Below are 144,179 nucleotides of genomic sequence, written 5' to 3'. Positions count from 1 at the left end.
CAATGTATATAGTGTATATATGCATTTTGGGGGTGCTCAAAAGGTAGTTTTCTATTTCTCCAAGAATTCCCTAGGAAAGTCTGGCATACCCAGCTAGGAGTTAAATGCTGATAAGAGTTAGAAATTGGGTGATTGGGATTGGTTTGTGCCAATCCAAGATGTGGAGTTGAAGAAAAAGGTGTGAAGGTACCTTGAACTAGGTTTGGTGATTAGGAAAGATCATTTGGTAAGACTTTGAATTCAATATCTTCTATGCTACATTTAAATCCTCAAATCCCCTTTAAAATAGGGTATTTATGCTTAAGTCATGTATGAATAGGTTGACACCCTAAAACCTAAGAAACCTAAAGGGCCTTTTAAAATGGTACCTAGATCATTAATTATTTGGATAGATTGTTTACAATATTTTGGAGCTTTTTTGTGAAAACCTTGACATGAGGCCTAATTGGGGGGCTCTAAGGCTACTAGGATTCTAAAGGTCAATTTAGAGTTCCATTAAGTGGGTTTGTGAGACAAATCCCAAGATTGTTAAAAGAGCTCATATCAAACATATGGGAGAAATTTTGAAGGACATAGGATAATTCATTTGATTTTGTGAATTACCTTGCAAGATAGTAAGAAATGCCTAGCTAGGAGTCTAGGTGAGTTGAGAGTGAAAGGAAGTGGAGTGGTAATTGGTGTAATAGACATTGTAGAAGGGGATAATTGCAAGAGATCCTCTTGGGAATAGGGTCAAGTAGTATCCCTATTGGCTTAGGAGAATCCTTGAAGAGTTTGGGCTTTGAGACCTAGACTAGGAGTTTTGGATCTTATTACATTAGATATTCACATCTTTAGAGTGAGAAACATGGACAATTCCATCAATAGACTCATGAGTAAATTTGATAGGAGAAATGTCTTTAGTAGGATCATTGAAAGTTTGAGCATTTTTTTGAAGTGTATATGAAGAAGTAGAGCAAGAGGTGCTATTTTGATCTTGAAAACTGTTTTTGAATAACATTGTCACGATGACTTTATCATGATTTTCAATAAGCTCAATGGAAGAAGTGAAAGTGATGTCTTTACCATACTCAAAAGGTGAGCAAGACATAGGATATGAAGGAGCGAAACCTTGAAGGAGATGAAAGGGTGTTTGATATTAATCTTTCTTGATATTTATAGCTTTAGCGTTTTGAGAGTCCTTTTGACATGGAGCAACTTATAAGGACAAGGGAGAACATGAGGTTTTCATTCTAGGATCTTGAACAAATAGTGAGGGATTAGTTGAAATGGGAATGCTAGGCATAACATAGCATGAAGATTGATGATCTTTAGTCTTAGTAGCATGGAAAAGGTTTGCAACCAAGTGAAGATTAGCTTGAGTTTCTTTTAGAGGTAGTTGTTGAGGGTACACATAATCTATATAAAAAATATTAGGTTCTTTTTTTAATGGAGGCATATTGGAAAGCTTTAAAGTTTTGGAAAGTTTATGCATGTTGGAAGAAATGGAGGTATCAAGAAGACCTTCACCAGACATAGGTTCATCAACGTGATATTTCTTAAGAGAAGTGTCCTCAACACATGAGTCGTTAGAAGTTCCCATATTAACAATCTTATCATCAATAAGATCTTGGACTTTATGTTTCATCTCAATGCACTGTAAAGTAGTATGCTCATTATATCAATGATAAGTGCAATAGACTTATGTTAGAAATTATTGTTGGTGTAAATAAGTATTCACTATTTACACTTTACTTAAGTTTACTTAGGTTAATGCATTATTTTATTATTTATTAGGTCAACATTGGAGTTTGCATAATTAATTGAGTTGTCATGTAGACAACACATTTATTTGCACTCTTAATTAAGCACATGGTGTCTACAACATTATTTTCATGCTACACCTTTACAGGCTTATCCTCTCATCATCATACCTACTCCTATGCTTAATGGAGGATAATCCATTCCTAGTGGACATGTGCTTGGTTGTAAGACTTATCAGTGTGCTGACTCCTAGACATTCTAGAGGCCTTTATATATAAGTACTCCTAGTGTACTTGTACATCAATTGAATGCTATATTGTTATTTTGATCATACTCTAGTCTATTCTATTCTTGTGCTTGAGTTCCTTGATCTTGGGTTAATTTTTCCCTAAGGAAAATTCTTACATGGTATCAGAGCTGAGGGAGATTCTCTTCACATAGACATTGGAGACCTTTGTTGCTTCACCTCTCGAAGGACCTGATCTAGATCTAGAGTGATTCAGTGAAAATTGACTATACATATGCCTATATTGGGCCATAGTCGATTTTGAGGCAATTTTTTTTGCAAACTAGCACCCGAAGGATTGATTTGCAAATCTAGTATGGTCATTTATTAGATCTATTAATTTATTTTCCAGATCTATATTTTTCTCTGTAGTTTTGGAGGTATTTTTTGAAAAAAAATTGGCTAGTAGGGCTTGGAGAGAATTTTTTTTTTGCAGGAACTAAGCAGTCAAACCGCTGCCCTCGTAGAGAATATTCTTGGAATATTCCATAGGCATTGCATTTTCGAGCAAATATTACAAATTTTGCACATGATCTGCCCAACATAACACGATCGTAATATTTCACAAACTAGGAAACAACTCTCAATCATTGGTGAACAACACTCAATAACTAGCAACCACATATTAAATACCCAGTGGCCTTGGTTCAGTTTATACCTATGGGCTCTTTGCTTTTTAACACTGTCGAACTCATTTTCTTTAGCAATGTGGGATATATAAAATACCCTCGATGGCCTACAAAATACTCCACAACACCATTTTTTCAAACTCTGGCAACCCTGTCACTGATTTTGATCACCAACATATCCTCCACCAACAATTGCTTTTTAATTCCAACACTACTACGTTAAACCCGCCAGTGGTGGCCATGCAGCATACACAACACCCAACCACACGTCCTCATCATAGATGCTTCGTCAATGATCTACACCAGCTCGAACTGTCGAATTAATAGGTGACCCCTCCATGTGGACTAACCTAGTTGGTAGTTGTCGTACAAACATGTCTTTGCCACGTCAGCATCTGTATAATCCGTACAACTACTGATGTTAGCGTGACATCAACTTGGGCTCAAGTTTTCATTGACATCAGTAATTTACTAGGTTAAAATTGACGGTCGTCTGACCATCATTCGAAGGCCAAATAGAATTGTTGTGACGATTGTTTGACCGTCAAATTTAACCTCGTATTTTCCTCTGCATACCCTTCTCCAAATTCATTTTTTGATTTGACAATCTGACTTTGGGAGGCCATATCTCAGTCACCCAGACTCCAAATTAGGTGCAATTTTTTAATATTTTGGCTAGAATTTTCTAAACTTTTTAGTGGTGCTATTATTTTCTAGTTTTGGTGCATGGATTTGTCAGAAATATAATTTTTTAGCAACTGTACCTATCCAATCCTACATTTTGCAACTTCAAATGCTTCGTATGGGCTCATATGGACTCGAAAACATGTTTTTTTTTTTTTTTTGAAAGTGCATTTTTTTGGTCTACTTTCTAGATCCACAATCATTTTATAGGCTTGTGTGGACAAAATACCACTTTTAGAAATAGGTCCTATTTTTCATTGTGTCACTTCGGAATTGTTGTATTTTTAAACTAGATTATAAAGTTTTAGATTTGAACTCCAAAAGGGGTTGTAAATAGCAAAATCAAAAGCTCACTTTGTCCATTCTGATAAGTGGCCTATTGTAAACACACTAAGTATAAAGTACCAAAATCTTTCATTTGGGGGGTTTTTTTGATTGAGTGAAAGTTGGGGTGGGGGGGGGGGGAGGGGGTGTATTGTGTTTTGTGTCTACTTGATATTGTGCTCTTGCATTATGGGTTCTTTTTCAAAGTTAACTCCACATAATTATGGTACTTGGAAAGAAAACATAAAGGAACCATTAGTTGAAAAAGGTTTGTTGTGTTATGTAGCTAGTGCAGTAAAGAAACCTTCGAATAATGTTGATGAAGCTCGAAAAGAAGATTGGGAATCCAAACAAGAAATGGCCCTAGGAACCTAGCTAAAGAATATCTTAGATCACATAAAATATCATGTTAGGAAACTTATCAATCCAATAGAAGTTTGGGCTAAATTTGAAGCATTGTATGTGACAATAAATGAAGACATGGCCTACACCATTAAGGAAAAACTTCTCAAGTTGGACCCTAGGAATTTTGACACCATCAAAGATTATCTTACCCAAGTAGACATGTATAGGGCACAACTTAAGGATTGTGGTGAATCCATCAAGGATGGAAAGATGATCAAACATATAATGACTCATCTTCCACCTGAATATGCTCCTTTTGTTTCCAATTATAATACTCACAAATTAACAATGGCTACTGCCTAAACTAAGCCTTCATTCGAGAAATCTTCAGAAATGCTGGTCTTAAAACATGACAATTTAGTGAGTATGGGTATTCTCAAATCTTCCAAGACCAAAGCCTTGGTAGCTAATGAAGGGAATTCAAGTGGTAAAAATTCCAACAAGAAGCAGAAGTAATGGAAGGCTAAGCCATAATATGACACACAAAAATCCTCCTCTAAACAACAATCTTCCTCGAATCAATCTTCTTCCACTCAAGAATCTTCCTCACAACAAGGCAAGTCTTTTTCCAAAAATAATCAGAAGGGGAACAACTCCAACAAAAGGGAGAAGAAAACTTGTGCCTATTGTAAGAAGAATGGTCATTATGAGCATGAGTGTAAGGATAAGTAGATTGATGAATTAGTAAACCTAATGAGGAAGCACAAAATTGATGTAACAAATGCCTATAAGGATAAGGGATCTTCAACCACTTCAAAGGGTAAGGCAAAAGCTTTGGTAGCAAGTACAAACAATGCTGAGGAATGGGTTCTTGATCCATGAGCTACACATCATATGGGTGCTTCAAGGGAGAATTTTTCCTCTTTAAAACCATCAAATGTACCTTACATCTATGTGGGCAATGACACTCAAGTGAAATTTGAAGGGAAAGGGAATGTTGAGTTGGACAATGGCATCTTCAAAGATGTTCTTCATGTTCCTAACCTTAGCACCAACCTTCTTTCCATCTACCAAATAACTCACTATGGATGTGACAACAAACTGGAGTTCCTTCCTAATATAGTGGTGGTGAAAAATCTCAATGATGGTTCTATGGTGGCAGTTGGAAAGGCTAATCATGAGACAAGACAAGTTACTCTTTTTCTCATTTTGTGCCTAAGTCCACTTCCCTTGCCTTGTTGACTCATTCCAATTCACAAAGTAAACTATGGCATGAGAGATTTGGACATCTCAATTATTGCTACCTTCAATAACTTAGCAACAAGGATATGGTCATTGGTCTACCTCAAGTCAAGTATTCAGAGGGTGTATGTCTAGGTTGTGAAGCAGGCAAGCATCCTGAAGAGAAATATGACAAGGGGAAGTCTTGGAAGGTTGTTGTTGTTCTTGAATTGGTTCATAGTGATGTAGCTAGCCCATTTCTAGTACCATCTTTTGGTAAGGCTCGCTATGTTCTCACCTTTATTGATGACTTTTCACACTACACTTGGATCTTTTTTCTTGCTCATAAGAGTGAAGTATTTGATAAGTTCATCACCTTCAAAGCTCAAGTTGAGAAAAAATCTAGGAAAGCCATCAAGATTCTATGAACAGATAATGGCAGGGAATATGTCAACTCTAGGCTTATAGACTTTTGCACTCATGAGGGTATTGATATTCAACATTCAGTTGTCTACACACCATAATAGAATGGTGTTTCTAAAAGGAAGAATAGAACCCTTAAGGAGATGACCACTTGTATGCTTCAACATAAGTCTCTAGATCAAGTATTTTGGGCAGAAGCCATGTGTGGTGCCAATTACATCCAAAATAGAAGTCCCCATGAGGCCTTAGATGGAACTACAACTTTTGAGGCTTGGTGTGGAAGAAAACCAAGTGTAAAGCACTTTAAAGTTTTTGGTTGTCTAGCATGGGCAAGGATACCTCCATGAAAGTGAAAGGCATTAGAACCTCAAAGTAAATCTTGTATATTTGTTAGATATCCTAACCATCTTAAGGCATACAAAATCATGGATCTAGAGACACATGAAATCTTTTTTGAGAGGAGTGTTCACTTTGAAAAAACTTGTCCAAGTTTGGCTTCTTCAACTCCTCCATCTTCCTCCTTCATGGAAAGTGATCATAGTGATGATAGTGACTCAGAAAATGAGATTCCTTCAACTTTGACTTGCAGGGCCCACAAATAGTTGAAGACATTTCTTTTTCGTCCACTAAACCTCGTTGGGCACAACAAACCCTTGATTCAGTTGGTTCATAGGTGGGGAATTCTTTAGAAACTTGGAGGACAAGGTCACAACACAAATCATTTCCACATGCTTATATTGCCATTACTTCAGATCCACAATCATTTAAGGAAGCATCAGGGATTCCAGAATGGGACAAAGCTATGGAGGAAGAATATAACCCTTTGATGAAAAATAACACTTGGGACTTAGTTCCCCTTCCTAAGGGAAGAAAGTTGGTTCAGTGTAAGTGGATCTATCGAACCAAATTTGTAGCAGATGGAAGTGTGAATAAGCATAAGGCTAGACTAGTTGCCAAAGGTTTCTCACAAGTTCTTGGTATTGATTATACTAACACTTTTGTACCAATAACCAAGATGAACTCCATTCGCTTGACACTAGCTATTATTATAGCTCATGGTTGGGTTGTACATCAGATGGATGTAAAGAGTGCCTTTTTGAATGGTGATCTTTACGAGGAGATTTATATGGAGTAGCCACAGGGGTTCATACAGGATTCTACTATGGTTTGTAGATTGAAGAAGTCTATCTATGTTCTTCAGCAAGCTCCATAGGCTTGGTATGCCAAGATGGATTCCTTCTTACTCTCAGTTGGATTCACCAGGTATCATTCTTATTCGAATGTCTACATTCTTTAGAGGGATGACTCACACTTGATACTCATGCTTTATGTAGATGACTTGATCATTGCAAGAAGTACTTCATCCATCATTGCTAGTGTCAAGACCTCTTTGTAGCATAGATTTACTATGAAAAACTTGGGTTTACTACATTATTTCCTTGGTATTGAGGTCACACAGTCTTTAGCAGGGATCAAACTTTCTCAACCCAATTATTCTCTTGACTTGCTTTCTCAATTTCACATGAGTGACTGCAAACCTGCTCCTACTCCCTTTCTTTCAGGTGTCAAGTTAGAGGCTAAGTGTACCACTCTACTTGTTGATGCTACATTGTATAGATAGTTACTTGGGAGTATCATCTACTTGACACATACATGCCTTGATATAGCTTTTGCTGTTGGCATGGTTTCTCACTTCATGCAAGAGCCACATGAGCTTCATTGGAATGTTGCCAAGCGCATCTTGCACTACATACAGGGTACACATACACATGGGATACACTATGCAGTAGGTACAAGATTTCAATTGGTTAGATATACAGACTTAGACTATTTAGGGGACCTTGATTCTCTCAAGTCTACTTCAAATTACATGTTTCACCTTGGTTCTAGCCCCATTTGTTGACAGAGTAAGAAGCAAAATAACATTGCTCTTTCTTCAACTAAGGTTGAGTATCAAGGAGCTGTCAATGCAGCTATAGAGCCTCTTTGGTTACAACACATCTTGAAGGAATTTGGATTTGATTTACCTAAACCTACAGTCATACATTGTGACAATAAGAGTGCTATTGAGATCTCTAAACATCCACTTTAGCATCAACGAACTTAACATATTGAGGTTCATATGCACTACATCAGAGAGCTAATACATGAGCAGATCATTTCATTACAATATTGTCCTATAGTAGAGCAGGTCATAGATATCTTCACCAAACCCTTCACTGAGGTCAAGTATATTCATTTGTGAGATCTCTTGGGGGTGCAGGATGTTGTAGAAAGGGGAGTCCCTTTACTTCTCTCTTCTTTCTTCTGGGGGGGATCTTTTCCTCATCTAAGGTCTTCTTTTCTCTCATCTTCTTTACTGTACTTATCTCTCTTTTTAAAGGAGGGTTTTTCCCATAAGGTTTTCCCTCTTTCTCCACTTTATGAGAGATTGCATTACATCACATTGTATGTAGCGCATTGCTTTTGTACATGGGTACCTAACATGGCATCGTAGCCAAGACCCATCATGCATTTGTGAGCTTAAGTGCATTCCCCTAAGTTGCACTTAAGGGGGGGTGTTGGTGTAAATAAGTATTCACTACTTACACTTTACTTAAGTTTACTTAGGTCAATGCATTATTTTATTATTTATTAGGTCAACACTAGAGTTTGCATAATTAACTAAGTTTTCATGTAGACAACACAATTATTTGCACTCTTAATTAAGCATATGGTGTCTACAACATTATTTTCCATGCTACACCTTTGTAGGCTTATCCTCTCATCATCACACTTACTCTTGTGCTTAATGGAGGATAATCCACTCTTGGTGGACATGTGCTTTGTTGTAAGACTTATCATTGTGTTGACTCCTAGACATGCTAGAAGCATTCTAGAGGCCTTTATATATAAGTACTCCTAGTGTACTTGTACATCAATTGAATACTATATTGTTATTCTAATCATACTCTGGTCTATTTTGTGCTTGTGCTTGAGTTCCTTGATCTTGGCTGAATTTTTCCCTAAGGCAAATTCTTACAATAATAATCTTTCCTTCGATGTATTTAATTTGGGATATTCCAAGGATTCTTACATGTAGTTTTTCCTCTTGTACACATGTGGAGGACATGTCATTTACTTGTCCTCTAGTCCACATGTGATGACAACTCATTTTATTATTCCTTGTATAAACGAAATTCATTTATCCTCCTTAAGAGAATCTTGACACTTTGCACACACTTATTATGATGTGGTATTGATAAAAATGAGAGTTACACATGCAACTCCTTTCTCATCTCCATAAAAGTGATGCTTCTTTCTCATTCTTCTTTACATATCACATAGGTGTTATTGTAATGAGCTATTTTTCTCCACTACTCTCTCTCTCTCTCTCTCTAGGATTTTTCCTTCATTCATAATACTCACAAGGGTTTTTTTTCCTTGCTCCTTTCAAAATATTTGTCTCATTTTTTTCTCTATATTGGTGAATGCTCTTGGAAGTTTTTTATTTCATGGTAATATTTCTTCTCACTCAACTCTTTTGGATTATTTTCATTTTCCTTTCTCTCATTTACTTTTCTTACATGGTATTAGAGCTTGATTACTAATCCTTGTTTTAATTTTTAGTGTTAAAGGTCGACATGTTGGAAATATAAATGGGAAAGTAAGTTCTAAGAGATGGGGTGGGGGGGGCTAAATCAACACTTAAAAACTTTTATACTTAAATATTTCACCATTCATCCATCACATAACTTAACATGTAAATTGAAATCCATAGCATAATGTAAACATACAACATAAAAGATTTTGGTTACCTAGAAACCCTCCAATGAGATGGAAAAAATGGGATGGGGATGACACCCACAAATCTTCACTACTGCAACAATAAAGTGTGACCAATTATGGCTACAAACTTTTGATCATAAACTATGATCTACCCTATGAAAGGTCTACTTTGTTAAAGGCTTACAAGACAGTTAGGTCTCAACTTGATTAAAGGATTTCAACATATAACTAAGTAAGCACACTGTTAGGAGATTTACAAAAGTATGTTAGGACTAATTTGTTAAGAGATTTACCTTGTATCACCTGTCAAAATGATAAGTACTCGATCCTTTGGTTAGCACTTTCTACTAGATAATAAATCTCATCTTTATTGGTTGTCTTTTGATCCTTCCAATCTAATATATCTTCTTTGACCTCTCACTGCTCATCTTCACAACTGATTTGTTCTGATCAAATGGTTTTGTAATGCTAAAACATCTTCTCCATCATGAATGCCTTCTCACCTTCACATGTGACACTTCCCTTCACATCATAATAATCACCCCTTAGGTTTTACCTCTTTAAATAGGCATTTGGAAAATGGTTTAGGTCAAAGTCAACAGCTCTGGTTGATTGATATTGTTGCTTAATGATTCCCTATTTCTAATTAGTTGCATGTGTTACATAGGGATGCATAATATGACTTGATACCCATAGATTGATTTGCTTACTCTGGGTTACCACCTCTTCAACTTGATTCCTCAAAATATGAAATGCTCTATATTTAGGAGAAAATCTCCCTTTTTATTTCTCTATAGCCTTATTAATCATCTTCTTATGTAATTCAGATATAACTTGAGCTAAAGTAGCCTCTCTAATTTGTTTTTTAGTTACCAAACTGAACTTCCATTTCTACCCAACTCTTTCATATAAGATTTTAGGTATAGAATTACAAATCTCCAATTAATTAGTCTTAAAAGTAGCCATCATATCATAAATAACTTCTTCAACATTGTTCTTATCTCCATTATCCAACGTATTAAAATTAATATGTGCAAATCCAAATAAATTTTCATTATTCTTGACATTTTCACATAGATTATCAATACCATATGAGGGATTGTGGCTTACTACTTTGAATTGACTAATGTCATCTGATTCAATCTTTTCATTGTCTGATTCTTCTTGTAGTTCTAGAATCCTCATTAGTCTCTTAGCAAGCATGCTCGACTCCACTATATTAGTCTTCCTTTTGCCTTTTGCAGATTGAGCTTCCTTAGCTTGTGCAGTGGCAACCCTCGTGCTTGGCCTTGTCAAAGGTGCAACTTATGTTGTTCCTTCTTTACTATCTTCTTTGGTTTCTCCACTTTATTTTTATGTACCTTCCTCTTCTTTCTAGTTTCTTTGGTTTCTTGCTCGGCTTCCTTTTCATCTTTGAAGCTTGATCTTCACCTTGTACTTGTGTTAGTTGTGGAAGTTCTTGACCTTCTTCTTCTTCTTCTTCTTCTCCTTCACCAAAGTTCTCTTTTAGTTTCTTCAACATTTTGTTTTTCTTTCTACTAATGGTGGTAGTTTGCAATTTTATAGTTATCCTTGACTTGGCTTCTTCATAATTGCCAAATGATGTTGCATCCTTGCTAATATCTTTTGTCAATAATGCAGTTATGGTTGTTGGTGCCTTATCAACATTTACCTCATAAGGCAATACCCTTGGAATAGCTGCCTAAACATATGTACAGTTGGCATCTACTAGGAAATAAACATCATTATAATGTTGCTCCACTAGAGACACATGAATTCTTGATCTTTAGTTCATTGATTTCTTGAAATGTTCAAAGTAACTAGTCATTATTGAATCAAAATTTTCTCCTAATTGCTTAATTAATTCTCCTATCTATTGATTAATAGACTAATTGGTCTTCCATACTACCCTGCTAAATGTAGGAAATGTGTTTCATACATAGAATAATACACAAATAATGAGTGAACCAAAATTAAATGAAGAGTTCTTTGGCTTTTGATATCTTCTAGGTTTTCTGGAAATTATTGATGTTGTAGCTTGTTTAGGTCATATGTATGATCTTTCTTTACAATCTTGTTACCTAGGTCAACGACAATGCATGACACACTGTTGAGTCGCCTCGACTAGTAAAATATGTGTGCTAACACACACACTGCAAATGCAATAATAGAGTCTATAATTATATCAATTGACATTCCCCTCTTGTTCCATACAACTCTATCATTCTTTTCAATTACTTCATTGGTGTCGCTCCTCATTATCTTTGGCCTGTCTAGGGTAGGATACCCTGTCACCCTATGAACAATCCTCTTTGATATTCTGATAGGTCCATTCTTTAACCATAATTGATTGTCATGCATTCAACTCAATAAAATCTTGATCCATTTTGTTTTGAAAACTTGGAGAAAATCTAGGGCACACGTTAACCTTTTTTATTTTACAAGTTTTGTTTTCTTTCCTCAAAATTTTGTTCTCACACAACTTATAGAAGGCCTTTCTAATCTCTAGGCCTCCAACCTCTCTAACCTTACATGTATAACTATTAGCATGAATTCTTATGATACTACATTAGGGGAGTATCCTAAGCATTGGAGAGTATTGACATGTTGCATTCATGAATGTATTTGTCATTGCTGTCAATATAGCATGGTTTTTGTAAAGATTGGAAGAACAATAGTTTGAGATCTTACTGGTATGGACAATGGTTTGAATGTCTAGTGATGTGTAGTTGAGGATATCTTCTAGACTATGTCTTGATGATGTGGTTAAGTGCACAAAGTTGAAGTCAATGGCGTGCGACAGTTTTATCTGATTTATTGAGAGTAGTACATAAACAGAGTATTGGAGAACATTGTTATGATGTTTGATTGCTATCATACATCTAAGATGCAATGAAGAAGTGTGTATTTACACAGTGATAAAGGAAATTTGTATGGTGATGCCAGCGAGTGCACATGTAAAGTTTTGCATAAATTGTGAGCCAACAATGCTATTGTAATTTTAATTAATTAATTATCTTATTATAATTATTTGGGAAATCCTCAAGGTTGACTCAAGGAATTATTATGAAGTATGGTATAAAGGAAAATTATTTTCCTTGTCTATAAAGTTTATCCATTATTGTATGAAGTATGAAGTGCAAAAAGGAGTAGAGTTCTTATTGAATGCGAATAAGTAATCCAAGGGATTATCGGATGTGAATTGTGAGATCTAGTTGCAAGATCTGAAAGAGCAGAAGTTTGGTTGACAGGACCGAGATAGAGGAAGGAAGTACATTTTAGTTCTATTATTCTACAAGGAATACTGCATAGATCATTTGGATAGTGGGTTCATTGATCTTAACCTTGAAGTTGTTTGGGCAATGGGTCCAACTATCTTCCACAACTTCTAACAGTGTTGGCACAACTCTTAACAGTGTTGGAATCTCCTAACAAGGATTCAAAGTCTCCTAACAGGGACTCATATGTACTGAATGTTGTAACAAAATTCTAATAGGGTCTAGCCTCTAATAAGGAATATTTATATTAGTACATATGTTGGAAATATACATGATAGGCTAATTTACTGAGAAGGGAGGGGTGAATCAATAACCAATAAAATTTAATCCTTTATTACCAATTAATCCTTCATTTGAATTCTAATCTATTTGCATTTGTGAAAAGCTAAAAGCATTAAAACATTCATAACACTTTTGACATACAATTTGGTGACCTAGAAACCTTCCAAATAGAAAGTAAAACTAGGGTGGGGATGATACCCAAAAGCTTTAATACTGCAGTATAAAGTTGGCATGTTAAGGCTTACAATGATCACTTTTGATGATCTTCCCTATTAGGAGTAATAAGGACTACTAGGTCCACCTTGCAAAAGGATTTATAGACATACAATGAAGTATGCACTTGGTAAAGAGATTTACAAAAGACTATTAAGTCTACCTTGTGAAAGGATTTAAATGATCCACCTATTTAGATGAAATAGTGGCTAGTCTCTAATCTACAACTTGGTTTCCTGAATGAGATTCCTTTGAGTGTAATGATCACCTTGCTATGATAGATAAATCTTTGTTGCTCCTTATGTTGTTGTAGCCCTTGAACTTTGCACTTCTACTCTTATCTACTTATTACATTACTTTCATTCTTAATCCATATATGTTTGGATGTGATACAATACATTACATATATACCAATCCAAATTACAATTCAACAAAGTTAGCTACAATACAAGTTTATACAAAATACACAAAGTTGACCCAACTGTAGGAACTCGAGTTCTGAAGACTAACTCAGTGAGGTTCTGATACTCAACATCCATTATCAATGCTCGACATCATCATGCATTCGATAGACGTAGAAGCTCAGTCCATACTGATTACTTCCAAGTAGTCTTATCTTAGTTTTCACTGGTGACTCAGTGAATACTATAAAACTCGGCATATAAACTGAATGACTTGATTCATATTTCATAGCTCGGTCAATGCTATCACTACAAGCTTAGTATAAATTGAATCAGTTGGTTAACAGTGAGTGGCTCGGTCAACACTAGATTCACATCACTGTAACTACAAACTTGGTAAGTTCTACACAACTCAGTTTGTACTGAGTGACTTGGTAAACACTAAGAAGCTTGATTTAGACTGATGATCATCATCTTGGTAGAAAGTGCTTGACACAAACTAAATGTTGTTCCTTGAACTTGGTAGCAACTATAGAACTTGGTAGAGTCTAAAATACTTGGTTAATACTTGTTAACTATATAATAAGCTTGGTATATACTATTTGTCTGAATAAGTGTATGTCACTAATAACAAACTTGATTGCAATGTCAACAAGATCATCTTGTGGGTACTATCCCCACTAAGGTTTTCCCTCTAATCAAGGGTTTCCCTAGTTAACATGTCTAGTGTTAATTTTGTATGAGTATCTTGTTATAGTTTTAGTTTATATTACTCATATGGCTAAATTTGTTTAAGGTTGATAATTGGATAATTGACTAACTCCCCCTCTCAGTTATATCAATGAACTATATATTCTAACAATTGGTATCAGAGTATCAGGTTGTTGAAGGATACGCTTAACAACTTTGGGAGATCAATGATGAATCTTTTCAGAAAAGATAGTCCTGAGTCAAATAGAGGAAAGTTTGACACCCATAAGATGGAGATTCTTGGTGAGTTACCAAATTTATGTGAAGATCATAGCATTGAGTTTCCAGATCTAGAATCCTTTTGTTGCATACAAAAGAATAGAGGCACAAGAAAAGATAGATCTAGATCTAAAGGAAATAAGAAGATCAAGGAAGATATTGATCTACCTATGAAAAGAGAGCCAAAAGGTGTGAAAATGTTTGTTTGTTATACATGCAAAGAGTTTGGTCATTTTTCATCAATATTTCCTAAGGGAGTAAGAAAATTTATAAATTGTTCACTTTCTAATGAAGATGAAGAATTTAAAGCTAGTATGGAAAGGTTCTTGAATGATTGTGATGATAAAGATAATGATCTTGAATTAGTTAAGAAAGAGGAAGTAGTAGAAGAGATAGCTTTGGTAACTATTATTGATCCAAAGTCTAACCATGAAAATTTGGAAGCTATCATTGAGATGAAAAATGATTTGTAGAATGGGAATTATGATTGAAGAGAAGAAATTTGAGCCTAGAGCAAAAGAAAGAGTTGAGTTAAAAAAACCTAGCATAAGTATATCAAAGAATCATCCCCTTGGATAAAACATTGGGAGCAGAAATAGTAATAAGGAAGAAGTATATAAGATGGATATTAAATTAGGTTTCCTAAATGGAGAACTTGAAGAAGAAGTCTACATTGAGAATCCTAATGGATTCCCTCTGACAGGAGAAAAATAGATGGTATGCAGAATGAAGAAACCATTGTATGTTCTAAAGCAAGTGCCTAGAACTTGGTATGTAAGGTTGGATAAGTACTTGAGAAAGCTTAGTTTTGTTATAGGTACACCAAATGGTAATTTATATTTGAGAGAAGTTGATAATGGTTTATTTATCATTGTAATATTTGTTGATGACATAATATTTGGAGGAAATGATGAAGAAAGTGATAAGTTTTCTGAAGAGATGAAAATGAATTTGACATGAGCATGATGGGAGAGATGAAGTTGTTCCTAGGATTGCAAATTGTGCAAAATAGTGATGGTATTTGCATTTCACAAGCTAAGTATTTGAAAGACTTGTTGAAGAGATTTGGATTAGAGAGTTGCAAACCTGTTGGTACACCTATGATAACTGGTCACAAGTTATCTAGCAAGGATGAGACACCTATAGTTGAACATAAGAAGTATAGATCCATGATTGGAGGATTGCAATATCTAACTCACACCATACTAGGTATAGCAAATGTAGTTGGTATTGTAGCTTGATTTCAAGTTGATCCTAAAGAGTATCATTATGCAACAATAAAGAGAATATTTAGATATTTGAAAGGAACATCTGATTATGGGATTTGGTATGAAAGATCAAATGATTTCACTTTTTGTGCATATAGTGATGCAGATTTGGTAGTAAATATGGATGACAGAATGAGCATCAGTGGTGGAGCATTCATTCTTCGAGAAAGATTGGTTTCTTGGCTACGAAAGAAACAAGACCACATTTTGTAGAGTACAGTTGAGGCAGAGTATGTTGCAACATCAAATAACTATAACCAAGTTATGTGGATGAAGCAAATGCTGAAGGATATTTGGATTGAGTTTATATAACCTATTATCATTTATTGTGATAACACAAGTATAGTGAGTATGTCTAAGAATCTTGTATTGCATTCTAAGATGAAGCATATATCTATTAAGTATAATGTCTTGAGAGAGAAGGCAATAGAAAAAGGAGATCATATTGGAGTATGTAAGTACTAAAAATCAGATTGTAGATATGTTTTTGAAGTCTTTTCCTAAAGATACATTTGAGTACTTGAGAGGTATGCTTGGGGTTATGCCCTTGCCTACTTCTGAGTAGATGATGTAGAGAGTGCATCAATCCAATGGTACTGAGTAGTATTGTTAGATTGGACTGAATATTGATGCTTCCTATATGGGGGAGTATCTACTATGTACTAAGTCATTGAGGACTCTAGGTATTTGGTATTTGATATTTAGATTGAACAATGTCTTTGGACACTTGAGGTGATTGAAGAGTTGAAGAAGTACATATAAGAATTGGTATTGTATTTGTTTGAGGCCTTTGACATTGATGTCAATGGGAGAGAATTTGAATGAAAAAATTCTCCTAAGCAATGGGGGAGAAGAAATCATAAGTATGTATGAGGGAGAGAAATCTCCTAGGTTCATGTAAGGAATCAGGAGTATGCACATGATGTGTATTTGATTTATTGTGAATTTTTAGTGTGAAGTGAATAATTGATGTCCATCTAGAAGAAGGATATGCATCTGTTGTGTTGAGATTTTTTAGTGTGTGAACAACTGATGGCAGTTCTAGAATCCAAAGGATTCTAGATTGATGAAGAGGATTTGAGATGATAACAAAAATAGTAGAGTACAGTTTGGTATTCTTGGAACTTAGTTTTTTTTCATCTATGTTGTTGTCAATTACAAAGGGGGAGATTATTAGCATGAATGCTGATGACACTGTATTGGGGGAGTATCCTAAGCATTGGAGAGTGTTGACATGGTTCATTCATGACTGTGATTTCCATTGATGTCAACATAACATGGTTTCTGTAAAGAATGGAAGAACAACAATTTGAGATCATACTAGTACAAAAAATGGTTTGATTTTTTGGTGATGTATAGTTGAGGATATGTTCCAGACTATACCTTGATGATATGGTTAAGTGTTGAGAGTCTTATGGGCTATGACAGTTGTACCTGATTTACTAAGAGCAACACATAAATAAAGTATTGGAGAACAATGTTCTAATGTTCGATTGCTATCTTACATTTGAAATGCAATGAAGAATTGTGTATCAGAGGATCTGAGATGCAATGAATTCTTGTTAGGCTTTGATACCAAAAATTAACAAGGAGATCTTTCACTTGAGTGCTTTCTCCTTCAAGACTTATGCAAGACCACTACTTTAGCATTTTGAGGGTTCTCTCTGTACCACCTAGATTAGTAGTGCAAATTGAATACTAACTAATTAAATAGAAGCATCAACAGTACTAAGCAAGCTAACACTTAAGATAGGAATTAGGGTTATCACCACAAAAAGGAAGAAAACCAAGAATGGTAGGCTCCTAATGGCATAACACAATGATGCAATAGATTTGTCCTTGATTGTAGGAATGTATGCTCACAAGTTATGCTTCAAAATTCAAATGGATGGGTGGAGTAAGTGAAACAAGGTTTCAACAATGGAGTCATGAAGGGATTTTTCCATTATAATGGTATTTTATAGTGTTTATGCTCTCAAAATAGCATTATAACTTTGCAATGGAGGATGGATGATTTTGTGAAGGGAGGAGGTTCAATTTATAGGCTAAGGGCTTGAGGGATGGATGGCTAAGATGCAAGGAGAGATGAAAGCTTAAGGAGGGCTAAGGTGCACTCAAAGGGGAGCACATGGATTGTGCTTGTTTAGCACCAATCAGGGAGTGACACATGTCACAGGGTCATTGGGGAGAGGAAAGGGGATGGATGAGTCAACAAAGAAGGCTCAAGGCCTTAAATGGCCCTCATAAGTGCTTGTAAGAGCATTCATTGGGTTTGTAAGAGTCTTTATGGCTTTGTAAGAGCAATGAAGGCTTGGTGGTTGGGATAAAGTTTTATGGTTGGGATATTTTGAGGGAGGAGACTTTGATTTGGCTTAGGAAAGTCTTAAGCTTACTTATGGAATGTGACAAGGTTAGGGGGGGATTAGGCTTGGGTTAGGATTAGATTAAGGATGTTAGAGATATGCAAGTGGATGGCATTCATGAGGGTGGGTGAGTTAGTGGCTAAGCTAGGTTAGTATGGGTGGATGGGGTGGATTAGGCTAAATGGAGGGTTAGGGATAAGTTAGGGGCTATTAGATTTGAGGGCTTTCATTTATTAAAGTGATTTTAATAAATTTGGGATTTGGAATTAGATAGGAGAATAGGATTTCATTGATAAATAATAGGTTATTTGCTTTATCAATTAGGACTATAAATGATTAATTAAATTAATCAGCTAGGGGATGGCAAAGGATTAAATAAATAGGAATTTAATTAATGATGCCTTTAGAGATAACTAAATAGGATTACCAAAGTGGTGTAATCAAATTTAGGTGTCTACACTCTCAATGACCCTACACAAGAGGAGTATGTATCTAAACTCTTCTTTACACCTAGACCTATCTACTAAGTTGATACCTCACACAAATTTCACTCCTCCTTTGTGAACTTAATCACCCAAGTTCAATCACCAACACTCCATGAACTTGGTCACCTTCAAGTAGGATGAATGGCCTTAAAAATCCTTATTTTCAATCACCCTTGGCATCATTTTTCCTATGCTACACCTTGTCTTCTTACCAATCTCTTCAAACCATATGAAATAGGGCTACTAGACATTTTAGTCCTAATTAGGCCTCCTAATCCAGTATTTGTGGAACCAATTTGAAACTTCTAAAACAAGCCCTCAAACAAATCACACTTTCAAATACTCTTTTTAGGGTGTGAAGGATTTTCAAGGTTCCAAACCCACAAAGTATCTGTATAGTACTTTCCTATAAATAGGTTTATTTCTTAGATTATGATGATTTTTCAATGGACACAAACCTAGTAATATGATTAAACTTGTCAAATCCTTCAAATTTTATTTTCTTGGTATCTAATCTTCTCATCTATGCCATTGGATTATTCTTGCCAATTGATTAATCCACCCATCTATTCACTGTCACCTCACTTACTCCTAGCCAAATACTACAAAACTCACCTAGGGAAAATCATTAAAAATAGAAAACTTGCATATTTTACCTCTAAATTTAATATGTACAATGTACATAGATTCCATGATTAGATCCCAAGTGGTTGGGATGATCCCATTGTGGGGTTTCATGATCGGGACAATATTGCTTCTCTAACTCTGTATAGACTAGTAAACAAGTCATAGAGAGGAATTTTATTCAAATGAGAAAAAAAAAAGAACTCTAACTACCAATGAACCAAATAAAGCATATGATGAATCCCAACTATCCATTTTCATAAAATACTCAAAAAATTCCATTGAAAATGAAATGCTCGAGTTGCAAAGCTAACTGTGAGAAAATTGTAGGAAAACTTGTTAGTTTACTACTAAGATTTTCTCATACAAACATCCAACCTTGTGTCTAGACCATGGATAGACTTAAATAACTCCACACTCCATTCCCTAACTATTGGAACCAATCTCCAAATGATTCTTGGCACTTTTTCACTCAACATTGCAAAATTGTAAAGTTGTCATTGACAACTTTGACAAATTTTGCATTTTCAACCTTTCCCCAGTCATAGATCCTTTCAATTTGTGCAGAATGATTACTTAGGAACTTTTAAGCCATTCTAATACCATCCCAATAAATCCATACAAAATATGGCCATTTGGCATATTTGACCCTATCTTGCACAACATTGTAACTTTGTGTCCTACTTAGCAAACATTTGTGCGCACAACCTATTAACCACTCAAAACACGTTGATACAACTATGAGACCTTATAAAAGTCCATATTCTTTAGTAATTTGGATAGGGTTACTTAAAAGCCAAAATGAAATAAGGTTTAAGCCCAAACCCTAGGTGCTCCTACACCATTAACTCTCCCACAATTCAACATCAATTGAAATGACCACATGAGCACAACAATCCCCCAAAGTGAAAAGCATACAAGATATTCTCATATAACCAATATTATCTTTTCACCACTGCTCTAAGTAAGAACATGATAAATAAAATGTTTAGTTTGCTTCTTGAACAAAATCAAGTATATTCTATTGATCTCAAATTGGTTTTGACAAGTGAGTGTCTATACAATAAAGTCATTTACTTAGTTTATGTTGAACAAGTAGTATATGCTGAGGACAACATGTGTAAGTTAAAGCATGCTGAGTCAATAGTGAGTGTCGAGTCACTAGAGATGAGTAAGCAGTGCATGCTGAGTCATTCAAATGCCAAGTCACAATATAGAAATTAGTATATGCCAAGCATAAGAGACTTCAGATGCTGAGTAACATAGTTTTGTCATAGTTGTTTGTATTGGCACAAACTACTATGTAAACTATTTTTGAGCCAATTTACAGATTGAATTACTATATTTTGGTGATAAGTGTAAGAATTTGGCTTAGGCTAGAATTCACCCAAGACCAAGGAACTCAAACACAAGCACACAATAGACCAAAATAGAGAGAGTATGGTCAGAATGCTGATATTCATTCAATATGTCAGCTTTGCCAACTCGAGAGTACACTAGGAGTCCTTGTATATAAAGGCCTCAAGAGAGCTTCTAGAATGCATAGAAGTCAGCATCATGATAAGTCATACAACCAGGCACATGTCCACTAGACATGAGTTATCCCCCATTAAGCACAAAATTAAGTGTGATGATGTGAGGATAAGCCTACAATGGTGTAGTACGCAAATCAGTGGTGTAGACAATATGTGCTAAATGAGGAGTGTGGATAATTGTGTTGTCAACATGACAACTCAGTGAATGATGCAAACTCCTGTGTTGTAGACATCATGTGCATAATTAGAGTTGCATAACTCATGAGAGTACACAAACTCCTAAGTGTCTCACCTAACTAAATAATAAAATAATGCAAAATAATTAAATAATGCATTAACCTAAGTAAACTTAAGTAAGTGTAAATAGTAAAATACTTATTTACACCAACACCCCCCCTTAAGTGCAACTTAGGGGAATGCCCTTAAGCTTACAAAATCTAGGATGCAATGCAATATGGGTCCCGGCTACTAGGCCATGTTAGGTACCCATGTACATAATGATATGCAATCTCTCATAAAGTGGAGAAAGAGGGAAAACCACATGGGAAAAATCCTCCCTCATAAAGAGAGATGAATAGGAATGCATGGATGGATGGAGTAATCAAGACCCCCCACATACATCTAGTATATACATAAGAGAATAATGAGAAGAGGAAGAGAGTCAGGATGGGCTCCCCCCCCAAAGAATAATGTCAAACAATGACTGCTCTGATAAAGAAGCTAATCCAAGATTGCAGAATGGTGTTCCTCCCCTTAGGAAGAAATAATGCCAAAGGTACAAATGAGATGCATCTGCTGTGTGTGGAAAGAATCCCATGAATAAGTGATGTCTCTGAAACTTGCTCAATTGGCTGAAGAACCTGTCTTAAAGAATTGTCTATCACTGCAACTGATGAAGAACCCTACTACAACTGTTGATCATAAGTATCCACAATCACTTCAACTTGTGAGGATTGATCATGTAGAGAATGAAGAGAGTCAGATGGAGCCCTTGTGACAACTAAAGAAGGAACTTCTGCATAAAGAAGAAGAGGCAGATCATCAATACTATTCCCTAAATTTGTCACTGAACCTGTATCTGAAAGACTGGATGTACCCTGCTATTCTGGACCTATCACTGTGGCTATGTATGCATGTGGACTAAACTGATATAGTGACCTCTCACTGTAATTGTTGATAGAGCCCCACATGTCTAAATCTGGTGAAGCACTGTTGCTGGTGTCACTATTAGTTTCAACACTGTATGATGTGTGGAGAGGAGTAGACAACAAGCTAGATGAACTCTCCTTGAAGTATACATCCTTCTCCACAAAGATCTAATGTGTCTCTAGATCTAGAACTCTATATGCCTTCACACCGTCTTCATAACCAACGAAGGTACAAGGCCAAGATAATTGTGTCTTACATCCCTTGGAAGATTTATTTGTCCATGCAAGACAACTAAAGACTTTGAAGTGTGTCACAATAGGTTTTCTACCGCACCATGCCTCAAAAGGAGTTTTTCCATCTAAGGCTAGAATGTGAGTGGCACTTGAGATTGTATAATGCAACTTGCCATAGACTTAAGAGTGTGGATCCTTAGTGATGCAACATCTGTCTTATGTGGACTGAATGCTGAAGGATTTTGAAGATCAATGCCCTCGAGTCTACAAAAGTCCATAAGTCTTATGTTCACATACATGCTTCCATTGTCCATTTAGAGAACTTTGATGGCCTTTCTGAATTTTTGTTCTACATGAGTCTCAAAGTCTAGAAACTTGTCCATCACTTCATTCTTACTATGAAGAAAGTAGACCCAAGTGAGCCTTGAAAAGTCATCAACAAAGGTAAGTATGTAGCGACCCTGTTTGAATGCAAAAGGACCTGCTAATACCATGTGAAGCATCTGTAGAACACGTGGTGCTCTTGAAGACTTCACTCTTTGTAACTTCCCCTTTGGATGCATATCCACTAAATTTGTTGAACATTAACCCTTAGAAAAGTTGATTTGAGGTAGACCTCTGACCATTCTGTATGTGCAAAGTTGTTGAAGATAGCGAAAGTCAAGATGACCATACCATTGATGCCATAATTACATGTTTGAATTTGATTTTGATAACAAGGCCTTTAAAGGAGACTTGGTTACAAAATGGAAGAAAGAGTATTACCTTTTGTTATGATTCACTTTCTTCACTGCAACCAAGAAATTGTCTTTGAGACTGTGCACTTTTACTAAGTCTGAAAGGAACTCAACTCTATGTCCATCTCCAAGGTGAGTGATTTGGTAAATTGATAGGAGATTTGAACTTAGGTTTGGAACATAAAGAACATCTTGAAACTCTCCATTTTTCATCTCCACGTTTCCTTTTCCTTCAACTTCCATTTTGCTATCATCTCCCATGAAGATGTGTGGTACCTTGGACTGCTTCATTGAAGAAAAAAACTCCTTTGAAGAACCCATGTGATATGAGGCACCTGAGTCAAATATCCATTCCCTTGAAGAGTTTGAATTAGCCATGAGTGCTTGCCCTTTGCCCTTTGAATCTGAAGAAGACCCTTTATCCTTATAAGAATTAGGCAATGGAACATTATGTCTCTTCATGACCTAATTTCTTGCAATAAGTGCACTTCTTCTTCTCCTTATTGTTGTCCCCCTTCTTGTTGGAATTTAAGGACTTGCCTTGTTGATTGGATTGTGGTGTTGTCTTTTCTACATCCTCTAATTTGTTCTTCCACTTCTTCTTACCCTTTCCTTTATTTGAAGATTGTGTAGCTAAATGTTGAGAACCCTCATTGTTGGCCACCAATGCTTTGGACTGAGGTGATTTGAGAATCCCCATTGATTTCAACTTCTTTTCTTCATCATGCAACAGTTTAGCATATTCATCAAAAGTGACTTTCTTATGGCAGTCCCTAAGGTAGTCTTTGAGGTGTTAAAAGAAGATACAAATGTGGAATACTCTGATGGCAGCTTGTTATGAATAAGATAGATAAGTCTGTCATCTTTGATAGAACTCCCACAATCAGTAAGCTTTGTCCTTAGTTCATTCACCTTGATAATGAAATCCTATATTTAGTCATATGAATTAGGATCTAAGGAGACAAGCTCGTCTTCAATTTTGAACACATCCTCTTTAGACACTTTACCATAAAGGTTTTCAAGGGTATCCCAAGCTTCCTTGGATGTATAACACTTCTTCATTTGGTACATGATCTTATCATCTGCCCCCAAACATATATCACCTAGGGCTTTCCTATCCATTGCTACCCAAGCTGAAATATCACTTTTTGAAACTTTATCACCTACTGGTTTAGGAAGAGTACCATCTACATATTGTGAAACTCCATTATGCATTAAGTGATACCACATTTTAATTGACCACATATCATAGTTATGAAGAGTTAATTTATGAAACTTAAAGTTGCCCATAATGCAGAAAATGAAAAAAAAAGTGTAGAAAAGAGAGCAACACCAAGAACACCTCCCTTTTCACTAAATCAAGAAACCCCCCCCTCCCAAAAATAGATGCTTTGGGCACTTTATTAATAGTGTGATTACAATGGGCCACTTGCCAATTTTGGCCTTCGTGGACTTCTAATTTTGCTAGTTACAACCTCTTGATGGATTACAAATCTGGAACTTTACAATGTGCTACAATTTTGAAGCATTACACAGCAAAGAAAGGCCCTATTTCTGAAAGTGACACTTTTGTCTACACAACCCTACAATCTAATAGCTAATCTAGAAAGTAGACAAAAAATAACGTACTTTCAAAAAATTAGAACCTGTTTTCGACTCTAGATGTGCCTGTAAGGAGGGTTTGAAGTTGCAAAATGTAGGATTATTTAGGTACAGTCACCAAAAAACACAATTTATGAACAATTTTTGCACCAAAACTAGAAAAGGGCTACACCACTGAAAATTTTAGGAAATTCTACACAAGTTCAAAAAAAAATTGCACCTGATTTGGAGTTCGGATGTCTGAGTTATGGCCTCCTAAAGTCAAACTACAAAAACCAAAATCAATCTGGAGAGGGGTTGCATTAGCAAATGACACGATTAAATTTGATGGTCATATGACCGTTGTAGTACTTGTATTTTGTCCTGGTTTGACGGTTAGATGGCCATCAAATTTAAGCTCATAAATTGATGACGTTGGCAACCTCCCACCCCACTAATGATGTCAGCATGATGTTAGCATACAAAATGGTGATGTCATCATATGAAATTGTACAAAACCATATAGAATTTGCAGACATGTAATGTTGATTTTGTGGTACAGTTTGTTGTCGTGTATGGGTGAGGTGGCATGACGTGGCACTAACTTGGCTGTACACGTGGGCGCTGCTATCGTGGCATCTGATCTACATGGTAGGTGCTCTGAAGTCCATGTGTGATGACTATTCATGGGCTAGGTATATGCGTGGTTAGGGCTCAGTACATCTCATAGCTAATTAGTTTGCACTATTGCTGCATAGAGGTGGTGTCCAATAAAAAGGTGTCGCGTGGCACAGACGCAGGCAACTGGAGATCAAAAATTGCGATCATTATTTTATATAAACGTCACTAGAATTAATTTGGATGACGTCAGCCCTTTATCACAGTTGTCGAGAATGTATTAAACTATTGCTAGAGGGTGGGTTAATTGTCCCACATTCATAGGAGAATGGACCTTTGCCATGTGTAAAAACAAAACAGCGCAAAGTGAATGATAAAGCCCCAAGGAGTATGCTTGCGATGGTGGTATTTAGTTGGTGGTAGTGAATGGGCCGTCAAATTTGTTAAGACAACACAGATTTCTTAGGCCACTAGGGAATCTTTGTGGCTAGGATGTGTGCCGAGAATTTGATTCGCAGTACGACTCTTTCCACAGAATTAGTACTGTGTTGTCTAGCTCATAGACTAATGAATAAACCTATGAACTAATAAATAATATTCCATCAAAATACAGAGCCAAGCCAGGGTGTCACTGCTCAGTTCGGCTATAAAAAAATTCTGCCTAACCAACTGACGGGAAAAATAATTTAAAAAATAATAGAGAAATTGTAGAGATTTAAATATGAAAAATAACTAATCAGATCAATAAAATAACCATACTCGAACTGCAAATCGGGGCCTCTGGGTTCTGATTTGCAATTTCTTTTGCCTCACGATCAAATTTCACCCAATATAGGAAAATTTATAGTCAATCTTCACCAAATTGATGCTCTGAACGCAACGGTGATGTCAAATCTGGCTCTAGATGCTTCCAATTTTTGCAGATCCTCTAAATTTGCATCAAGGTGCTGAAGCATGAACGATCTCGAACAGCTATGTGATGAGAATCTCCCTCAGAGCTCTAATAACATGTAAGAATTTGGCTTAGGCCAGAATTCACCTAAGACCAAGGAACTCAAACACAAGCACACAATAGACCAAAATAGAGAGAGTATGATCAGAATGACGATATTCATTCAATATGTCAGCTTTTCCAACTTGAGAGTACATTAGGAGTGCCTGTATATAAAGGCCTCATGAGAGCTTCTAGAATGCATAGAAGTTAGCATCATGATAAGTCAAATAAACAAACACATGTCCACCAGATATGGGTTATCCTCCATTAAGCACGAAATTAAGTGCGATGATGTGAGGATAAGCCTACAATGGTGTAGCACACAAATCAATGATGTAGACAACATGTGCTAAATGAGGAGTGTGGATAACTGTGTTATCAACATGACAACTCAGTGAATGATGTGAACTCCTATGTTGTAGACACCATATGCATAATCAGAGTTGCATAACTCATGAGAGTACACAAACTCCTAAGTGTCTCATCTAACTAAATAATAAAATAATGCATTAACCTAAGTAAACTTAAATAAGTGTAAATAGTAAAATACTTATTTACCTCAACAATAAGGATGAATCTTAAGTTGGAATCCCTAAGAATTACATGCATCTAATCAAGTAAAGGGAAGGTTTAAGCGGAAAAATGAATCATAGTCGTTGATTCATACCTAACCCTAAGTCACCTAGGTCTTCTTAAGGAGGAAAAACCCTAAACATTATATGTGTGTGGAAAGAGTGAAGAAAGAAGTTTGCATGTGAAAAAAGAGTATTCATGGTGGCTAAGGAGTTGTGAATTGAAATTGTATTGCAGAATCAATTAAAGGAGAACAAAGGAAGGAAATAGTGAACAACAAAAAGACATCGGATCAAGAAGGATAAAGAATACATCAATTTAGAGGTGATCTATCATCAAGCAACAAAGTGCTAACTATAGGATCAATGTTAAGACATTCTAATAGGTGAATCAGTTAAATCTCTTAACAGAGTACTCCTAATAGGTTGTATTGAAATCCTCTAACAAGGTGGTTACTTAATTGTGAGTTGAAGTCGTTTAACAAGGCACACTTTTAATAGCGTGTTGAAATCCTTTAACAGGGTAAGACCTAATAGTCTTTTTAAGCCTTTAGCAGGGTAGACCTTTCACAGGATAGATTAGGTTTCGTGATCAAACATTGTAACCCTCATTGGATGCACTTTATTACTGCAGTAGTGAAGATTTTTGGGTGTCATCCCCACCCCAGTTTTACCTTCTCATTGGAGGGTTTTTGGATAGTCATATATGGTGTCATATATGTGTGAATGATTACTTGTTTACATGCTTTACATGGTATTTTAGCTTACTTATTGAATATGTGAGATGGACGTGTGGTGAATATTTTTATTGGTTAAAAGTTTGAATTACTGATTCCCCTCCCCCCCCAGAAGTTTACCTTTCTTATTTTAATTCCAATAATTGGTATTAGAGCCTAGTTCTTTGAAAGAGAAGCTTTGCAGCTTTGAGGAAAGATCTAAAAAATGGAAGTCTACAAGTTGGGAAATATTATTGAGAACCAGGAGATTAAAATATATCTTATTCTACATCAGTTGAATGAAGCAAGAGAAGATTTAAAGAAATCTTTAAAGAGAAGGAAGGAAATTGCCATCGAGGAGAATGACATGCACTAAAAAGAGATAGACACTACTAAGGTATTTGCAAATGGAGACTCCAATAATTTGATGCAACAATTGCAGATCAAATGGAAAAGAACAGAGCCCAAGCTAAAGAAATTAGGAATCCCAAGTTAGAACAAGAATCACAAGCCATAATACTACGTGAGATGACTGAACAAAAAAAGAAAGATATGGAAGACAAAGCCATGATTGAAGATGATAGAAGAGTTTTGAGTAGAAAATTGGAAGAGAGATCATTAGAGGTAACCAGGATTGCTAACACGCACTTAGAAACTTTAGGTCAATTGATTAATGCCAACCATGAACTAAATACCAAGGATATTGATAACAATATTGAAGTTGCAGAATGAACAATTGAGCAATGACCTAAGAAGGGAAAAAGAGTTTTTTGAAAGTTTCAATAAACCAAGTGAACCCATCAAATACTTTAAGCAATTTATGAGATCCCCTAGATCCAACAATGATGCATCTGGACTGGGATACACAAGTACTGAAGAAGGAGAGTCATCCAAAAGTGTTGAAGAAAGGAGTAACAAAGGTAAGAATTCCAAACCTACTTGTCATAATTGTGGTAAGAAAGGACATACTACTAACATATGCAGGAGAAAGACTACAAATCAAAATGTTAAGCAAAAGAGCATGGGTCACTATCATAAGTGCAACAAACAAGGTCATCAGGCACATGAATGCAGAACCAAGACCGTGCACACTCAAAGATTTGAAAGAGATTTTTATAACTATTAGAAGTATGGACATAGAGCTTGTGAATGTAGATCCAAACCCATTTGGTCATCAAACAGGCAAAAAAAGGTAAAGAACAATGGAAACTATTACAGTCAGGACTATAATACAAGTTATAGTTGTCACTATTGTCGAGAGTACGAACATATTATTGAGAACTGTATAAGAATGCACTTCAGAAGTTACTACAAAATATGGTTGAGTCAAACCACATGTTTTAGTTGTTTGAAGACTGGTCACATTAGTCGATATTGTCTAACAAGGTCAAAGGCACCAAGTTGTGAGTTTAGTAAAAGCAAAGGCAAGGAAGATATTGAAAATGTTAGAAATGAGATGAACAAGACATGGAAGAAAAAGGAGGATTGCAACACATCAAGTAGAGAAGGGATCACTTCACCCAATGGGTCAGGTGATCACACCTCATCAAACTAAACAATCAAGACGTATGTGGGACTGATATTCAAAAGTTATTTCATACATCAATTCTAAAGGATTTAGTTCTAAAAATATTACATAAGCATGAATAAAGATGCAAGGTGTTATTAGGAATCAAAGAAAAATATTTTAAGTTTTTCATGTTACTGTCGAGCATGAAAATTTTTGTATGATTGTCGAGTGAAATGCTAGAGGATGCCGAGCTAACAAAATGGCTAGTTGTTGTAGAGCTTGTAATGATTGTTGAACGTATGAAAAGACTAGTGGATGCCAAGTGAGCCAACAATTAGTTGATGCCAAGCTTACAACCATGTAAGAACTTAGCATTAAGTGTAGCATGTTAAAGGGGTATTTGATTGATTTTTTCTCAGTTAACTTCATTCAAAATCGAGAGAGAGCAAGAAGAGCTAAAGGCAATTTGGAAGTTTCATCCGAAGTGTTTGCAGGAGATTTGAACAAATATTTGACATCATTTCATTAGATTTTGCAAGGTATTTATCGTGTGCTGAACTACATTGTTTCAAATTTCGTAAACCCTAATTTTGCAAAATGGCATCTAGTTCAAAAGGTGTAGAGGGAAAATAAGTTTTAAATATTCAATTGGTTAGTAATAAAGAAAAACAACCTATTTTCAAGGCCTTCCTAGATATAGCGTACAAACAAGATCCCTCTAGTGTGTTAACAATCTATGATACCACTGAAAGTCCAAATGATTCAAGATGTCATAAAATGTTATAATTGTAAGATTGGTATTATCAGTGACATGAAAATCAGAGAAGCATATGGAAAACTATGTGAAAACAGTGTGTTAAGGGAAGAATTTAAGATTGTAGAAAAGAAAGGGTTAACTCGTGCCCTAGATCTCTCCAACATTTTCAAAACTGAATGGATCAGGATTGTCTTGAGTAGAATTCATGATAGTTCAGTGTGGTTATATAATGGGCCAATCAAAATCACAAAAAGAATAATCCATAGGATAACAAGGTATCCAACCCTAGATCGGCCAACCACTATGAGGAGTGAGCCGAAAGAAGTCATTGAAAGGAACATAGGAGATGCGTGGAACAAGAGAGGAATGACCATAAACACCATGACAGATCCTCTGATAAATTTTTTAGTAAAGGTAATTGCACACAAGTTTTATCAATCAAGCAGATTGAACAATGTTTCCTGCATTGCAATAGATATTGGTTACAAGATTGTGAAGAAAGATCATACATATGATCTTGCCAAGCTACAATTACAACAATTGATTGAAAACCTGGGAGCAATAAGAAAAATAAAGAGTGCTCAGTGTAAATTCAGATCTATTTTGATATGTATCCTCTTTTATGTTCAGAACACATTTCCTACATTTGATATTGTTGCATAGAAGACAAAAAGGTCTGTTGCAATTCAAATATGAGAGTTCATTGAACAATTAGGTGAAAATTTTGAGTCAATAATGATTAGTTATTTTGAGGATTTCAAACAATCCAGGAAGAAGAGATTGAGGATTCCAGTTTCGTTAGTTGAAAGATATTATGATGATGTTTGTTTTTTAGTTGATGCTGATCACACATTTGTACAGGTAACAATTCTTAGAGTAAGATGGATGAGGCCATTAGGCTATGAAATTAATGTTGATGAGGTCTCTACAACAATAACAACATTATTTGTAGAAGAAGTAGACAAAGATGCCAAAGCATTTAGTAACTATGAGATGGTCAAGTCTAAGATTTCTATGGATTTAAAGATTGCCTTTGTCATAAAAAAGAAGAAGGAGAAATTGGTAAAGAAATTGAAAGCTAATCTTGGTGAAGGTGTCGAGCAGGAAGATGAAGATGAAGAAGACACTTAGATTCAAGCACCACTTGCATTGACACAAGGAAGGGGTGAAGATCAACAAGAGGAAGAAACAAAGATTGCATAAGGTGCCAGGGAAGCACCTATTCCTATTGATTAGAAGAAGAGAAAGGCTAAAGCACGAACAAAGACAAGACTTGAGAAGGTTGCTAAACCAAGCTAGCCAAAACCTACAACACCTACTACAAGAGCCAATACATGTGTCATTGCACAAAAGGCTAAAGAGAAAGCCAATACTATAGAGCAAGAAGGTGAAGCACATAAAAGACCAAGGAGAAATTATATTGCTCAGGCTCAAACTGATGAGGAAAGAACTAAATCTGATGACAACAACCAATTCAAAGTGGTGAGTCATAATCCATTTCCAAATCTAAACAACCTATGTGAGAATGTTAGAAATAGTGCAGATTTATTAGGATTTTCTCACATTGATTTTGAAAATCTTGGAAAAGTTGAAAATAATTAAGTCGAGGAGGCAATATATGCCATTATTGCAAATTTTAAGAAAGCCTCTCCATAGATTGCCAACTCCATCCCTAAAAGCCTATATGAAAGAGTTGAGCAGAAGTGGCACTATTGTTTAGATATTGAAAGACAAATTAGAGAGACTGCCCTTGCTCAAGTTATGCCTAAACTCAGTAAGGCACATATAGCTAATGCCATAAAGAAATATGTTGTTAGATTTATTCCAAAATATGAAGCATTCAACATACTACAGAACAATATTGAAGATGTTGTAAACAAGACTACACAAATGTGGAAGATCACATATGGGATAGCTACAGTCAATTAGGAGAACAAGAGCCTATTGAGGTTAAAGATGATGAAGATGATGATAAAAATGAAGACACGGTCGAGGGAGGTATTGAAATGAATGTAATTGACCAGGCAACAGCTGAGAAAGAGCAGCAATAGGAATATAGTGTACAAGATACACAAATTTCTAATGTTAGCCCTCCACAAATAACAAGTGTAAATATTAAAGTTGGCATAGTTAAGGATGTTTCCAATCTCACTGCTCAGAACATCAATCCCCTAATAGACGAAGACTTGAAAAAGATATATGATCAATCTACGCTACATGCTAAACTGTGTAACAACCCTATATTGGTGAGTGTAGATGAACTTCAAAAATCAGTGACTAAAACTGCAAGGGAGGAGGTGAAAACACAAGAACCACCTGTCATCATGTCTCAAGTCACTAGTGTATAATCTTTAGATAATGTACCAGTAGTTGCACTAGAAAAGATGAGAAAATTAGAGAGGATAAAGTGGAAACACAAGCCACTAATGAATCACAAAGTTAAACAGGTCAAATAGATTCATCTGTACCTCCAACACAAGCTCAAGGTGCAATTCAAGGCAATGCCACAGAGAAGGACAAGCCTAAAGAGACTAAGTTGACACCCTAATCGAAGGAGAAAGTAGCCATTCAAGCACTGGTAACTTTACCAACATCTAACACTCCTTCCAGTCACACTCTTCAAAGGCCTAACACAGATGCAACACCTTTGCAATTTTTAGTGCCAAGTTCAAGTTCATCAAAGGTAGAAGAGGTAATAAGACATGGAGATGTAAGCCTAGATGAAGAAATTGTTTTGCCAAAAATAGATCTTGCAACAATAACAATTGAGCAGATGGGTATACTTCAAGAAGCCCTGGCTAGAAAGAAACATCAAGAATTGCTCAAAAGGGAGCATAGGCAGAAGCAAGCTTTGCTTGATATTAAAGACATCTTCTTGGATGCATTCAGTCTGCCTACTCCAAATGAAACAAAACCACTTATTGAACAATTGACCAACATAGTGGAAAAGGTAAGTGATGCATACCTTGATAGTAATGCAAAATTATTAGAATGGTCTGAGATAAAGTTTCAATATAAAGTGAATGAGAAGATATTCAGTGATGTAGCACTTACACAAGTTGCATTGGTGTTAGTGAACAGATTGTCCTCCGAGAAAATATGTGCAACTATAACCCTATATGCCCAAGTGAGAGGACTAATCAACACCAACAGTTGGACAGGTTATCATTGGATTGATAACCTTCCTCTGAATTTTATTGAGTGCAGTTCCTCGTGTGAGATATACAGTGAATTAATTATGGATGCTTTTAACCAAAAAGCACAAAAGGATTTCAAACATCTACCTGTAAGCACAAAGTAGACATGGAAAAACTAAACAACTACAAGAAATTAAATGGTAAATGACACAAAGTCCATTCACCCCAACATGCTACAAAGGACGAAATCAAGAAATACGTTTTCCATCTTCTTGAGAAAGTGTAGAAACAAAGCTATGAAGATGTCTTGCAATCTAAATGTATACAGGAAACAACGATAGTAAAAGCACATTTAGAGAAAACTAAAGTGACACAAAGTTCACAATTAGTGGAAAGAGGATTGATCAAACTCAAATTTTTGATAAACAATCAACTTTCAAGTCTCCCTTCCCTAAAGCATAAAAGATGCAAAGACCTTATTATGCATTTGCAATTACAATCACCATTACAGAAAGTTGAAACTCCTCCTTTACATTACATAAACAACTCACAACTCTCCTACTTTCTAACACATAGTTCAGAAAGAGAAAAGAAACCTTGGCTCTATTCACTATGACCTCCACAAGAAAATGGAAAAGTTTATGAAAGTTTCTCTCTTTGTTGTAGCCCAGAGTCTGTAGTCTTTGAGAGAAAAGATGGAACCCCCTTCTGTCTTGCTACTACCGGCTTATTTATCTTTTCACTTCCCATGGCTTTTCAGTTTCCCTAACTGAATCTTGAAATCGTTTCTCTTCACCTTCCTTGATAGATTTTCTTTGATTTTTATGACATTCAGCTTTTAGAGGATGAAGAGGAAGAAGACACTTAGATTCAAGCACCACTTGCATTGACACAAGGAAGGGGTGAAGATCAACAAGAGGAAGAAACAAAGATTGCATAAGGTGCCAGGGAAGCACCTATTCCTATTGATTAGAAGAAGAGAAAGGCTAAAGCACAAACAGAGACAAGACTTGAGAAGGTTGCTAAACCAAGCTAGCCAAAACCTACAACACCTACTACAAGAGCCAATACATGTGTCATTGCACAAAAGGCTAAAGAGAAAGCCAATACTATAGAGCAAGAAGGTGAAGCACATAAAAGACCAAGGAGAAATTATATTGCTCAGGCTCAAACTGATGAGGAAAGAACTAAATCTGATGACAACAACCAATTGAAAGTGGTGAGTCATAATCCATTTTCAAATCTAAACAACCTATGTGAGAATGTTAGAAATAGTGCAGATTTATTAGGATTTTCTCACATTGATTTTGAAAATCTTGGAAAAGTTGAAAAGAATTAAGTGGAGGAGGCAATATATGCCATTATTGCAAATTTTAAGAAAGCCTCTCCGTAGATTTCCAACTCCATCCCTAAAAGCCTATATGAAAGAGTTGAGCAGAAGTGGCACTATTGTTTAGATATTGAAAGACAAATTAGAGAGACTGCCCTTGCTCCAGTTATGCCTAAACTCAGTAAGGCACATATAGCTAATGCCATAAAGAAATATGTTGTTAGATTTATTCCAAAATATGAAGCATTCAACATACTACAGAACAATATTGAAGATGTTGTAAACAAGACTACACAGATGTGGAAGATCACATATGGGATAGCTACAGTCAATTAGGAGAACAAGAGCCTATTGAGGTTAAAGATGATGAAGATGATGATAAAAATGAAGACACGGTCGAGGGAGGTATTCAAATGAATGTAATTGACCAGACAATAGCTGAGAAAGAGCAGCAATAGGAATATAGTGTACAAGATACACAAATGTCTAATGTTAGCCCTCAACAAATAACAAGTGTAAATATTAAAGTTGGCATAGTTAAGGATGTTTCCAATCTCACTGCTCAGAACATCAATCCCCTAATAGACGAAGACTTGAAAAAGATATATGATCAATCTACGCTACATGCTAAACTGTGTAACAACCCTATATTGGTGAGTGTAGATGAACTTCAAAAATCAGTGACTAAAACTGCAAGGGAGGAGGTGAAAACACAAGAACCACCTGTCATCATGTCTCAAGTCACTAGTGTACAATCTTTAGATAATGTACCAGTAGTTGCACTAGAAAAGATGAGAAAATTAGAGAGGATAAAGTGGAAACACAAGCCACTAATGAATTGCAAAGTTAAACAAGTCAAATAGATTCATCTGCACCTCCAACACAAGCTCAAGGTGCAATTCAAGGCAATGCGGCACAGAAGGACAAGCCTAAAGAGACTAAGTTGACACCCAAATCGAAGGAGAAAGTAGCCATTTAAGCATTGGTAACTTTACCAACATCTAACACTCCTTCCAGTCACACTCTTCAAAGGCCTAACACAGATGCAACACCTTTGCAATTTTTAGTGCCAAGTTCAAGTTCATCAAAGGTAGAAGAGGTAATAAGACATGGAGATGTAAGCCTAGATGAAGAAATTGTTTTGCCAAAAATAGATCTTGCAACAATAACAATTGAGCAGATGGGTATACTTCAAGAAGCCCTGGCTAGAAAGAAACATCAAGAATTGCTCAAAAGGGAGCATAGGCAGAAGCAAGCTTTGCTTGATATTAAAGACATCTTCTTGGATGCATTCAGTCTGCCTACTCCAAATGAAACAAAACCACTTATTGAACAATTGACCAACATAGTGGAAAAGGTAAGTGATGCATACCTTGATAGTAATGCAAAATTATTAGAATGGTCTAAGATAAAGTTTCAATATAAATTGAATGAGAAGATATTCAGTGATGTAGCACTTACACGAGTTGCATTGGTGTTAGTGAACAGATTGTCCTCCGAGAAAATATGTGCAACTATAACCCTATATACCCAAGTGAGAGGACTAATCAACACCAATAGTTGGACAGGTTATCGTTGGATTGATAACCTTCCTCTGAATTTTATTGAGTGTAGTTCCCCGTGTGAGATATACAATGAATTAATTATGGATGCTTTTAACCAAAAAGCACAAAAGGATTTCAAACATCTACCTGTAAGCACAAAGTAGACGTGAAAAAACTAAACAACTACAAGAAATTAAATGGTAAATGACACAAAGTCCATTCACCCCAACATGCTACAAAGGACGAAATCAAGAAATACGTTTTCCATCTTCTTGAGAAAGTGTAGAAACAAAGCTATGAAGATGTCTTGCAATCTAAATGTATACAGGAAACAACGATAGTAAAAGCACATTTAGAGAAAACTAAAGTGACACAAAGTTCACAATTAGTGGAAAGAGGATTGATCAAACTCAAAGTTTTGATAAACAATCAACTTTCAAGTCTCCCTTCCCTAAAGCATAAAAGATGCAAAGACCTTATTATGCATTTTCAATTACAATCACCATTACAGAAAGTTGAAACTCCTCCTTTACATTACATAAACAACTCACAACTCTCCTACTTTCTAACACATAGTTCAGAAAGAGAAAAGAAACCTTGTCTCTATTCACTATGACCTCCACAAGAAAATAGAAAAGTTTATGAAAGTTTCTCTCTTTGTTGTAGCCCAGAGTCTGTAGTCTCTGAGAGAAAAGATGGAACCCCCTTCTGTCTTGCTGCTACCAGCTTATTTATCTTTTCACTTCCTATGGCTTTTCAGTTTCCCTAACTGAATCTTGAAATCGTTTCTCTTCACCTTCCTTGATAGATTTTCTTTGATTTTTATGACATTCAGCTTTTAAAGGTTTTTCACTAAATAAAATGTCATCTTAGCATAGTTGGACAAGTGGCAAATGAATAAATAAGTCCAAAATAATAATAAAAATTTGTTGTTGGGCGGATTTGTTTTGAAAATCAAATGGGTCTTGGTGCGGGGGCCATAACTAATTATTTCACTGTTGGATTTCCTTCATTTTTGGATATGTTGGAGAGATCCTAATTCAGCACAACCTGACTAGAGCGATCGAGAAAATTATGTCTGAGTCAAAAGTTATTGAAGACTAAGTGGAAGTGTATAAAACTGTCGAACCATTGAACCCGTTGAACCACTTTGAACCATGTCATGTTTCAAACCTAAACTCTGAACTGTTGAACCTTTACATTGAATCTACCTCTATTTGAGCTCCTTGAACCTATGAACCATTTGATCCTCCATGAACCTATTGTACCATTTCAAACTGATTGAATCCTTTGAACTGCTAAACTCATTCGAATTTGCAGGATGAACTCTTCTGAACCAAATGAACCACTTTGAACCACCGAACCACTTTGAATTACTTTGAATCTTAGTTCAAAGCGGTTTGAAACCATAAATTAAAAATTTCAAACACTGGGTCTATATTGGGTACCAACAATTGGCAACTAAGATAAATAGTGTGAAGAAGGTACTTGAGAACATTTTCTCACTGTACACCAAACTGTGTAATCCCACACTCTTCACACAAGAAATAAGGAATCACATCCTAAGCTTGGAAAGTCAAATGCAGTCATCCAGAGCTAAATTTCCCATGACTCCAACTCAAAGTGAGAAGTATTTCAAGACTTTATTGCAAACCTAGAGTTGGTCAGCCACACTATCTACAGATGAAGCCAACATAAGGGCCAAACTAATAAGCATCCAAACTACATTGACTCCTCACATGGATATTTTGCATAAGGAGTTAGGCTATGCAGAAACTCTTATGAAGAAAGACCACAATCTTTCTACATTAGATGGCTTGGTTCACCTTACTGCCAAGCTGGCCATCCAAATTAAATCTTTGGAGGTAGCTTGTGATTATTGGGATGCTGCTTTAAGATCATTCTTGAGGTCCATACATCTTTTTTGGACAAACACACTATTAGTGTATAACCCATTGATATCAGTGTCAAAAAGGGGGAGAAAGAGCTCAGCTACAGGGGACAAAGAGAGAGCTAAGCTAAGGGGGAGTGAGAGCATGGGGGAGCAAGCATGAAAGAGCAAGCAAAGTACATAAAGAAGCAAGTGAAAGAGTATCAATTGAGACATATCTACTCAGCAAGAGTAAGATTTTGAGTACAAAATAGATCAAACAACTCAAGGGGAGTTATAAGATTTTGAGGTATAAGTTGTTGCAAAATTTTGATATTTTGAATCTTTTGTACAGAAGCCAAATAGAAGTTATGTTATACTCGTAAGAATAAAAGTATTAATGCATGACCAAGTGTTTTTGACACTCATGTCAAAGGGAGATATTATTGATCTCAGATTGGTTTTTACAAGTGAGTGTTTATACACTTAAGTCATTTACTTAGTTCATGTTGAACAAGTAGTATATGCCAAGCACAACATGTATAAGTTAAAGCATGTCGAGTCAACAGTGAGTGTCAAGTCATCATATACTGGGTTATTCAAGTGTTGAGCAGACAGTATATGCCTAGTGATCCAAGAGCTGAGTAAGCAGTGCATGCCGAGTCATTCAGATGCTGAGTCACAGTATAGAAATTAGTATATGCCAAGCATCAAAGACTTCAGATGTCGAGTAACACAGTTTTTTCAAAGTTGTTTATATTGGCACAAACTACCATGTAAACCATTTTTGAGCCAACTTATAGATTGAATTACGATATTTTGGTGATAAGGATGAATCTTAAGTTGGAATATCTAGGAAATACATGTATCCAATTAGGTAAAGGGAAGATTTAAGCGGCAAAATGGAAGAATCAAATCATTAATTCATACTTAACCCTAAGTCACCTAGGTCTTCTTAAGGAGGACAAACCCTAAACATTATATGTGTGTGGAAAGAGTGAAGAAAGAAGTTTGCATGCACAAATAGAGTATTCATGGTGGCTAAGGAGTTGTGAATTGAAATTGTATTGCTGAATTAGTTAAAGGAGAATAGAGGAAGGAAATAGTGAACAACAAAAAGACATCTGATCAAGAAGGATCGAGAATACATTAGTTTAGAGGTGATCTATCATCAAGCAACCAAGTGCTAACCATAGGATCAATGCTGAGATATTCTAATAGGTAAATTAGTTAAATCTCTTAACAGAGTAGTCCTCACAAGCTATATTGAATTCTTCTAATAAGGTGCTTACTTAATTGTGAGTTGAAGTCCTTTAACAAGGCACACTTTTAATAGGGTGTTGAAATCCTTTAACAAGGTAAGACCTAATAGTCTTTGTAAGCCTTTAACAAGGTAGATCATGTTTCATGATCAAACATTACAACCTTCATTAGATACACTTTATTACTACAGTAGTGAAGATTTGTGGGAGTTATCCCAAACCCCAGTTTTACCTTCTCATTGGAGGATTTCTGAGTAATCGTATCTGGTGTCATATATGTGTGAATGATTACTTGTTTACATGCTTTAGACGTACATGCTTTACATAGTATTTCAGCTTACTTATTGAATATGTGAGATGGATGTGTGGTGAATATTTTTATGGGTTAAAAGTTTGAACTACTAATTCACCCCCCACCCCCCTCTCAAAAGTTTACCTTTCCTATTGTAATTCCAACATATTCCTCTTGGACATTAATATTTTATTAATATTTATAAATGCATTATTTCTAATTTGTTACATTAATTTTTAAAATAGGACAATTTGGAAGCGACTTACAAAAAAAAAGGCAACACACATTCTAAAAAACTTTAATTGACCACGATTTGATGCCAAATGAAAGGGCCTCACCTTAATAATAGTCTCCTTGCTCACAACCATATAGGGCCTTCATATACAATAACCTTTCTCTTCTAATGACTACTCCAAGATGCAAAACAACCCATACACCAGTAAAAGAAAAAAGAAGCAAAGAGCCTAGATTAGTTATCAAAATGCCTACTTCAAGAAGGCAAAACTACTATAGTCTTCAAACTAATAAATCCTCTTTTTTTTTCAAATACATGAATCAAATTTTTTTATCCTTGCTTGTTAATGCAGGAATACATAGAGACGATTTATAAAAAAATTGATTCTATACCAAAAATTCCATCTAAGTTATTCACAAAAATGGTGCAAAATGAAAGATTGTCTACTGCAATATTTCTTTTAATTATAGTTCACCAAATCATCTCACATACTAATTATTTTAGTGTTTTGGCAAATCAATTGATGAAACCAACCCTTATGCACTACATAAACTTAGCCAAGGACATAACTCTCTTGCTTCATACTTAATTTTTGCATTTGATTATATTCACAATGTACATGATGAATCCTTCCTCCTCATTATGTTCACAAAAAGTGGCATTTCTCACACTATTTATAACATAGAGTTTTCTTTGATATCGTTGGCCTACTAACTCTTACATAACATGGGTAGATTTATTATGCATCTCATCAATTGAAAATGAGCATCATTCATTATTTCTTATGATAACTACAAAATAATACTTATATGAGTTAGTGTGTTGCTGATCTACAGAATCATACTAATTGAAAAATCAAAAGGTCATTCCTTGATAGAAGCTTGGTTTCCAACATGGAAATGACTTTAATATCTACAATTTTACATGACAACTAACCACAAAATGAAAGGTTAAGGAAACACACGTAATGCATGTAAATCTAATGGGGCTATAAAACTATGACTAATAGTAGAGTAATGCTATGTAAAAATTGAGATAATATCATCCTCAGGCTAATGGATGCCTGTTTGGCAACAATGCACTATCCAATTTGATACTAGGAACATGACCATAATTTGTAGCTTACTATGACATGGATTATGGTTGATCACACTCTCTTGAAAAGAAATGATTAATTTACACACACACACACACACACACACACACACACATCAGAATGAGTATTTGATTCAACTCTTTTGATGAAACAACATATGCACTCTCTCTTGATCTCCAAATTCATAGTTTGATAATATCATTAGAAATCTTAAGCAACAAGCCTGTCAATTATTATACATTGTAGTTGCTAGTACAAACTTCACTTGATTTGTAAAACCATTTACCTTTTCCTTCTCCATTAGGATTTCTTGACCTTTTTTGGTTTTTTTTGGATGGAGCTACTTCTTTCTTCCCATCCTTTCTTCCACCTTTCACAACTCCCATTTCTCCTCCAAAGTCCCAATGTCGCACAAAATATGAGATTCTATATATATGAAAAACTACTCTTAATAGCTATACATTCTTCAAACATTAGCTACAATAGACCATTGTAATACACACTTTCATAAAGTTCTAACTAATATGATGTGTATTCAATTCAAAACAATCCACTTTAAAATTTAGAATTATTACATAATCTTGTAACTAACAAAAAATATATTTCACTTTATATTGGACATTAACAAATAATGTTATGTCAAAATAGTATGTTTGTAAAATTCCATTTTGATGACTACCACAAATTCATTAGTATTAAATCAATATTTACTAATTTGACATGTGTACAAAACATAAACACTTCTAATTAAAAATAAATAAAAATTACAAATATTAACACCTAAAAGTTACACAAATTTCAGATTCACAAATATTACTTATTATTTACAAATTTGTTAAACAAGTTAAATTCACATATTTATTATCATTATATATTTAAACCGAGAGGCTTTCTATAGTGGAAGCATTCATTAATGCAAACTTTTGAACATTCTAAAAAAAATTGACGTTCATTTTAATATCATCAATTGAAAAATGAAATTGATAATAAGAAAAAAGAATAAATGGAATGACAAGTAATGCCAATTCTTCCATCTCCCGACTGTTTCATCTTCTAGAAAAGTCAAGAGAGTGAATCGTTAGTAAATGAGTGTAATTGACATTTCCATTTTCTAGCAAATTTATAAATAAAGGCATCTCTATTTCATAGCTTGGTAAAGAGATTTTGTCATGGGCAGACATTCATGGGATTTTGTCTGTTCTTAATGATTCAAATTTGAATATTGTGATTTCTGTGTCTAGATCAAAATTTAGATTTATGTAATCTCCATAACAGAAGAATGTTTATTGAACAAAGTATTGAGAGATGCCATTTGAATCTTATGCCATCATGAATCAATCCCAATTGTCGACGTAGCGAAAACCCTGTGAATGAAAACAAAACCTCAATCGCTCGATCGTCATTGTGTGATTTGAAAGCGACCAACAAAATAGGATGAGAATGAGAATGAATTGAAAGAAAACAAGACGTATGTGACCCCTCTTCGTGTGGGAGACAGACAATATCTAACCGAAGTTACAATGGGAACTCCGGTGAGAATATCTAATTGAATCTTCGGTGAGATTTGAGGGAATTGTGGACACAGGCAATGATCTGATGTGGAAACAATGCATGCCTTGCCATGACTGCTACAAACAAGCCAACCCAATCTTTGACCCTTCCAAATCCTCCTCATTTTCAGCCATTCCCTGCGATAGCCAACAGTTGGGATGGACTCTCGATTGCAATTACGCAATGCAATATTCTGACGGTTCTTTTACCGGCGGTGGGCTTTCCCTGGAGACTCTAACAATAGGAAGTGATAACAAGGTCTCTCATTTTGGCTTTGGATGTGAACATGAAATAAATTACTCTTTTCTTATTATTATTGTTGCTGTTGTTTTTAATTTTATTATTATTATTGTTACTATTGATGATGTTTTTAATTTTATTATTACAAATATTGATTAATGTTTCTGAGTTCATCCCGAGAATAGTACTAAACATAGAAAAAATTAGTAATAATAAAATTTTGAGATATAAATGTAGAAACTGTTTATTTTCACAAATATTCTCTTTCTTTTGAAAATTTGTTATTATTTAGTGGAGACACGAAATATGGCGATGAATTGTAAAGTAGAAAGGAAAAACTTTCTATAAATCTTTTGGTTAATGCTTCGCTTGTAGTTTTCATTTTTATATGAAAGTTTAATATTTTTTAAAAAAACTTAAAAGTCAAGATTTTTATATATGTAAGTTTATTTCATTATTAAAATAATAAGATTTTGAGGGTTGTAAATTATTGAAGTTTAGAAATTATTTTAGATTTTACAAATGAATTTTAACATAATATTTATATTAGAGAAAGAAAATATAATAAAATTGTAATTAAATAAAATATAAAAATTATAAAATTTTACCTAAATTTATTAATCATATAAAATAACTATTAAAGATAATTAAGTTCTATTAAATGTACTTGATTTTATATTTTAGAAATACAATGAAGTAAAATTTAAAGAGAGACAAATAACATGAGGTGACATGATAGCGAGAGAGAGAGAGAGAGAGAGAGAGAGAGAGAGAGAGAGAGAGAGAGAGAGAGATTAGGGGAAAGATATGGTTAAAGGGGGTAAAAGGAAAAGGAAAAGGGGTATTTGATTGGGCAACATAATGCTAGAACAAAATTGCGATTTGCATATTATATCTCTATTTTGTACTTCTTCAAATGTTAGGCAAAACTAAAGGACTTCTACCAAAATTTGTCCTTTCATTGCCTCTCAAGACGAGTTATAAATTTTTACTTTTTTAATCAATGGCTTCTACCTCTTGCTTATAATATTAAAAACAAAAACAAAAAAAAAACCAAGAAAAAAAAAACCTATACATTAACATAGTTGTAAAATATTGTTGAAGGATTTTATTTTTTATTTTTTTCTAAATAGATCTAAGGAAAACTTTACTTCTTAATACATTATTCTTTATCTATCTATTCAAATGTTCAACCAACAATAAAGCATTTGTTATGTGACTTCTATATGATTTCTCTTATGACATATACATTATTTCATATGATATTATGTTAAGTGAAGTTAGGGTTGAATCTATAGAGGCAATTGCTATGGTTTGCCTCATTAGTTATCTAAAAAAATGAAAAAATGTGTGAAGGTAGATGGCCTAAAGTGGTATTAAATAATATATTGTGCAAACGTAAAAAGACATGGATGCAACAAAACATCAAGTGGATGAACAAATGAAATATTCTTTTTAGTACGTGCCTCACAAATAATAAAGAAATAAAGATCTTTGTTATGGAGAAATTCTATAGGAGAAATTAGGGAAAGGAATTTGGAAGAAAAAAAAACTTATTATATCAGCGAGTTCAACCCCACATGTGATCAACTCCAAAAGGCATATATAGGGGCCAACATTTCTTGGAGAGCTAAAAGTCTTATTGCACAACTCAGAACCAATTCTCATCAATTGCGATGTGAAACGAAGCGATAGAAGAGGCCAAAAGAGTCTTGGGAAGAAAGAGTTTGCATGCTTTGCAACTTTGGAAAGGTAGAAACTGAGAAACACTCTATGTTATAATGTGAGGTGTACAAGGATATGTGGTTCAAATTTGTGGACATTATATTTGGTAGCTCTTGGCACAACTTATTTAATGAGGAGAACATTGAGAAGTTAGATAGACTTATCATTAGCATGCATAGAGCCAAATTGTTAGGTGGACTCAATAGACTCCGTGTTTAGAATGTATTTTGTACTATTCCTTCACTAAAGAAAACTATTTTTTTCTTACAAATGTTAACATTGATATCATAAAAAAAAATTCCATCTAATGTAAAATCTTTTAAATTTTTTTGAAGTGTCATCAAAATTTGATCATAGCAAATTGATTATAACAGCTTAGTTTATATTTTTTAGGAACTTCGTTGTACCCTTGTCGATAATGTTTTCGATAATATTAATGTTCCATGCAATTCAAACAATGTCAGATTCTCTGTAGGGTGTGCATACCGTGCTCTGGTCGTTTGTCTATCGTTGCCCTTTATTTATCCGATCGATCGACAGTCAGTTATGGCACATGCAAAGATGAACAATCACCATGGAAAGGAATGCAATTGTTGTTCCAAAAATGCTTACGGTGTAGCAGAATCCATGGAAGAAATGGATTTTAATCGAAGTTTATGGGGATCATGCGTGATTGGTGATTTAGAGCGAATAGAGAGGCTGCTTTCCAAGCGAGTTGATGTCAATGCAGAGGATTCATCTGGATATGCACCCTTGCACTATTCTGCCCGAAATGGCCACAGCCAACCGTGCTCGGTTCTCTTGAAGGTACCCATTTCATAGTTCAATTTAGTTTTTCTTTTCAAAGTTGCATCTATTTAAATTTAAATTTGATTTTCCTTTTCGAAGACGCATGAATTACATTTTTAACGCCATTTTTGTAAGCCAAATTCTCTAAAGAAGTTAAGCAAGATGAATAATTCAGCTTCCCCATTTTTATGCTTGACATTAGAAAACTTGAATACGTAGCAACGAATGCTGATTAATAAATGTCCTATATAAAATTAAAGGGTTGAACACTGAATTGTGTAAAATTCTTTGCACGGCTGTATAAAATATATGACAGATCTAGTGCCCCATTTAAAAGTGAAAAAGATAGAAAATAAAACCATGTTTATTTTATCTAAGAAATTCAAAAGCTTTTAATCTTCCAGCAAAGAATGCTAAAATTAAGTGCTCTACATGGATTAAATGGTTGAAGGGTAAGACACTATATATTGAATTGTACGATCGGGACAAAATTAAGAGGCTCGGTTATAGGTGTAAGCTCCAGTTTGCATGTTTCTTATCCCTTAGAATTTTAAAAAAAAATAGTTTTACCTTCTTAGAGAGGTGTAGACTACAGAGTCAATCTAAAACCCGATTAATTTTTACTTTCTCTTTTGTATTAGTCTCATCATTTTGATAGCTTAGGGCGAGTGCAGTGAGGGGTATTTCATTGTTTCTACAAATGATTGTTACCTTCATCATGCCACATAGGTGTCAAGAATCACATTCTCTACAAATAAAAATGCTACACAATCTAGTTCTTCTGTTTTTGACTTTGAATGCTGCAATACATTTTCCATCTTTGTTGATGAATTCGTTCAATTTAGAACTGCAGTGTGAACATCTTATTGTGTGCTAAAGTTTAAACAATTTGAACTGGACTTTATGTGCTAATTTATTTTACCTAATCTGTTTTATTATATGTATGAAGTTCATTGAGAGTTATTGTGTGAAATCTATCATAAAGTGACTTTATAAAGAAGTCTAATATGCCAGCAAATGAAAAGGTTGACATATTTGTGAACCTGAGAGTTTAAAGAAGATAAATTGCTGGACTTATACTTCTATGACAGAATGGGGCACTTGTGAATAAGAAAACACGATCTGGGCAGGCAACTAGTCTGCACCGTGCAGCATATGCAGGTCATGAAGAAGTTGTAAAAGTTCTCCTTGCTGCTGGTGCAGATCCTTGTGCTCAAGATTCTTATGGCTGCACTTCATTGCATAAAGCAGGTTTGCAGTGTTTTGCTTGTTGTCTGCATTTAGTTAACTTTTGCTTCTTTTGTTGAATATTTTGGTATATCAATATGGATTACTAGTTAGGGTTTGTTTATGCTATTGATTGATTGGTAATTTTGTTGAAGATTTTGGTATATTTATATGGATTACTATTTAGGGATTGTTTATGCATTGATTCGTTCTATCATGTAATATCCCTTTTTTTGAAATTAATCCAAGTTGAAAACCCAAAATGTCCATGGGTCTTGGGAATTTCCTACAAAGGAAGTAGGATTAAAATTATAATCAGGGGGGCCTCGGGAAAAGTTAAAATATCAAACAAGGTCTTTTATGAAGAGCCTTGAATTTTGGAGGGAAATTTTATTTAATAGAAGTCAAGCAAGAAGTGGAAAATATTGATAAACCATTCTGCTCCTTGTTGGAGCATTGAACTTTAGTTCAATTAACTTGAGGATGAAAACCCTCTATATTTGGAATTAGAGGATAAAAAGTTAAAAAGTAATAATTACTTGGAGTGAGGGATTTCACATGGAGATTGTTGGCAAAATGGTTAGTGCTCCCGTCAAGATTCATAACAAAGGACTAACTGCCTCCTGTGGATTCTATAAGTCTAGTGGTTGGATCAGGCATTGGTAGGTCGATCTTTTGCTGTAACGACAATCACACCTATAACAAGTGGTATCAGAGCTTGGTCACAAGTTCGAATCTCCTCGGGTAACGCTGAGGGGGAGATTGTTGGCAAAATGGTTAAACACTTCCCTAAGAATTCATGGACTAATCTTCTCTTAACGGTCCGTTTGGTTCGTGGAATTTAAAAAATCGGGATTTTTACAAACCTTGGTTTAGCCAAATCAAGGTTTTGCAAATCTTCACTCTGATTTTTGGGATTTTACTTGAACCGTTTGTTTCACTCGGAAGATGCATGTGAAGACACATTTTTATGCGTAAGCTTGGAGTTGAAGGCAAACTTCGAAGTAGTCTAATCTATTGTTTTTACACTCCTTAAAAAACATAACCAGGTTTTGATTTTCAATTCCTACTTGCTAGTAGGAAGTTGGAAAACCTGGTTTTGAGGCAAAATTGGAAGTCTGGTATGCTAATTCCATTTTGCCAATTTTGAAACAAATGCAAAAAAATTCAAATGCGGATTTTGAAAAAGCCAATTCCTGTCATCTTCGAGGAACCAAACAGACCATGGACCTGTAAGTCTAGGGGTTGTATCAGGCATTGACAAGTTGATCTTGGTGCAATGGCAAACATACTTGTAACAGAGATCACCATTGTATAGATTTGATTAATATGGTGGAAGCTGCATTATCTTTAGAAATATGAATTGCAGCTTTGGTAACTGAATCAAATCTTGTTTATCTTTGCTGCCATTTTCTTAATTTCTATTGTACTGTATAGAAGAAGGATAGTTGGTCAAAGAGGAGCTCAAACCAATTTAATATACATTTTGCTAACATTTTACCCCAGCTGCTTCATATCCTATGACTAATGAATCAATTCCAATTTGCTGAACTCTTGAAGACATTAAAGTGATCGTCATTGCTGCTTTCTAGGGTATAAACTCTGACAAATACTAATGTAGCATTTTGTTATTGACATGTTTTATGATATTTTTCTCAACCATTGATATTTTAATAGTAGCTATAATAGCTTGGAATACCTTATAAAGACTAACTGCAGCCTTGTAAGGTTTTCATAAATTTGAACGAAAGACTATTGATTTTTATTTGCTACCATACTTGATTTAAAGGTGATTGCAGCATATTAAGATTAGTAGCTTCCGTACAATTTCAAGTTGTAGTTAAGTCTGCTGAATGCTTATCTAGCACGATATATATTTTCCTGAAAATAAAAATGAGATATATTTCGGAAAATTATAAAATATCAGAAAGTTTGAAGGGATATACGTATTCAAGAGCTGTTTTTCATAATCGCACTAACATCACCAATTGTGTGCACCATAATTTAAGTCTGCAATTCATTAAATGTTTAAGGGTTCAAATAAGTCAAAGATTTAATGGTGGACCTAACAATTGTCTCATGATATTCTGAAGTGTCAAAGAGATAATTGGGGACTTTGTGGCAGATTTATTTCTGAATCTAGCTACTCAAAGACATACATTCAACCTCTACAGAACTTTATAATCGGTGTTTTTGTTTTTGTGTTGATCATTATATATAAATTAAATTATATAAAATATTTCCTCCAGGATATTAACATTTTGCTATGATCTATTTGCTGCTGCTACAGCTGCTTTAAATTGAGGATAGGAACCCTGAGTTTGGAGAAGGAATTAAAAAAATGTAAGTCTGAAACTGTAAATAGGAAAACAAACTGAAACTCTTGATTGATAAGGAAGCTTTGAAATATCTACAATGAACCCTATCTTGAAAGTTGTAATCTGAAGTGAGAATGATACATGAACGTCTGAATCATTTTCTATAAACCCAGGTCTGAAATTAAGATTGAACTGGGAACTGAAATTAGATAGTACTAGGTGTTTGATAAATTCTAAACTTTGAAAATTGGATTGTAGTGGAAATTGGGAAGCTGCAAGAAACCTGATGCCAAAGGAATTGCCAAAAGAAAAACCTGATGTGAAGTTTCTTTTACGAATTTTGCAAAGGGAATGCCTCTAATGACAGAGAAAAGAAGAAAGCTTCCTTAAGAAGGTTTTGATGAAACTGTATGTGGAATTGCCAAAAGTGAAATCTGATTCTGAGTTTCTTTTATGAAAACTGCAAAGAGAATGACTATAAGATTGGCTTGCTAGAATATAGGTTTCAAATGAGAGAAAGAAGAAGAAAGCTTCCTTAAGAAGGTTTTGATGTCAGGTTGTGGCCAAATCAAGAACAGGACAGTGACAGTCTTGGCCAAAACACAGTCTCAGTTCTTTGCCTAGAGATTTACTTTCCCAAAGTATGTACCACACGAGATTTCATTTAATAAAATTTTCGCACTTCAGGTCTTTTGCCTTTTGCACATGTGGTAATTCAATATTAACATACAACTGAGTATCATAAACAGAGAATTTAAACTGAACATAAAAAAACTCCTAGTGGACCTATAAGATTCACACAGAAAATCCTCCACTAACTTAAACAGACTATTCTTTTGATATCAGAACAATCTATGTGTATTTTTGCTTGTTTTTAAACAGTCTGAACTTTGAGTTTCAGATTCTAAGATTATGATCAACGTAAATGAGAGGAAATGTGAGATTGAATGGTATCTGTAATTTGTTAAAAAGGCTCTATTCAGTATGACACTATCCCTCCTATTGCGAATCTATTTATTTCCATGTTTCCATTATTATAACTACCATTTTCTGGGAAATCTCAGGTAAATTTATTATTATATCTTTGAACCAAGTCACTTTCTGCTTGGAATTGTTTGAGATGGAAAAGAATTTGGAAATATTAACAGTATTGTGTTTAACATCATAATTACTTGTATGAGGGAAGGTTTGATATGATAGAGCTAAAATGGATGATTTAACAAATTATTCCACCAAGCGAAGAACCACTTTCCAACATCTTGTATCTTTAAATGCATCACTAAAATTTGTGATGAAAAGCACCTTAGAGAAACATGGACAAAGAAATCCTTGTTTACAAGTCCTGTCTTTTGGATATCTACTCTTACAGCTTGATAATTGGGCAAAAATCATTGAACTTGCATATTGGAGCAAATTAAGAAATGCATCAACATCTCTTCTATTTGAAGCAGAAATTACCTTCAATAATGGGATATCTACAGTTTCTCTATGATGAAATTGTGATAGGATTAATGCTTAAGCCTCAAAAATGGCTTCCAAGCTCCTGTGTCACTTTCCTGTAAATCTTACTGTAGCATATTGCTAGCCAGAAGCTTCTAAGTTCAAAGGCTTGTTCAGGTTGTGAAACAGTAAGGGAGCCTACAATATCGTGCACTACTGCTCTCTTCTTTCTGAGACCACATTGCATAAAACGAGAGTAATCCATAGCCTTCAGCATTGATATATTTCTTTATGGTTTCAAAAGATTTTATGTCTACACATTGGGGATCCTTATTTCACATAACACTTTGTCTAACACCAGAGCATACAACAACCTTAAGACTAGGGCTACCTCTTTATTGATTTAAAGAGAAACTCACCATGGCTTTAGAGTAATTAAATGGTACCTTCTACTGAGGAAAAAACTAGGAACTTCTTATTTTCTCCCTACAGTACCTCTAGATGCATGTGAATAATAGTTGATCTCAATTACATTTGAAACAATTTGCAGATGACCACTGGGGTGACGAGTTCTTAGGCAGGGGATATTCTTTAGGATTTAAATGGCATCTAAGGGGTGATGACAAGTTTGTGGATGCGGTATATTCCTTAGTATGACTTAAATTGTATCCATGTTTCATTGCTACCATCCCCATTGAACCTCCAGGTTGCATGCTTCTTTGTAGACTTTTATGATGCTTTTATCTCCACCATCAGAGGTTCTTCATGCATGGCAAATTTTGGAAGCATAATTTCATTGTTTTTATTACCGCGACTAATATTCATGTTCCTTTGCTTGTGCTTGGGCTTTCTCCATGCTCTTTCTTCATTCGTAAGATTGGATTGCAGCCCTTAGTTATTCAATCATTAGGAAATTCAGCTTTTCTTAATAATCATGTTGCTTGGGACTTCACAAATAATGTTTTAGGTACAATCTTACACTTTTTTTCTTAGAATCAATGGAATTGATTTTCTCTTTTGGACAGTGAGCCAGGGACATAAGCGGATTGCCAGTATGCTAACAAAGGTCAATGCAAAGGCTTCTGAGATACGAGACAATAAGGTGAGCTTATGACACCTATAAACTTGAATTGTAGTTGTATTTGAGGTCATATATGCATTCATGTGTGTTGGAGAGTCAAATAAGGTCATGTGTGTTGGAGAGTCTATTGAATCAAAATAAATCTTTGGGATCCAAAAGAAAATGTCTGGGGAACCTGGATCAAGCTAACTTCTGTTATAATTAACCGACACCAAGATATGTACAATTTTGACTATAATAGGAACTATAAGAAATCTATTTAAAAATTGTAAAAATGTCCAGCTCATGTTAGACTGCTTAAGCTTCTGGTTGTTTGGAATTGTATTTTTGGGTTCACTGTTTGAGGGTTTGTCTGATGGATGTTACTTTCTAGGGTAGAGGTACTGCTTTTTGAAAGTTGAGGTACATCACATCTTAACCATCTATTTTGATAATGTATTAATATGATTATAAGATAATGAGTCTATCATAAATATATGCAAGTACTTCTTGTGATCTATGTATTGTGACTGCCATTTCTTGTTAATTCCTTGCCATTTCTTTTTAATTCCTTTTGTCTTTTTCACATTTGCGATCAAAAAATCTCTCTCTATGATATTTCTCAAGGTCTTTTTCTGATGTTTATTATTATTTTAAACACTATGTATGTGTGTTTGTGTGCGTGTATGTTGCTTAGGAGCTATTAGAGAATTCACTTTCTTCAACTTCAGTTTTGTTGCTGAATAAGAGAAACTCCCTCTTCAACTATAATTTTGAGACTCCATTTAGGCAATTTGCTGGCATTCCATTGGGCATTGTCATAAATCACCCAAAGAGCATCTTTTCTGCTCGTAATGTTTCACACTCAATAGTATTTTAAATAAGAAATCTTTTTGAGGGAATTATATATCCTGCAAACCACTTGTAAGTAAATTTTTTTTCTAGTTATTGCTAAGGGGATAAAATTGGAGTTGAATTAGTGAAATGAAAAATTGAAGCCATAAATGGAGGGATATTGACTGCCAATTGAATATTTCTTGGGGCATGAGTTGACATTTGAAATGTTGGTATCAAATGTTCAATCTAGATAATAAAATTATTAACAAAATGATTAATAAAAAGTGCGGATTTTCCACTCATTGCTTTATCAACATGAATGTCAAATGTCCCAATCAATTATTGGTTGATCTAGTTGGGGATTTTGAAGCAGACTTTTTATAAAACAGTCCTTGAAATCCTTTTTGTAGTTGTTAAATGCAAACAGGAATAAAGAAAATCATAGGAGTAATTAGAGAGCATAAATAAACATGAAAATTGATAGAACATAAAAATTGACTTTGAGAAACCCAATGTGAGAAAAAAAAAAAAATCTGGGAAGAGAGGGTATTTTTTCCTGTATGCTAGTATCCCCTTGCTAGTTACAAAGGTATAATGTTTTCTTGAGGCCTTTCTGGTGCAGTCAATTTGATTCTGCAACACCTGAGTAACAATGCCACTACTTGGCTATCCCATTTATGCGTCAACATAGCTAACATCACTTGATTATTGCAAAAATGCACAATTACAGTATGTAGAGTAGAAACATCGAATTACTACGAAGGCCAATTAGACCCCTCGAGGACTCAATATCCTTCTCTCCACTCCAAGAAAACTGTCAGGGTACCTGAACCCCTGAGTTTCTTATTAGGATGGCCATGTGTGTATATATCTATGACACTTAAAGACAAAAGTGTTTTGACTTCAGAAACCAAAAGTACCAATTGTCAAGACCTCTTGGACAATTCTACACATTCTATCTAGGAAATATGCACTAGTCAAGGATGACAGGGCAGCACACAAGCATCATGTATATATGAGGTATTATAGCTAGTACCAGAAAATGTGAGGCAACTGAGACTTGAAATTGATTACTAAATGTGACTAATATGGTAAATAGAATAGTAGTAAATAAATTGTTGTGCAGATGAAGAAAACAAAGGAATGCTCACAGAGGTCCAAAGCTAAAGCATCCAGCACAGACTGCGGTCTTCTTTGTTGTACCTACACATGAAGAAGTGAAGGTGAAAATGTTGGGGGGCTTGTGATTTAGAGCTTTGCCACAATCAAACCCTCACTTAGGTGTTTTGACCTCCATGGACAACCAAGATATAATGATAATAAAAATACAAGTAGAGAAGATGCAAAGAAACTATGCTATTATTGAAGACAAACGGAAAGAGCAATGTGATAACTTGGAAGGAAGAAACTTTCTTTTGACACCACAAACTAAAGGCTTCACGACATGAGGAAATAATGTAAACCTCCCAAGACGATGAGCAAAAGAAGTAGGGGAGAATCGAGACAACTAGCCAAGAACCTGAAAGTGTGAATTTCAGAGATAAAAAGTGCTCAAGAGTGTAGAAGAGAGAAAATGAAGCAAAAAGAGGCAAGATAAAGGGACTCGCCATTGTACCGAAATTGTTGAGTGCCCAGAGAGACACGGAATTACCAAAATTAGTAGGTGTAATGTCTCAATGTCCACCTTTAGTTTGGAGTATTGCAAGATGAACATGCGGCATACAGATGTGTTCGCACACAGGTGTTTGTGAATAGTCCAAATTGAAACTTAAAAAAATGGAATAATTGTATTAACAAATCACACAAATAAATAGAGTTTACAAATGCTATAAAAAGTGTGAACTAATAAGGAAAGTTGTATAAATAAAAACAATGTCTAAAAATCAAAGTTGCATGGATATAGACATAGGTACAGATACAGATACGGTATCGGGTACAAATACAACCATTTTTTAAGACCTCCAATATGAATATAGTTGGATACAACATTAATAAATAACACATACACTTGTACTTTATACAGCGTTCTAAGTTATTAGAGGAGTTTTTCATTACTTCAAAGCAATATTGACACATAAATGCTACATAAATATTTATAAGTTAATTTAACACTGTACAATGCAAAAATAGTAGAGTTGCATTAGAAAATAGCCCAGAGTTTTGAGTTGCTGAAATAGAAATTTTTTTTATGTCTTTCTCATTTGGTGCACAATTTGCTTATTAAAAATTGCATAAATATATTTTTTTTAAAATTTAATTTGGGGAGATTTACATCAAATCTTAAAAAAATTTAAATCACGTAGTATTTGGCACGGTTGGAAAATAAAGTGTTTTTAGGTAGACATGTGTACAATATTTGATGTGCATTCGGGCAGTATCAGATACATTTCCAAATTGGACGGGGATACCCGCGTCCAAGGAGGGGCATGGGAGTTTCCAGCAACTCTACTAAAAATAGATCAGATTAAGATAGCTAAAAATAAAGCCTATATGATCATTAAATAAGGTTCTAGAATAATGAGCTAAATATAGCAAGAACCTGGGATACTAAAATTATTCTAATACAAACCAAAATCATCAAGAAGACATGTGGTGAAAGGTGGTGGAGTGGGTTGAGCAAGCCGCTGAAGTGGAAGTGTGACCATTGTCTTTGATCTAACCGAGGCGAAGGCCTTATGTGACGTGAAATTGCACTAGGTGTAATTTATGACTTACATGTTGCCCCCACTTTAGCTAGCATAGAAAGATTCAAGATAGAGAAGAGAGAAAGGGTTGAGATGATTATAATTTATAGCAATGTCCTTTATTCACATGGAGTTTCTCCTAGCAAAATATCTAGTCAACCAACCAAGAGCAATACAGTGTGAATTTGAGAGCTAATAGTGTTCAACAATGTAGAATATGGATAATAAAGCAAAAAGAGGCAAGATAAGGGACCGAGCGTCATATCAAAGTTGGGGGACATCCAAAGAGGCGTGACATTGCTGTAATAGTAAGTATAACATCTCAACAACCACCTTCAGTTGGGAGATTTACGGGATGAATGTGCAGCGTGCAAGTGTTTGTGAGTAGTCCAAATTTAGTGATTATGATGATAAATGATGTAAGATGGTGGAGTGGGTTGAGCAAGTTGATAAAGTGGATGCACAACCATTGTCTTTGATTTGGCTAAAGTAAATGCCTTATGTGATGTGAAACTACACTAGGTGTAATCTACGAGATTACATGTTGGCTCCACTTTAGCGATCATAGAAAGATGCAAGCTAGAGTAGAGAGAGCATTGAGAGCTTTAACTTGTAAAGGAAAACAGAGTCTTCTATCCATGCGGAGTTGCCCCTAGGGAAGAGATTTGAGTCGGACCTTTGTGAGATAGTGTTTTGTCATCGTAACCATGTCAGTTGCAAATGAAAATGTTACATGAAAAGTGAGAATTTAATGCAAAAATGATAGTAGATCAAACATATATTTTGAGATCATTCATAATCTACAAAATAATGATCATTAAGATATATGATCATGGAGATAGTGCCTGTATGGGTAGCAAGTTGTGTTATGCTAGATAGCCATAAGATTAGTCAGCATATGACTGCCAAAGATTGCGTTGTGGTATAGACACATAAAAGATAGGAAATTAAATTCGATAAACATGATTTTTTTTCCCTCATGCAAGGCAAAAGCTATGATGACAATTGCAAACATATTTGGGAAAGTAATATTTGATAAAAGGCATGAGATCAAAATGAATATAATGCATATATGTTATCCCCCTTTAGAAATGAGATGTATTACCCATAGAGAAACATTAGTCATTGTAAGGAGAAGAGGGAGGGGGGATCTGATTATTTGGGGTTAGTAGAATGCATGGCAAGACATATATTATGTGTGCATGAATTACTTATCATATTCTTGAAGTGTTTAGACCATATGAAGAAGATCACATGCAGACAAACATAAAATAAAAAATTGTGACAACATTGAGGAAGGCCTAAATGCCCCCAGTGCTTTGTATCATCCTTGAATGCTGAAAGTAAAGATAAGATGAAAAGAAGAATTATTAAACAAAGAGAGGAAGTGTACAACATATATTACCCCCTGTTTCCAAGTGCCTACAATGTAACTGGGGTCCTTTAGGAGAGCACAAACATATAAAAATAAGTACGGGGGAACGCAAAACAAATACCCTCTAATCTAAAGATAGAAGCACTACTCTAGTAGTCATCCAAAAATAGGTCCTCGTCCTCCCAATCAAGATCTTAAGGGGAGGGAACGAAAATCTGAAAGTGAATTGTTTACCGCATAGGTTAATTAAGGATTGCACACAGATAATGAACACGAACAGTAGAAATCTTCTTATTATTATTCGCATATGCCAGAACATTACATTATGCTTCAATGATAAGATGAATACAATGCTTCCCAAAGGGGTTATAAATACTCTCCGAAGAACTTTTCCGAAGGAGTTCGTCGGCCACATACAACATGTCGCTACATAACAAAACCTTTCCCAAGGGACCCGTCGGCTACATAACAAGAACCTTTCCGAAGGGACCCTTCGGCTGATACACAATTTCCTTTCCGAAGGAACCCGTTGGCTAATACACAATTTTTACCAACGACATCATCCCCCCCCAAAAAGAAAAGTCGTCTCCTGATGACTACAGAACAAAACTCAAACAACTAATACAACAATATTGATCTGCCACATCACTTTCACATTCATCCTGTTGCATCTATAGCCTTTGCTAACACAATACTGACTCCTCAAGCTGACCTTGATAGCCACCTGTGCTGCTTTCTCTGCTTCCAACTCCTCAATACCGTGAGCCAAGTGTTGCTACACTGCCTCCAACTGGATGATGAGCTCCTCCCGAGCTCTCTACGCATCCACCAAGACAGCCTCACGGCCAACACCTACTCTTAGTGCCTCTGGTACACAGACACTCCATGCCTACAGCAGCTCCAAGTCTTCTCAACTGGTCAGACTCCCACGATTGATATCCGCAACAACTGGGGGTCCAGGGGGCAACGCGCTCGGCGGGGTCCTGGGGGAGCACTCCAAGTTGAGGGCAGCGCCCTTCGCCACCAGGACCAAATTAGCACTTTGAAACCCACACAAAACTGCATGGAACACACTATTTCTGTCATTTTCTACCGATTCTACACTCTTTCTGGCAAACCCTAATGCTTCCCCTTCCCTATGGCATCATCTGATACTCATTCTAAGCATTCTTGATTCGTCGACGTTTTTTTTTTTCTTTTTTGCTAGCTGCTCTGACTACTTCCTGTAGACTTCATTTGTTCCTCTATTAGACCAAGTCACTTATTTCTCTATATGAACCAACTGTTCTACGAATTTCTCTACTTCCTAGGCGGCTGTACTGCCCTCCTCGTTGGTCTACACTAATCGTATCACTTGATTTGCCTTACAGGGTGAATGCTACACGCCGTACGGTCTCAAATGATTAGCTATGTGGAGCCGTACTACCTCGCCTTGCCTTATTGTTTGTACAATTCAGATACCAGACAAGCACTTTGCCCTACCCTTCATACTCTCGCAAGCGCAACGTGATACTTAGCCGTACGGTGCTTGAAAGGAGCCACACGATGCTTGAATAAGAAAGCCATATAGCATACAGATAGTATAAAGTCATGAAAGACAAGTCCGTACGGTGCCCAAAATACCTCCAAATGCATACAAAATCCGTACGGCAGCAACAGTAAATTTAATCTTCAGATTCGTATGGAATCCATACACCAGCAACATGAAGGTAATCCTCCAATTGCTGTATGGTGCCATTAGAGAAGACGGGCTCTAAAAGTCATATGACCTCACAAAAAGCAACTAATTTTCAAAATCTGTACACCACAATGAAAATCCGTACGATGGGAATAGACAACTTCCAAATCCGTACGTTGAACTTGAAATCCGTACACTGCATTTGCTCTTCTATTTTTTTGCAAAGTGAAAGTCGCACGAAACCTTGAAAGTCGTACGATACATGGAGCTTTTTTGTTTTTGTTTTTTTTGAACAACTATGTACAGTATTTACATATATACAGCACTTACAGTCTTCTCTCAATTGTTCGTCCACGGAGGTGCATTACTTCTTTCATGGCAGACATTCAACTTTGACCTATTCCCTACATCGAACACTTCCCTTCTGTCTAGCATCCATTGTTTTACTACTCCGTTAACACCCACTTCCCGAATTTGATACAGCCCGACCCATTTAATTTTGAACTTGCATGGTTTGATCTCATTCCGATCGTCGTACTTCAACACCCACTGTCCGAGTTGAAACTGACTACGCTTGTTCTGTGTCATCTCCATATCGCCCAGTTTGTTCCCGAAGCTCGCTACCATAGACTCCGTCAGCTGCCCCTTCTGTCCATCAATAACACATTCACTCTGTACTTTTATTGAACTCTTCCTCTTTGTTGCTTGTGCAGACTGTATCATGTGTCTTCCTTGCTGCCGGTACCTTTCTGCCATATTTGTGGTTCGACGTAATACTTTCTTCCTACGCAGTCGTACAGTAGAATCTTTCCTTCTTTCGGGTTCGTACTGTATGTTCTTTCCTTCAGCTTCAGTCATACGCGCGTTTCCTTCTTCGGCTTCTCTGTGTTGCTTCGAACATTCATTTCCTCCTTTGGCTTCTCCATGTTCCTTCAGACATTCATTTCCTCCGTCGGCTTCTCTATGTTCCTTCGAACATTCATTTCCTCCTTCGGCTTCTCTGTGTTCCTTCGGACATTCATTTCCTTCTTCTCTCTTACCTTCGTCGATCCTTAGCATATTACAACTTGGAAAGAGCTCGTAATCCTCTATCTGCCAGTGGTAAAGACCATTTACTGAATTCAGATCGTCATCTCCTTCCAATCGTAGGACTCCCTCCTGATCGGGTTCCATACTCTGCCTCCTCTGATCGTCTTCTCCTTTAGAATCCGACAATAGAGCTTCTTCTCCAACCATCTGAGTGTGTAGATCGATGACATACTTTCGGCCTTTGCTTTCAAGTGATAAAGTATTTTTCTTCCAATCGTGTTTTGCCTTGGCTTGTATCAGCCACCCCCGGCCCAGAATGGCATCATATCCTCTCCGCTTCAGTGGGATCACGACAAAGTCTAACAGGAACGGTTGTGTTCCAATCGTCACTGGTTGCACTGTGAGTACTCCCAATGGCTTGATTCCATGTTGATCGGCTGTTAACAACTGGAAGGTAGGTGGCCACAATGTCGGTTGTCCCAACTTTTTCCAGGTATCCTCTGGCAGCACATTGACACCAAACCCTCCGTCCACGATTGTGTCCGTTAGCACAGTCCCAAGAATGCCCATTTCAACAACCGTTGGATAGCGTCCAGATGAAAGAGCTAACAGCATCAAATCTTCTACACTTGCACCACTCTCCTTTTTTTCTGCTGTACTTGCTCCACTTTCCTGCTCCCTTCCATGTTCTCCTGGTAGTTTAGCAGCGGGAACAATGTTTGTGAGTGCCGATCGGAGCTGAGGCATAGTGAGCAATAGATCATTTATCCTGATGGGTATCTCAGCTTGCAATATTTGCCGTACAATGTTTTGTTTTGCGTAGTTCCGTACAGAGGTACTCGACGTGTCCTTCAGGTGTGCCATTTCTATCTGCGTTGCTCTATGTATCTCTACCCGTGCTTCCTCCGGTCTCTTCTTTTCCTCCATCGGATCAGGGTATAGCTTTGCTTGCTTCCAAGTGATTGCCAGAACTTCTTCCTCATCCATCCCAACAGTAATCAAGTTTACTTCGGACTTCGAGCACTTAGCATCGTCATAATTGCCAGGTCCACACCATCTACATAACAACTTCGGTGTGTTTGTCATTGTACACTCTTGGGCAAAGTGACCCCATAGATTGCATGCGCGGCATTGAACTATCGGCTGGCCATTGGCATCATATTGAATTCGACTCCTTCCGCCATTATTGTTGTTGTCGGTATTGTTGCTGTTGCTCCGGTTGTTTCTGTATCCGCCCGATGTGGCACCTTCCGTATTGGTGTTCCCGTTCCCTCCTAACGGGGATGCCTTCTGCGTGAGGAACACTTGCTGTGGTGTTCTTGATTTCAGGTTGAAAGGACATTCCTTTACCGAGTGTCCTAGAATCTGGCAAATCTCACAAAATTGATCTTTTGGGCAAGATCCCTTCGTATGGCCTTCTTTCTTGCACTCCGTACACCATAGGTCATTGCCCTTAGTCTCCTTGTTCATGTTTTTGAACTCTTTCATCATCCGAAGCATGTCCTTCTGAAGAGAATGGACTTTCTTGCTGCTTCCTTCATCGTTGCTGCTATCTTCTCCTGAAGGCTCGTCATCATCTGAATCGGATGAGCTTGTCTTCTTCTTCTTCTTTGTCTTCTGTTCACTTTCGAGGTTCAATGCCCGATTGTATGCTTCAGTATATGTCGATGGTGGCACGATCTTCATCTTTTTCTGCAACTTCAGGTGAAGGCCTTCAATGAACCATCTTTTCTGGAGCCCATCTGCCGACTTATTCTCCATTTTACTGGTTAAGTCCTTCAACCTCCTGGCAAAGACCCGTACTGTTTCATTCTTCTTTTGTTTGGTATTGAATATCTCCGCTACAATTTCATTATCGTCGCGCAGAAGTTGAAATTCTGCGATGAACTCCTTCTTAATTTTATCCCAACTGTTTAACTTTTGTGGATCAGTATCAGTAAACCAATCAATCGCAACACCCCGTAGGGTAGCGAAAAATTGTCGGATCCATTCATTTGTATCTGTTATGCCATTTGCCCTCCAGATCGTTTCACATGTTTTACAATGTCAAATGGGATCAGCTGCTTTATCACCATCAAATTTAGGCAACTTTTCTTTTGGACCTGCCATTATCACTGTATGTTGGGGGTTTTGTTGTGTACTTGCATTGTTTTGCACTCCCGCGTTGTTTTGAGCACCCGCGCTGTTCTGAGCTCTTGCTTTGTTTCTAACACTTGCGCTGTTCTGCACACCCGTGCTGTTCTGGACACCCGCGTTGTTTTCAGCTTCCGCGTTGTTTTCAACACCCGCGCTATTTTCGACTTCCGCACTGTTTTCGACTTCCGCACTGTTTTCAACACCCACGCTGTTTTCAACTTCCGCACTATTTGGTGAAGAAGAGGTTTCGTCAACCGAAGCTGTTCGTTTCGAAAGTATATCTCAGACGAAGAGGACACTCCACGCTCGTGCTCCTTCGGCATTTCGAGCCGTGCAAGTCAATCTTCTTCTGTCAGGATTCTCTTCCCAGGGTGTATGTAGGTTCAAAAACTCCTCCCTTGCTTCTTCCACCAACTCGAGCCGCTGTCGAGTCTCTTCCAACAATTTTTCAGTGCTTTTGTGTCCGTCGGTAACTTGTTGAAATCTCCGTCTGCGTTCAGCCTATTGTGCCAAAATTAAATTTTCCTATGCTATGCGTAATTCATCCATTTCCTTCAATTTATTCTTATTCTTGTTCAACTGATTCGGCATTTAATCTTCATTTGCCTGTCATCATACCAGGTCTATCGGGCAACGGCGCCAAATGTTTACCGCATAGGTTAATTAAGGATTGCACACAGATAATGAACACGAACACGAACAGCAGAACTCTTCTTATTATTATTTGCATATGCCAGAACATTACATTATGCTTCAATGATAAGATGAATACAATGCTTCCCGAAGGGGTTATAAATACTCTCCGAAGAACTTTCCCAAATTAGTTAGTCGGCCACATACAACATGTCGCTACATAACAGAACCTTTCCGAAAGGGACCCGTCGGCTACATAAAAAGAACCTTTCCGAAGGGACCTGTCAACTAATACACAATTTCCTTTCCGAAGGAACCCGTCGGCTGATACACAATTTCTACCAACGACATGAACGACAGCTAATACAACAATAGATTCTTCACCACAGCAAGAGCCAAGGATGAGAGCACCTCAACATTCATATCCAACAAAACTGTGAGGAGAGAGTAACAATTGTGTTGGTATAGTTGACAATGCTGTGATTTCTTCCAAACAGTCAAAACATACACTCTGTAGAGGAGTGAGGTGACTCAACTGTTCTCTTTCTGCCTTTTTTTTTTCATCAAACTTCTTCCACTTACCCTTGAAGTTGACTGGAAAAGCTTTCTATGAACTCTCATTCCAATTGCTACTACCTTATTTTTTCCACCTATCTTATTCCAAAATCTTAGTACTCAAATCATCAAATATCAGGTTAACATTAGTAGTAGCAAAATTAATTTTTTGAATAAACTGCTAGAAGGAAACAAGTAATAGAATGATGATCGCCATATCTTTTTCTTTCATTGATCACCAAATGGTTTTCAACTACTCACTGCTCTTGCAACAAATCATTTTCATCTTTAGGAAGAAAACTAGATCTTTATCTGAAGTTCATGCAAACTCTTAAAACTTTGCCAAATATTTGTCTCATACTGCTTCTAGTCAGCATTTCATTAATAATAGAGAGAGCTTGATAAGCTTTATGACTTTCTATTGTGCTCATAAAACTTCTTCTGATTTCCTCTTTCTAATGGAGGGCCTACCCCAAGTGAAGTTGATCCAAGCACCTGTACTTAAAACTTTAAAAGTAATGAATTTCCTCTATTTCTAGGTTTCATAGCTCTTTTCAAACACTTTAGGTTAGCTTCGACCGATATGTACAACAAACTAACCATGTTTAACAGAAAATTTCAGTCTAGCTGTTACTGCTGGCATTGTGCTTTAACATAAAAAAAGATCTGTTCATCCATCAAACAGCAATCTGAAAAAAATAATATACAATTTTTATTTTCAACGTAGCAGTCTATATGACCATTGTAGCAATCAGGATAACTGATTCAGTGCTTCACATATGCAGCAGCAAAATCCTGAAAAAAATTGTATTTCCTCGATTGAAAATCCTTTCAGCTCCTTAGTACACATTGAGAAGTAGTTCATTGGTTGCCACTGATCAACAAAGTCACTAGGCCTTCACCCAATTTATATTTGACTTACTCTCATTGCAGCATTGATACCATACTATGAAAACCAAATAGAAAGAAAGGAAGAATGTTGAAGAGAAAACTAAAAATTAGAAACACTTGATTGATAATAAAATGAAGACTGCAAATATCCTCTAATACAAATACATCATAAACCTGAAAACCAAAACCTAAAACAACTCAAACGTACCTTAAGTTATATTTATAATTTATAGGTTGCCAAAGTAACTTCACAATGAAATGAAGAATGTTGAAGAAAAAAACTAATAATCAGAAACACTTGATTGGAAATAAAAAAGATCTCTTTATAAAAATACATCATAAACCTGAAAACCAAAACCGAAACAACTCAGATGTACCTTAAGTTGTATTTATAATATTATGTTGCCAAAGTAACTTTATTATGAAAAGTACATAAAGTAGTTATGACTATCTAAAACCTAAGATACCAATGAGCCCCCTAGCACTGGGATCTGGAAGCGGATGCCTGCAGAAGCCGATGCGGGAGTGGATGTTCTCTGGTGTGCACAGGATGCGTTGCTCTATAGTTCACAGGGTTTGTGGAAGTATGGTGCCTGTATATATTTTATAATCTGAAGTGTCTGTTTGATAATCTTTTCCAAGCTATTTGATAATACATGAATTGTAATCTTCTCATGATTGCAGCTCCTCCTGCCATGGCCTTCCTACCTCTGGCAGCCTCATCTCTACTATTTCTCCTACTAGTGGTGACACCCTTGAAGGCCTTAATTTCAGTTTGTGCAGCATCCTAATGGCCGTTGCTCTCCCTCTTTCCTCTTCTGCACTGGATTTGGGGATGTTGGACAACCTTGCCATTGGCTTAGAGGTCGGCACTGCACCTCTGTTGTGCAACACTCAAAACAGGGGGTGGTTACCACAGCATGGTCGGGGGCACCTAAGCCTCCATTTATTTCTGCATTAATGATGTCTTTGTTGCCTTGCTGCACACAGGTTTTGGCCTGATCGGATGGAGTTTTTGGTAGGCATATGTAGACAATGAGGTCTCAAATATGACTCTCCATTTGGGAAAGATTATCAAAGAGTCACTTCCCATGCCTATATATGTGTGTGTGTGTGTGTACACACACACATACATGCATCCATACGTATCCGCATGCCCCCTCCCCCCCCTCAAAAAAAATTCCCACGTCCGACACCCACTTCTTGCATCCACTTCCGAATCCGCACCCGAATCGGTAACTTAGTCTAAAACTAATAAATTGCCATTAGAATAATGTGATACCAACACAACATATAACACTGGGAAATGAATAGTTTTTGGCTTTAAAAAAAATGTAAGATTGCATGTGATGGGTTGTATTCAATTTAAGATATAACTTTAGATGTGAGTGAGGGAAGCTTTTCAATGGCATGCTTTAAACTATGGGGAACTTCATGTGTGGCCAGCTATTGCTTTCAGGATATTTGGTTTCCTATTTATAACCCTAATCTGAATGGCACTTTGAATTCTCAATTTTTTTGTTAACTACAAGGAGATAAGTTGCATATTATATCTTACTAGGATTAATCATCTCCTAGATCAGAGTTCAAGGCATAAGTCATGGCTGCTTGTATTTTTTGTTGAATTCCCATTCAATTGGATGCATTGTAGGTTATAATTTCATTAAAGCGATTCTTTTACAATCAAGGTCATAGTGTCATCTAGATTCTAACTAATGAGGAATGAGTAACAATTATCCATTACTTTAACTGGACATGTACTTCAATCTTACAAGTAATTTATTCTTCTAATAAGTTACTCTGATCATTACTCGTTACTTTCATTAACTCGCTTCTATAAAATGCCATAGGTAATATTCTTTTTTTTTTTGTGAAATTGAACATGCTTTAATTTTATGCAATAAACATTACAGGGCCTCTTGCCAAGCCACTATTAGATCCTATACACTGGGATTGGAAACTGATGCATAACAGGGACACTTTGTTGATGCAGCATCACAGGGAAACTTTGATATTCTTAGAAGATGTGAGTAAAATGCAATTCCTTTTCATATTTATTGACTAATGATTACACATTTTGTGTGGTAAGCTTAGTTGAAATTTTTTAAATTTTTTGTATAAGGAAATACAATCAGTAAGTTCTCTAAAAATATGCTTGTGGAAATGAAATTTTTGTCCTAGCTGAAACTCCTTGAATAAACTCCAACAGAAATAAATCGATAGTGTGTTAAGAGTGATATAAATTTGCATGGAATTTGTAAACCATTTGAATAATTATGAACAACATAAGGAGAAGGAAACAAGATACATTAGAAACCTTAAGGTGGGGAAACTTAGTTGGAAGTGGCGACTGCATGTCTTCTTCTCTTGATTAATTAAGTCAATGCAATTAATTTTGAGAGCATAAACTTACTCTTTGCTGTCTCCTATCTTCATAGTATTGTCATGGAAAGATTTTTGAGAGGCATATAGTTCTAAACAGATTTGGACTTCTTGAACTCAGCAAAAACTGGCCAGGCCCAAAAACCTCGACTTGGCAACTCATAATATTGCTTAAATTTCATTAGGAACAGATTGTTTCAGAAAAATTCAATGAGAAGATACATCTAGTGAGTCCATTAATGAGTACAAAGGTGGTTTCTATTATATTTGATTGATTTGAATGCAAATTGAGTGCAAAATGGCATCCTCGTGCAGAATGCTGATGGCTGATAGACTGAAACAATGAAAGTTGTAAAGTATGTTAGTAAAGCTGGGGTCTAGTCCTTGGAGTCTATTTTGGCTTCTACCCCTCACTTGGCATGACAGGCTATGGCTGGACCTCCATCATGGATGTAGATGATGGTGGTAGTGACACCTCGTTAGCCTCATCAATGTCTAAAGCTTTCTTGATCATCTCCTAGAGTGAACTTGGTCCAAGGGCCTTGACCCACCCTCTCAATGGGGCCAAAAATCCTTCTATGAATAGGAAGATTAATCTCTTTTCAAATATGTTTGTCACCAACACTGAGAATCTTTGGAGTTCGGCAATGTAGCTGTCAACTGATCATCCTTTCTTCAGTTGTGACAACTCTTTGAAGTTGAGTTCATGATCCTTCCCATCAAACGTCTCGATAAATCTCCTTGTGAAGTCAGCTTATGGAGTGATTTGATCATGTTGCATGACCATTTTGTGATGCCACAACTCATGACCAATTCTATCAGGATGTAGTGTTGTGAATATGATTGCTCCATCTTCTGGCATGGGGCTGAGCTGAAAGTATGTGTCCACTTTCCATACCCAGGCACATGGTGTTGTCTTCCCCGAGCCATCAAAGAATGGTAGACTAAGCTTGCCTATCTTCCTCAAATTTTTATTGTGGTCTCTATTATCCCTGTTGGTCAAGTGTCTCATTCTTAGGTCCATGTAGTTTTTGAGGGACATACCGAGCTGTAACCCCCCACCTAACCAATCTTACTAGAATTGATCTGATCAATGTGGGAGCATGACTCTTTTGATGCTCAATTCTAGGCAAGAAGATGGGCTTCACGGGCTTTGAGGACATGAGTCCTTCCATTGAATGAGCTGTGACCTTGCTCATTGTTACTTCCATCATTAGTGTCATTATTCTTTGATTCTAACATATAGTCTATTGCTTCGACTATTCATTGCTGACCTATTGACAAATCACGCAATATCACCGAAGGGCTTAGATCCGGTTGAAACAGGATTAGACAATTGTGCCTGTTGCCTTCTTCTTTGGTAATGATGTATGCTACTTCTCCACCACTCATAAATCCTCAACCCAGAAAACAACAACATACAAAACATGGAAATCTCATGAGGTCTTCAAGTGCACACAACTTGAATTTTTATTTGGATCTGGAACTGTATACAATTTGAAAATATTTGCATCTTGCTTATGTCATTTTATGTTTTGGAAGGAGTGGGAGATGATGATTCTGGTGTTAGTGGACTGAAGGGAGCTCTTAGGACAGTCTGTCCAATCTTGAAACTATTATTACCCTTAGAAATGCTCGGATCAGATAGCTGTGTTCATGCCAGCTGATTGCCACTCCAAAAACTTGATAAATAGTTCTCAACATGCGGCATTGATGGAATTGACGAAGTGTCCATCCTTGTATATCATTTCCCTTTTCTGGCTTGAATTACTTTTCACTATGAGCCTAATTGATCGACTTTTTGCAAGAAGGTGCAGATTGATCACATCTCTTGTAGAACACTTATTGGAAACATATATGTCGTGCTATTGTTGGAGACATATATGTCACAATATTGTTGGAGACATAGATTCAATTATTTGATCATACTCTTCTGGTAGTTCTTTTGAGCATTATGGAGAGCTGAAATCACACTTGCTTGATAATCCGTTTGCAATCCTTGATGTGTGAACCAACTTGAGGTCCTCAGACTAAGTCTGCGGATTAAGAATTTCATTGCTTTCGGGACAACAATATTGGAACAATGAAACTGTTCCTTCTGATTAAGATTTTGTAGTCTCACGGAACGATAATTGTTAGTTGACTGCTTGCACTACCCAGCAATAATTGCCTGACATATTCCAGTGATTTCTCAATAAGTATGATTAAGCAATTAGTGAATAATACAATCAATCCACACCACACACTTGGATTAATTCTGTTTTTTTTTGTATCAAACAAGGATGGCAACTCAATGATTGGTGAAAGGACACTTTTGGTGTTTGTCAACACTTGCCATAGGGCCCCAATATAAAGCCTCACTTCACTGGTTATCACTCTACTTACAATGTTCAACAGAATTCAATCATGATGTGCTCTGAATTGATTCGCAGGACCACCTAATTTCAAATTTTGAAATGCTTCAGTCCACTATAATTATATGACACCACTCCTACATAATTTTCTCTTCCTTGACTTGCCTGACAGTCACACCAATCTTGATACAAACTGATCTTAACTACTGGACCCTTCTTGGTCAGATCTTCCTTTACTTATCCAATTTGCAAATTTGTCTCCAGGTGGAAACTTCACGAATTTGATCTTGGAGACTAGGGTGGCAGAAACTCCACCAAAACTTCTTTCAGTCTTCACTCCTAAGCCTTAGACAATAAGAAGAAGAAATCCAAGAACATGCATGCCTGATGTTTTGCTCAAACTCTCCTTTTGTATACCCTTCTAGAACCTTTTCCTTCCAAAACATTTAGATTTCAATTGGGAGGGAAAATATAAAGTGGCCCAAAAATAACATTATTTCAATTCCACTGGGCCTTAAATTAATTTATTAATCTATCCCCTTAATCAAATAAAGGGGGCATGACAGCCCACTCTTCCCGGATGTTACTTACCCTCAAGAAATTACAAGTGTCTAATACTCCCAACAGTACCGGGTTCCCAAATCAATGTAGGGCCAGGGTATGTTGACATGCTCTACTCCATCAAGTTTCCACTGCTCCACTCTGATGTAAACATCACCATGTCCAGAGTTGTGATATGCTCGCCATGATTCCACTGAAACAATGCACCAAACATGCCACAATTCTGTCAAGTTTCAACTGCTCCACTCTGATGGAAACATCACCATGTCCAGAGTTGTGATATGCTTACCATGATTCCACTGAAACAATGCACCAAACATGCCACAATTCCATCTGAATCTGAAAGAATTCATCTTGATTGTTTAATCAATCCTCCCAGTCTTCTATATGCTTCTGTTATCAATCAGAACACCGTCTATGTTGCCGGAAATTTCACTTGCCACGATGCACCAAATTCCTCCTGTGGCGGGAGATGGTAGGAGCTTCTTGAAATGCCACGCTCCAACAAGTAGAATATGATTCAAACATTTCTGCTCCTCTCATCAGCAGCTGCCCTCAAAGGACAAATGGAAACCTCTTTTATCAACTGTACCAAACGACCTGTAAAGTGAGCAGCTCCATACTCCATTAATGCAGCTTGAGGGAAAAGTGTATTGAGAATTTGAGAGTGTCTGCATAACCAAGCAAAACAGAATCAACAATGCCACCATCAATGTGCAATCCCTCATAGGCTGATCCAAAAGATCTAAACCCTACTGTGAGAGCTCCTAGAAGCGGTAGCCCCCCAACTCTCCACGGATGACCACAGCTTAACCAGGAACGATTCACTTATGTCTCTCTTTACATGTGTAAGTACAATGCTAGAGGCTGATCCCCTGAGCGTGTGCTTAATTGTCACATCCTTATATAGCTCTCCAAAAGAGGACAGTCACGATTCTCATGATATATTCAAGGTACCTCAATAGATTTTTCAGAATCATGCTTTTGTTCACCCTCATCTACACATTCCTCTTGCTTCTTAATCTCATCCTCTCTTCTCCCTCTACTTGCCTTCATTAGCTGGAAGGAAGAGTGATCGAATATCAGCTTCATATCATTGTCTTATCTGATCTGTTTGATTGTAGCTCTTTTTGATTTCTTGGAGACATTGCTTTGCTTGGCCTGCTAGCAACTTGGCCTTCCTAGCTCTTTATATAAACCATCACACATCTCTTGTCTTAAGAATGTCCCCTTTGATGCAATGAACAAAATTTGATTCCTTGTGGCTCGTATTGACAACATAATCTTCATGTTTAGATCCTTCATTGTGTCTGAAAATCACATCCATGTGCCTAGCTGAAGTGTCTCTAGATCCTTCTTTAGGCATGCCTTTAAAGACCACCTTCTCCCTGTTCACCTTGAATGTGTACTCTAAGCTCTTGAAGCTTTGGGAATACTTCTCGAGAGACTTCATCCATTGAATGGCCAACATAACATCAGTGTCATCCAGTGCTACAATATAAAAATCATTGGTACTCATTTAGTCACTAGGAAACCAATTGTGTGCAAGGCAATTGATGACCACTAGGTACCTTAACATCAAATCTCTCATGTTCTACCTATAGCTCTTTCTTGGCAACTACAGTAGTACCAACGAAATTGTGAGTGGGCCCACTACGAAGCATGATAATGACTTGTTGTCCTTGTAATATACCTTGCACCCGAAAAATATCATTTCGTGAAATACCAAATGGGCTAGCAATAGTTCCTCTCTGCTTCCCAAGGGGTGTTCAGTTCTTCCCATACACCGCCTTTAGTGGACAATCTCTAAACTTAGTAAAAAACCAACAAATTTGTATGTAACCTTTGCATGGGCATCTGATCCACAACCAATTAGAATTGATCTAACCCAAGTGCTTTGTAACTCATTGAATGCTACAATGGTTGACATGCACAACATGCAAATCTAGGAAAATGACAAAAATGACACCATAAAGGAGCCATTGACATATTTTTATCTTATTTAATAATGTATGTTTTAGTTTCCTAATATGTTAAAACACGTGGTATTGTCCTCAATTTCGGCTTCCAAAACCTGGGGCAACTCTACGCAATTTTCATATGGATTTGTAGGCACATCCTTTTTGTTTTAATTTGTTGATAAGGTGTCATGGAACAATTCGCTATCCTTGAAGTGTACTCTATGTGATCCTATCTCGGCATTCATTTTGAAGGTTTCTGTTGAGTTAACTCTCAAATTGTTTGCTAGTGTGAGTTTTTCTTCTCTGACCGCAAACGCTCGACTTTTGGCAAACTTTTGTGTCTTTTCTTTATTTTTCTTTGTGTTGTAAATATCTTTAGTTCAATATTAAATTTAATTACATAAGACACTTTTTATTATTCATTGCATATATCAACATGCAAATCACTATATGAAAACCAACTTCCGATAAATTTTAAGTCCCAACATCATTAAAGTGCACTTTTTCAAAGCGATAACACATTTTAATGTGTTAAGTGGGCTTTTAATATGCATTTACATATTTAAAACTTATTTGATCAATGTAAGTGGCAAATTCTAACCCATTTACATATGTTTTTGCATTTATAAGTTCATTTTAATGTTTTAATACATTTAAGTGGAGTTTTTCAAACCTATGATATATGCATTTTTAAAATTGCCACTTAAGTGGACTTTTCATATTCATTTACATTTTATTATAACATGCAAACACATGTTTTAAGTGAGTTTTCACTTAAGTAAACAAAAATGTTTTTTTTACCCTATTGCATATGTTTTTGGTAAAAGAAAACCCATTTCTATAAGCCAAAACTAGATGTGGCGAATTTTGATCCCATAACATGTGTTTTAAATGCGAAAAGAAGATATATATGCATTGAAAAACCCCATTTTTCACATAAAGATCATAACTGACGATTTTTCATCCAATAACATGTAGTTTTAAACATGTTTTTCACTTCTAATGCATTTAAGCAAGAGTGGCAATTTTAGACCCATTTGCATATCATTTAAACATGTAAATAGTTTTTATGGCTTGTAGTGCATTAAAATTTAAAGTGGCGATTTTTCCAGCCATTGCATATGTTTTGAATATGCAAACGCAACCCAAAAGTGTGTTTTACTTCATAACATGAGGCTTTTTGATCAAATACCTCATAGTGGCAATTTTTAGCCTGAAAAACACGTTTTTGGCTCCCAAAACTTCATTTTTTTGGACTTTTTTCTCCAAAAACGGGTTTTCCAGCCTTCAAATGCTCATATCTTGAGCATTTCTTGGTCATTTTTTATGATCTATAGGTTATTTTTGCCTAAAATCACCCAAAGAACACATTGGGCTACTCAAAAAGAGAGTTTGTTTAGTGTTTTCTTTATTTCTCAACCCATCTAGGACATGTTTTTGCTCAAAAATGCCCTAGTTTTAAGCAATTTGCACCATTAAAACATTCAAGTGTTTGAGTCAAGATAAATTTAAAAGCATTTCCTATCCTTCTTCACTTGCATTCAAGTGTTTTAAATCACTTGATATGCTTTTGGTGCCATCTTCCAAATTCTTTGCATGTTGCACATTGTTTGGTCAAAACGGTTGCTAAAATAATTCAATATTTTGCTCTAACTTCCTACACTTTGGCAAGCTACAAATTTTAGCTCATCTCTTGCAAAGATCAAGTCAAGATTTGAAGTCTATTAAACACTTCATCTTGCAATTTTTCTAAATCCAAGAAATCTCTTTGATTGCATTTTCAAATTCTTCACGTGTTTAAAACGACTTCTTCTTTTGCCTCTTGATAAAAGGGTATGATTCCTTGTTATTTTTCTTAAGGTATTTGTTGTGTTGTGTATGCAAGTCTCATCATTTCCATTTTCAGATTTGCATTTGTTTTGTATATGTCAAGTTGCTTCTTCTATTATTTTGTCTTCTTCTCCAAGTTGCATGTGCAAGGTTTTATTTACTTGCATGTGCAGTCGGATGTAAAATCTCGTTCTCAAAGGAAAGACAGGTTCATTTTTCCTCCACATACGAATGCAAGCTAAAACCCCACTCTTACGCATTCCATATACCTCCATATGGCTGCCCTATGGTTGAAGTTTCTCCCACGTGCTTGCCGAATAGAGTATCACTTTTTGCACTTATTAAAACATGCTATGCCCAATGTGTTACTCATTTTTTCTTCTCATTCACTTTACTCCAAGCTTGCTGGCTGTACATGCAATGGATGTTGAAAAACCCATGTTTGGGTTTTCTAATCACTTTTTAGCCATTCTGAGCTTAACCCATTTGCTCCTTCATTGTCTTCAATCATTACATACAATTCCCTATTCATATTGTGCCCAATGGACCCATCTATGCTTGAAAGAACAAGCGTTGGTTTTTCTAGAAACTCAATAACGACATGTATAACACCAAACATGCAAAGAAGAAAGAGGAATACGAAACAAGAGCGATCACATAATGAAGCTTACAATGAGATGAGAGAATGATTGAATGCATAAAATGTTTTCAAAACAGAGATGAAAAGAAACAAAATGTTTTTTTGAAGAGACAATCACCATTTCACTACAGAGCAAGCAAGGATGCAAGTTCATGTTCCAATTCAAGAGCTTCCACCAAACCCGAGCACGTTGACCATTGAGCATCCTATAGCAACATGAAGACCAATTAAAGCTTGATGTAATAGAATTTGTGTCTTGTAAGGCACTTAGAATATCATTTGTAATTGACATATTACATGTGATGGATGTCATGTCCCCTTCTCAGTTCAAGTTAGATGGGCCCCAATTTAATCTATCTTCACATCTGGATAGGTTAAAAATATTATTTGGCAGGATGTCTACTAGTCACAACAGGAGTTTAAATTAATTTGCTTCAAAACTTTATTAAAGTGAGAAAAGATTAAGTCATTTTTAATGTTATAAGTTACTTTATAAAATGACTTTAACTGACTACAGGACGAAAATGGAGTTTTATACCACATTCTTTACTCCTTGTGATTTCCCTCACTTCGAGGCTATAAAAGGGAGCTTACATTGGGATTATCAACACACAACAAAATTTATGAACTAAATGTTCTGAGTTCTAGTTGCTTTAATGTGAGTGGTCTGAGACATTGAGGACGAAACCCCTCAAGTCTGGAAACACTAAGGGAGTTGGACGTAGCCTCAATCTTCCTCTATTTTTTCAATTTGCATTGGTGTGGGAAAAAGTTGGCAATGGCATGAAAATGAGTAAGTACAATTGCTTATTATTTCTCAAAGAAATTGTTTACACAGGAGTTTACTTGCAGTGTAGCTTGGTTGATTGAATTAGCACCCAGATTCCTTTAGACGGCTAAGACAGTATACAGTTGGAAGTGCATTATTTTTCTATCTGCTAGACTGAACTACATCTTGGGCCGAGTTCACCATTACCCACTGGAAGGGGTATTTGCAAAGGTGAAGTTGGAGTCAAAAGATTGAAGTCACGGCTTAATACAAGGCAGACATTATGCACAGAACCAACCAATCATTACGTAAGGCAGGAGGTATGACATCCCGAGTTTGCTAAGAGACCCTCACGGCATGTCACGTTCAGAATAGCTATAGTGTGTGACGGCTATCTCAGTGCCATGGTCCATAATACTAGTCGGACTGTGATTTTAAAGTGAGTTGGTATTTGAAATAAGAACCTAGCCGTCTGTCCTCCAATAACATTCAAAGGAAACCCTGCCGTTAGCATAACATTGGACATCATCTACTACAGCAGTCGGAGGGAGTGAGCCGGGGTACATGACTCTTACAGTGGACTAAGGAGCAAGAGTATATATCACCATCCGCCATAAATCAAGGTCGGAATACTTCCCAGTCGTGGTCGGAATTGAAGCATCACTACAGTCGAGCAAGAGTCAGCATATAATCCGAGTGGAGTTTGAATCCTTCCAGTACAGGTCATACTTCTTTGTGTTCGGGTCTGTTATCTTTGAATCCTTGTGTTTCTTTATGCTATAATTGCTATTACCAGCACATGTAGTAATAAAGACAAATGCCAATATAAAATCAAATTTCTGTCTATCAGACATATGTTGTACTGAACATTGTATGCTGAACAAATTTCCAATATTATTTTATATTAGAAGCCATTGAATGGATTGAATAGTGTTAATGTTTTAATGTATGGTTAGAGTGGCAAATGTTTGACGAAATTCCTATAGCCAGAATCTTATTGTTGATTAGTATTAGCTGAAAACTTTACAATTATTATTTGACCTATATTCGCTGAGAATATTACAGTAGTATTAGAGTCACAAGACCTGCCATCTTGTGGGAAAAAAGATTAAATTTTTGCATAACTCTTTCATTCTGAAAATGAGCTAGGAATGAGTAGAAGGTCACATAAATTCAGTCACTTACAGCCGGAACAAGCAGATTCCTCAGTGCACGTTGACATTGAAGATAGTTTCTTGGTGGATGAGGAAATAATTTTGGAAACATGTGAACACACTGATATAACTCAACAGGTTGAACCAGAAAACAATAATCAAATAGCACATAACGGTGATGAACAGGACAGGGAAGTACGGGAGACTTTATGGGCTATTAGAGATGGACAAAACAACATTGCCAATGCTATTCAGCAATTAGCAGGTACTATGTAGCAGTTACTTCCAGTCCAAAGAAGGGCTCCTAGTCATCATAGCGGTGGTGGAAGTATAGCTAGGTCTCCCCGGGCAGCTAGAGCTCACACACATAATACGGACAGACCTTTGATGCCAGTTTTTAATGTTGAAGAAGAGGAAGTTGTATCACTTGCAGCCCCAAATGTGTTACCGGATAATGTTATGGTAACTTTTGATGAGTGGGATATGTTTCTGGATCAAGTTAAGCAAAATTTGACCTTTGTGCAGTATTTAAATCAGAAAAAGGAGGCTGATAGGTAGCAGCAGGACTGGAGACCGAGGGCACCTAACAGGGACTTAAAACATGTAATAAACAAGCTTACTCTTGCCACCTTTGATGGTAGTAGTCAGATTTCTGCTAGAGCTTGGATTCACAAGCTAAATACTTATGTGACACTTAAGTCAATGGCTGAAGCGGAAGCTATTAGATTTGCGACTATGCATCTAGAGGGAGCCGCATACGATTGGTGGCATCATGGGTTAGTTACGCAGAATCATGGTCTCATAACTTCATACAAGATTTTCAGCTCTAAGCTGATCACCCGCTTTGACAGGAGGATATTGAGGTTTATTACAAGGACTTGGCTTAGTTACGTCAGAGTGGATCATTAGATAAGTACATGGTGCCAGACATGACAGAGTAGCGAAAGGTGATGCTATTCACAAAGGGTTTACAGGATAGATTTAGGGGTTTGGTTAAGGTTCTTAAACCAAACACTCTAGAGGATGCAATCAAGATAGCTCATAATTTGGATCCACCCTCATCTATATTACAGCCTCCGAAGAAACCATACAAGGGATCTACATCAAATCAAGGGAATAAAAATCAGCAGAAAACCACTCCTCCGAGGTTGGATTTTGAAACATGGAATGAGCTCAAAAGGAAGAAATTGTGCTTTACATGCAAGGAGCCGTGGACCCCAGATCACGGATGCCTTGGGAAAGGCAAGATACATTATGTAGAGGTTCTATCCGAGGATGAAGGGGAGCAGCAGGAAGGTGAAGGGGCTGAGGACAGCGAAGAGGAAGAAGTTGAAGAGCAGACCCTAGAAGATAAGAAGAAGAAGAACATTATGGAACAACCTCTAGTCATAGCCACTCTTTCCAGTGATCCGACATGTCATCCTTTCAGAGTGCAGGGTGTGGTTAAGGGGCAACGCATAGTATGCCTTTTGGATATAGGGGCTTCACATAACTTCATCAGTACATGGATGGTAGCTAGGAGGGGTTTACCGGTAGTCGACATTCTTGAGTTTGAGGTGAAGGTAGCAGGCGGTGAAGTTTTGGGGTGTACAAGGAAGGTAGCTGGTCTTCAGATACAGTTTGATGATTATCTTTTGGAGACTGACTTCTACGTTGTTGACTTGGATGGGTTGGATGCCATTTTGGGTAGACAGTGGTTAAGGACTCTTTGCAGGTACACCTTTGACCATGAGACTATGTAGTTGGAGTTCTTATAGGGTGATCGATTGGTAATCCTCAGAGCCATACCAAATAGTGGACCCAGATTGATTTTAGCTCACAGGATGGAGGCCATATTGAGACGTGACGATATAGAGTGGGCCACACAGTGTTTCATCTCCTCCAATGAGACACAGGATCCAGGGCAGCGATATCATTGTGACATTCAAACAATTATAGATAAGCACAAGAAAGTGTTTGAGGATATACCTCCTGGGATTCCACCAGATAGAGGGTTTGAACATATTATTGAGCTTGAGGAGGGAGCCAAACCCGTTATTACTACCCCTTATTGTCATCCTCGACATTACAAGGAGGAAATAGAGAAGACGATAAAGGAGTTTTTGGATATGGGGCATATTAGACCTAGCTCTAGCCCTTTTACCTCTTTAGTAGTGTTGGTTAAGAAGAAGGATGGCACCCTTTGAATTTGTATAGACTACTATGCATTGAACAAGAGGACCATCAAGAACAGGTATCACATTCCCCACATTGATGAGTTGTTGGATGAGCTTCACGGGGCAGTTTATTTCTCGAAGATAGATCTTCGATCTAGATACCACTAGATTCGAGTCCATGAGGAGGATGTGCAAAAAAACAACTTTCAGATGCCATTACGGACACTATGAGTTCTTAGTGATGCCATTTGGGCTCACTGACACTCCTGCCACTTTCTAGTCATGCATGAACCATATTTTCAAGAAACAGCTTAGGAAAAGTGTTCTAGTCTTTTTTGATGACATTTTAATTTTTAGCAAGACTTGGGAAGAGCATTAACAACATTTGGATGAGGTCCTTAATCTCATGGAGGAGCAGTCCTTATTTGCAAAAGAGTCCAAATTCGAGTTTGGCTTAACAGAGATTCTTTACTTGGGGCATGTGATTGGTGCTGAAGGTGTTAAGGTGCATCAGGAGAAGATACAGGCAATTCTGGATTGGCCACCACCTAGGGATGTATCGGAGTTAGGAGGTTTCCTTGGTCTTTGTTCCTATTACCGACGGTTTGCCAAGGGGTTCTCATAGGTAGCAGCCCCCCTTACCGATTTGACACGAAAAGGGGCATTTTCTTGGATAGAGGATGCTGAGGCAGCTTTTGATAGGCTGAAACAAGTGATGAGTTGGTGTCCAGTGCTAGCACTTCTTGATTTTTTTAGGCCTTTTGTGTTAGAGTGCGATGCTTCGGGTAGCGGGATAGGGGCAGTATTGATGCAAGAACGCCATCCCATTGCTTTCGAGAGCAAGAAACTTAAGGGCAGTGAGTTGTTATATTCCACCTATGATAAGGAGATGCTAGCTATCATGCACGCTTTAACCAAATTTAGGCAGTATTTGGTGGGAAGTAAATTTACAGTTAAGACGGATCATAACAGTTTGCGTTACTTCCTAGAGCAGGAGTTGAACGAGAGGCAGCAGAAATGGGTCAATAAGATATAGGCTTATGATTTTGACATCGAATATGTCAAAGGGAGGAATAATATAGTTGTTGATGCTCTTTCCCGACGACCCCCAGTGCTTGCATGTTACTGTATTTCAAAGATTTCAGCAGATTGGAGACCCCAGTTATTAGTGGAGTCTTCCAAAAATACTCATGCTTGTCAGATTCTAGATGGTATACTTCAGGACGAGCGGTACAAGGTAATGAATGATGTTATTTATTACAAAAACATAATTTACCTAGTACTCGAATCTAAACTAAAGGACATTATGCGCCCCATACATGATGCACCAGCAGCAGGGCACCCAGGGTTTTTCAAAACCTATAGGCAGATTAGAGAGAGATTCTCGTTGAAGGGGCTTAAGGATGATGTATTACAGCATGTCAGAGAGTGCCAGACTTGTCAGTAGAACAAGTCAGAACAAGGTTTTCCTACAGGATTACTTTAGCCTCTCCCTATTCTAGCTCAGAGATGGGAGAATATTTCCATGGATTTTATCACTGGGTTGCCGAGGGTCCAGGGCAGAGATTGCATCTTTGTAGTGGTGGACAGATTGACCAAGTATGCACATTTCTTCGCGATAGCTGCAAACTAGTCAGCTTCCCAGGTAGCTGAGTTGTTTTTCCGAGAGGTTTTCCGGCTCCATGGATTACCCAAAACTATTGCGAGTGATAGAAACGATAGGTTTCTCAATACCTTTTGGCAGGAGATTTTTAGATTGACTGGTACAAAATTGACTCCTAGCACGAGTTATCATCCACAGATTGATGGCCAAACTGAGATAGTGAATAAGTGGGTGGAAGGTTACTCGAGGAACTACATTGCAAGACAGCAAAGGGTGTGGGTCAAGTGGCTGTATTTGGGAGAGTATTGTTATAACACCACCTACCATATGTCCATTCGGATGGCACCCTTTCGTGCTCTGTATGGTTATGAGGCCCTATCTTTTATTGATTTGGCATTATCGGATAGTCAGGCACCCTTGGCCAAAGATTGGATAATGGACCAACAAGATATCCTTAGAGCTCTCAATCATAATATTCATCAGGCACAAAATCAGCAGAAGCTATACGCTGATTAACATCGCACCGAACGGAGTTTTGAGGTGGGCGATATAGTTTTTCTTCGTCTCTAGCCCTATAGATTGAGTTCCTTGAAGAAAAGTGGGTCCGAGAAACTCAAGCCTAGATTTTATGGACCTTATTATATCACCAGGAGGGTAGGAGAAGTTGCTTATGACCTAGATTTGTCGGGTGATAGCCAAATTCACAATGTTTTTCATGTCTCATGCCTCAAGAAGGTTGCGGGTCAGCAAGTTGTACCTTCTATGAGTTTGCCCTTGCTTGATGAAGTGGGTAAGCTTATTTTGGTGCCAGAAGAAATTGAAACTCGAGAGAGGAAGCTGCACAACAAAACCATCAGGGAATATTTGATCTGTTGGAACGACTTACCTGATGAAGATACCACTTAGGAAGGTGAGTCTATATTGCAACATCCATCATTGAGATTGCTCGAGGGCAAGCAATCCCAGGAAGGGAGGACTATCATGTCCCCTTTTCAGTTCTAGTCATATTGGCGCCAATTTGATCTATCTTCACATCCTGATAGGTTAAAAATATTATTTGGCAGGATGTCTACCAGTCACAATAGGAGTTTAAATTAATTTACTTCAGAACTTTAATAAAGCGAGAGAAGATTAAGTCATTTTAATGTTATAAGTTACTATATAAAATGACTTTAAGTGACTACAGGACGAAAATGGAGTTTTATCCCACATTCTTTACTCTTTGTGATTTCCCTCACTTCGAGGCTACAAAAGGAAGCTTACATTGGGATTATCAACACACAGGGGAATTTATGAACTAAATGTTCCAAGTTCTGGTTGCTTTAATGTGACTGGTCTGAGACATTGAGGATGAAACCCCTCAAGTCTAGAAACACTAAGGGAGTTGGACGTAGCCCCAATCTTCCTCTATTTTTCAGTTTGCATTGGTGTAGGAAAAAGTCGGCAATGGCATGAAAATGAGTAAGTACAGTTGCTTATTATTTCTGGAAGAAATCGTTTACACAGGAGTTTACTTGCAATATAGCTTGGTTGATTGAATTAGCACCTAGATTCCTTTAGACGGCTAAGACAGTATACAGTTGGAAGTGCATTATTTTTCTATCTGCTAGATTGAACTACGTCTTGGGTTGGGTTCACCATTACCCACTAGAAGGGGTATTTGCAAAGGTGAAGTTGGAGTGAAAAGATTGAAGTCACGGCTTAATACAGGGCAGACGTTATGCACAGAACCAACCAGTCATTATGTAAGGCAAGAGGTATGACATCTCGAGTTTGCTAAGAGACCCTCACAGCATGTCACGTTCAGAATAGCTATAGCGTGTGACGGCTTTCCCAGTGCCGTGGTCCATAATACCAATCGGACTGTGATTTTAAAGTGAGTTGGTATTTGAAAATAAGACTAGCCGTCTGTCCTCCAACAACATTCAAAGGAAACCCTACCGTCAGCATAACACTGGACATCATCTACTACAGCAGTCGGAGGGAGTGAGCTGGGATACACAACTCTTACAGTGGACTAAGGAGCAAGAGTATATATCACCATCCGCCATAAATCAAGGTCGGAATAAGTCAAATTAGTTAGAAGTTTGTTAGAGAATAAGTCAAGGTGGTTGAGGATTTCCTCTTTTTGCTTCACCTTTCTCTCTTCTATTTTCCTATATAAAGGAGGAAGTTCATTGTAAATAATCATCTTTGGCAAGTCAAGAAAATTCTGCCAGTTTATATATGCACTCTAAGACTTTGTGCTTGGATGTAAATCTAAGTTGCTATCAATAAAAGAGGCAACTTGCTTTCAAACTTTGTGTTGATTGAAGGTGTCATGTGACGACATTTTGTGGATATTGATTGTGAGTTTTGGAGTTTTGATCAAGAGGGATTTGAATTTAATCCTGCAGACTTTGAACTGCCTATTGCATTTAGAGCCAATTTGAACTTTTGAAGATTTTGTAAAAGATAGTTGTGGCTGCAATTATTTAGAGCTTAAGACTTTGGGCTTCAGTTGTAAGTGTTTTTATTAAATTTGAGAGTATCCAGTAAGGGTCTATTTGGTTGGTGGAAGATGATGGGAATTGGCTTTTTCATAATCCGGATTTGAAATTTTTTGCATTTGTTTCAAAATTGGCAAAATGGATTAGAATACCAGACATCTAATTTTGTCTCAAAACCAGGTTACTAGACTTCCCACTAGCAACTAGGAAATGAAAATCAAAACCTGGTTATGCTTTTTGAGGAGTGTAAAAAAATTAGATTGGACTATTTTTTGGAGTCTGCCTTCAACTCCAAGCTTACGCATAAAAATGTTACTTTCCACTCATCTTCCAAGTGAAACAAACAGTACAAGTAGAATCTCAAAAATAGGAATGAACATTTGTAAAATCTTGATTTTTCTAAATTGAGATTTGTAGAAAACTTGAATTCTACAATTCCACGAATCAAACGGACCCTAAGAGACTTTGTGCTTTATTGTTTATTCTGCTTCAATCTTCATTCGAGACAAGTGCAAGAGGCATTGGGTTCCTGTTTTTGTTTCACAAAATATAAAAAGTAAACTGCTGCCCCTGATGTTGTTCTTATGTCAATTCCAGGGTCATCGGTATTATCATAGCAATAAGGCACTTATTTAAAAGTTGGAAAGCTAGAGTTGTATGCAAATCATTCTTGAAAAAAGAGGAATTAATCAAAAGAATCATCCTTTTTGTAATTTCAATTAAGTTCCTGTTGAAGCCACCTACGGTAAGAAGGGAGCCTCCCCTATTGTTGAGAGGAGAGAAATCTCATGAAATGTTGCCTAAAGTCACAATTTTGTAAGCCGTAGTCAGTTACGTACAAAAATTTTAGCCAACAATATGCAAATCTACAAGCCTAGTAACATTTATCATACAATTAAATGTTGCCGTTTTATATGCCATTGTGTTTATGTGTACAAGGTCTTTCATTGTATGTCACCCACTGATGACTAGTCTCTTCTTTGCAATGACACTCTCAATGGAAGCGTTGATATTTGTCATGTCACAGTCACATAATAGCAGCAAATTGTAGTTAGTCCTTGTTTTCAAATTCTTATAATCAAACTATTCACAATTATTACTAATGGCTATAAAATAATGTTCAACAATTTATATTTGGGTACAATAGTAGCTATACCTCATGACTATCATAACTAAGACCATATCATTCACAAATGAACATTTTAGTTAATGTATACTTAACAATATTAACTTGTATACAAGTAATAATGCATGGTGAAATTCAAGGCTATGATAAGTAGATTTCTTAAAATCCCCCTTGTTTTCTCAACAAGTGGAATTGATTCCTTTACGTACAGAGTAGAGTTAAATCATTTACTTAGAGCATTTGGAAACATATACAAATTTGAAGACACTTGTGGAATGCTACTCAATGCCCATACATGTGAATGCAAGTCAACATGTTCTTTGCAAACTATACAAATGTTAAATTTTTTAATGCAATAATCAAATGAAATTTTCTCACCATTATTTGCTTGCAATTTTAATGAAGATATGTATGGATGGTTTTCTTCTTAACTATTGTGCTCTTCTAGGTGCTTCCTACCCATTTGATTGTGGTAACCTATTCTTGCTTTTGTCATTCTTTGTGTGAAGATGTGGATGGAGTTTCCAATACTTTCCACCCCAATGTCTTCTAGGTTTAATAGCTGGAATAGTTGTTAGATTTACATTTGCTCAAGTCAAGTGATCACTCACATTTTTGCAGATAGTCTTGAACTCTTTTAATTCGCTTCTAAAGTGCATACCTCTTTGGATGTCATTTTATAAAAGCTTGGAACCTTTAGCAAGAGTTTGCTTCTTTTTGCACATGCTCACATTTTGGTAAGCTTTACCACAAAAAGTACATGAATTGAATGCCAACATTCATGTTTAGCATGATCTTTCTACACTGTGAACAATGACAGAAGTTATGCTTTGTATTACAATAATAGATAAGTCGTCTATTATTAGTTAATGGTTATGTATTGTAAATATCTAGTTAGCTTTAGTTTGCTTTTGTTTTTTGCTTTCTCTAGAATAAAATGTTTCTATTCTTTACGATCATTTCCTAAGGAAACATCGTTTTATTCTTTTGTATAAATTGACCGTCCGGTCTCTATTAAAAATAAACAAGTATTTACCAATTATTTTTGTAATATGGTATCAAAGCAAGGTTGAACCTTTTTTGAAAATAATAATTTCTTATTGAAATTTTCAGATCTTTATTTTCAAAATTAATTCTACCTTAAATTACCTGCTTCAAGCAACCAAAGTTCGGCGAGGGATTTTTTATCCTAGTATCTGTAAATCGCAACTGGATGTTTTGCAAAAAAAAAAAAAGGCAAATCATGACTTTTTCTTTGGTCAAATTCCTCTGGAAATCACATTTGGAATCTTAAAGGAGCTTGCAATATTTCTGCAATATTTTCTCTGCCGAATGTGCGCCATTCTTTGGACCATTTTACGGGGTCAAGCGACGGGTTTTGTAGTCATTTCTTCCTCTTGGTCGCACGCCTGATAACTGCTCTGCAAATCGCAAAAACAAAGGTCATTTTTCATGCCCATGATTAGAAAAATCAATGCCTCTTTTTACTCTGTTCGCGTGACCTCTAGGCATCGGTTTTTTGAGTTTATATGCACCATTCCTCCATATTGTTGTGACCTCCTTCTAGCATTGATCGCCTGTTAAAACTGCCATTTTTTAACCCAGTTTTTGCAACTTTTTTGCCCAAACCGCCATTATTTGGAACTTGTTTTGCTATCGGATAAGATTTTGCCCAAAACCCTAATTTTTGGGCTTGGATTTTTTTTTTAATTATAGATTCTTGGTGGGTTTTTCGAGAGCTCAACTGGGTTTTTGTTTGTTTTTTTCTAGGTGTCTCGATTTTCGAACCAGCAGATCCAAAAATTGACAGCATATTCCTTTTGGGTTTTTCAAGCTCTATTCTAGGTCACTCCGATTTTTCTAATTCTTTCGTATTTTTGCCTCGAAGAACGTGCCTTCATAGATTTTTACAGTTTTTCATTGAAAAATGTGCCATGGCATCTCTCACAAACATTTTGCTCGAGCATAACTCCAAATTCAATGATCGAAATTATGGCACCTAGAAGCAGCGTATCATCGCAATTTTTGAGTATTGGAACACCGATCAACTTGTTCTGGGTGTTACTAAGCGTCCAACTTCTCCGGGTCCTGATCAAGATACATGGGATCTGAACAATTGAGAGGCAGTGATGCTTCTCAAATTATCTGTGGCTAATGATCAGCTTCCTTAGATTCCATTTGGCAAGACAGTTACCGAAATCTGGACACATCTCAAAGGTTGTCATGAGACTTCTAACAAAAGCAGAGCCTTCTTTTTGGAAAACTTTGTTTTCTATTGTCATGGATGAGCGCACCTCGCTCCAGGCACACCTGAATTGGATTCGGGAAATTTGTGATCAGTTACTTGCCATCGGTCGCAAGATGGAGGAAGATGATATTGTGGTTATCACTCTTTGGAGTTTACCAAAATCCTATGAGCATTTCACAAGACTCTCAACATCACATCTTCTGGTGTTGATTTGAAGTTCACTGATCTCTGCACATTGCTGCTTTAGCAAGATCGGTGGAAACAATAGTTCGGTAGCAGCTCCAATTCCACCTCCACAGAGCAAGCCTTTGCTATGAAATCCTTTCAGAAGGATAAAAGCAAGTTTCAGTAGCCGTCTTAGCAAAAGTCTTCTGCTCCAACATCAGATGGTTCTCGAAAGAACATTCAATGCAACTACTACCACAAGTTTGGACACATGAAGGTTGAATGTTGAAAATGCTTTGCTACATAGTCTAAGCAATCAGGTTCGCAGCCCAAAGCGAGCAGTGCAAAGCACACTGAGCAAGCGGAATTTGTCTTTTACGTCTTCATGGCTGAAAGACTTGCAAATCATGTGAAGTCTTCTACCTCGTACATTGATTCAAATGCCTCTCATCATTTCACTCACCGCAGAGACTGGTTTACTGACTACCAGCCTTATTCAGATTCTGTTATTTTTGGTGGCGGAGAAGAGTACATGGTTGTCGATAAAGGAAACATTCAGATTCACTCTGTTGGGAAGAATCTCAAATTCCTTGATGTGTACTACGTTCCAAGGATGGAACTAAATCTACTCTCAGTGAGTCAGTTGCTACGACATTCTCCACACTTGGCAATCACCTCCAATTCACATCAGTGCACAATCACTTATCGGACGACTAAGTCTACTGTTGCAGTAGGTCTTGAGGATCATGGTCTTTTCAGACTTACTGATTCTGGTGATTCTCAGGACTTAGCTATGGTTGCTCGGCAGTTTTTTGTAAGCACACTTTGGCATCGGCAATATGGGTACTTAAATGTGCATTATCTCTCACAATTTGCTTGGGATGAGCTTGTTCTTGGATTACCAAAGATTTAGACCCAACAGCTTGGAGTTTGCGACACATGTCAGGCTGGAAAGCAACAATGCACACCTTTCACCTGGTGATACTTGGTGAGCTTCTCGAGTACTTCAGCTTGTTCATGCCGATATCTGCAGCCCTATGGTCACTCCTTCTGTTCTTGGGTCCAAGTATTTTCTATTGTTTGTTGATGATTTCAGTAGAAAAATGTGGGTGTATTTCCTTAAAAAGAAATCAAATGCACTTCTTGTATTTCAGAAGTTTAAACCTTTAGTTGAAAAAGAGTTTGGGAAATCTATTATGACTCTTGGATCAGACAATGGGGGGAATTTTGTTCTAATGTTTTCTCTAGTTTCTTGGATACACATGGCATCAAACGCAAGTTAACCATACCCCACACGCCACAATAGAACAATGTAGTTAAACATCGAAATAGGACGATCACCGAGATGGCTCGATCTATGCTCAAACACAGACATGTTCCGAAGCAGTTTTGGGTAGAAGCAATTAACACTATAGTTTATCTATTGAACCGGTCACCCACAATGGCGGTCAAAGGTAAAACACCGAAAGAGGCTTGGTCAAGTTGCAAGCCCAGAATAAGTCACCTGAAGGTTTTTGGCTCCCTTGCTTTTGTTTGGATCTCTAATGTGTCACGCACCAAGTTGGATGCCAAGAGTCAAAAACTGATGCATGCTAGATATAGCAGTCTTCACAAAGCCTACTGCCTAATCGATGTCGAGACATCTCGTCTCATCTACAGTCGAGATGTAGTCTTTGATGAGCAGTGAGGACCATTCATGCCTGTTTCTCCTATTCTTGATCCAGTAGACCAACCTATGATGGCTCATGATTTGGGAGTTCGGCTTCCATTAGGTCCACCTAATGGGAGGGCTCCTGCAGCTCCTGCAGCTCCAGTTATACCAATGATGCCTGTGCAAACACCTCTGGCTTCTCCTGTAGGATCACCTCGCTTTGGAGATGCTTCACCAGAGTTTGATCCAAATTCTTCTGATGAGGATCTTGCCGATCAAGCATCTCCTGGTACTAATGTTGGTCATTCACCTATCCGGCCTAAGTGGTGGGCTAAGACACTTGTTGTTCTTTATGATGATGAGCTCATTGATGGGAGAACTACTCGGAAAAAGAGCAAAACTACAGATTCTATTAACTTTGCTCTCATGGCCAACATTCACAGTGTGTTTGAACCTCAAACATATTCTGAGGCTAAAGGAATTTCAAAGTGGGAACAGGCCATGACATCTGAACACCAGAGCCTGTTGAAGAACAACACCTGGGTCCTTTCTGATCTTCCACCAATGACGAAACCCATTGGCTGCAAATGGGTCTAGAAAATCAAATACAAATCAGATGGTACTTTGGATAAGTACAAAGTTGGTTTAATGGCGAAGGGCTTTTCTCAGCGTTAGGGCATTGATTATGAGGAGACCTTTGCTCCTACTGCAAAGATGAGCACCATCAGATTAGTCCTAGCCATGGCAGCACAGTTTGACTGGAAGGTCCATCAAATGGACGTCAAGAGCGCTTTCCTGAATGGTGATCTCTATGAAGAGGTCTGCATGACACAACCTCCTGGTTTGAAGGTTGTTGATAAAGACCATCAGGTTCTTAGATTGGTAAAAGCTCTCTATGGCTTGAAGCAGGCCCCTCGGGCATGGTACATAAAAATTGATAAGTACCTCAATGATCAAGGCTTCAAGAGGAGTTCTTCAGACTCAGACTCAAATCTATACATCAAGACTACTGATAGTGACATCATCCTTTTGGTTATTTATGTGGATGATATGATCATCACTGGCAGTTCGACATTTTTGATTCAGGGAATCAAACAGAATTTATGCCAGTCTTTTGATATGACTAACCTTGGGCTCATGCATTATTACCTAGGTGTTGAAGTTTGGCAACAGTCTTCTGGTATATTCATCTCTCAGTCCAAATATGTCAGGGCCCTGTTAGACAAATTCCATATGTAGGATTGCAAACCTGCATCTACACCTATGGAGAAAGGTCTCAAGTTATCAGCAAAGTCTGATTCTCCTTTTGTTGATGATACTACATATAGGCAACTAGTAGGCAGCCTCATCTACCTCTTTGCTACTATGCCTGATATCAGCTTCGCATTCAGCTATATTTCATGCTTTATTACAGCTCCTAAGGCTGATCATTGGATGACAGCAAAGCGTATGCTTCGTTATGTGAAGGGCATTTCAAATTATGGACTTCTGTACTCTCGAAGTTCTAATCCTAAGCTCAGTGGGTTCACAGATTCAGATTGGGCAAGCGCAATTGATGATAAAAAGTTAACCTCTGGATATGTGTTCAGTTTGGGATCCGGTGCAGTCACATGGACTAGTAAGAAGCAACAGGCAGTTTCTCTCTCCTCTACAGAGGCCGAATACAGAGGGACTGTTAAAGCAGGATGTGAAGTTGTTTGGCTTCGTTGGATGCTTGGGGATAATGCAAATGTCACCAGTAGGACCGACTACTTTGTTGATAACGAAGGCGTTATCAAGTTAGCACGAAATCTAGTCTTCCATGAACGAACCAAGCATGTGGATGTTCACTGTCATTACATATGATAGCTAGTTGAAGACGGGACTAGAGATTTGCAGTATGTTCCTACCACAGATTAGACTGCATATATTCTCACCAAGCCTCTTGGTCCTGATAAGTTTGTCAAATTCAGAGGATAGCTTGGTATTCTAGATAGATTAACCATTAAGGGAGGTTATTACAATAATAGATAAGTCGTCTATTATTAGTTAATGGTTATCTATTGTAAATATCTAGTTAGCTTTAGTTTGCTTTCGTTTTTTGCTTTCTCTAGATAGAATGTTTCTATTCTTTACGATCATTTCCTAAGGAAACATCATTTTATTCTTTTGTATAAATTGACCCTCCGATCTCTGTTAATAACAAGCAAGTATTTACCAATTACATCCATAAATACTTTGTACATGCCTCTTCTTAATACCTTAATGCTTGCTTGTTGCCTCGTTTGGTCTACGAAATGTTGAGGTTGGTAAGAGTTTAAGTTCCTCTTTCCTCTTTGCCTTTGCTAGACATGGATTTAGTAATATCCCTTTTATTTTGACGTGCTTCCTTGTCTTTGTGAGGTAGATCCATTCTTCCTCTTCTGTTGTTAGTTTTTGTTCAGCCTTTGGAGTCTCTCTGCGTTTCTTCTCAAGACTTTACAAAAATGTTGTAAACTATATTTTTACATTCTTTGGGTGGCAATTTAGATTTGTTTGAAATCTTCCTACATGGAACCTTCTCTTCCTTGAGTTGTGCTAGAGCATTTTCCAATCTTCATTTATCATATCCATGGCCTGGATATTGAGGACTTTACTTAATCGAAAAGGAATTAAAGACTCTGCGACCATTATTACCAGGGTTTCCTTGCATCATAACCCATCCTCATTACTAACTTAAAATCATAGAATTGATTAAGCATCTCAAAAATTTTCATGGGTTCATTTAATGTATAATTGGAGGAATTAAGAAATCATGAAGTATTTTCTATGCATACCTCTTATATATTCTTTGAACTTTTTTTTTGTTAGAGACTGCTCCTCATTTTGTGTCAAACTCTTCTCCTTTCCACTCCAACATAATGTATTGTTTTGCCAATATCCCTTAAACAACAAATCTTGTTGCGGATCCTCTAAGATAGGAATGAAGAATTCTTCTTAGTTAGTCCATTTAACATGCAACTCTTATCTCTTCTTTTAAGTGTTGTGCCACCATTATTAATGCTCTACTCTCCTCTTGTCCTTGAATATGACAAGCTTTGAGCTACTCAAGCTTTCTATTTAATGTTTTTGTCAAGATTGTTCTATGCATCCACCAATTCATACAATACTTTGTCAAAGAACTTTGTAAATATTCTTGCTATGCACATAAACTCGTGTTTTAATTTCAATTAAAAACATGTTTGTGGACAAACATTTTGATTTTCCACCCCTGCTTCAATTACTTGAATATATCGATGTAGTGGTTTTAAAAAAAATAATGTATTCAAAGTAGTCAAAATGTCCGCAAATGTGTAGGTTACTTCCATAACCATGGACAATGTGAAGAAAGGAAACAAACAATATAGCAATATGATTTTATTCCCAAAAACCCAAGACGAGGAAGACCAGCTGGACATGGCAGTTGGTTTATAATGCTGCTATAAAAAGATTTACAAGGGGTAAAGAGTACCAACTAGTTACTCTAGAAACATCACCAATCAGATCTGTCAGTCATGCACATTCTATCTCATGCATTGCATCAAATGAGTGTTACATCATATAAATAAATGCTAAAACATCTTTTCAGTTATCATTGATCAAAGGATGCTCAGGTGTCTCAAAAATGAAGAGATATATTTTGTTTGTTACTTTTCTGATATGATTTCTCATGACAAAATTGCCACATTATGTAGTTTGGCATTAACAAAACCAGTACATTCTGTAGGTGGCTGAAATGAAACCCACCCTTGACAAAATAAATCCTCTGTTTTTACAAAACTGCCCTTTAAAACAAGTTGTTTTGATAATGTAATGAAATTTCCCCTTTACTGTTAAGAAAATCATTGTAGGCCATAACTTCTGCATACAACTTGAAATAGGGTTGTGTCTTTTTGAAGTCCATACATTTTTTAGAGAACCACACATGTTATAAAAAAATGGATGATTGATTAGTTTAGCCCTTTTGAGGTTGATACTTCTTTTTTCAACTTGTCTTTCTTTTATTGTTCTAGACATGTCTCGAGAATATGATCATTTTGATGAATTTCTTGGTTTCTTGCTGATTAACTTGACCTTTTTCAGGATAGTGAAGCAATTCAGAGCAGTGTCCTACATAGACATTATTGGAGTAAGTTTGAGCATTTCGTTTAATGATAATTTCTTTGTTGTTTGTAAATGATAACTCTAGCATTGTGTATAATGTATTTAAGTCCCATTCTGAGAACCTATAAACTACTTATTCTTCATCTGATTAGCAATGTCAATATTTCAATCCTTTCCCATGATTATATCATGGGATGTACAGAATTTGAAATAACTATTGTGGTATTCCACTTCAGAATCCATTTGTTGCCATAATGGCGGTTGAAAACTACAAGCTTTTATATGAAACCCACAAGCTGGGAATAGTTGAATCAAATGATGACTTGTCCCTACTACATTTACAGGTCTGCAAATAATTCTGTTTGAACCCAAATATAAATATTAGTTGCCTTCAATTGCATAAAGAACATTGCCAACATTGTGTATTGCATTTACTGTATTTTATTTGGTGTCGTGCATTCACTGCTTATTCATATCTTTAATGGGTGTATGTAATTTACTTTTGCATTGAAAGGTAAATGAAATATTTGGGTATTAAATATTATTTCTTATAATATTGCATTTTTTTTTAATATTCAATTTTTTTAAACATTCAACTAACATAGAGTAGGTTCATATCTTCCAAACTTTGAAGGTGTTCATGCCTTCATCTAACATTCCATCTATAGAATTTTGCTGTAACTCATTCAAATGAGATTGTTATAAATTATAAAGGCTAAAACTGTTTTATTTAGAAATTTCATCCATTTTTTTTTGAAATGATGTAAACTAACAAAATGTATTTTTTGAAAGTATATTTAAGTTTGTAATTCTAAAAATAAAATAACATTTTATTTGAATTTACTTTAATTAAAAAGGCACTATAATTTATTTGATAAAATTTTGAAAAATGAAATTACAAGGGACATCAAATTTTACATAGTTAATGTATCTTACTTCCTTCAATATTTTTATATATTCATAACTTAAAGTTTAGTTCATGGATTTAATTTTTTTAATATGTATTTTCAAAATAAAGCTTAAAATTTATTTAATTAAAATATACATTGGTCTTAATCCTTTATCTAAACTAGAAAAAGAATATATTGATAGATTTTTTTGGTCTGAAAAAATAGATGAGTTGATTAAGTATTTTATCTTGACAAGATAATCAAGCTTATATTTTGTATTAATAGTCCACTTTTAATAAAAATATATAGATAAGAACTAATTAAAATATTAAAAAAATTATTTTTTAGAAAATTTAAGTTACAAACTCATTTAAAGAATATTTTTAGTTTTAAAATGTGTTATTCATAAGACTAAATAGTTTTCTTAATTCGATATTAATAGTGTATTAATATTTGAAGCAAAAGATACATATAAGCCACTTGAATTGGCTCATTTGATCGTGATCCTAACCTTGATCCAAACAAAGTTAACCATGTTCTCTTTACATAAAACATATTAGATCCATTTGATTGCAACATTAAACTTAACCAAACAAAACCTTCTATATACCATTAACACTATTAATTACGATACTCGCTTAGACTATCCTAACAAAACATATTACATCACATATTTTCAAGCCCAGCATACCAAAATTGTTTTCCAACCAGAAAACTAAAACATCTTGATAAAGAGAACAAAGTCCAAGTGAAAATAAAGGTGTTCATCATACCCTTGATTTTAACATTTCTTCTTTGGACTCCCTCAATATGAAAATTTCACTCTACATCTTGACTTTCCCCTTCTTCCTCTCCCAAATTCGCTTGACTAACTCCTCAATGCCATTTGACCTTAAGCTTAGCAATCGATTTACTTTGAAAGAACTTCATCTTCCTTCTTCGTTCACTCTCAAAGCATTCCATTTCATCCTCTGCTTCCACCAAGTACAACAAAAGATCCTCCCAACTACACCTAGCCTTCTCAATTTGTTTTTTATTTTAGTTTGGAAGAATTTCAAATGATAAATGGTTGAAATTCCTTGCTTTTGCCCAAACTTAAACATGTCACAAGAAATTACTAGTTGTCATCCCAAACCTTGGTTTGACTAAACCTAGCCTTGAATCATCTCACCCACCCACTGTGACCTCATGCACGAGTGCACTGCTTTCAATGTCGCCTCCTTGCTGCCCAATTGAAGAGCCCATGCAAATAACAACAATAATGTGTCCAAATGTTTCCTTTGTTTTAAGTATGTCTTCAAATACTCACATTAACTCTGCTAATATAACCCAAGAATAGGGGAAAGGACCTAGTACTCTGAGTGCATTCCAATGGTTTAGATAGGAGTTGTTCAGTTGATACACACACTTACTAATTTAATATCCATACTTAGTATCTTAATGCCCAACTTTTTTGGCAATATTGTGCTAATAATTGTGAGTTTAAAGTTGAATGAAATGTACCCTTTGTTTTAGAAAGCAGCCAATGATGTGATTCCACATCACCTATGCAAACATGGGTACCCTTTTTGTGTCGATCTTCTGAGGATTGCTGCAAATTTACTAAGCACTTCCATGTATGTGGTATGTGTTTTCCAATTGCAACCCCCCCTTATATTTATAAGAGAGTGAGAGAATATACGTGTGCATATATATATATATATATAAACATCAACACTCCCTCTTAGATAGGGAGGATAAACACATGACCATATATTACCTCTATGTAATATAATCTGAATATCTTTGAGTATTGGCCTTCAGAATATCAACATATGATATTCACCAAAACTCTAAGTAATGGTCTCTAAAAAATCAACATTTGATATTCACCATGTACTCAATAAGGCAACGGTCTCCAGAATATCAACATGTGATATTCACCATTTTGATATCACATATAAGTATTGGTTTCTAGAATAACAATATATGATATTCACCAAATACTCTTTGAGTAATGGCCTTCAGAATGTTGAGATGCAAGATATTCACCAAGTATTGTGAGTAATGGTCTCCTGGACATTAGGTTGCATGATATTTGCCAAGTACTTAGTGTAATGGCCTCTAAAACATCAATTTGCATTACATTCACTATGTACTAAAAAATGTTTATAAGGTACGTGCACACACATTCTCATAATGTGTAACCTATAAACATCCACCATGCAAAGTATAATCTATCATGATCTGCATAAACATTGTAAGATATCCATCATAATAGAAAATTAAGTTATTGTAAGATTGTCACCTTTCAATAACTTCTGCAAATACAAGTGACATCAATTGGAAGTCGTTACTTCCTCATGATGTGCACAGGGGGTAAGCCCATTAAAATTACATAGTCCCGAGGTATATATTCATGAATCATAGTCCTCTTGACTGCTACAATTTATTGATCACTTGAGAATCTAGTTTAACATGGTTTACTCCCTCTGAATCAATATGGTCAAGATCACCAAAGGTTGACTGAATCATATCCTCTATCTGCTCCCTCAAGGTTGACTCTAGTGAAATGTAAGGCTCCCCCTGAATCTCAATCTCCCTATTTTCCTTTAAAGAACATTCTCTTATATCCTTCCATATGAACTTTACCTCTCTTCCTTCCAAAATGTAAATTGCATATATTTTCTTCTTTTAATGTAAAGGGTCTTCTAATAATTGTTTTAACCCTTTCACCTTTATACTTAATATATTATATTGATCTAAAAAAATATCAATTGTTTATTAAATAAACATTACTTGTCTATTTAGAAAAATTCACAATATTCTATGCAACATATTTACATTTTATGGAACATATATATTTTCAACTATAATATCCCACATATTGATATGGCAACTAAACAAATGTCAAAAACATACTTTATACCTGCCCCACTAGTCCTCGTGGTGGTCAATGGTAGGAATGACAACTGGTCTCACCAAGGGCTCCTACGTGCAAAAACATTATAATAAAAAATAATACAATAATAGACATTATGCAAGATGTACAAAATAATTTTAACAACATTCCCCCCTTGTATTCATTGCATAAAGGTCAATAACTAGACACAAATATGAACAAGGGAATACTCCCTCTAAGCACATATACCATGATGAATCAAACTACTTCATGTGCTCCATCAAGAAACCTGCAACAAAAACAAAGTTGCCACCAAACAATCGTGGCATTGCCACTCAACATACATCTGAGGTCATCCACAAAGAAAGCCACATAATCTTCTACAAATAAATCATAAGCCCTATCACATGTGATATCCCAAAAGTAAACAACTGAAATGTATTTAGTTGAAATGGTACTAGCATGAAGTGCTACCAATTATCCATACCTCCAAGGTACATACAAATCATTCAAATCGGTCCCATATCATCAACATATACAACCTGTAACATGCAACCATAGGCTCCAAGTGCAAATCCAGTCACATAAACACCTAGAAGTTCTCACTCCATAGATAATGTCAAATAAAAAATGAATTCAGTAATAGCATCAAATAGAAAGTGTAACCATAACCATGTAGCATCAAGCACTATCCACAATAAGATGCATAACATTTAAACTAATAACCTACAAGTATACCTCTTACAACAAGTCTCTCACGTGACAACACATGAGCACAAACTAGCAATCATATAGCTTCAAACAATTTCAAATTCAATGTAATATAGAACCAAACATCTAGAAACATAACAAAGACCAAAGATAGAAAAATTGGAAATCAAAACCTATAGCATGTGCTTCTCCATACAGATTTAAAAGACAAACATCTCTAAAATTGAATCATCCTTAACTAGCAATTCATTCATAGCTCAAGATTATCCATAAAAGATAATGAACATAATGCATCTGAAAGAAGCAATGGGTAATACCTCTAAAGTAGGTAAATTATTGAGTATGACCAAGAATGAGGAATGAGAATGTTCATCAAGCTATCTGAGACCATTAACTCATCCAATACTAAATGGATGCTCATTCTTTCTCTTGAAACCATCATTCGTATAAACACTATCTGTAACCACGAGAAAATACCAACATATTCAAAACAATTGATACATAAACCACGTGATAGATTAAGAGAATAGTCAATATAGCCACAAAAACCATGACACGAGATATAGCATGGAAATTTATCTTAAAGACATTCTAATTAAGGTAAAGAAGATATCATAAACAAATTATTTACATATAATTCACTCAAAGATTATATCTAACAAATGAATGTTGTATCATACTTTTTATAAGCTCATCACTTAAATTTTATTCCATGAACTAAAAATAAAATCTTATTTCCTATAAGGAAATTTCTAGTCAAGCTAACAATTTTTTATATAATTTGCATGATAAATCAATTAAATAAGTGTTCATAATTTAAATGCAAAATAATAGACAATACACCCACAAAAAAGGACACAAGACATATCCTAGAAAAATTGTACATCCATAAAAACCTATATAACCCCAACTATCAATGAACAATCCATGTGACAAATATTTAGCTCCTCCATCTCTTATGCTTTCAACCTTAACAAATGTTAAATATAGCATACCTTGAAACTACTATCTTTATGGTTACTTTTATAGAGGTAAGCTCCCATAAAACCACCAAGCTATATAATATAAGTTGTATGTAAAATCATGTGCTACCTAGGCCATTGACCCTACATTTAATATTGGGTACTTTTATAATTTCCTTTCTCCAATATTAAATAATAACATTAATTATAATATAATGTAGGCAAGGGCCTACGACACTATGGTAACTTGTGAGCCTCTCATGTGGGAGGTCTTGGGTTTGAATTTGCTTAACACATAAAAAAATTAATTATAATAAATAATAATAATTAATCTAGGCTTCAGTCGTTTATCGATCCAAAATAATAATTATAATATAATGTTACAATACATCAGTAGCCTCAAGAATAGTCCAAAGGAAATGTTTACATGTTGACCATCGAGGTACTCCTATGTGCAAATACATTATAATAAAAAATTATACAATAATAGACATTACACAAGATGTACAACAATTTTTTTCCAACATTATCCCCTTGTATTCATTGCATAAAGGTCAATAAGTAGACACAAATATGAACAAGGGAATACTCCCTCTAAGCACATATACCATGATGAATCAAACTACTTCATGTGCTCCATCAAGAAACCTACAACAAAAACAAAGTTGTCACCAAACAATCGTGTCATTGCCACTCGTCCCTTTTTGTTTTGGTTATCTTGGTCTCTTTGGCATGTTGTTTTGTAGTTTGACATGGTTTGGGATTAAATGTCTTCTTTTGTAACCATGGGATTTCAGGTTCTCGTTTAAAACTTGTTTAGGTGGTAGTAGAGCACTGTGTTATCTGTGAGGCCACCCTGGTCACGTTGTTTTGTTGGGTGACCTATTTCATTTAAGGTTGTTGTTTTTAAGTTTGGGCTTCTTTGAAAATTATAAGATCTGTAAAGGGTTTCAGGCACTCTTCAAAACCTATTTTCCTTAATCAAAAACATACATATGTGGTCATCCACAAAGAAAGCCACGTAATCCGCTACAAACAAACCGTAAATCCTATCACATGTGATATCCTAAAAATAAACAAATGAAATATTTGTAGTTGAAACGGTACTAGCATCAATGCTACCAATTATCCATACCTCCAAGGTATACCAAACATTGAAATGGTTCTGAGATCATCAACATATACAACCTATAACATGCAACTATAGGCTCCAAGTGCAAATCCCACCACACAAGCACCTAGAAGCTCTGACTCCATGGATAATGTCAAATTTAAAATGAATTCACTAATGGCATCACATAGAAAGTGAAACCATAACCATGCAACATCAAGGACTATCCACAATAAGATGCATAACATGTAAACTAATAACCTACAAGTATACCTCTTACAACAAGTCTCTGAAATGACAACACATGAACACAAACTAGTGATCATGTACCTTCAAACAATTTCAAATTCGATGTAATATAAAACCAAACATCTAGAAAGATAACAAAGACCAAAGATAGAAACATTGGAAATTAAAACCTATAGCATGTGCTTCTCCATACAGATTTCAAAGACAAGTATGTTAGTATGATCTCCTCCATAAACCCCAAATAAGTAACATATACAATGTAATTAACACGGATGTAAGCCTCAATGTCAAACCAATACCATTCCCAATTCAAGGAATGCGTGAGTGAATCATCTTCAAAACTCAATTGCCAAATGAATGCAATCATAATAACAAGTCAAATGCACAAGGCGATAACCAATGTCAAAAATCTTTCAAATTGAATCCTCCATAACTAGCAATATATTCATAGTTCAAGATTATCCATAAAAGATCATAAACATAATGCACATGAAAAAAGCAATGGGTGATACCTATCAAGTACATAAATTGAGTATGACCAAGAATGACAAATGAGAATGTTCATCAAGATATCTAAGAGACCATTAACTCATCCAATGCTAAATGAATGCTCATTCTTTCTCTTGAAACCATCATTTGTCTCAACACTATCTTTAACCACAAGAAAATACCAACATACTCACAAAATAATTGATACATAACCCATATGAGAAATTAAGAGAATATTCAATATACCCACACAAAACATGCCACAAAATATAACATGGAAAAACCCTCTTGAGAGATAAACTTAGCCTTCAAAAGCATCCATCATCCATGTATTATTCAACAACGAAATATTACAATAAATTCGTAAAAGCCCTCAAAAGTCTTCAAAGCTCACATAAAACTACCAATTGGTATAATATAAATTACATAATAAAACTATGTTCTACCTCAATCCTCGACTCTACACTTAATATTTATTCATTTTCATTTTTCTAATTTTAAACAATTGTAATATTACACTACAACATCAAATTGTCCCAAAAATATTTTAAAATGAATCTCAACAAATACTATATTTGTCTAGGTGCTCCTAGGTGCAAATCTATAGTAAATATAAATATATAATAATAAACATTTATTTTACAAGGTGTACAACACCTATTTATATATAATATTTAGTGTTGGAAAAATAATTGTTGGCTACCTACTTCCTAAGCTAGAAAAATGAATTAGAATGGCATGGTATGAAAACTTGGGACTCACATGAGCTCAACAACCAAAGACTTAAACTTGTCACACCACACCAAAACAAAATAAAAACTGAAGTCCATTTTTTTTGTGTCCTAAAAAGTTTGTGACCTCACTTCACAAGTTCATGGCAACCATGAGACCCTCAAATCTTGGCAAATTCGTGGGAGGTCCCAAGAGTCTATGAATGCAACCGTGCAAACAACTTTGGAAAGTATTATAGTAATGAGCAAATCTAAATTCATCTTAGTCGATGCCTAGCACGTACCGAGGTTCTCTACCAACTTCACAATTCCTTCCCCACTTTAGAAAAAATTACAAAGTTGAAATCAGTGAAACAACAACAGTGTTCAAACCATAGGCTTGAGACCACCTAAGCATGTGCAACAACCGACACACATTACCCATCAAAAACTACTATTAAACAACCAAGAAACATTTAAAAAATAAAAATTGCATGGATACGGATACCGATAACAAACAGATACAGGGTATTGGGTTCGGATATGGCCATTTTTTAAGACCATCAATATGGATACAGTAGGACACAACATTAAAAAATAACACAAACATATATTTAACATCAAGTTATTATAGGTGATTTTCATTAATTCAAAAGCAATATTGACACAAATATTTATGAGTTAATTTAACACTTCACAATATCTAAACATACTAGAGTTGCATTAGAAGATAATCCATAAAATGAGTTGCTGAAATAGAAAAACATTTTATTTCTTTCTCATTTGGTGCAGGTTTTGTTTAAACCATTTTTCAAAAAATTGTTTTAATTAAGTTTTTTAGCAATCTAATTTGGGAAGATTTACGTCAAATCTTTTTAAAAATCAAACCCCATAGTATTTGGCATGGTTGGAAAATCAAGTTTTTTAGGCCAGACATGGGTTCAATATTTGACATGTATCCAGCAGTATCAGATACGTTTCCAAATTGGATACAGGGATACGAGCGCCCAAGGACGACAGGAGTTTCCGGTAACTCTGTAAATAAAGTTACTGTTCTCTGTCTCCAGTAGCTAAAATGTCATAAGCAAATATCTACAATTGTTAGAAGGAAAAAAAACAATATAACAAATGTATTTTAATTGCATGCATAATCAGATTCTGATCAAATGTGCAGGTACAATGGGCAGTTCAACAAATTTCCATCTCCAAACATCAAAACTCAATATTGAAATATACCTCTAATTCCTAAGTAAAATTAAAAACAATACCAAATCACAATGCTAAAACATAGAGAGATTTTGTACAGAATCGGTGCATAAAACATTGTTTTTATCAAAATCCAAGTGACAAATCATAAAGAAAATGTTGATGAGCCACAAATACAGGGTCAAAATGCCAAGTTCATATGACCAATGCTTCAAACATATTAAATTACAATTCTGAATTTGATGGAATCCTGAAATCCTAGAAGTCCCTATTTATTACCCTTTCTCCGTTTATTTGCATGTGCAGATCCTTGAGAACTCTTCCTCTTCTGAGACAGGATTTTATCCGCAATACTTTGACCAAAATGCTTTTTAGAACCCCCCTCCTTTGGTTTGCCAGAATGCATGCTCTTGCTTGACTTTCCCTCTTTATGCTTATCCGTTTTAGCAGTGCTCTTTCTAGACTGCTTATATTTTCCCTGCTTTGTGTTTTTATTTTTATATCCTTTGTAATTTCTATCTTGTGACCTGGAAACACCCATTAAAAACTCTGCACCAAAGAACCATCAAAATGCTTTAAACCCAAAATTGAACTACGACTAGAGTATTTAGCAAAAGTGATTAATTGTAAAGCATGAAACATAATGAGCGGATGACAGAACATAAAATAACCTGAATCGGGTTCTTCACCAACTTCCCGGCGATACCACTCTGAATCATCAATGTCCTTATTATCATTTTCTTCACCCTCGCCCTCACCCTCCTCAAATTCCATGGGAGCTTGACTTGCTCTATTTGACTTTTGCTTCAATGCTTGCTTGGCATGTCTACATTTTCACATCCAATACATCAATTAAAATCTTATATTCAAAATTACAGGGATCCACATAATATCCTTTTGCAAAGAAAATCTGCTTAAATGTACTTGAACAAAGATGCCAGTGCTAGTTTTGTACATTACTTGTCTAATTTATGGATGCAAACATGAATAATTCTAGCCTATTGCTATCATCACCACAAATGCTCTCTACTTGTTTACCTTGTTATTCTAGAACAGTTCAACATCAGGTTCCTAGGAAGACCAATGGCTCCAATAAATATTGGCAACTACAGAGCTAGAGTCCAAAATATAACCAAAAATGCTCTCTACTTGTTTACCTTGTTATTCTAGAACAGTTCAACATCAGGTTCCTAGGAAGACCAATGGCTCCAATAAATATTGGCAACTACAGAGCTAGAGTCCAAAATATAACCAAAATAAAGGAAAAAACACGAAATAACCAATAAAATTTAATGACAGCTAAATCTCAACCATCTAATTGTTCAGTGAATTGGGTTTTTAATGTAAAAAATCAATTTTCTTTGTTCTAGGGGACACATTGGCATGGGCAGTTTTCCTTGGCATCAAAACATTTAGAAAACAAATGTGCATGATACCATATGGATTTTATGTCTCAAAAAATAAGTGCTGCACAGAAAGGAAACCAACATAACCACACATCTTTTGACAGGCTTATTATTTGACTATGAGAGTACTTAAAGAGTACTTACTCTTTCCGACGAACATTTGCTTCTTGCTCAGCTTTCCTCTGTTTCCGCAATGCTTCCCTCTGTTCTATGCTATCTCTTAGCATCTTAATCTCTTCAGGCGTCTTTTTCACTGTAAAAAAAGAAATTATACCAAAATTAAATAGATTAGTTGAATGGACTAAAACATCAAGTGTGTATGACAAAGCAATAAAACGAATGTTACAATCGAATACTGATGTATCACACTCCTCAAGAAGTGAAATTGCAAAATTGTTGGATCATTCAATACAACTATTATATTGTTCAAAAATTTATTAAATTCCAAGAGAACTAGAAACAAAGTTGTGAGCCAAGCTAACGAATGCAATACATGGAAGAAACATTGGTGAAGAAACTTAAGCTTCACAAACAGACATAGCTTGGTCTCATACAAATTATGCAAATAGATGATAACAACATGAATATTATAACATGAGTCTTTCTGGACAATTCCATGAGAAAAATTACACAGTTAAACTATGCAACACTAGTAATCTGATATCATGGACTGTAAACTTTAATATGACTATCGTTACCTTCGATAGAATACATAACATACTCTACAAAATGTCTTAACATAGAAAAAAACTTGCTTGAACAGTTTGGTTCATGTGAAGTTATATGCAAATGTATCAACCATCTAAATCTGGCTAAAATTTTCTTTAAAAGGAACAAGAATCATTGCGATGTGCACCAACATACCAAATTCATGGAAGATGATGCGTCCTGAACATAAGCCTTCTTCCACCTTCACAAGTTGCAATGTCATCCGAGGTCCAATTTCCTGGAGCTTCACAGAACTTTGAGAGGATGCTCGATTTACTCGACCACAATCATTTGCAAGTTCAACTCTTGCTGCTTCATCTTCCACCTCACTTTCTGATCCATAGTTTGGCCTGTCTTAACCATTTAAAGTCAAGAGAATCCAACAAAATCGAGTACTAGCTATACGCACACATGTCCACAACTTCCATAAAAAACTAAATCATCACTACGATTAAAACTATAAAAACTTAAAAGAATCTACCCATAAATCAAGGTTACAAAAGACACACAAAAATCAAAAAATAATAACTTATTAAGAAGGAAATTAGAAGTTAGAAATGCTTATTACAATGAACACCTTATGTTAAATAAGGATGAATAAGCAAAAGAAAATTGCATTCTTTGAACACTTTGAGCAAATGAATAGGATAGTCGGAAAGCTTCAGAAGCTTGAAATTCCAAGCAGTAAACTATTAAAAGTATTAATGTTTATCATGTTGGTAAACCTGATGGATAGGTGCAGTTTAGACTAGGTATATAACATATACCATAACAGCACTCTTCTTACACAGTACTAACACAGCTAATGGAAAGTGTAAAGGGAATTCAATTGCTCGGATTCAAAACAGGAAAAACTTAACAGAATAGAAAATACTGAAATTTTCATTAAATATGGGGAAATTTTTTTAAAACTATCATTTGTTATTTCATGCCAAATATAATGCAAAGAAAGAGAAGAAAACAGAAAAAACAAATAAAGAGTTTGTTCAATGTTGCCACTGAATTTTTTGTAAAACTAAAATATGATAAAAAATTGTTATTGTTATTGATGTTTCATGCCAAATATACTGAGAAACAAACATAAGACCTACATAAAGAAGTTGTTCAATGTTGCCTGTTGCTCTCAAATTCTAATCAGTTTTTCAAAAAATAGGTGAATTCAAAAAACCTGGGGTCTGAAGTTAAAAGGAGCAGTTTGAATGAAAATATGAGATGAACCTGAAAACCCCAGAGTTTCAAGATAAAAGGAATAAGCAGGTTCTTCCCAAAAAAATCCAAGCCAGAATCCAGACATAAATACAGAATTTGTTCAATGAAGCCTATTATTCTCAAATTCTCAATCAGTTTTATAAAAGAAGGATTTTAATGATGAAATCTACATTGCCAGTGCTGGTTCGGATCTTTATTGTGATTTACAAGTTTCATTTGTACATCCAATTGAGATATTTTTAGGCTTGGGTTAATTCATACAAAGACATAAAAAACATAAGTATTTATAATTTAATCCAGATAAAAAGCAAGACATAAATAACAATATATTATTTATTAAACTAAGTTGAAATATTTTTTAAAATAGATATTAGAAATATATATATCAAATAAAAGATTAGATGAATGAAACTGTGTGTCTAAGGAATCTCCAGGTAGTGATAATGAAAATACAAACATTTATATAGAATAAAATCGAAAGAATTGTGAATGACCTGTGGAAGAAAAAATTCTGCAGGCTGCAGGAATAGAGACCATATTAAACAGATGCTAAGCATGGGGTCATCACCATGAAGCCTTCATGGATAAAGCTTTCTCGAGGACTTAAATGGCCATGATAGAGGCATCTTGCACGGCCATATAAGTGTCCATTTGGAACTGTAATGGCCATGCCTGAGTCCACTATCATGTCACTCCTCACAACCCCCACAGAACTCAAAGCATGAAAAAAACACAGGTTCAGCTATGGTTAGACTAGATCCTGTCAGATTTGACAAAACTCAAAGATGAACCCACTACCTTATGGAAACTCCCTGCCAAAATTTAAAGGCCAATTGAATCAGACCACATATCTGAATCAAACCAGACTCAGATATGACAACATATAACGTGAAATGAAATTGAAAAGCCTAGAGTTTGAAGCATAGCTTGTAATGTCCCCATTTTTAGCATGTTCTTGCAATTGGTTTGGTCAGTTCATCATCGTGACCCTCATGAGTTAACACTAGGATTTGAGGGTGTCAGTTGTGGAGTTATTAGGGTTTCCAATGGCATATGGTGAGTTTTGGCTCCGTTTTGAGGGATATATTGGAGTTGGGTAATGCTCTCAATTTTTATTTCTGGCTTCTGCTTTAGACTCCAAGAATCTTGGAGGGGGTGTCTATTTTTAGTAAGTCGCCCATCAAGTTCAAAACATTAGGATCACTCATGTGTTGTTAGATTTTGATTCTAATGCTTTTTCAATCATTTTCGCAAGACGGGTGAACTATTATGGCTATTCAACTAAATATGTTTAGGTTGCTATTTTTGTTGGTATTGTATGTTGGCCACCTTAGTGTCATAGCTCGTTGGAATTGGATTGAAAAGTTTTTAATCTTGGACACAAGAAACAAAGACCTCGCGTGTTGGAATATCATAATGTGGTTAAAAAGCTAAGTTGCCGGTTCGGATTCTGTTTCGGATGCAAGTTCAACATTCGGGTTCAAAATTCAATCAAATTTTTTTGGGGCTGGGTTCGGGTTTGTTTTGGGTTCGTCCATACAAGATATATTTTTATTTTTATTTTTAATATATATTTAAAAATATGCTCTAGAAAATAAGTTAATACACCACTATATGAAGTGCAAGGGTGTTTTAAGGTTGGGTCAGTTGGATAATAAATCATATTATATTTAAACCAAATAAAGGCCTTTCCGAAACAATAAAAAACATTAAAAATTCAAACTTTTTGGTTGCACACCCAAATTCACTCCGAATTCACAGTCATTCTCTTGGGCTCTTCCGTCAACTACAAAATTCACTCGACATTCACCCAAATTCGTCCAAGGTCCGAGAAAGAGAATTCGAAGGGAATCCATCAGATAAATGACAAATTTGACAGGAATCGGAACCGACTTCAAATTAGCTACGAACCAAATGTCGAATCTGCATGCTAAGGGGTGAATATGGTAACTTAATCAAAAAGGTTAAATTATATTATATGCCATAGTATAAAGCAAAAAAGTTTTTAAGTGAAAGTTGTAGTGTCGAAGCTAAGTTGTGCAAGTGAGATTATAAATATGGTTCTCGTTATAATCTCAAATGTTATCTATCTAAAAAAAATGCCAATAGATATCTAGTACAAAATGATTAAAATTTAATTTACTATACCCAAAACTATTTATATTTCCTTTATCTCCATTTCTTTTTTTTCACTAAAGCTTTTTATTTTTATTTCTAAAAAAAACATCATCATTTATATCTCCAAACATTATAATTTTAAGAAATATTTTATGTGGTGTTTATTGAAGTATTTTTTAGAGTATATTTTGTTTATAATTAAATTTAAATTTTTGACGTATAAATGGTTATCATATTTAACCTAGAAAGATAAAAGTTAACATTAACACACTTATAGCATCCCACTCCACCCTTTATGCCATTGTAGAATGCCTATTGACATTAAATATGGACCTCATTTTGAGAATTGGCATCCAATGAATTATTAATCTCTTTGATATTCGGCGAGGAATTGGGCTAGAAATTCTGGAAGTATTTCTGAATTGGAGTTTCAATTTGTTGTTGAAGCATAACAAATTGAAGGATCTTTCCCTACTGTGTTTTCTTGTATTTGGGAAAGAGGATTTTCTGCATATGGTGAATTATTTAAGAGCTGCATCAAATGCTAGCGTACACCTGCAATTTGGAGAGTGGTTTTAAATTTGAAGGGCTGCAATTTTCTGGTTTGGCAAATTGGCTAGCATTTTCTGAGGCTACCGTTTTCCATAGGGCAGCAATTTGTAATGTCCCCTTCTCCGCACTAGGCCTACTAGCGCATTGTTGGTCTATCTTTCATCCAAATAGGCTCACGGCATTTATCTTCAGGATGGCAGCCAGTCACAGGATTCTATTTGGTTTCATTGGGGAGATGATTCAGTAGTGGAGCCTTCTATAGTTAAGTCACTTTATTTTATAAAAGTTGATTTATAAAGTTACTTTATGACTTAAAGTCGTTTTATAACAAAGTAACTTAAGTGACTAAAAGATTAAAATGGCTTTTATCCCACATTGCCTAGTTGTTTGTATTAACCCTCGTATCAAGCTTATAAAAGCAAGGAGCTTCATTAGGATTGGCACCATGAAAATATATCAACATATTGTTTATGAAATCGGTTGCTTGAATATGACTGGCTTTCTTAAGGACGAAGTTTGGGAGACTGGACGTAGCCCCAATGTCTCTTGGAAGTGTGTACACAAGTTCAAGTACGGGAATTGTAGAATAGAGTTTTGTTTCAGTCCCTTTTCCAGTAGTTAACACTGAAGATCATTGGGAGTTTTAGTTTGCATTAGCAAAAGGGGAAAATGTAGAATCAGTGATCCACGATATAGGAGAAAGGGAGAAGACTGTGACAGTCGTTGGGCGAAGGCAAACTACGGGCATGTAGATATACTACAGACCGGAGGTACCCTAACCATAGTGAAGGAGAATGGCAATGTTTTGTGGTAGTCTAGTGTGGAGAGTGGGAGGCAATGAGAAGTACGAATAACCTCCATACGGGTCAGGAGATAAGCCTAGGCCTTCTCTTCAACCATTAAACATTGGGAGACCCGACTATGCAATAACAGATTTGTAGGGGGGAAAATTACACATCCGGACTATTGTCCGCAAGCCCTGCACATATCGGGGGTGAGTTAAGTGTGTCATAAGTGGAACAAGGAAGCCGCAAATCCATACTATCCCACTAATTTATTGATTCCTAATTTCCTACAGTAGATAGGAGTGCAAGAGTGGCATTCAAAGATGGGATTTGCAGAAAGCACGTACAATGAAAGGCGGATGAATGGGAGCCATATAGGCAACTAGTACCATCAACGATCACACTCAAGTTCTTGCTACCTTATTTTGTATTGTGATCATAAAATCAATATTATTTTAACGATTCAAACTCTGCAAATGAATGTTTAATTTTGTCCAATAGTTATTCTTGCAAATTCTATAGTAGACAAAACGTTTACTTGGACTAATGTATTTAGAGAATGATATGACTTCGAAGTTGCTTTCTTTCAAGTTGTCATAATATATTGGATTTTCTTAATCATACTACTGCATTACTGTAGTTCAGGATATTACAGTGGTATCAAAGCCACAAGACTTGCCAATTTGTGGGTAAATTATTGAAGTTGCAGGCTGGTTAAAACAAGAAAAATGTCAGATAGGCATGAATAGGAAACCATATAACTTTAGTCACATCCGACCTAAATAGGCAGGATCTTCAAACCAAATTGATATTGAGGACAGTTACTCAGTTCATGAGGAACTAACCTTTGAGACAAGCATACAGGGTGAACAGGTTGAACAAATTGCACAGGTACAAGTCACTCAAATGGCTCACAATGTGGACGGACAAGAATGGGAAGTGAGGGAAACTTTGCGGGCTATTAGAGATGGACAGAGTAATATCGCTACTGCACTTCAATAGCTTACAAGTGCTATGCAACAGCTAGCTCTGACACACAAGAGAGAGCTGAGTCATCATAGTGGAGGTGGTAGTGTGGCAGGATCACCTCGGGCTGATAGGGCCCCCACACGGAACACTGACAGGCCATTAATGCCCATTTTTGCTAAGAATAATGCCGAAGAAGAGGTAGCCCAACCTGCAGTGGCAGGCTTACTTCCGAGTAATGTTATGGCCATGTACGATGAATGGGATCTGTTCCCTTATCCAATTAAACAAAATTTGTCCTTTGTTCAATATATGAATAAAAAAAGGGAGACAGAGAGACCACAACAGGACAGGAGGCCTAGGGCATAGAATAGGGACTTGAAGCACGCCATGAACAAGTTATCCCTCCCCGCTTTTGATAGCAGCAGTAAGACATCTACTAGAGCTTGGATTCACAAGCTAGACACCTACCTAACACTTAAGCCCATGTTGGACACAGAAGCCATTAAATTTGCCACAATGCATTTAGAGGGAGCAGCATATGATTGGTGGCATCATGGGCCGGTCACCCAGGATCATGGTCTCGTTACATCTTACCAGACTTTCAGCTCTAAGCTGATCACCCATTTTGACAAGAAGGATATTGAGGTCTACTGCAAGGGTTTGGTGCAGTTGCAACAGGGTGGATCTCTAGATGACTTCATTAATGATTTTCAGCAGATCTCGATTATGGTTTCGGATATGACAGAACAACGTAAGGTAATGTTGTTCACTGAGGGCTTACAGGACAAATTTAGAGGCTCGATCAAGGTCCTTAAACCAAACCCATTGGATGATGCTATTAAAATCGCTCATGATCTGGATTCACCTACTTTAATACTACAGCTTCCTAAGAAACCTTATAAGGGGTCTACTTTAATCCAAAAGAACAAGAATCAGTATAAGACTTCCCCTCCTAGATTAGACTTTGACACACAGAATGAACAAAGGAGGAAGAAGCTATGCTTCACTTTTAGGGAGCCATGGACATCAAATCACAGATGCCTTGGCAAAGGTAAAATACATTATGTCTAGGTTATGTCTGAAGAGAACGACAAATAGCAAGGGGGCAGCAATGTTGATGGCAGCAATAAAGAAGAAAGTGAGGAGCAAGCTCCTAAAGAGAGGAAGAAGGAATCCACTCCAGGACAATCCCCCATCATAGTTTCCCTTTCTAGCAATCCCATGGGTCACCCCTTTTCGCTTGAAGGGTGTAGTTAGAGGGCAGCATATTGCGCACCTTTTAGATATAGCTGCATCACATAATTTCATAAGCACACGCTAGGCATCAAAGAGAAGATTACAGGTTGATGATATATGCGAGTTCAAAGTTAAGGTAGCAGGAGTTGAGAGATTAAGGTGCACGAAAAGTGCCAAGGCTCTCGATTCACTTTGATGACTATATCTTTTACAAGCAAATTTTTATGTAGTTGACTTGGATGGGTTAGACGTCATGCTGGCTAGGCAGTGGTTACAGATAGTCGGCAGGTGCATAGTTGATCATGATAAGATGCAGCTAGAATTAATACAGGATGGCCGACAAGTGATTCTCAAGGCCATGCCAGAGGGTGAACCCAGGTTGAATTCAGCGCATAGGATGGAGGCTATTATAAGGCATGATGACATGGAGTGGGCAGCGCACTGTTTCGTTTCCTCTAAGACTACATTAGGTTCAAGACGGTAGCTTCATGTTGGCATTCAGTCGGTGCTTGATAAGCACAAGAGGGTTTTTAAATGTTACATCCCAAATTTTGCCCTAATTTTTTATTTGATCATAACTATTGGTTTAACAAATTATTTCTTTTTCCTAATCATGTGAAACAAGTTAGTTAATTATATACATTGTATCAACTGTTACCAGATTATTTCTTTTTCCTAATAGTTAATTATATATATTGTACCAACTGATAACGAATTATTTCTTTCATGATTATGTGAAATGAGTTAGTTATTATAGACGTTGAGAAAAATAATCAAACAGCCTATAATTGTCATTAGATGATTGACAATTGTTTGATTGAAATTAACGATCAATATATTTTTGAATTAATGTGTTGGCGAGAATGTTTTGCTTGGGTAATTGCAGGAAGAGGACTGAAGAGAGGGGAAGCATTGCTAAACGGGATCATCAAAAGGGGATGGTCGATTGGTCCAGTCACCAGGATGGACAGGTATGACCTAAGACTACCTTGGAAAGGATACGAAGACTTGACCACAGATTGCATTATAGGACCGCATGAGCTATTAGGAAAACAATATAATAAAAACTTACATAATCTAAATTAAGTATAATTCATACCTTTTAAGATTTAATATTGATTTTCTCTTATTTAATCATTATTATAAACTCTTAAATACAAACTCGTATATATAAAAATGAAGTGGCACCAATAAATTATAAATAAATAATCTAATAATGCCATCTCATTGATATACATACGTGAATGTACATAAGAGCTTATAATAATAATAAAATAAAAGATTTAATCATTTCATTTTCTCCTCATTTACCTTCCCGCTTTTATTCCTTTTCAATTCAAAATTCTTGAAGCACCGAACAGACTTCTTGAAAAACATATGGAAGCCGAGGAGTCTCAGTTTGTACTATTAAGGAGTTGTGATCAGGGATGAAGAAAGGTCTCTCACATTTTAGGTTCACTCCACCAAGTACATTGCATTACTCTTTCCTTACCACCGATCATCATACTATTTATGCTTCTAAATCCTTGCAATTACATCAAAAGTCATATGCTGTTGACACCAATACATCCTCTGCTACCGAAGTGAAGCTGTAACCAAGCTTCAGATTTGTTGGAGATCAAGTTTCAATCGAGCTCGGAGGTCATACTCTTGTTTGGTAATCCTTGATAAACCGATTGAGTAGTGTTTGCAATGGCAAGTTTTATACTTAGAAACAGTGATAGATATGGAACCGATTATACCTGAACTTAGCCGAATGTAAATAAATGCATATGTATTCTCATCCATTATTTTTATTTTGCTCTCTCTCACTCTGGTTCGACATATTCTCCTCAGCCGGTTAGGATTGACTAGTAGAGATAATCCAATATGCTATATGTTGTTGTCCGAGGTATTTATGATACCAATCTCTAAATGATCTTGAGCTTACATCAAATATGCAGCCTATTGAAAACTAGGATAACTATGAATGTTGAATGAATCTTTATGATTGTAACAAACATATATACCAAGCATGAAATCAGAATACTTGACACCAAGGAGTTCACCTGGCATTGAAGCCATAGTATGGGTGAAGAAGTGTAAGACCAAGTCAGAACCATGAGAACACAGAGGAATTCACCCGGCAAAAAGGCCAATGAGTGGTGAAGAGGTGTAAACTTAACATGCAAATAAAAATAAAGAAATCAGATTGGAATAAATAATTAAATAGCTCATGCATGTCCTGATAATGGAACCTGTTGTCAAGTCGAGTGGTGGAGATCGGGTTCACAAACCCAATTTGAAATCCTTGGCCAAGGTAGATATAGGCAGATGTGTCAATCATGGGATTTTTTTGTTTGTCCAGAAGCTTCAATTATTTAGGAATAACTGATGGGACACTCAAACCACCAGGTAGCTCGGATGGCTGGACTTAAGAACATCCCAAGCCCAATCCCAAGGTAGGGAAGGTCATCCTATTAAGTTAGGATGTGTGGGGATAAGTATGATCTGCGGTTGGGAGGTTAAGCCTATGTCAATGCTTCTCCTCTCACCAATGCCAAGGCTTGAACAACATGACAAAGGGATTTCTCCATTAGTTTTTGTATGTTCTTTGTACCTTTACCTTTAGATTCATTGAAGATTAAATAGATAGATGTTACTTTTCTTTCAGCTGAACATGTTATCAGTTAGATTAAAGATATTAGTTGATAGTTGTACTTTACTTTCAGCTGAACATGTTATCAGTTAGAATGATTAAAAATGTTAGCAGCATATTCATTTATTTATTTAATTTCAATAGATGATTTTAATTTGTAAACTAATTAGGAAGCAATTACTCCCTTCTAGTTAAAAATAGTTAAAGGAAGTCTTTTTCATGTGAAATGGAATCAGTTATTAGATCATTAGGTGTTTTAATTTGGTTAGGAAAATTCGTTTGTTCCATTGAAGACATACCCCCGGGTATTTCCCCCAAATAAAGGGTTTGAGCATATCATTGAGTTAGACGAAAGTGTCAAACCCGTCATTACCACTACTTATCGTCACCCCAAGCACTATAAAGAGGAAATAGAAAGGACAATTAAGGAACTCTTAGACATGGGACACATCAAACCCAGCTCCAACCTTTTTGCTTCTTCGGTAGTTTTGGTGAAGAAAGATGGTACTCTTCGCATGTGTATTTGATTACTGAGCTCTCAACAAGAGGACAGATGATGTAGAGGTGACCTTTGATAAGCTCAAGAAAGTGAGAGATTGCACTCCACCTATGACGAGAAAATGCTAGCCATTATGCACGCTTCAGCCAAGTTTAGACAGTACTTGGTGGGTGGCAAATTCACGGTTAAGACAAATCACAACAGCCTACAATACTTCTTAAAACAGAAGTATCTGAATGAAAGACAACAAAAGTGGGTCAGCAAGATTCAAGCCTATGATTTTGATATCGAGTATGTTAAGGGTAAGAACAATATAGTTGTTAATGCACTTTCCAGGAGACCTTCAGTAGCAAAATGTTGTGCCATTTTTGAGATATCGACAGTTTGGAAGTCTCAATTACTGGTTGAGTATTCTAGGAATACTCAAGCTTGTCAGATCGTGGATGGACAACTCCAGGACAACAGGTATACGGTAATCGATGATATGATTTTTTATAAGGATAGGATCTACCTCGTACTAGAATCCAAGCTCAAGGAAAAGATTATGGATACTCTTCATGATGCCCCGTCAACCGAACACCCAGGTTTCTTCAAAACCTATAGGCAAGTCAGAGAGAGGTTCTCATGGAAGGGCCTCGAGGACGCCATCCTTCAGCATGTCAAAGAATGCTAGACTTGTCAACAAAACAAGTCGGAGCACAAGTTCCCAGCCAGATTATTACAGCTTCTTCCTATTCCAATACAGAAATGGGAGAGTATTTCTATGGATTTCATTACAGGATTGCCAAGAATGCAGAGCAGAGATTCCATTTTTGTGGTTGTGGACAGATTGACTAAGTTTGCTCACTTTCATGCTATAGCAGCAGATTAGTCGACCTCTCAGGTAGTGGAGTTATTTTTTCAAGAGGTTTTTCGTCTACACAGTCTCCCTCAGACCATTGTGAGTGACAGAGATAGCAAATCTCTCAGCACTTTTTGGCAGGAATTAATCAGATTGGCAAGTACGGAATTGACAAACAGCACAAGTTACCACCCACAAACAGATGGGCAGACTGAGATAGTAAACAAATGGGTGGAGGATTATTTCCAGAACTATGTAGCGGGGCAACTCAGAGCTTGGGTCAAATGGTTATATCTAGGGGAGTACTGCTACAACTCCTACCACATATCCATCTAGATGACATTGTTTGGAACCCTCTATGGCAGTGAACCACTATCGTTCATAGATCCGGCCTTACAAGACAGTAGAGCACCGCTAGCTGGAGATTGGATACAGGATCAATAGGACATTCTCAAATCTCTTCAGGAGAACATTTTACATGCTCAGAATCAACCTAAGATGTATGCTGATCGTCGTAGGATAGAGCAGATTTTTGAGTTAGGTGACATGGTTTACCTTCGTCTCCAACCTTACAGGCAAAGCTACTTGAAGAAGAGTGGGTGAGAAAAACTTCAACCTAGATTTAATGGTCCCTATCGCATTACTCAGAGGGTTGGAGAGGTTGCTTATGAGGTGGACTTGCCAAATGACAATAGAATTCATAATGTATTCCACGTGACCTCCCTCAAGAAGCCAATTGGTCAACATGTAGCGACTTCCATTAGATTGCCCCCCCTTGATGTGGAAGGGAAGTTGGTTTTGATTCCAGCCGAGGTGATTGAGAACAAAGAAAGGAAGCTGCGTAATAGTTCCATTAGGGAGTATCTAATTCGCTAGAAAGATGCCACTTGGGAGGGCGAATCAATCCTGCAGCATCCGGCACTAAGATTGCTTGAGGGCAAGCAATTCCGAGAAAGGAGGACTGTAATGTCCCCTTCTTCGCACTAGGCCTACTGGCGCATTGTTAGTCGATCTTTCCATCCGGATAGGCTAACGGCATTTACCTTGAGGATGCCAGCCAGTCACAGGATTCTATTTGGTTTCATTGGGGAGATAATTAAGTTGTGGAGCCTTCTATAGTTAAGTCACTTTATTTTATTAAGTTACTTTATGATTTAAAGTCATTTTATAACAAAAGTAACTTAGAGTGACTAAAAGACGAAAATAGCTTTCATCCCACATTGCCTAGTTGTTTGTATTTGCCCTCATGTCGAGGTTATAAAAGCAAGGAGCTTCATTGGGATTGGCACCATGAAAATATATCAACATATTGTTTATGTGACTGGCTTTCTTAAGGACGAAACCCCTTAAGAAGTTTGGGAGACTAGACGTAGCCCCAATGTCTCTTGGAAATGTGCACACCAGTTCAGGTACGGGAATTGCAGAACAGTGTTTTGTTTCAGTCCCTTTTCCAGCAGTTAACAGTGAAGATTATTGGGAGTTTTAGTTTGCACAAGCAAAAGGGCAAAACGTAGAATCAGTGATCCACGATATAGGAGAAAGGGAGAAGAGTGTGACAGCAGTCGGGACAAGGCAAACTACAGGTACGTACATATACTACAGACCCGAGGTACCCAGACCACAGTGAAGGAGAACGGCAGTGTTCTGTGGCAGTCTATAGCGTGGAGAGTGGGAGGCAGTGTGAAGTACAAATAACCTCCATACGGGTTCGAAGATAAGCCCAGGCCTTGTCTTGAACCATTAAACATTGGGAGACCCGACTATGCAATAACAGATTTGTAGGGGGGAGCATTACACATCCAGACTGTTGTCCGCAAGCCCTGCACATATCTGGGGTGAGTTAAGTGTGCTGTAAGTGGAACAAGGAAACCACAGATCCATACTATCCCACTAGGTTATGGGTTCCTACAGCAAACAGGAGTGTAGGAGTGGCATTCAGAACTGGGACTTCCAGAAAGCACGTACAGTGAAGAGCAGATAAATAGAAGCCATATAGGCAGCCAGTACCATCAACGATCACACTCGGGTTCTTGCTACCTTATTTTGTATCATGTTCATGTAATCAATATTGTTTTAACGGTTCAGACTCTGCATATGAATGTATAATTTAATCCAATATTTATTCCTGCAAATTCTGTAGTAGACAAAACGTGTACTTGGACTGATGTATTTAGAGAATGATATGGCTTCAAAGTTGCTTTCTTTCAAGTTGTCATAATATATTGGATTTTCTTAATCATACTGCTGCATTACTGGAGTTTGGGATATTACACAATTGGAGCTTTTACAGACATGTGATCAACTTTTGGTGACCTGAGTTAAGTAATTAAGGGCCTGCAACTTGTTTCTTGGTGGCCATGTACACATTTGGAGTTGCTACTGGGTAGATTGTTGCATCATTATTATATCGGATATGGGTCTGCTGCAAATCATCCAAGTGTTGGAAGTTAACAGGTTCATTTGTCTATAATTGTCTTAATAATGTTGCAGCAGCAGTATTGGGAAAATTAATATGTATTGCAAGTAATTCAGCTGTGGTATTTGCAAATGATAGTTGATTAGGCTGGAAGATCGAATTATATTTTGTTATTCGCTCTGGCATTGTTTCTCGGAGCAAAACAATAATCTGCATTGCAAGTTCATTCATACTGTGTTAGTTGGCATATATATATTTGGGTGATAAATTGTTTCCTGTTCCAATATTTGAGTTTACTTGCCAAGTGTTTGACGGAATGCGGAACAACTGATTAGTGGATGAATTTAGGGTTTGTCTAAGATATAACCAGCAGGGGTTATTACATACTTATCAAAAGACAGGTACCAGTACTGGTACAACCATACAAGAGATGAGGACCACTACTGATACACCAATTTTAGAAAAGGTCAGAGACAAGAATATATATATATATATATATATAGGATATTAAATAATAGAATGCTAAAAAAAATTTAAAAAGCTAACATTTTGAAGTGTTCAAATGGATTGTTATATTTAAATTTGACAATCACCATCATAATAGGGAAAACAAAATATAATCTCATCTGGAGATGACAAAGAAACTGGAGGTGAATCCCACTAATTTTAAAATCATAGTATGGGGAAGGTTGGAAATGTAAAGATGATTATTATTACTATCAATTGATAAAACTTCAATACATATACACACCTTAAGCCTTATTAAGGTTTCAATTCATATTCTTATATCTTCGGAATTTCATCAAGAAATTTCCTACCTAAAAAATTTGTAAAATTATATGAAAAAATTACAAGATTATTAATGTATTTCATTCTTTTAATTTCTCTCTCAACTACACGAGCACTTTTAGAAATACAATGTAATTTATGTAATATATTCACAGGAGTCATGTTGTAAACTTCCACAAGTTTTAAGGGACGCTTATAGAGGATGTTTCTGCATTTTCAAATGATGCTTATAGAGGATGTTTCCACATTTTCAAGGGATTATAGGGGATGTATAGGAGACAGGAAAAAACTTCACCTTAAGTCTTCTAATGCCAAGAGATGCGTCCATACAGGACCATGTATCTGATACAAGAAACTGGGGGTCGGGCTACATGTCTTCCTGGTAACAATGGTTTGAAGCGAAATAGAGGCAAGTTTTTCCCAAAAAACGTCCAAGGAGGTTGAAAAACCAGCTGCATCCCAGCCCCAGCTCACTGTTGGGAGTGGTTAAACTGCTTTCTTTGGGTATTGTTACAGGAATCCTTCTATAGATTTTAGATCCACAGATGTCTTATATGTTTAATGAAACACACTTCCTAGTGCAAAACTTAACAGGCTATGCTAAAGCTCGGATCTTAAAGGAGACAGACTTATTTATAGTTACTATTTCAAATAGGGTGCAAAAGCTTAAGGAAAGAGCTCTTACATGGTAATAAATTCACTCACGTCGTTGAGATTCCTTAAATCTGGAATCTGACGGTTCTGCACAAACTTCCTAATCCTACGAGAAACACCAACAGGTTGTAAAGTTACTGCATAATGTCGGAAGTCAATCAGCTTGGTCTCTTTATTGTAACTAAGTAATACTACTCTTTGACATGAAGACAGCTTCACCTGTCAAAAAAAAACGGTTTTACTGTTGGCTGCTAAAAGAAAAATACTTGAAATCTTGTAGTTGAAGGGAGATTATTTGTGGTATAAAATGAGGTGCAAAGTAATACAATTACAATTCAATGTGCTTTAAATACTCACAGTATTCACATCAATGACCGGAAATATATTTTGAAACATAACAGATGTCAGCTTTAGCTGTTGCTCTTCAGATCCAAAACCAGCTAAAACAATCTGCAAAATAGCATGAACACAATACTCTGTCAGAAAAAATATTCATGGGTTAACTAAACAAGGAATACTAATCAGCCAGGTTAATTGTAAGGCCAACTATTTGACATACCCAGATAGACACTATTTTGATTTTGTCAATTTGATGCAGCATGATACACTATGTTGTCTTGATTATCATGGTTTAATATATATGCTCCCTTAGTCTATAGTTTTTTACTTACCTTCAATTGTAGAAATGACTGAATGTGTTAGTGACATGAACTCTATCAGATTCATCATAAGCTTATTATGCAATTTATTTTGTAATGTTGTAATGAGTTAGTAGTGAAATTGGTAGAATAAATGATTATAGCATGGTTACCAGGAGACCCGTCTCCCCCCTAAAAGTGGCGTCTCGGAGACCGAGACGCGTCTTGGAGACTTTTCGCGTCTCCAGAGACCTCAAAAAAGGTTGGAGACTTCATGACGAAGTCTCTTGAAGTCTCCCCGTCTCCTAATCCAAAAAGTGAAGTCTCCCCGAAGTCTCCTGATAAAATATAAATGTAAAATATAATATTAAATAATTTTATATATTTTAGCCCTCATTTAAATGTTTTTAATGCAAAAATCTAAGGTACTATATGAATTTCGTAAAACTGCTTGGTGATGTACGTCACCTACAGGAACACGATACAAGTCTAAGACAACATATTGGAAGCTGTACAGGATTGCAGTAAAGATCCCAAATCACATAAATTTATGCGGCTGAGGAATTAGGGTGCAAAAACTGTTGTTAGTGCATTAGAAGATAGTATTACGTATGTTACAAAAATCTGATATGCAAATGCTTGATAATAGTATTATTCCTCATGAAAACCAAGCATCTATTTGCTGATAAAAACTCAGCGATAACAGTGATAGACTAGAGGTTTTATGTATGTTAACATGAATGTATTTGATTCCATATTTCTGTTTTTTCAAGAGGATATCATGTTTCAGTTTGATGTATAAGTCGTATTTGTTATTCGTACCTGTTTATCTGCTGTTGGCAATATCCTAGTACCAATATAGGAATCTTTGTTAGTTGAATCTGTGTAACTGGAAAAAAAACACTATTACAAAATGATTTACTCCCTTTTAAACTAAGCAATCCTAACTCTCAGTTAGAAAATAGAAATCCTAAGTGTGTCTCTATGCATGCATCAATGTTGAATAATTCAATAATTTTCACAAATTTTTTGTAGCAATGCCAATTTGTCAGGTTTTAAAATCTATTTCAGTAATGTACTTCTGTATCTGACCGCTTATTATTATTATAATCTTTGACAGTTTGACTCTATAAATCTATTTTAATTTTTAATGTGACAACACTAGTATTATTAATTTGTTATTTACTTTAGTCTTTTAGTCTTACGGTATTACTATTTTGAAATTTTGAAATTTTGTATTTACTTTTAGTATTAGACTATTTAAGTTTAAACTATTAAAAATTTATTTTTAAAAAAAAAAAAAATTGCCGTCTCCAAGTACCCCCGTCTCCTATTTGAAAAATTGTCGTACCAGTACCAGTACCAGTACTGGAGACCTCAAAGTCTCCCCGTCTCCCGGTGACCTTGGATTATAGAAAGAAAAAAATTGCATAATATTATTGTTGCATCTAATTGACTTTGGAAAAGAATAAATCTTGTTTAGGGATATGCATGAGATTATCTGATTTAATAGCTTCGGCCATTATGTGTTGGAAGTACTAACATGTAAATTCAAGCATGCACAAACATTATTCCATGGGCCATGAAAAACTGGAGATACCTTGGGAACCCTATGTGCTGATAATAAAAGCCAAGACCATGGCCCATGTGGAAGGGCTAAGGTCTTGTATTTATTGTGTTTAATTTCATGATATGTTGAGCATGTATATCATTATGTTTAAAAGTGAGTAGTCCATATTTGAGGGTAAGGGTTTTTGTTCTATCATTTTAATTTTCCAATTTCGGGTGCATACTTTATCAACAGTTTTTAGTGACGTGAAAAGCAAAAATTTGTCTATTTTTACTAGTTTTAAACACCCACGTGGTACCTATAGGTTGGGGGCTTATTTTAAGGCCATATATTGGGCAATATCCAAGATATGACCCCTCTTAGTTGCCCTTAAGAAGGATGAGAGATTTGAGTTTTGTGGGTAGGGTGGAATGTTTGTGAAAAGGGTCTCAAGTGGTAGATGTCCAACTCTCACCAACCCTCTCTTAAAAGAGTTGAGGACATTTTGGTTGGAGTGGAGAACACTCTATACCCTTTGAAATACCCAAAAGTCTCACTCAAGTGTGAGTACAAGAGAGGGTTTGAGCTAGCAGGATAAATGAGAGATTGACATTGTCATGCTCTCATCCAAGGGATCCTAAATGAGGGTTCCTATGAAACTCCATTAAAAGAATGGGAGAGGGTTCTCTTCTTGTTCTTTGATTTGCATTTGAATTTTGGGAGGTAAATCTTGCTTGCTTGGAAAATAAATAAGTGGTAGAAGGCTTGGCTTGGAGCTCTTAATCAACCTCCCATCTCTTTCAGTAAATTTGTTGAGGGCATGTTTTCAATTTAAGCATGTGATATGAAATGTTAACCGTGTTGAGTATTTCCTCTATTAGGAGAAATTCCCCCTTAGAGGAGATAAAATGGGTATGAGTACCACATTTGAGCTTTAGAATATTGTGGAGTTGGCTGAAACATGGAGTATAGGTATGAAGATGTGGTAGAAGTTTTTGGGTAAATGATGAATTAAGTTATTTGAATTCAAAAGTTTCAAACATCAGAGGGAATTGGGTATTATGATTTTCCATAATGTGTTGTTTTTGTTGTCAGTTTGAGTGTGTATCCAGTACCTCATCAGGAATCTCCTAGCTTTGGGGTGGCCGATTTTCCCACCTAGGCTAGGAGTTGTGCATCCCATGGTCTTTAAAAAGGATTGTTAGTCATGTGTAGATGGGGGAAGACTAAAGACTTCCAAATTTGTTTTGCATAGAGAGTTCCATCACCAAATATGGCTCTTAAAAACAGAAATGTATTGTAAAACCATTATGTAGTACAAAGGAAAATACTGTAGGTGTATGAAAGTATGTGTAAGGACTGTGATGGATAAGCTGTTGTATGTAAACCAAGCCTTCCAAGAATTCTGCAGTAGTTCTCTCTTTTTCTAAGAAAAGAAAATACATATGTGAAAGCTCTGTTTGCAATATTCCTTGTATTTTATCCAAAAAAAAAAAGTTCCAATTCTCGGTGTTTTAACTCTTAAATTTAAATAATATACCAATGGCCTGCATTGTGGATGCAGTATTTTAGAAAGCCTGCAGTTTAAATATTATGTCTTTTGAGGGAAAAAAAAATAGTTGTGCTTTGCCCTGGTTAAAAATGGCCATGAGATTAATGAGAAACAACTACAACAGTTCAGACAACTTCCCTAGATTCGCTCAACTACCAGTAAGTTATGGTATTTTCTTAGCATCCTAATGTCCGCCCATCCTAAATAGAAACAGCAACAAAGTCTACATAATAAAAAAGTGAAAAAATTTGAAGGAAACATATGCTACAGCAGAAACATAACATTTCATGTAGCTGTAACACTCAAATCTGATAAGTAATTAAATTTATCTTCACTCTCTAGCAGCTAAGTTTTACAGCCCATCATTGACATCATGGCTGAAACATTGAAAATACTGATAATAACAGATATAGTAGCTCATAAAAGACTCACCAAAGGTGGGGTTTTATAAAGTGTCGATGATGATGACTTGGGCCTTGATTGGGAGCGTGCAATATCAGCTGCCAGTGAATACTCATGTATTTTGAATGTCAGTGTTGGACCATGCGGACACCTTGCCACTCTAAGATAAGGGGCATTATCTGTATTTGACACCACCAATAAGTGCGTTACCCCAAGCGGTGCAGCAACATGCACAAAATCTTTGAGAGTATTCTTTCTCTTTTCCTGATCTCAAAAATGGAAATCAATACAATTAAACAAAACTTCAAACGCTTAATGCTTAAAACATGGTTGTATTCAAATAAATGTTCCAAAACACTACACATCTGGAAAAGGAAAACAAATAAACTAGCAAGTGAGCAAAACTACAATCATCCCAGCCACCAAAATAAAGAAAGATATTTACTCACATCAAAAATTATGCTGTCCTAACCAGTAAAAGAGTGAATTAAACTGGTAAAATCTATCTTGATTGTCAGGCACTCAAAACATCATGTTTTAAAAGGAAATTCTTAACACAACCTTTAAATCAAGGCACAACTTCAAATCTCACTAGGCATTCTTAAGTGTGGACTATAGAAAAATGAACATGACTAGAACAGATTTGGCAAAATAGACAAACATACTCACATATATGTATATGCATATGGCAGGGGCGGGCGAGGTATATGCATGTATCATATGCACACACACACACACACACATATGGCCCTTCAAAGGAGAACAGTGTCCAGAGATACCTTTAGTCATATCAGCAAAATACAAAAAAAAAATAACATGCAGGGATTGGCTCTAGCCAGGCCCCCATTTGTGATGACCTAATTACTCAGCCCGTATATCCTCCAGCCACATGAACTAATTCAATCCTGCAACTGCTATCCATGTTTTTCAACAGTTTAACCATCTATTATATACCCCTGGGAAAGAAATGTAGAAAGATACAAATAAGAAATGTGCATTTAAGGATGTTTTCCTTTGGCTATTTTTCCCAATTGCCTAATTTTTTACAAAATTCCAAAAAGATAGAATTCTGCTCATTAAATCTAATATCAAATATACATGTTTTACTACTGAAGTGTATCTTATCTCCTAAAAAGTCAGCTTGCAGTTCATTTCTAAATATTTGAACAAAAAATATTCACATATTCGACACTACAGAAAAGTTTGACTCTTTAATATTTTCTTGTCTACATTCACACACTGAAGGAAATGATAAAGATCTAAAGTTGAATAGCTATTTTCTTGCCTATATTTCAATATCTAAGTTGCATTTACATTAGATATTTTACCTAGTTCAACCAAAAAAAAGTATAGATAGTGAGGTCAAGCTAGATGCTGCTTATGGCAACATGTCAATTTTTTTGTTTGAAGTTGGATTAAATGCTAACCTTCAAATTAAGAGCAGTATGGGGAAGCATAAGTTTCCGAATGTCCATCTGTAGCTGCTTTAGCAGTGGCGGCAATTTGCCCCTTGATATCACAAAGCTCTTTGGCACCTTCTCGCTCTCTTTTTCCCGTGACTCTGGATTAATTGCATGCGTACGCTTCTTCTTCTATACTCCCCAAAAATATAACATTAAATATTCAAAGCTGGCCCAAAAAACAATTCTGAAAAGCAAACAAAAGGAAAGATAATTCTAATATGAAGGAGAAAAGATGGTCAAAGGATCCAAATTACCCTTCCAGTGCGTGCCATTGCAGGACTTTCAATGAGATCAGAGTTTTACCGACTACCAAATGCAACTATAGGAGGTGCAAGAGATGTGTCTAGGGAAATTCAAGAAATTCAAGGAAATGCCTTCATCCTCTTCTCCCTACACACAACCATTATTATCTTCAGATTTTAATTTTACAAGATTTTCCACAAGCCATAATATTTTTTTACACCCAAAATAAGCATATGCAGCTACAAGATAATTAGACTCTTGTAATGATACAAAATACAAAATAACATTTGATGTCATTGTAAAATGAAATACCGGGTCATGTCAACCTGTACAAAAGTTTCTTGCCCAAAAAAACTTCAAAATATACATACATGTAGAAAATATAAAACACGTTAATTCGTATTTACTCTTTTGACAAGCCACAGTTGTTTAGATTAGCACCATTATTTTTTTTAGTAACATCACAGAACAAAACCAACAAAGCTAAGAAAAAACAGTCAAATAAGCTCGCATTTTTGAAAAAAATTGTCTTTACATGGGTCCTTTATTTGCTCATCAATTATGTTTTACTTAGCACATATGATCAAATAGCATCTCCAAATTATTTGAGATTTAAACAGAATCACCTCACCACATTGTCATAAAGTTGTATGAACCCTAAATCTTTATTGAGTTAATTCCATAACGAAAAAAGTTCCTAAATGTCATAGGAAGTAATACAATCATGTCAATAAATTTTAGGTCAATGATGTACTTTGAATTAAGTCCTCTTTAATAATGCGTATGGAATTATCATGGCTTTGGTCAATGGACCAAGAGCTTTAAAATAATCGGTAACACTTATAATTACTTCAATTAAGATAAATAATTTCAATCATTTTATAAATTTCAAGAGTAATCTATTATGGTTCCGCTTTTTTTCCTAGAATGAACCTTATACAAGAACACATTGTAGTATGTAATAAAGTAATATTGTACTTAGCATTAGTTAAGCCCTACTGGGTCAGGTAGTTAGGAAGCGGGGGGTTGCATCCATTGATTCTCCCAACTGACCGACCATTATGTAAGAACTTGGAATTATGAATGACGTACTCATGTTTTTGGTAATCAATAAAGTAATAAAACTTCCGCACCAATTGGTATTCTGGTAATGAATGTTTTGATGATATTGTTGAATCCATGTTATATTGTTTTGTATATTGTGCATTGATAACCATTCCACATTTTGGTATCGTTACCTAAGTCCAAACCTAGAGGTTGTCAACGAGGCAGGATGGAGTAATGGGGAGACCCTTCTTACTACATATACAAGTAACAAACAGTGATGATGAAGAGGAGGAAATAACCAAAGAAGATCAGTTGACACGCAATTTGGTGACGGCCTAGGAAGTCTCTGTCGACTAGTATGCCCGCAAGAGAGTGGTTTTAGAGAGCACGGTACGGAACAAACTTTTTGTATCGTCAATGATATACGATCTAATTGGATAGACCACTCAACTGTTGGCAAGAAACTTGGTACGTGTGGAGGAAGAAAGAGTGGAAGTAGAAAGAGAACGAAGAAGACAATATGTGCTACAACAGTTTGCTGAAAGGACACAGGAACGGGAACTGGAGGAGCAGGATAATTCAAGAAAGATAAATAGGCACTAAACCAATTAATGACCTTGATTCCAAACAAATATTCGAGGCGGTTGCCAAGTTTCCGATCTCCCAACCTCCGCTAAGGTGGCAGAATTTGGTGGCACTACTGGGGATAGGGGGACAGAATCCCCAAGCCCCGATGCATCCTCGTCTCTGAGACGTGGCGCAAAAAGAGAGGGGTTGTGTCTCCGTGTTACTATGATATTATATAATTATAATATTTGGTTGGAAGCCACATAAAAATGTCATGCTTCCAAATAAGAACTGGCTTGGGCAAATTCTCAAATGTATGAATACTGATCTACAAAAAAGGAAAACCATGAAATACTTTGTTTTTCTTATTTTATTTGTTGTTCTTATAGACTGATGTAGACCAGAAAATTTTATTATTGAATTTGTTAAACTGATTCTAGTTTATATGACCTTAAAAAATTTAACATATTTAAGTTAAAAAATTAATGTGAAAGTGATAAATCAATTTAATACGAAATAATCTATTATGTATTTGTTTTCCATACACGACTATGTCTAGATCTCCCACGAACTTTCATTTGATACTTATAACTATGAATGAACCCAATTTCTAGCTATCAGTCAACCTTAAAAATAGTAAATAATAAATTATATGTTTAAATGGTTACTTGGTCAACTTGGCATATGGGGCTGACTTGTTGCTTATGACACTTATTTGAAATATCTTTAGTGGCCAATTTAGTTGGAATTAATATTCACAAGTGTGATGATGGTGGCAAAAGGCATCACAGGTTTGATATTGCTTATGCATTAAACAAGTGCAAAAAAGAGACTCAAACAAAAAACTAAGTGTCCTCTTCTGGTGATACATAGCCTCTTGCTAGCACCTTCATTTAGTCTTTCTTGTTAAATCATTTATTACGATGTAATTTGTAAAATACTTACTTGTTATTAACAAAGACCTAGAGGTCTATATATACAAAAGAATAAAGCAAAGTTTCCTAAGTAAATGATCGTAAAGAATGATCGTAAATATTCTATTCTAGCTAAAAGAAAGCTAACTAAATATTAGAAACATTCTAATATTTACAATAGATTACCATTAACTAATAATAGACACTTATCTATTATCGTAATACCCTCCCTTAATGGTTAATTTATCCACAACACCAAGTTGTCCTCTAAATTTGACAAACTTATCAAGATCAAGAGGCTTGGTGAGAATGTCTACAGTCTGATCTATGGTAGGAACATATTGCAAGTCTATTGTCCCGTCTTCAACCAGCTATCGCATGTAGTGACAGTGAATATCCATATGATTGGTTCATTCATGGAAGACTGCATTTCGTGCTATCTTGATAACGCCTTCATTATTAACAAACAAAGTGGTTGGTCCTACTAGTGACATCTGCATATCCCCAAGCATCTGACAAAGCCAAATAGCTTCACAACCTGCTTTGATTGTCCCTCTGTATTCAGCCTCTGTAGAGGAGAGAGAAACAAACTACATGTTGCTTCTTATTGGTCCATGTGACGGCACATGTTCCCAAACTGAACACATATCCAGAAGTTGATTTTTTATCGTCACCAAAGCCTGCCCAATTTGAATCCGTGAAACCATAGAGTCTAGGATTAGAACTTCGAGAGTAAAGAAGTGCATAATCTAAAGTGCCCTCACATAACGAAGCACGTGCATTGCTGTCATCCAATAATCAACTTTAGGAGTTTTCACACAGCGTGAGATATAGCTAACTACAAAGTTGATATCAGGCCTAGTAGCAGAGAGGTAGATGAGGCTACCTACTAGTTGCTTGTATGTAGTATCATCAACGAAAGGAGAATCAAACTTGGCTAATAACTTGAGACATTTCTCCATGGGTGTAGAGGCAGGCTTACAATCCTGCATTAGGAATTTGTCTAACAAAGCCCTCACATATTTGGACTAAGAGATGAATATACCAAAAGACTATTGCCAAACCTCAACACCTAGGCAATAATGCATGAACCCAAGGTCAATCATTTCAAAAGACTGGCATAAATTCTACTTAATTTCCTGAATCAAAGATGTCAAACTGGCAGTGATGATCAAATCATCCACATAAATAACCAGAAGGATGATGTTATTGTCAATAGTCTTCATGTACAAATCTAAGTCTGAAGAGCTCCTCTAGAAGCCTTGATCACTGAGGTACTTATCAATTTTCATGTACCATGCCCTAGCAGCTTGCTTCAAACCATGGAGAGTTTTTACTAACCTAAGAACTTGATGTTCTTTACCGACAACCTTGAAACCAGGAGGTTGTGTCATGTAGACCTCTTCGTGAAGATCACCATTCCAGAAAGCACTCTTGACGTCCATCTGATGGATCTTCCAGCCAAACGGTGTTGCCATGGCTAGGACTAATCTGATTGTGCTCATCTTTGTAGTAGGAGCAAAGGTCTCCTCATAATCAATGCCCTGACAATGAGAAAAGCCCTTCACAACTAAACGAGCTTTGTACTTATCATGAGCCTAATGGAAGCCTAACTCCCAAATCATGAGCCTTCATAGGTTGGTCTGCTGGACTAGGAACAGGAGAAACAGGCATGAATGGGCATCGTTGCTCATCAAAGACTACTTCACGATTGTACAGGAGACAAGATGTCTTAGTGTCAATCAAGCGGTAGGCTTTGTGAAGACTATTGTATCCAACAAGCACTCTTGGCGTCCATCTGATGGATCTTCCAGCGAAACAGTGCTGCCATGGCTAGGACTAATCTAATTGTGCTCATCTTTGTAGTAGGAGCAAAGGTCTCCTCATAATCAATGCCTTGACAATGAGAAAAGCCCTTCACAACTAAACGAGCTTTGTACTTATCCAAAGCACCATCAGATTTGTATTTGATTTTGTAAACCTATTTGCAACCAATGGGTTTCTTCCTCAATGGAATATCAGAAAGGACCCAGGTGTTATTCTTCAGCAGGCTCTGGTGTTCAGATGACATGGCCTGTTCCACTCTTTGTAGAGATCACCATTCTGGAAAGCACTCTTGACGTCCATCTGATAGATCTTCCAGCCAAACAGTGTTGTCATGGCTAGGACTAATATGATTGTGCTCATCTTTGTAGTAGGAGCAAAGATCTCCTCATAATTAATGCCTTGACAATGAGAAAAGTCCTTCGCAACTAAATGAGCTTTGTACTTATCCAAAGTACCATCAGATTTGTATTTGATTTTGTAAACCCATTTGCAGCCAATGGGTTTCTTTCTCGGTGGAATATAAAAAAGGACCCAAGTGTTATTCTTCAGCAAGCTCTGGTGTTCAGATGTCATGGCCTGTTCCACTCTAGAATTCCTTTAGCCTTAGAATATGTTTGAGTTTCAAACAAACTATGAATGTTGGCCATGAGAGTAAAGTTAATAGAATCTTTAGATTTGCTTTTTTTTCGAGTAGTTCTCCCATCAATGAGCTCATCATCACGAAGATCAGCAAGTGTCTTAACCCACCACTTAGGTCGGAAAGGAGAATGACCAACATTAGTATCAGGAGATGCTTGGTGATTAGGTTGCTCATCCAAAGAATCTAGATCAAACTCAGGTGAAACATCTACAAAGCAAGGTGATCATGTCGGAGAAGCTGGAGATGTTTGTATAGGGATCACTGGTATAGCTGGAGCTGCAAGAGCTACTGGAGCCCTCCCATTAGGTGGACCTAATGGAAGCCTAACTCCCAAATCATGAGCCTTCATAGGCTGGTCTACTGGACTAGGAATAGGAGAAACAGGCATGAATGGGCATCGCTGCTCATCAAAGACTACTTCACGACTATACAAGAGACAAGATGTCTCAGTGTTGATCAAGCAGTAGGCTTTGTGAAGACTATTGTATCCAACAAGCATAAGTTTCTGACTCTTAGCATCCAACTTGGTGCGTGACACATCAGGGATCCAAACAAAAGCAAGGGAGACAAAAACCTTCAAGTGATTGATTCTGGGCTTGCGACCTGGCCAGGACTCTTCCGAAGTTTTACCTTTGACCACCATTGTGGGTGACCAATTCAAAAGATAAATTGTAATGTTGACTGCTTCTGCCCAAAATTTCTTAAGAACATGTTTGTGTTCGAGCATGGATTGAGCCATCTTGATGATTGTTCTATTCTGACGTTCAACTACACTGTTTTGTTGTGGTGTGTGGGGTGTAGTTAACTGGCGTTTGATGCCATGAGTATCCAAGAAGCTAGAGAAGTCATTAGAACAAATTCCCCCCCCCCCCATTGACTAATCTAAGAGTAATAATAGATTTCCCAAACTCTTTTTAAATTAATGGTAAAAACTTCTGAAATACAAGAAATGCATCTGATTTCTTTTTAAGAAAATGTACCCACATTTTTCTACTGAAATCATCAACAAATAGTAGAAGATACCTAGACCCAAGAGAATAGGAGTGGTCATAGGGCTGCAGATATTGGCATGAACAAGCTGAAGTACTTGAGAAGCTTGCCATGAATCGCCATTGGGAAAAGGTGTGAGATGTTGCTTCCCAGCCTAGCATGCATCACAAACTTCAAGCTGCTGAGTTTGAATTTCTAGCAAACCAAGGACAAGCTCTTCCTAAGCAAGCTGAGAGAGATGATGCACATTTAAGTGCCCATATCACTGATGCCAAAGTGGCTAGCAGAAGATCGCTGAGCAGCCAGTAAGTTAGAAAAGACCATGATCCTCAAGACCTACTGCAACAATAGACTGAGTTGCCCTATCCATGATGGTACGCTAATGTGAACTGAAGGTGACATCCAAGTGTGGAGAATGTCGCAGCAACTAACTGACTAAGAGTATATTTAGTTCCATCCTTGGAACATAGTACACATCGAGGAAAATGAGATTCCTCCTAGCAGACTGAATTTGAATGTTGCCTTTACCGACAATGGTGTACTCTTCTCCACCACCAAAAATAACAAAATCTGAATAAGGCTTGTTGTCAATAAATCAATCTCTGTGGTGAGTGAAATGACAAGATGCACCTAAATCAATGTACCAAGCAGATGACTTCACATGATCTGCAAGTCTTTTAGCCATGAAGGTGTAAAAGGCAGATTCTATTTGTTTAGTGTGCTCTGCACTATTCGCTTTGGGCTCCGAACCTGATTACTTAGATTGGTGATGAAGGTACGCTCTGATACCACTTGATGAACGGCCACACCACCAATAACATTTCTACAAGATCCCTCAAGATACAATCCAAGACCAAGCTAGTCCAAATCCACACTCTAGTAGAAACTTCTGATATCTCAACTTGTGCTCGCAAGCCACCAAGCAACCTCCTTGTTTCTAAACCGCAGTCACTAGCTCTTCTCCAACTTTATGCAAGATCCAAGTGTAAACTACCTCACGTTCGGCGCTCTGTCTACACACTCACAACTCCATCACAATCCTACTGTAAACTGCCTCACATTTGGCGTTCTGTCTACAAACTCAGGAAAACTCACTCTTCACTTCCTCCTTCTCTTTCACACCTTGAAACCTTCACACCTTCCAACTTTCCACCTTGAAGCCTTCACACCTTCCAGCTTTCCACCTTGAAGCTTTACCTTCCAAAGCTTTCCTTCCGGCTTCTACTTCTCGAGCTTTCACACCTTGAAGCTTTTCTTTCCAAAGCTTCATTAGAAATGCTCATATGCCTTGCTTAAATAGGCACTTACCACCCAATGCATGACTTATCCACAACCTTCTAGAATTCCACCTACACAATATCCACAACCTTCTACAACATCACAACTTTCTAGAATTCCACCTAAATACAACTAAGCACCACCATGCGGCCCAATTAGAAAATTACATTTCCTTTATGGATCACAACAAATATTAAATGCGTGATTTAAGGAACTTTCCACAAACTTCTAAGATGCCACCTACACGCTTCAATTAATGGAATGACAACTATTTTTCTTATTTCTCTATTTATGCCACCTTTGCACCTTGAAAATAGAAATTCATCTTTTCTCCTTTTTTCGTTATTATTTTTTATTTTATTTTATTTTTTCCTTCTATTTTCGTCACTCTCTCTTCTCCAGATTTTTTTATTTTTATTTTTTTAAAATTTTCCCATGCAAGATGCTCCTGCATCAGACTCCCCCGGTAGATAGAAAAGTGTGTCCCACACTTTGACGCCAAAAAGAAAGATCTACAACCATCTTCATCTTCACCAAAGGTTTCCACCTCAACAGGGACAAGAAAAACAACGTGCAAATCTTCCACATCTGCATCCATATGTCAAACACCAGAATCTCAACCATCCAATCAACATGCTCACTCCCAAGAACAAACTGAACATAATACTTCATCAACAAACCCTCATTAACATCAGCAACTAGTGAATCCACACCAGTAGCAACAAACCCCGCATCAGCAACAACAAACTCCATATTAGCACCAACATGTAGATCTCCATCAATACATGCCAAACTAGCAATATCATTGCTCACAACAAGATGCTCTGCAATACATAACTCACCTCCAACAACAACCGGATCATCCACAACCAAGTGCTTTGCAACATACAAGTCACCACCAACATCAACTAGATAATCCACGACCAAATGCTCTGCAGTCTCCATGTCAAACTCAACCAATTGATCATGAAAACCAACCTCAGTCCCTACATCAACAAGGTTATGAATATCTTCAGCAACAACCTCTAGTTGCTCTGCAAGTTCTACATCAGGCTCCACAAACTGATCAGCAAAACCAACCTCTGCCACCTTGACCTTCTTAGCTTGATCAGCCAATCTAGCATCCGACCAAGCAAACATCTTAGAAAAATTCCTCTCCACTATATCATGGATTTTCGTAATCATCTTAGGGTCCAATCCTCTTGGAGCCATCTCCCAAGATCTTCATAAACCCTCTGCAACAAATCCTTCCCACGCTCCTTGTGACAACCTTGAATCGTTTGCAAGTCAGATCGCAACCTGCCACCTCACATGAACAATCAGGAACCACATCACAAGTCTAGGACAACGGATCTGCAATCCACAAGCTCTCTACGATCATGCCTCAACAAGTTCAGTCTTCCATCTCCGCATCCATCAATCAATCTGCATGTCCTCCCAAGATCCTGGTGCAAAGTGCCTCAGCTTCGGTGATCTGTTTACACGCTCAGGAACTCCCGCTCTGATAAACTTCACCCAACCAAGGTCCTGGTACAAACTATCTCACACTTCTGCGATCTGCTTGTACACTCAAGAACTCCAGCTCTGATACCACTTGATGAAGGGCCACACCACCACTAACATTTCTACAAGATCCCTCAAGATCCAATCCAAGCCCAAGCTAGTCCAAATCCACACTCTAGTAGAAACTTCTGAGATCTCAACTTGTGCTCGCAAGCCACCAAGCAACCTCCTTGTTTCTAAACCACAGTCACTAGCTCTTCTCCAACTTTATGCAAGATCCAAGTGTAAACTGCCTGTTGCCCCACTTTTCCACCATATACAAATTTTTGCAAAGTGGAGAGTAAACTAATGTCATGTTCTGTCAAGTCAGGTCACTAGGTCTTTCTTCTTAGGGTGCTGAGTGTCTCCATCGGGTTTTCATCTTTTCCCTTCTCCCATATCACATTTAGCCCGGGTGGGTATTTCTTGGTTGTCATGAGTCTTAGGGGTAGTTTAAAGCCATCCTCGATGGAGATTCCTGATTTGTGCTACATCTTTTGATTTCCATGTAGCTCATTTGATCTGGAGTTAAAGAAAATTGAATCGGCGGAAAATCAAGCTCCAAGTTTATCTCAGCGAGTTTTCGCACCCCGAAGGCAAATTTCCGCAAAGACTGCCAAATGCTATTTATAAGCTTCCTTGAAGAAAAGTGAATCATGTTAAGAAAAGGTCGTTCAAGTGATATCATGATCTCACAGCGAGAACCATTTTAAAGTTTGGAAAACGATCAAGATAAGCATCGACGGAAAACCAGAAAAGAGCTTCTTTGTGGCAGACTTCGAAGTCAGTAATCAATTTTCCGAAAAGGTATATGTAAAGGAATTGAGAAAGCCAATGGGCCCCACCCCTCACTTTCGAAGTCAATTTTGCATTTTTCGGAGGCTTAAAATAAAGTGAATAAGGCGGAGGAAGTAAAACAATGAGTATTGGCGGAAAAGCAAGTTTCTTCTTCTCCATTGCGGGTTTTTGCACCTAGAAGGTAAAACTCCGCAGAGATCCATAGCTGCTACTGGTAGACTGAAACAAGGGTATGTAAGTCGCATAATGGTTAGATCATTCAAATATCATCGAGTTTGCATAGCGAAAATTACTCAGAGCTCATTAAGATGAGCGGGATAAGCATTGGCGGAAAATTCAGAAGTAGCTTCTCCTCTGGCGGATTTCGAACCAAAAGTTAAAATTTTCGCAAAGGCCCAAATGGAAAAATAGAGTTACTAAGTGGACCCCATCTTTCGCCCGCAAAGCCTCTTTTATATTTCCCGAAAGTTTTTATTAAAGTACTTAGGGTTGAAAGGTAAAAGCTAAAGGGGAAAATCAGAAATCTGCTTCTCCACTGCGGGTTTTCTACCCTCGAGGGCCGTTTTCTGCGTTTGAAGAAAAATCATTCCTGCGAGCATGGTAAGCACGTGAATTGATTGCAGATTGTTTTGGGCAAAGAAATAGAAGCAGATCAGTGAATTGATGGGGTGTTTGCAAGCAGAATTGAGGTAAGCGGATTTTGCCCTAGGAAGTACTCCGTTCTTGTTTTTTCGAAAGATAGGTGAAACGGAAAGTAAACCAGTAATTAATGAAAGTTACCATTGAAGCCAATGGAAACAGTGAAAAGACAAAGATAAATCCGTTATAACCTTTATATTCACCAATCCAACGAATTTACCCTTAATTCCACTCATGTGGCGCAATTTATGAAATTCAACGGGCAAATCTGGGTTTATTCTATAAAGAGTGAAGTAACAGACTTTCAAACTACCGTCTTACTGTTATACTGTTGCATTGGATAGTGTTTTCAAGTATTTTTCAAATACAGAATTTGCATCTTGTGTCAGCTGTAACTATTTGAGCTTTTGCTATAATACATCAAATAAAATGGCAACAAGATTCGCAAGTTTCGATGGATTGGGTGGAATTAGGTCGAAGTGGTCGACTTTCACGGATACTTCACTTCGTTTCTATGATATGCATGATTTTCAAAGGAGATTGAGAGCAGAGCCAATCCACCCCATAACAGAGAAACTTTGGGGAAGCGGATTAGTAGAAGCAGCTAGGTTCCCTGTAGCAGTACAAGCCCCAGAGTTGATTTTAGAATGCATCAATCATTACAACCCGGATACAAGGCAGATTCCATTGCCTGATCAGACAGTGTTGATTTCAATCGATCGACAATCAGTGGTGAATTGTTTGCGGATTCCAAAACGGGAGGAGTTCTCTGATTTGACAATGAGTGGAGCCATGTCCGAGTACTCGTTGAAAAAGATGGTTTGGAGGAAAGAGATCATGCAGTCTTGGTTTCAAAAGCCAAGGGGAGCTAAGAGTAAAGTCCCTAAAACTCTCTTCGGCACGGACCTCAAACCAGAAATTGTTGATATTTTGGTTCTGTTGCATCGACTCAAAGGTGAGGTAGAAGCTTTTAATTTTGTAGAGCAATACTTCTTTTTGGTGCAAGTTATTTGCTCAGACACACAGTATATTGACTAGGCGCATGAGGTCAGTGAACAGCTTTCTAGGGCTCTCAGTGCAGCTAAGTTTTATAAAAAAAATTATATGTCCTCATTCTTGATATACATGTTGGCTTCTCTTCAATTGTGGTTGGGACTCCCTAGAATTGAGGATTTCCCTGATAATGTAAAAATTTATGAGTTTTATCTGCTTGCAATTACAAAATAGTTATGCAGAATACATCCGAGTAAATGATGCATTTACCATGAGGATTTGCAGGGAACTACAGGTGCGCCCGAAACGGAGATTCAGTCCAGAAGCGATGGCGATCATCAGCCAATTTGGCAGTTACTTCATCCAATTCTCATCTTTTTCTTATTTGCATCTTGCAACGTTCGACGGATTCCCACTGAAGCTGCCCAGGTACCCAGATGATATGATCGTGCTCGTGGAGATTGTGAGGCAAGCAGTACAAGTGAACGTGTTGAGCGCCAACCTGAAGAAGAAAGGGTATGAATTCCCTATAAAAGTTGGAGCATACAGTTGCAAAACCAAATCAGATGCAAAGAATATACTCAAAGCATTTGAGAGTAAATATAAATTGGAAGAGTATGAAGCAGTAAGGCCCCTGTTTGATCCTAATGGATATGCCAGAGATGTGCTCCAGATTGGAAGCGTGATCAAACATGTAACAACCATGGAGGATTATTGGACAGATTGTAAGGATGAGCTGGAGAGCCGAGATCGCGCCTTTGCCAGATTTACAATTGATCAGATAAAGACATATGGAATAAATTTAGATGCGGAAGGGTTGGAGGATGACGGTCAAAATATGTACAGTAATACATATTTGACAAAATTGAAGAATACTCCCGTTAGCTCTGAACCATATGTTGACATAGAAGAAAATTTCGATGTCATGATGGCAAGAATTATCAAAAGAACTGGGAAGTGGGTTGAATGGACAGCTAAGAAAGGCCGAAGCAAGAGCAAAGCTACTCAGGCTTCTCCAGCTGCAGCTACTCCTACTTCATCTCAAAGTGCCACTCCCAGTGCTACTACCAGCGGCTCAAAGACCAACCCAATCTGCGGGAGGAGTTAACCAGCCCCCGGAGAAGCATGTTCCAATAGCCCCAACATATCAAGGTGGATGACTACCAGTCATTGGAGCTCAAGTTGGAGCTGAGAAGGGAACATAAGAGCAAAAAGATGGATCCCCTGCTCCAGTCTCACCTCCACACGCCACTTTACCCCTATCTCCTCAAGCTTCTCCAACTCCATCTCCTCATGTCGCCCCTGTCTTATCCCCTCATCATAGCCCTACACCATCCGTAAGTGCTCCTCTTCTAAAGCCCACTAGTTCTCCTATTCAAATAGTAGAGATCGGAGATGATAAAAGTAGTAGTAGCGAATCCACTGATTCCGATGAAGTTGCAAAGAAAGCCCAAAAAGAAGAGAAAGCTCCAGGTTCATCTCGACTTCTTTCTCGAAATCCAAAGCCCCCCTTTTCTGCAACTACAGCAACAACGACTCCAATGAAGAAGAAGATGTTCAGCATTGAATCACTTGGAACAGCCTCCAAAGTGATTAGTACAGAATCTTGGCTCGAGGATACTTTGGAAAAGAAGAGAAAAAGGAAAGATGAAGGTGTTCCTTCAAAAGATGTTGTATCCCAAGTGGTTCGCTCAGGATCTGCCATGGTGAAAGCTAAAAAGTAGAAGACCTTGTCAATTCTGGGACAAGATCCAAAAACAGGACACTTAACTCTGGAGGTAGCGAAACCAAACAAGGCAGGGCGAATTGAAGATATGACGCCAGAAGACTTCACTCTGCATTCAATTGATCTCGGGGAAGCTAGGCATTATACAAAAGTGGGCCTATGGAGATCAAGTAACGAGGTGATAGAGGAACAATTAGAGGACCTCAAACTGTCAAAAATCAGAATGAAAGCAAAGATTGAGGAATTGAAAAGATTCATCAGGCAACTAGTTGTTCCATTGGCAACCATTATTGGTGTGCCTGCTATTGAGAACCCTACTGCAGAAGAAGTGCAAGCTTTCATCTCACAACTCCAAAAGGATAGACATTTTGGCCAAATCGGAAAAGAATGGATTGAGAAGCTCAATACAGATGAAGCTGTTCTGATTGATCAAATTGGAAATGTTATCCTTCGGTTAGAAATTGAGAAGGATAATATTACTTCTAATCACAACACTTTGGCTGCAAAAAAGGCAAGGTGTGATGAATGTGTTTCTCTCCTAAATATGGTCATTCAAATGAAGGCAAAAGAGGCAATCGAAGCAAATATTTTGAAGAAGGGGACTGAGCCTCTGTTCGAATGGCTTCAGAACATGCAATTCAAGCAGGAAATGATTCAAGAGGCAGAGGAAGGACTCAAAGAAACAAAGGAAAAGGTGAAGAAGATCCAAGACAGAGCATTTGAGCTCATGCAAGGGTTACACACAGATCCACAAAGCAGTGGGCAAGGAAAGGCTCTCATTGGGATAGAGGTAATGAAGAATAACTTCTCCACATACTTGAATAATCTATCTGGGATGACTTCAAGCAGTCAAAACAGAGTGGTAGAGTTGCAAACACTCGGTGGATGCGTACATGTGGCAGCTGGAGAGTTGACAAGTCAGCTGGGTGCAGTAAAGGAGTTAGCTCGGGAGCATTCAAAGTGGCTCTTAAGATTCACCAATGTACATGTGCCTAGTCACGAGGAGATGATCCCAATTATAGTGGTTGCCAGAACATATAGGGCAAAAACTGAAAAGGGAAAGAAGTGTAAATGACTTATAAAATACTCCTTTTCTGTTTTTTGATATAAATGTTGCAAATTTTTGTAAATTTTGAAATCTGACAAACTGGCATCTAGCCATTTGTCATTTTCAAAAGATGAACCGATTGAAATTCCCATTGTAACGGTCATCTCTCAAAACCTATATGTATGAAATTTAATGATTAATCAAAGGTCGGCAAATTTTTGATGTGAGATGCTTTTTGTTGCAGAGACAATTGAGAGTACTTAATATCAATTATTTTCTGTTCTGTAGAATTGTTGAAATTAGTGTTTTCCTCAGATGTTTGGAATTGGAACGAGGGATAAACAGAGTTTTACTTCTCTTGTTCATAATACAGTGAGTGAATGTAATAAGCATTGTTATTGTTCATTCAAAGAGGAAACTTTAGTATAATTAATTAATAGCAGTAGTTTAGCTTCAAGTTTTCGTAGTTAGATATCTGAAGGTTTTGTGAATTCATAAGATTGTGAATACACAAAAATAATTAGATGCTTAGAACTCAAACTTGCCTGAGTTAGGTCTTGTCTAAGTCTAACTTGGTTATACCTTTGCTGTTCTCGGGTCAAGAACATACCCCAAATTAGATAGGAGGAACAAACAGAATTCTTTGAATACCATTCATATAGGGAGCTATACCTACCAATTCAGAGAAAAGCCGGTAACCATAAAATGGCTTTTCAACTGTTGTGAATAGATATTGTTCATAATCTGGGCATTAAGAGTCATAATTTCACGAAAGATAAAAAGAACAAATCTGTTTACCAACAAATTTTTTGCGACTCTGCTGGGGAAACGAACAGTCGCTTGATCAAAAAGCCTATGTCATGAGGAAAAATGGTACTGCCTCGTGAAAACATAATCCCAGTGCTCCAACCTAACCTTGGTTTTCAAGACGACCAAGAGGATATAATTTCATCCCTTAACACATTTGTTTGGAGGCACAGAAGGAACACTAAACATTACCGAAATGCTAGCCAGATATTAGAGGAAGAAGAAAGAAGAGCTGAAGCTTTTGAAAGAGTTGTTCAAAGAAGAGATATTCGGAGAGCGAAAAGACAATTAAGACAGTAAGCTTAGAGTTAAATCAGACCTAGCATCCTGGAACAATTTAGGTTCCTCAAAAGTACCAAGAAACAGGGTGGGCAAGATTCCACTTTTGAAAAATTAACAGAGCTCGGTTTTCCTATCTTAGAAGTTCCAAAGCGGAAAGGTGAAGGTAAAAGTCGGAGTAGAACCCCTTCTCCTGTTAGAAGCCAAGACGCCAGCACTTCGCATTCCACTTGTCAGGTGTTAGCACTTCACGGAGTTACAACGCCTCCAGTTGTTAATTTTCCGCCATATACTGCTAGGACAATCATGGCTGCTCCATGGGCTGCAGCAACAGGGCCATTAGCACTAAATGCCTATCATCCACTCCCAGCTGGTTCAAAGAAGAATTTCCCTAAATTCTCAGGGGATGGGAAGGTTACTACAGATGAGCACATTAAAGCCTTCTTTGCGGCTACTCATATATTAGGGGTGGGACATGAAGATATCGTTGTAAGATTGTTTGTAGAGACCCTTACAAATAATGCAGCAGACTGGTTTTATCATTTAGCTGATGGTTCAATAACAGATTGGGACACGATGAGGACTGAATTTGAAGCCAGATTCAAGACTGCGGAAGATGAACATGCCTTGCTAACACAGTTGACTTCAATTAAGAAGCAACCAACTATGAGCATGAGGGATTTCATTGCCAACTTCAATAAAATTAATAGCAGAATTCCTACTGCTGATAGACCCACACCCGGCAATTTAAAAACTTTCTTTATTAGTGCTATGCCTCCAGACATAATTATGATCTGAGAAGAGCACGCCCTACTGATCTAGTTGACGCACAGAAGAAAGCTATTAAATGTGAAGATGACCTAATTTCTGCGGGAAAATGGAAACGAGAACTTCAAATTAAAGGGAGTTCCAGTAGTACTACATCATCAGAAGAGATGATTCAGAAGCTGTCTAATGAGCTAGTAGCGATGAAAAAGCAATTACCCGGATTCAATAATTCTTATCAACGGAATTACCAAAACTCACCAGGAAGAAACAATGAAAGTAGATTTCCGCAGCTTATGGGTTCACAACCTAGGTTGCAAATAGAAGCAGCACCGAAAAAGGGAAATATGTGCATCTTCCATTTAACCACAGATCATGACAGTGAGAATTGTCCGGAGACTGTCTGTATGATGCAATTGCTATCTACTAATGAATTAAATATTGCAGCTCCGTGTTCAGAACCTGATTCTTGTTCAAATGGCGACTCTGGAAATTTATTTTTAGAATATGAATCGAATTCTGAATCAAAGGGTGAATGTTACGCTACTATTGATGGAACCTCATACAAAGTACTTACCCGTGGACAAAGAATGAAGAATCAAACCTCTAGTCATACTCACAGAGATGACTCTGGTCCTTCTACGAGTAAGATACATACTGATCAAGGAACATCCACTTCACAAATAGGTAAGGACAATACATCTTTTGATTTCATTCAATTTTGTGAAGAGTCAAAGGTTCAAATTTCCACTATTGATTATTTAAAGTCACATCCTTCTGAACTAAAGAGATTAGTGGATAAATATAAAGGAGGTACCTCAGACTTGAATCATAATGTGACTATTGAAATCGAAGATGAAACCTTAACATCTGGCTTGTTTAATCAAGAAGATTCTACTGTTTTAGCAACCTCCCCTAGACAGAAACCTAAACCTTTTTATATCTCATTGTATATTAATGGATGTAAACTCAGCAATTGCATAATAGATTCAGGTGCATCAGATAATGTTATGCCATATTTCGTAGCTAAAGCCTTAGGGTTGAATCTTACTAAAGTGCATGGGAGATATTATTCTATGGATTTTGAATTTTGAATTGCTCTAGCGCAGAATATTAGTCAATGATGCCATAGCACATTTTTCAATGAAAAAGCTTGAAAATTTGTGAAGGCACGTTCTTTGAGGCAAAAAACTAAAAGACTTGAAAAATTTGAAGGGTGACCAAGAAGAGGGCTCAAAAAATCAAGAAAGAGTATGTTGTCGATTTTCGGATCCGCAACAGACAACCCACTTGAGATCTTGAAAAACCCACCAAGAATCTGTAAAAAAAATTGATCCTCTACAAAAAATTAGTGTTTTGAGCAAAAACGGCCCTGCTGCAAAAAAGCCACAAAAATGGCAGAAATTTGTAGAAAAACAAATGCCAGTTGTAGAAAATTGGTCGTAAGAAGCAAATATCACAGAAAATAATTTCGAAAAATATTGCTCTGATAATTTTGAACATGAAATTATAATATTTTTTGAAAAAATTCAAAGAATAGGCTCTGATACCATATTATGATGTAATTGGTAAAATATTTGCTTGTTATTAACAGAGACCGAGAGGTCTATATATACAAAAGAATAAAGTGATGTTTCCTTAGGAAACGCTTGTAAAGATTAGAAATATCCTATTCTAGCTAAAAGAAAGCTAAAGAAAGCTAACAAATAACTACAGCCAACCAAATATTAGAAACATTCTAATATTTACAATAGATTACAAATAGATTACCATTAACTAATAATAGATGCTTATCTATTATCGTAATGCCATTGCATGTATAAACACTGATTGCAGTAGATGCTCTAATCTTTACTAAAAATAACTCTATTCACAAGACGTAGTGCAACATACAAATTTGGAAGAGATATCAGAAGCATCAAATCAGATGGCAATTGAAGGAGAATTGCGCTGACCAGTAGCTAGAGGATTCACATTGATTCTAGGACGAGGATCTGACACAATATAATGAATACCTACTCCTGCAGCAGTGATATTGATATTCTCTTTAGTTTTGTCAATCAACACAGGAAAGCATAAGTATTAGAAGTGACTATTGATCCATTTCTGCGTGAGGTTAGTAAAGACAGCAACAGCATTATGTGAACCAGGTCATTCTGTGTAATGAGTAGTGTGGTCTGAGGACAAATATGCCATTCCAAGGCTCTATCCAATTGGCATTGTCATCAAACCTTTAACTAGTGTGGCGCTGTGGTTAACCAAGGCGCAATCAATCAGGTTCCTATAAAGATTTGAATAGCAATAAGTTGTACATCTAAGGCTTTTGGAATGGGTTATCCATTCAGATACAACTAAACTCATTAATGTTCCTATTTGAGGTTAAAATTGTCAACGTGGATACTATTCTATGTTAAACATGTAATAGTCTATATGCCTGAGCTACTGTTTGCAATCTATATTTTTTAAACGTTCAGAGTAAAACATTCAATTTCAAGTATAGTTGCAACCTGAGTTGGTATCTTTCAGACTGCATTTGATGTCTATCTTTATTGTTAATGGTATGGCGCTATTGTGGGTTTCTTTAGTTCACGACTGTCCCATATAGCCCATGGCATTCCCTTGAATGTAGGGCCTTACTATATCAGAAACTAATGATTGAATTGGTAAAATCTCTGCCAATTCCTGGCAAACCCAGTATTGCCCGATTTGGGAAAGTCTACCTCATGATGTGACAACCTATTCTCTTGGTTAAGTGATCCTGGCACCTCATGTAATGATTGTCCTGTTGGGTTTGAAACAGTCCCCTGTGCAACATGAGTTGAAGCTTCCTTAACAGGTGACATTCTTACAGTTAGCTTTTTATCCAATTGTCTCCGTCACTCTTATGACTAATATAACCATTCCTTAGTATTTGTCACAGTCCAATTTATCTTCAAGGGGCAATTTAGGTTAAGGAGATAATCTATTGTGAAAGACAAATCTTTTACCCGACTTCCCATAGTTGTGTTAATTTTATTACTAGAAATAACGATAATCTAATAAACAGCAATAAAAATAATTTTATCGTGGGAAAATACTCCCCTAGAGGATGAAAAACCAGCCACACCAAGAACCAATATTTCACTGAATACAAAAAACTGGATACAAAGCACTCAAGCTTAATCTGAAGATGAATCGTTCACAAAGATCGATAACTCTATCATTCATCACTAGAATGTCTTAAGAAAAACAATCTGCTTGACATCTACAGTACACTTAAAATCACCGATGCAAAGACAAATGATCAGCTCATATAATATCACACATCATGCAAAATACTATACTGTCTGCAGAAATCCTTAAAGACAAACACAGGAATGTCTAATACGAATACCATTCAATCATTACCCTGCCATATGCAATACACCCCGAATATATAACAATTGTCGGGGCCAAAACGAACTCAGACTGAGTGTTTTTTCCAAATAAGGGAATTTGAATCGAATATGAATCACCAACACATGCTCTCCCATCATGATTAACTAAAACGGTGACAGTTGAGAATAGAAGCCGACTCATCTTCAATCATTATAAGCAATCGCTGGCCACTATGCTGCCAACTGTCATGTACAGCCGCTCCGTGAGCTGGAGACAATGATGCTACATATTAACTCATTGCTGCGAACTCAAAACAGTTTGATCAAAGAGGAAGACACATCAGTTACTAGACAGTGAAGCTTCATAGTCTAGACTGACTCAAACAGTCACAACATGATTCTTCAGATGCACAAAAGAGTCTCAATACTTCCCAGCAGATGCGAATAGGTTCAACATCAACATAGAAGAACCACCACAGGTAGAAATGGTATCTCCTGCGGCTACCAAAAACATTAACAAATTGTCCTATGGATGCATGATTGTTTCCGTTGCTAGCATGGTTTGTTGACAGTTATTTCATAGTATAGATGAAATAACATTATTTGTTGCTCTCTTTGACAATATATTACCAGTAGTACAACTCTTTAGGTATAATGCTGGTGTAACATCCATGCAATGACTTGTGTTTGATAGCTATAACAGCAACCATGCAAATATGGTTGTGCCCCTCGGGTAACACTCTATTGAGCCTTCATGACAGTCTTTGGGTTTTGAATTTCATCAGTTGAATATTGTGGATGACAATCATAAGAGTCTAATGTGTCAATGACAATCATTATCACAGTGCGGAGATGAAGGATTGTCCATAACAACCTTTTATAGCTTGTCCTTTATGCCTGCATGACAGCTTTAGGAAGTTAAGAGTAGTGTAGAGCTTGAATTGAGTGATAAAAATCTGCCATGAGTAACTACGTATGATAGCAGCCCTCTTGGTGATTCATGACATCTTTATGACTATTATAATAGTCTATAACTTGGCTTTGACAACTGTATGTACCTCTAGACTGTTAGATCAAACAAATACTACTACGCATGCTGACATGATAATTTCACAAGGGATTAGGTGGCCTTTGTAAACTACATGGTGCATTCAAATGACATTCATTGTCGCCTATGCCTGTATTGCTAGCTTAATGTTCATCCCTAAATCTCATCAATATCCCTAGTGTATTGATTATCATTCTGTCTAGACTGTCAATAGAAGTGAGAATATGTGCATTCATTCAAGCACCGTGGAGATGATAATAGTGATCTCGGGGAGTCTATAATTTTTTTATTTTATCTGTTTCGATTCTAATATCTAAACTTGAGCTGACACATAGCCTGACAAAAGTAAGAGATTGGGACAGGGTAATTTCTAGCTACAGTTAGAATGCTGGAAGAAATTATGAGATTGGCTTTACACCTGCCAATTATGTGGCAGGTCGTTAAGCAACCTTTTTTTGACCATTTTATCAAGCATTGCACCTATTTCTTTAAAAAAATCCATTTTCGTGGTCCTACATATTAGTGAGGCATTCTTTGAGAACTATTGATGCCATATACTTTTGGCCTCTTCTTCTCTTCATTGCACTTTTCATTGCTGCCTTACACCACTGACGGAAGCAAAATGGAAGAAAAGGATGAAGAAGAAGAAGGGGCATGGCAACAAAAGCTTAAGCATGTTGTGAAGGCATTCCATCAACTAGAGAGAAAAAGAGGTCCATCCTAGAGAATGCGGCATCAGGGTGAGATACTCCACTTTTCCTCCAGGCTAATGGATGAGAATAAAATGTAAGGGAGCAATCCTTGTCGGAAATAAGCCAAAAAAGGAGATCGTCTTCAGTCAGTACCCAAGAGGATGAATGATAATGAAACCTGCTAAATTATACTCCTACAGCATGATCATCCAAACCCCTGTTTTTGTTTTGAGATCTTTACAGAAAGTAACGAACTCGTAAATAATTGAACGCCTACCTGTTACTCTTAACATAGCAGTGGCAACCATTGCATATACACCATCAGAAAAAGCTGGTATCGATACACTAGTAAATAATTCTGTTGGGAAAATTCCTCAAGAACAATGAAAACAAAATAATTTGAAACTACCAAATAAATATAAATTTCATTTCCCATTCATAAATAGGATCTAACACTAGGTATTACGGTAATATCGTATATGAAAACAGCCATACATAGAATCACCGAAACACTATTTTCATTTACAAGATAACAATAGCATTGTTTTAGGATGAAATTAACCAAAACAGAGATTGCAAAATTAAGCAGCATTCACTGAAAACCATAGCAAGTCCCTTACCTCAGATTCTGCACAGACTCTGGCGAGCTGTCAACGATGCCGACAAGAAAGAAAAAGATAGAGCTTGCAGAAAAAATGATGCAAAACCCTACCAATGCAGAATTTTTCTTTTAAACGAGACGAACATGAACCAATCTCCCTACGGCTGCTGCTTCAGTCTATTCACATTAAACAAAAAGAGGAGCTTAAAGATGTTAGCGCTAGTGCTAGGTTGAGCTCGACACAAGATTTATGCAGTCTTTAAACGAAAATATTAAGTGCTAGTTACAATTTGTTTTCGGGCTCAGGCGACGAACGTTTTAACTGCGTGAGAGTTGTTTGTTCCCGAACGCGAGAAGCTGATACGAAAAAGTAGCCTGCCAGTAATAAAAGGTCATTCTTAGGGTTTATTAGTTTCTCTCCAATGTTTGCTATTTTATTATAGATTTTAATGTTTTGAGTGTGCAATATGCATACACGAGACGATCATAACCTTCTGATTTGTGAAATGTTAGTCCCTTCATTCATATTATAAAAAAAAAAATTGTTAAAAAGAAAATTAAAATTGAATATTTTTAATCATTTATTTATACAGAAGAAAAACATGTGAGACTATAGATGAATCTAATGGATGGCTACATGTAGAATATTGAATGCTAAACATGAAGATGTTTTTGGATTTCTTAGTTGTTTCACAATTGTTCATCAAATGTTTTCTTTATGTTTCATATATATTCTAGGTCCAAGTCTAAAAGTTTGTTCTTTATTTGATAGTCTGTTATCAAAAATCATGTATAGTTTACTCTCTTTTTTAAATTATAATCACTTGAACTTAAAAACTATAATGTAGACCACGTTCAAGATTGATTGTTCTTGGTCCACAAACCATAAAATGTTCCTAATCATGATAAAATCT

General features: G+C 36.5%; 3 protein-coding genes and 1 long non-coding RNA gene across 9 annotated transcripts; 2 read left to right on the top strand and 2 right to left on the bottom strand.

Annotated features, from left to right (window-relative positions):
- Positions 1–40,585: 40,585 nt before the first annotated feature.
- LOC149554300 (uncharacterized) lies at positions 40,586–94,576 on the bottom strand. 3 transcript variants are annotated; one of them, XR_016353252.1, is made up of 4 exons: positions 94,091–94,576; positions 93,853–93,892; positions 93,631–93,692; positions 40,586–40,900 (listed from the first exon to the last, which is right to left on the bottom strand). It is a non-coding gene; the product is annotated as an uncharacterized LOC149554300 (long non-coding RNA). The 3 variants fall into 3 exon arrangements; XR_016353250.1 differs by lacking the exon at positions 40,586–40,900 and adding an exon at positions 52,092–52,864; XR_016353251.1 differs by lacking the exon at positions 40,586–40,900 and adding an exon at positions 62,253–62,647.
- Positions 44,404–90,248, top strand: LOC149554301 (uncharacterized). Of its 2 annotated transcripts, XR_016353249.1 has the most exons (5): positions 44,404–44,797; positions 45,871–46,030; positions 50,790–50,866; positions 64,556–64,668; positions 89,812–90,148. XR_016353249.1 is itself a non-coding variant. In XM_089789507.1 (4 exons), exons 1-4 carry the CDS (start codon positions 44,537–44,539, stop codon positions 90,186–90,188), a joined length of 618 nt encoding a protein of 205 aa, XP_089645633.1. In that variant the 5' UTR covers positions 44,404–44,536; the 3' UTR covers positions 90,189–90,248. The 2 variants fall into 2 exon arrangements, 1 of the variants encoding a protein (XP_089645633.1); XM_089789507.1 differs by lacking the exon at positions 64,556–64,668 and having other exon boundaries at positions 90,069–90,248.
- Positions 63,014–64,310, top strand: LOC149554302 (uncharacterized). Of its 2 annotated transcripts, none has more exons than XM_089789510.1 (2): positions 63,014–63,216; positions 63,327–64,310. In XM_089789510.1, the coding sequence occupies exons 1-2, from the start codon at positions 63,144–63,146 to the stop codon at positions 63,431–63,433; spliced, it is 180 nt and encodes a 59-aa protein (XP_089645636.1). In that variant the 5' UTR covers positions 63,014–63,143; the 3' UTR covers positions 63,434–64,310. The 2 variants fall into 2 exon arrangements, with proteins under 2 accessions (XP_089645636.1, XP_089645635.1); XM_089789509.1 differs by having other exon boundaries at positions 63,046–63,226; positions 63,327–64,155.
- A 4,555-nt stretch (positions 94,577–99,131) lies between the features above and the next one.
- Positions 99,132–143,644, bottom strand: LOC149554299 (peter Pan-like protein). Of its 2 annotated transcripts, none has more exons than XM_089789505.1 (11): positions 143,553–143,644; positions 143,285–143,442; positions 121,720–121,855; positions 121,430–121,594; positions 120,033–120,266; positions 116,219–116,311; positions 115,893–116,080; positions 101,312–101,505; positions 100,592–100,700; positions 99,713–99,867; positions 99,132–99,590 (listed from the first exon to the last, which is right to left on the bottom strand). In XM_089789505.1, exons 3-11 carry the CDS (start codon positions 121,735–121,737, stop codon positions 99,310–99,312), a joined length of 1,437 nt encoding a protein of 478 aa, XP_089645631.1. In that variant the 5' UTR covers positions 121,738–121,855; positions 143,285–143,442; positions 143,553–143,644; the 3' UTR covers positions 99,132–99,309. The 2 variants fall into 2 exon arrangements, with proteins under 2 accessions (XP_089645631.1, XP_089645632.1); XM_089789506.1 differs by having other exon boundaries at positions 143,581–143,644.
- Between the last annotated feature and the right edge of the window lie 535 nt (positions 143,645–144,179).

Source organism: Cupressus sempervirens, chromosome 6 (genome assembly GCF_028749045.1).
Source record: "Cupressus sempervirens isolate cs-2001-9-10 chromosome 6, ASM2874904v1, whole genome shotgun sequence".
Lineage (NCBI taxonomy): Eukaryota > Viridiplantae > Streptophyta > Pinopsida > Cupressales > Cupressaceae > Cupressus > Cupressus sempervirens.
This window is presented reverse-complemented; position numbering and strand designations above follow the sequence as displayed.

Bases quoted from the DNA above. Each gene is read 5' to 3' on its own strand.
- LOC149554301 (XM_089789507.1), top strand. From the start codon at position 44,537: ATGGCACATGCAAAGATGAACAATCACCATGGAAAGGAATGCAATTGT. The intron at 44,798-45,870 runs GTACCCATTTCA...CTTCTATGACAG, and splicing joins CGTGCTCGGTTCTCTTGAAG to AATGGGGCACTTGTGAATAA. The intron at 50,867-90,068 runs GTGAGCTTATGA...ATTCCACTTCAG, and splicing joins CTGAGATACGAGACAATAAG to AATCCATTTGTTGCCATAAT.
- LOC149554302 (XM_089789509.1), top strand. From the start codon at position 63,144: ATGCCTGCAGAAGCCGATGCGGGAGTGGATGTTCTCTGGTGTGCACAG. The intron at 63,227-63,326 runs GTATGGTGCCTG...TCATGATTGCAG, and splicing joins AGTTCACAGGGTTTGTGGAA to CTCCTCCTGCCATGGCCTTC.
- LOC149554299 (XM_089789505.1), bottom strand. The intron at 116,312-120,032 runs GTGAGTCTTTTA...GCTATTTTGCAG, and splicing joins TTTATAAAACCCCACCTTTG to ATTGTTTTAGCTGGTTTTGG. The intron at 116,081-116,218 runs GTGAGTATTTAA...TTTTTTTGACAG, and splicing joins CGGTCATTGATGTGAATACT to GTGAAGCTGTCTTCATGTCA.